General features: G+C 51.6%; 1 protein-coding gene across 2 annotated transcripts; it reads right to left on the bottom strand.

Annotated features, from left to right (window-relative positions):
* Window positions 1-21,072: 21,072 nt before the first annotated feature.
* RBM19 (RNA binding motif protein 19) lies at window positions 21,073-74,474 on the bottom strand. Of its 2 annotated transcripts, XM_059485052.1 has the most exons (25): window positions 74,374-74,474; window positions 73,558-73,740; window positions 73,050-73,172; window positions 72,839-72,877; window positions 71,793-72,006; window positions 70,442-70,698; window positions 69,923-69,997; window positions 69,605-69,683; window positions 68,889-68,960; window positions 67,758-67,958; window positions 67,099-67,229; window positions 66,652-66,773; window positions 65,852-65,948; window positions 65,332-65,442; window positions 64,311-64,511; window positions 63,681-63,798; window positions 63,314-63,453; window positions 61,915-61,975; window positions 60,581-60,660; window positions 60,128-60,183; window positions 58,635-58,751; window positions 40,227-40,332; window positions 34,611-34,731; window positions 28,318-28,431; window positions 21,073-21,699 (listed from the first exon to the last, which is right to left on the bottom strand). In XM_059485052.1, exons 1-24 carry the CDS (start codon window positions 74,407-74,409, stop codon window positions 28,340-28,342), a joined length of 2,832 nt encoding a protein of 943 aa, XP_059341035.1. In that variant the 5' UTR covers window positions 74,410-74,474; the 3' UTR covers window positions 21,073-21,699; window positions 28,318-28,339. The 2 variants fall into 2 exon arrangements, 1 of the variants encoding a protein (XP_059341035.1); XR_009419675.1 differs by lacking the exon at window positions 34,611-34,731.
* Between the last annotated feature and the right edge of the window lie 67,229 nt (window positions 74,475-141,703).

Genomic DNA, 141,703 nt, shown 5'->3' with positions numbered 1-141,703 from the left:
TCCTGCAGGCATTCCCAGCTGCTCCCTGGGCAATTGGAGGAGAACATTCAATTATACAGAATTATTCTGAGCTCTCCAGGCAGCTCCCATGCTAAGGGGCTCTCCCCTGGAGCCCAGAGAGCCCCTTGGGAGGCACCCAGCCCTTCTCCCTGGCTGCCTTTGGGTGGATAATGAGTGGGCAGGAGAAGCAGCTAATTCCTGATGAGAGCTTGGAGGGGGAGCTCGCCAGCCATTGCAATTAAGCCCTGAGCATTAAACCCCTGGTAATAAGGGGCTGGGCTGAGGGGAGGCAGAGCAGTAATTTAAACGATGGCCAGCTCAAATCTGGAACGTCTGAGTGCTCTCTCAGAGAGATTTATACAAGCACGGGCCCACCTCGCTCATTTATTTCCTTAACGAGCTCCTCGTTGGTGTCTCTGCTTGTGGAAGAGGGGTGGAAAGAGGGATATGGGATCCATGGTGGGATCATCCCTGGGTGTGCATCCTGCTGAGATCTGGGAGCTCCATGTGCCCCACAAAGCTTGGGCAATGCCATCCCATCCCATGCCATCCCATCCCATCCCATGCCATCCCATCCCATCCCATCCCATCCCATCCCATCCCATCCCATCCCATCCCATCCCATCCCATCCCAATGAGGATGTTGAGGAATTTCCCCCCTCCTTTGCAGCTCCTTGGTGCAAATCTGTGAGGTGATGGAGGGTTTGGGGCTGGGGGCCTGTGGGTAGCCCCCCTTTGGTGTGGCCTCACCCTGACTGTGGCCAACAGCTGATCCTAGAGGGATAAGTGGGGAAAAAAGCTGGATTTGCCCAAAAAGTAGGGAAATGGAAGAGGTTTGTGATGCATCAGGGTGAGAGTGGGAGTGGAGCATGTGCTGGAAGGAGGGACTGACCAAAAAACATCTGGGAAATGAGCCAGAGGATGAGGAGGTCTCAAGTGATCACAGTGAGATCTTGTGGCCCTGTTCAGTGAGATAAAACAAGGAGGAAAGGGGAAATTCCTTGAGGCAGCAAATCCTCCTCATCCTCCCGGGGCAGGGCTGGAAGCTGATGGGAAGAACAAACCCTCAAAAGGCTGGAATGGGAACATTTCCCACAGAAAGAGAAGTGCCAGCACCCAAATCCTGCCTGCCCTCAGTGGCTCGGGCAGCCTTGGGGACACAGCAGCAACGTGGGGACCCCTCCCATGGCAGCGTGGGGACCCCTCCCTGCTGCTCCCCCTCTGGAGCATCCCTCGGGCTGGGAACAGCTGTCTGAGAGCTGAGATCTAATGGCTGCCTGGAGAGCAGTTAGTGGATAATTAATATTTGCAGCACAGAGCTGTGATTGCTCTACATCTTCCTGCTGACAGAGGCCTGGGGAGGGAGCCTGCTCTGGCCAGGCAGGAACAGAGCCCAAATCCAGGCTTGGAGCCCTGGGAGCAAGCAGGGAGCTCGGCCAGTGCCTTCACACAAAATGCTTGGAGATGGAAAAAAGCCCCTGGATGCAGCAAAAGGGGATCCCAAGGTGGGTGTGGAGCCTGTGGGGCTCCATCCCTGCATCCCATGGCAGAGCCAAGGAAAACTGTCCTGGAAAATCCCCTCAGTGAGATTTGAGGGTGTGGAAATGCTCCCACCCTTCACTCACGATTTCATTTTTGTCTTTGGAGGGAAAACCAAAGCAGAAAGGTGCCTCTGAGCTCCTTGGGAAAAACCAGTTTGTTCCCTGTGCTGGAGCAGGCAGGATGGGGATGCTCTGTGTGCCCAAACCCTTGGGATGGGCAGCAGCAGCACCCAGCCCTGCCTGGCACAGGGAAGGGCAATGGGAGACGCAGGACAGAAAATCAGGAGTGAGGAGAGAGCGGGGCCAAGTGCTGGGACAGGGGCATGAGCAGCCAGGGCACGAATCCCCCCAGGGATGCTCAAACACCATCTGGGAGGGCAAAACCCAAATGCTGGGCCTGGCTGAGCTCTGCCTGCCTTGGGACAGACCCAGCCGGGCTCTGACCTTGGGCTGAGCTCCCGGCCGAGCCTGCAGCAAATCCCCAGCCCTGGCAAATCCCTCCTGGGCTCTGAGGAACGGGCCAAGCCCCAGCTCTGGGCATCCCCGTCCCGCTGATCCCCTGAGGGAGCAGCATCCCGAGCACAGAGCCCTCCCAGCTGGGCAAAGGCGGGAAACGAGGCACAAGAAGAAAGAAAAGGCTCTGTGCAGCAGGCAGGGACTCACTTATCCTCTTTATTAGCGCTGTTTTCCCAGGTTTTTTTGGCGAGGAGCAAATCCAGCCGTCCCTGCTTTGCTGCAGCTCGTGGCACGCAGTTAATTCCCTGAACTGTTTAATTGAACGGGCTCTGAGCGTGCAGACTGAGCTCTGGCACCTGGCTCTTCCCAGAGCAGCCTCGGGACACAGCCAAAAATGGGAAAATGCAAAGGCTGTGCTTGGGAAAGGCTCAAATCCCGCTCGGCTCCTGCTCCCTCTGCCGGCGGCAGCTCCTGGGGCTGTGGAACACATGGAGAGGGGCATGGAGCCCACTGGGAGGGATGCCAGCGTCCCTGGAGGTGCTTGGTGAGGAGCATCTCCCCAGGCAGGGCCTCTCCATGACTGCTCTGAGGGGCTGGGAGGGCAAACACAGATGTTGCTCCAGCCCCATCCCATCCCATCCCATCCCATCCCATCCCATCCCATCCCATCCCATCCCATCCCATCCCATCCCATCCCATCCCATCCCATCCCATCCCATCCCATCCCATCCCATCCATGGGGATTTCAGGGCTGTGTCTCCTCTTGGGCAGAGCACAGGAGCTCCATCAGGCTGCACACCTGGGAAGGTGCAGGAGCACGTGGGAAGCCTTTCCAGACCCAGTTCCAGCCCTGAGAAAGGGGAAAGGGAGGGAAGCCCCTCACCCCGGGCACTGTGTGACCCCACAGAGGTGATACAGCAGGACAACGGGATGCTCCAGAAGAAAAAGATCCTTCAGGACCATGGGATGCTTCAGGACAACCCCCAGCCCAGCCTTGACCCCAAAACCATCCCAAACCTTTCTTTTGGAGGCGGGATGGGAGCAGGGTGTGCCCCCACATCCCTTGCCCAACAAGAAGAAAATGAGGCCGTTTGCACCCGGATTGAACAATCCCATAAATAACAGAGTGTGCCCCAATATCCATGCCCCCAACAAGAGGGAAAGGAGGATGTTGTGTCCAGATTAAACAATCCCATAAATAGCGGGGTGTGCCCAACAAGAGGGAAAGAAGGCTGTTTGTGCCCGGATCAAACAATCCCATAAATAGCAGGATGTGCCCCCACATCCATGCCCCCAACAAAAAGAAAAGGAGGCTGTTTGTGCCTGGATTAAACAATCCCATAAACAGCAGGGTGTGCCCCCACATCCGTGCCCCCAGTGGGAGGCAAAGGAGGCTACTGTGTCCAGATTAAGCAATCCCATAAATAACAGAGTGTGCCCCAATATCCATGCTCCCAACAAGAAGAAAAGGAGGCTGTTTGTACCCGGATTGAACAATCCCATAAATAGCAGAGTCTGCCCCAATATCCATGCCCCCAACAAGAGGAAAAGGAGGATGATGTGTCCAGATTAAACAATCCCATAAATAGTGGGCTGTGCCCCTACATCCCTGCGCCCAACAAGAAGAAAAGGAGGCTGTTTGTGCCGGGATCAAACAATCCCATAAACAGCAGAGTGTGCCCTCACACCCATGCCCCCAACAAGAGCAAAAGGAGGCTGTTTGTGCCCGCATTAAGCAATCCCATAAATAGCGGGACGGCGGCACCGCCCCAGCCCCGCTCCCGCCTGATCCCCGCGCCTCCGGAATTATCCCTCCAATTTCTGCCGCAAAGCCCGGAGTGCCTGCGCTTGCACACGCGGGAATTCACACCTAGAGAACAGAGCCTTATCTCGGCGCTGTGTGCAGGACAAGGCTGGTTTACTCCTCCCTCCATAACCCTCTTAGACTTAATCCCGTCTTTAATGCCGCTTGCAAGGGGGCTTTGAACGGCTGTGCAGCCTAACTGGCTCTGACCTCTCCGGCTGCTCTCTCATGGCCATTTGGAGAACTCCGACTTTCAAAGAGATAACAGAAGCCCGGTAAATCCTCGCTGGGCAGCTAAAGCGATTGTCACACTTAGGGGAAGTTTACTGGCCAAGCAAACTTGGAGCAGCTTCCTGGCCCTGGCACACGGGGGCTGAGCTGGAGGCACCCAGAGGGTTTTGGTGATGCTGGTGATGTGGATTTGGGATGCAGCACTTGAGGGAGGATTTCTGCTGCTTTCCATCCACCTGGGAAGCAGGATGGGTGCTCCCAGCTCTCCTGTGATGCTCTTCCCTCATGGATTCCCCCTGAAATAAAGCAGCTGTGGGATTATCAACACCTTGCTGTTGTTCACACCCTGGTTTGGACCCTCCCCAGCCACCCCACAGCGCCATCCCAGCGCTGATCCCACAATAAAGGGGATAAAGGGAATAGGGCCCTCCCCGTGCAGCCCCGCGAGGTCGCCGGCAGCGCTGGGAACCGACACCTTTCTGTTCCACTTTAAATTAATCAAACCCACAGCCCCTATATTAATACTGTGGTGGGAATTAAAATCATGCAACGCATTAAAGATGTAATTTAAAATTAATAACTCATAATTATTTATCATGGCGTATCAGCCGGGCTATGAATTTTCCCTTCTCACCCGGCATTCATTTCCTTCCCTTCCCTCCTTCCCACGCCTCTAATAGCTGCCGGACCATTATGGATATCTGAGAGGGATTTTTGGGGAGATGCTGAGATAAGGATGTAACAATGGCAATTTTTTATTTATTTTTTTTCTTTCCCCCTCTCCCTGGTATTCCTTGGGGTTGGTGGGAGAAGCTTTGCTGTGGCGAAGAGGAGGAGGATGCTGCCTCCTAAATGAGAGTCCAGGTTTTGACACGTGCTGATGACTTTGGGGGAGCCAGCTGTGCTTGGCATCCATGAAAAGCCTTGGAATGGTGAGCAGCTTCCATCTCCACCCTGCTTTGGGCCACCAGGAGCTTCCTGAGGCCCTTCCCCATCGCTTCTCCATGGCCATGAAGAGCAAGATGGATCCATCCCTCTGGCCACCCTCCACCCTGCTCCTGCTCCCTCGGCAGCCAAGAGGGACAGCTCAGCCATTTTCTAGGGAAAACGTGGAAAAAAGCAGCGGTGAAATCAACGTGGGAGGAGGAGAGGCAAGCCCAGCATCCCTGCAGGTGCTGCACTCCCCTGCCTCCCTCAGAGAGCTGAATCAAATCCCAAAGAGCAGCTGGAGAAAACTCACAGGAGGGGAAAAAAAAAAAAAAAAAAAAAAAAAAAAAAAAAAAAAAAAAAAAAAAAAGAGGCAGGAGCAGCTCTGTCTCTTTAAAAATAAATAAATAGATAAAGACTAAAAAAATGCAATAAGTATATGCAAATGTGTTGAGCCGAACATCGCTGTCTGTGAAACAGATGAGGGAGAAAGTGCTTGAAGCTAGAGAGGAATGAGGCAGCCAGCGCTGACCTCGGGGTTAATAATTTTTACTTCTCCATCTCATTCCATCCATAAAAAAAAATACGAGGGGGGGGAAGGAGGGAGGGAGGGAGGGAGGGAAGGAGGGAGGGAAGGAAGGAAGGGCTGCGATGCTGAGGGGAGCCAGCGGCACCCGGAGCTCGTCCCGCCCCTTGGGGGCTGCGGGACCGGGGCTGGGGCTGAGCCCGGCGCTGTTTGCACTCCCCACGAGGCACAGGAATACCGGAGATGCAGGCTGCAGCTCTCTCGGGGTGAGGATGGTAATTGGGAACGAAACAGCGCTGTAAATACCCCAAATATTGTGACTTTCCAAAGCGCCGTGCCTCGCGTGGGGCGGCTCTGTGAGGATGCTGGCAGGGTGATGATGGAGGGGAAAAGCTGCTGCTGCTTCACCCAGCTCCCTGCATCTCTGTCTGCATCCCTGTCTGCATCCCTGCCTGCTTTTCCTCAGATCCTTAATGGAAAACCCATCCAGAGCCAAAATTCCAGCAGCAGCAGCAGCATCCTGCATCCCCCAGCCCTGCTGCACCAAGAGGTGCCTTCGAACTGGGCACTCCAAAGAGGATAAAACTTCAATGTGTTTATGTGTGTAAATAGTTCTCATCCCCTCTGGTATTCCATCAGGCACTTTGGCTGTTCTCTAAATGAAGCTCTGACATTTTTCAGGGATGTTGGGAAGATGCAGCCTGAGCTCAGTGCTGGTGTGCTCTTCCCACTTTGCTGACCTGCAGCTGACTCCCAGCATTAACCAGACCAACATTTCTGCTTCCTTTCCGACCCAGGCTGGGTTTTAGCTACCAAAATTCTGAAATCCCTCCCTGGCTGAAGGAGCTTCTCAGGTGTGCCCAACAATTCCCACATGCTCAGGTGTTTGGAAGCACACACTCATTTTTCCTGCTTTTCCGCTGTTATGTATGACCCTATTCCTCAAACACTGAATTAAAGGAAAAGCTGTATCATACCCCAAATAATTCCAAACCACCATATCATACCCACAACATCCTCTGCTAGAGCAGGTAGGGCTGGGGGACCCAGCACTGCTGTCCTGCACCCACAGCCTCTCAAACACAGGGCAGTTCCTGTGGGAAGGCTGAGCCCCACAGGGCTCTGGGGTGCCCCCCAGGGTCTCACTGGCTGTTGTGGGTGCTCCCAAAGCCCAGCCCTTCCCCTCTGCAGTGCTCCCCACACTCTGTGTCCCCACTATTCCTTCTGAGAGCACAGAAAGGGATCAAGGGGGTCTCCACATGGCCAGGGCAGCCATCACCCTCCTCCATCCCTGATGGAGCTGCTGCTCCCTGGGAGGATTGCAGGGAAGAGCCCCAGCTCTGCTCAGCCCTGGGCAAGCCAGGAGCTGCCTTTTCCCAGGGGAGGGTCTCAGTGGAAGGACAGACACTGGCCCCTCCATAGCTGGGCAGGAGAGTTGTAGTTTGGCTGTCGCTTGGCTGTGCATCCTGCATCCCTTCCTGCATCCTTTCCTGCATCCCTCCATGCATTTCTGCCTGCATCCTTCCCTGCATCCTTCCCCACGTTCCTCCTTGCGCAAGCTGCTTCCCACGGTCATCCCTTCCTCATGCAAGCCTGCATCCACCCCTGCATCCCTCTTTGTGCAAGCTTGATTCCAACCCTGCATCCTTCCCTGCACCCCTCCTTGTGCAATCCTGCAACCCTGCCTGCATCCTTGCCTACATCCCTGCCTGAATCCCTGCCTGCATCCCTGCATCATTCCTTTCATCCCTGCCTGCATCCCTGCCTGCATCCTTCCCTGCATCCCTGCATCCCTCCCCCTATCCCTTCCTGCATCCCTTCCTGTATCCCTGCATCCCTGCATATCCCTGCATATCCCTGCATCCATGCCTTCATCTCTGCCTGCATCCTTCCCTGCATCTCTGCCTGCACCTCTGCATCCCTCCCTCCATCCCTGCATCCCTCCCTGTATCCCTTCCTGATCCCTTCTTGTATCCCTGCATCCTTCCCTACCTCCCTTCCTGCATCCTTGCCTGCATCCCTGCATCCCTGCATCCCTTCCTGCATCCCCCCTGCATCCCTCCCTGCATCCGTCCCTCCCTCTGCCCCCACATCTCTCCCCAAGAGCATCCTCTTCCCCAGAACGCTCTTCCCCCCCGTTTCGCACCCTCCGGAGCCTCTCCCTGATCCAGCCCCGCACCCCCGGAGCTCACCCCATCCCCATCCCCATCCCCGTCCCCGTCCCCGTGCCCGTGCCCGTGCCCGTGCCCGTGCCCGTGCCCGTGCCCGTGCCCGTGACCCCGTGCTCGCCCCCGCGGCGCCGCTGCCGAGGCCACGCCGGGGAAGCGCCTCCTCCCCCCCGGGCTCGGGCGCTAAATGGAAGCGGCAGATCGATCCCGAGTGTGCCAAACTGACACGGAGCCTCATTAGGGGTTAGTTTTCATCCTCCTGCTCCCTGGCAGCCTTCACATTATCCCATAAAATTTATTTACTATTTCATGAATACATAAGCAGCAGGCAAACGCCGGCTTTTTATATATTTACACTGTATATATTTCACGGGAGAGTTATGTGTGTCTCTGAGGCAGAGTGGAGGGAGCGAGAGGGGAGCAGGAGCAGAAGGAGAAAGCAGCTGTGAGGGAAGGAGCGGGAAAGCAGAGCCGGGGGGAGGATGGCGATGGAGCACGGCCAGCCCGGGCGGGAGAGGCGCCCGAGGCACCGACAGCCCCGAGCAGCCCCGGCTCCAGCCCCGGCTCCAGCCCCGGCTCCAGCCCAGCCTGCCCCTGGGAACGCCGGGGATGGGGGAATCAGGGCTGCGGGTGGGTGAGGAAATGGGGTGGATGAGGAGATGGAGGTGGATGAAGAGCTGGCGGTAGATGAAGGCTGGGGGTGGGTGAGGGGCTGGGGATGGGTGAAGGTTGGTGGTGGATGAGGGTTGGGGCAGGATGAGGAGATGGAGGTGGATGAAGGCTGAGGGTGGATGAAGAGCTGGGGGTGGATGAGGATGTGGGGGTGGATGAGGAGCTGGGGTGCAGGGTCTGGACTGGGGGTGGATGAAGGTTGGGGGTAGATGAGGGTCTTGGGGTGGTGAGGAGCTGGGGGTGAGTGAGAGCTGGGGATGGATGAGGGTTTGGGGTGGATGAGGAGCATGAAGGCTGGGGGTGGATGGGGAGCTGGGGGTGGATGAGAGATGGTAATGGATGAAGAGCTGGGGGTGGATGAAGGCTGGGAGTGGATGAAGAGCTGGGGATGGATGAAGGTTTGGGGTGGATGAGGAGGTGAGGGTGGATGAAGAGCTGGGGGTGGATGAAGGCTGGGGATGGATGAAGAGCTGGTGTGCAGGGTCTGGGCTGGGTGGAGGATTAATGAGGAGCTGGGGTGCAGAGTCTGGGCTGGGGGGACACGGACTGTGAGCTCAGGTGGTTGGGACCCCCCCAGCACCATCCAGATCCCCCAAATCCCACTATCCCACAGCAGAGTGAGAGTTTCCCTGTCCCTGCTGTGCGGCACCAGCCCACAGCAATTCCCAGGGCAGCCCAAGGGCACAGTGAGGGGCTCTGGGATCCACGGAGAGCCACCAGTGTCCACCCTGGGGATGGTCCCCAAGGCAGCCCAAGGATCCATGGAGAGCCAGCAGCTGCCACCCTGGGGAGGGTCCCCAAGCCCTGGCACCAGATTCCGCCCTGGCACCCCAAGCTGGGCCAGGCAGCCCTGGCTGGAGGGGCTGGATCTCCTCCAGCAGCTCCCACCTGTCCCAAACACACTCTGCCTCAGGAATCATTAATTGTGAGTGTGTTAGGGCCCTGTAGCTGTGGGGTCACTCATGGTTGGTTTGGGGACAGTGGGGAGAAAGAAGGGACAGCAGAAAGGGGGCTCCATTCACAACAGGGCCTGGCAATGTTATCTGTTTCCTTCCACCAGCAGAGATGTTTCTATTAACCCCAGAAATTACAAGAGGGTTGTTTGCAGTCTCGTTTGGTTTTCCCTCATTCAGCCTGGCTTGAGGAGGAAGATCCCTCATCCTCCTCACAAGGTTTGGGATGTTGTATTTGCTGGTTGCCAGCACCAGAGAGAAAGAGTTCAGAGAGGGGAAACCAACATTTTTTGGGGTCTGGAGTTGGTCTGAACTTCTGAGTAATAAACTTGGAGGGGCTGAGCTGCATTAATCACTGAGGCAGCTGGAATATGTGGATATGGATTTATGTAATGGTGCAAGGAAATCTTGGGGTCAGAGCAGTCTGTGCCTGCACCCATCACACACTAGGGCTGGTTCCAGTCCGAACTCCCCATGTTTTGTCCCCCAAAATATCCCACAGCTCAGGCAGGAGCTGTTTCCATGGCACTCAGTGCTCCCAGAACCAGAACCCCACTGGTCCCCATGGCTCACAGGGCACAGCACCTCCATCCCAGCAGGATTGGGGCTCCCATGGCTCACAGGGCACAGCACCTCCATCCCAGCAGGACTGGGGTTCCCATGGCTCACAGGGCACAGCACCTCCATCCCAGCAGGATTGGGGTGCCCATGGCTCACAGGGCACAGCACCTCCATCCCAGCAGGATTGGGGTTCCCATGGCTCACAGGGCACAGCAGCTCCACCCCAGCAGGGTGAGGATTTAAAGGAGAGCCAGGAAAACACTGGGAGCACCAAGCAGTGGGTGGGGTCCGCACAACCCTTTTCCCTCCCTCAAAACCCCATTTGATTCCCTGCTCTGCTCCTCTCTCTGCAGGAGGGTGGGCACCCAGCCCCAGCACTGCTCCCCCAGCTCCATTTGGTGAAAATATAAAAGGATCTGCTCCCTTCAAGCACCCCAAAGCACAGGAGCCCCACAGTTTATGATCTCTGCATTTCCAGACCGCTCTGCATTCCTGGAGTTTGGTGACATCCCCTCAGAAGGGGACAGAGGGAAAGGGACAGGCCCAATCCCTTGGGAATGCAGCTGGAGGAGAGCAAAAATCCCCATTGCCAGGGAAAGGGAAATAGAGAAACCCGTGGTGATGGTGCTCATTTTAACTGCTCAGCCACTTGTACCTGATGCCATCAGAGGGAATGAACAGGTGAGAGGCACTCGAGCAGGAGATGGGAACAGGGAGACAAAACCAGGGCTGGGAGACACCAGGAAGCACCGTGGCTTCCAGGAGAATCCAGCTACACAAAAATCCCTGTAAAAATCCCTTTAAAAGGCTGTGTGGGCACAGCCCTGGCCCAGCTCATGGGGATTGTGACACCTTTGTCCCCGACGGGCTGCTGGAGCCGCTCGGGATCGCTGTGGGATGGATCTGGATCGCTGTGGGATGGATCTTGCTCCTTCTCGGCTCCCACAGCATCCCTGAGCTGTGGGATGGATCCTGCCAATCCTCCTTGCTCCCACAGCATCCCTGAGCTGTGGGATGGATCCTGCTGCTCCTCCCTGCTCCCACAGCATCCCTGAGCTGCCGGGATGGATTCTGCCAATCCTCCTTGATTCCACAGCATCCCTGAGCTGCCGGGATGGATCCTGCCAATCCTCCTTGCTCCCACAGCATCCCTGAGCTGTGGGATGGATCCTGCCGCTCCTCCCTGCTCCCACAGCATCCCTGAGCTGCCGGGGTGGCTGCCAGCGCTGTCCCCGCTCCCACAGCGTCCCCGGGGTGGCTGCCAGCGCTGTCCCCGGCCGGTGATGGACGAGGGGAGCCGGCACCGTCCCCGCTCGATCCTCCCGGAGCGCGGCCATTCACAGCCCGTGATGGATGCGCCCATCAAGGGGAGCGGCCGCGGCTCCTGCCTCCCGCTCCGAGCGCCGGCCAAAGGTGTAAATTCGGCAGAACAGCTTCACTAAGCGCTGGGTGTTTATTTTCCGGGCCGCTGCTGCATCCCGTGCACCGGGAAGAGCGGGTGGGGGATGCTGAGGGACATTGCTCACCTGGAGGAGGGCTGGGAGCACGGCCCAGCAGCAAAGCGTGGCTATCTGAGCACTGCCTGCATCCAGAGGGGTTTTTGGGGTGTGTTCTGTCACCCTGAGCAGGCAGAACCCCCACCCCTGCCACCCCTCCAGGTCTCCATCCCCTCAGCAGCAGGAGCGGGGAATCCCTAGAGACTCCAAATTCGGGTCTTGGTGCCAACTCGTCATGGCACTGCCAGCTGTGGGACCCCTGAACCACCCTGTGCCACCCCTCCCTGTCCCTGTCCCCCTGGCAGCAGGAGCAGGGATTCCCTGTAGACCCTACAGAATGGATTTGGGCTTTGGTGCCACCTCCTTGTGGTACTGCCAGCTGTGGGACCCCCAAACCACCCCAAATCCTCCTCTTCTCACACACAGCTGCCTCAGCAGGACCCAACAGATCCATCCCCTGATTTCCCTGGGAGAAATGAAGGGATTTTTTTCTCTTGAGCTGGGGACAATTTCAGAAATGGGTTTGCTTTGCTCACTTCTCCCTTCCCACCCCAGCCCGTGCATCCCCAGGCCTAGCACCAGGATGGGCACCAGGATGGGCTCTGAGGCTCCTGTGGCTCCAACCAGCCCCAACCTGGGCAAACAAACGGAATGTTCATCGGCCAAAGGGCTGCAGCAAAAGCTGGGCAGCAAACTGGGCTGAGAAAAGAGAAAAAAGGGGACAAAGAGGAGGAATTGGAGTGCTGAGGGGTCAGGGGTGGGGGAACCGAGGGGCATCAAGGGGCTGGAGCTGCTGGAGGCGAGGGGTGGCAGGAGAAGGAGAAGGAGAAGGAGAAGGAGAAGGAGAAGGAGAAGGAGAAGGAGAAGGAGAAGGAGAAGGAGAAGGAGAAGGAGAAGGAGAAGGAGAAGGAGAAGGAGAAGGAGAAGGAGAAGGAGAAGGAGAAGGAGAAGGAGAAGGAGAAGGAGTGGCCCCATCTGCTCCTGGTGTCCCTTGTCCCCCCTCCCAGCCCGCAGAGCTCTCAGTGCCATTTCCCTCTGCCCCCGAGGCATTGGGTGATGGAAGATGCCTGCATTAGCACGAGGGCAAGCAGCAAATATCTAGAGATAAAGAAAAACATATTAAAAATACATAAATATATATATTTATATATATATAGGGCAGGGGCACCTTCCACCATCCCAGGCTGCTCCAAGGCCTGTCCAGCCTGGCCTGGGACACTTCCAGGGATCCAGGGGCAGCCACAGCTTCTCTGGGGCCCCTTTGCCAGGGATTAACAACAATTCCTTCCCAATATCCAGCCTAACCCTGTCCTCTGTCAATTTAACTCCATTCCCCATCACTCCAGGCCTTTATTACCAGTTCCTCTCCAGGTTTCTCCAGTGCAAACCAGTGTAACAGCCACAGAACCAGCCCCCAACCAACCCTGACCCTTCCCAAGGACCAGCTTTGCCCAAGGCCACCACACCCAGAAGCTCCCTGTCCATGGCCAGGGGATTTGTGCTAACAGCAAGGCACTGACCTTCCCAGTGGGAAAACCCTCTGCACACCTAGGCAGGTGCTGCATTCCTCAGCTGAGGGGCAAACACAGCTTTTCCCCACATTTCCAGGCAGGGAAAAGGGAGCAGGCAGTGCCAGGGAGGTGACAAGGGCCACCTCTCCCTGTCCTTGTCCCCAGCCCCAGGTGCCTCTCCCACAGAAGGATGCTCCAGCCCTGGGTGGGTGTTTCAAACATCAAACTGAAAAGCTGAAGGGAAATAAAGAGATGTGCTGAAGTAGCTGCTGTGCCACTCCTGCTGGAACATTAATATTTGCCAAAAATAATTTGTCTTTAATCAGCCATATATTCAGTTTTATGTCCGTTCTGGATCAGACTTTATTACCTGGGGCCACTCCAGCTCCTTCCTGGCCTGCCAGGGATCAGCATCCAGGAGGGCAGAGCTGGTGGCACCCGGGGAAGTGTCCCCAGCCCTGTGTGTGCAGGGTGAGCCCCAAAAGCAAAGCACTGCAGGAGAACAACACAACAAGAAGCAGTTTTGTGTTTCTGTGGGGTGGCACAGCTTGGAGGTGGATCAGGGGTGTTTAATTCATTTCTGATCTGGAACAAACCCCGTTATTTTCCCTCCTGGCAGTTCTGTGCATGCCCAGGGCAGCTCCCCAGGGATGACAAGCCCGTTCCTGCCTGGGTTTGCACCTCCAGCCCGTGCCAATTAACGAGGTGTCACCCCCAGGTGTCACCCTGAGGTGTCACCCTGAGCCCTCCCTGCCCACCCTCACCTCCTGCAGAGCTCTCTGAGCCCCTCTCCCCAAACAGGGGGTGCCCCAGTCCCAGAGGATGGGCTGGAGGAGGGAAATCCATCCCCAAACAGGGGGTGCCCCAATCCCAGAGGATGGGCTGGAGGAGGGAAATTCATCCCCAAACAGGGAGTGCCCCAGTCCCAGAGGATGGGCTGGAGGAGGGAAATTCATCCCCAAAGCCCAGTGCCAACCCTCTGGCTGCAGTGCCAGGCTTTCCCCCAAAAGGAAGGCTCCAGAGCTGGGCAGAGCAGCCTTAACCCAAAATCTGCTCCAGAACAGCCCTGGGAGCAGGCAGGGACCTGCCAGGGGAGCCTCCTGCTCCAAACCCCATTTCCAGAGGCAGAGCTGTGAAAGGAGGGCTCCAGATGAGCAGGTTCCTGAGGCCCTGAGCTGGGCAGGCTCTGCAGCCCCACACAAACACAGGAGCAGGGATTTTGGGGGGCAGAGCTCCCTGGGGGGGCTTGGGAGCAGCCCCAACTCTGCCCTGCCCTGATGAGAGCTGAGCTGCTCCCCGAAGGAAGAGCTCACCACCACTCCAACACATCATCTGTCAGTAAATGCCAGTGCAACACCCTAGAGCTGGCTGGAGGCACCGCCAGTGATTTTATAGTCATGGAGATCCCACCAAAAACCACCCAGAGGTGTCCAGGAGCCTCCTCCAGCCCAGCCCTGCGCCTCCCTCACCCCAAAACACATCCAGAACCTGCATCACTCAAAGATTCTCCTCCCACCCAGTTCTTCCCACAGACACTCACCCCAAAACACATCCAGAACCTGCATCACCCAAGGCTTTTCCTCCCACTCAGTTCATCCCACAGACCCTAAGAGAGTCCATCTGAAGACCATCAGAAGTGGAGAATTTTGCAGCAAAGCTCAGAGCTTGCAAGATGTTGGATGGGCTGGAGCAACCTGCTCTGCTGAAGATCTCCTTCCACCACAGGGATTGGGATGGGATGAGCTTCAAGGACCTTCCCAACACAAACCATTTAATGATTTTAACATCCAGGTTCCCCTTGGTTGAACTCTTATCCCAAGCCCACAGTTGAATGTACAGGGTGGGCCCAACCACAAACCAAAACTCAGAATATTCACGACCAAGGCACTCAGGAAAGGTTTGTGGAATACATTCACATAATTAATACATATGAGAACATTGCAATTCCCCTCTTTGCTGGTCCACAAACAGAAAGAAGCTAAATTCATTAGATTAATATTTGTTGAGATTTATTAGTTTAGCTCTAATTTCATGATCAGATGGCATTTTTTGGGGGGGCGGAAAAGCAAGCTCTAAAGATTCAATGGATCTAAATCATGGCATTAAAGAGCAAGGAATTTAAAAATTTCTAGGAAAATAAATTTCCTGTTGCTGGTTTGCTTCTGACACCGTTGTATCACCAGCTGGGGAATCAGGCACTTGTGTTCCTCACTCAGTCCCAGCCCTGGTTGATATTAAAGCACATAAACAGCTTCTCAGGGCTCCCCAAAATGGGCTGGCCTCTGGCTCTGATGGTGCCACCACCCATGAGAGCTCACCAGAAGGTCAAGATGCCTTTAGGCCACCTTCTCATGGAACTGGGTGGTGACACCTGGGCTGACAGGGGTGGTGTCCCCATTCCCATCCCCATCCCCAGGGTGCACCCAACCCTCTGTGCTGCAGCCCAGGTAGGGCAGGAACACAACCCAGGGCTGCTGACCCTGCTCCAGGTGTGAATTCCTGCAAGCCCCAGAGCCAGGGGAGTAAATTTCATCCCAAGGAAGGCTTTGTGCAGCAAAAAAGGCATCACTATGTGCACCAAGAGCAAGGAATCCTCAGGGGATGGCTGTCCAGCAAAATTCCTGTCCCCAAAACAGCTCAGGATGCTGGAGAATTATCCCAGGTTGTGCTCTGGAGGTGCTGGGTAAAGCTGGACATGTCCCCGTGCTGGGGAAAGCTGGACACGTCCCATTGCTGGGGAAAGCTGGACATGTCCCATTGCTGGGGAAAGCTGGACATGTCCCCATGCTGGGGAAAGCTGGACATGTCCCTGTGCTGGGTAAAGCTGGACATGTCCCAGTGCTGGGTAAAGCTGGACATGTCCCATTTCTGGGAAAGCTGGACATGTCCCAGTGCTGGGTAAAGCTGGACATGTCCCATTTCTGGGAAAGCTGGACATGTCCCCGTGCTGGGGAAAGCTGGGCATGTCCCATTTCTGGGAAAGCTGGACATGTCCCCATGCTGGGGAAAGCTGGGCATGTCCCAGTGCTGGGGAAAGCTGGACACGTCCCCCAGGAAGGGCACTCCCCTCGCAGGTGACACCATGCCGCATTCCTGCACCTGAAGGACCCTTCCAGGGAGGCAGGATTAATTCAGAAGTGTCGTTATCTCAATTAAGAGCCCGGCAAAAGCCAAGGCTCTCATCTGGCAGAAACCACGGCAGAGTTGTGGCGGCTTCGAAGCAAAGCTCAGGTGCAGACTCCAGGGCTCGGAGGCACTCGGGGCTCAGTGCTCGTCCCTGCTGTGGCCAGGAGCTGCTCTGGTCCCGGCTGGAGGGGTCAGGGCAGGGCAGGGCAGGTCCAGCCCATCCCCGGGGGCGCCGGCAGCTGCGGGCGGCGGGGTGACCCCCGCGGGTCCCCGCGCTGACAAAAGGCCTATCTGCTCTCCGCCTAAATGATTTAAATTCTAATCAAACATCATTTATAGCACATCTCGGAGCCGTCTCCCGGGAGCCGGTCCCACGTGAGCCGTTGCCAGGGCAACCGGGGGGTCTCATTTCAGAAATGTCAGATTGCATTATTGTCTTCACACTTCTCTGATAACCCGGTGTCTCTCCCTCTCCTGCCAGCGCCAGCCAACCCCCACTCGCTCCCCGGAGGAAATCACCGGCTCCGTTTCACTCCCTGCCCCGCCGGCACCACCCTCCCCCGGCAGGGTCCCCGTGGGCTCTGGTGTTCAGGGTGGGAGGGACAAGGAGGGGTGGCTTTGTGGGGACCGTGCTGGGATGGAGGTGATGCTCCCGTCACCCCGCTGCATTCCAGGGACGGGAGCTGCATGGGGATGCTGGCTGGGCTCCCAAAAAATTAAAGGGAGAAGGGTGGACAGAGCTCAGAGGGAGGTTTTAGTGCGTGTGCAGCTCTCACAGGGATGTCCCAGCACGTCCAGAGCAGGGTGTGCTGCAGGATCAGCCCTGAGGAGACCCTGCAGGGCTTCCCCTGTGCCCCATGGCAGTGAGAGACTGACCCCATGGCTGCTCCTCTGCTCCCTGGTTTTCCCTTCCTTCCTTCTAGGGAAAGGTGTCCCTGCCCATGGAACCACTGGGTCTTGAGGGTCCCTTCAAACCAGACATAAACTCCAGTTTCTCCTCATTCCCTCATCTGCAGCCACCACCAACCCCCTGCAGCCAGCTGAGCTGCTATGGCCCCCTCCATGACTCCAAGGACACCCCAGAGGTCCCAAAGGCCAGCCTGGAGCAGTGACACCACAGATGAGCCTTCAGTGAGGTTGTGCCCAGCCCTGAGATGTCCAAACCCAGCAGAGCCTGTCTGGCACAGCCATGGTTCTCACACACTGCTGGGAATAAAATCCTGGGGAAAACAGTCCTGGAAGGGTTTGGCCAGGAGCCAGTGACCCCAGGGAAAAACTGAGGTGTTTTTATGATTATTCTGGCACAGCTTAGGGAAGCTGGGTGCATAAACTGTGCCTGGTGTTGTGGTTCAGGTGGCTCCTGCAGGAGCTGTCCCTGCTTGTCTCCCACCCCATCCCAACAGCCCCAGTTCCCCTGTTTTTAACCCTGTGTCCTGCTGGAAGGTGACAGGGCAGTGGTGGTGTCATCCCCACAGTCCCCAGGCACCATCAGGAGCCCACATGTGCTGTCCCACATCCATCCGTCCATCCATCCATCCATCCATCCATCCATCCATCCATCCATCCATCCATCCATCCATCTTCCTGATAAACCCCTAATGAACCTCCCAACTCTGCCTCTTCCCAAAGAATAAACCAGCCCTGGCCCAGGCGGTTAATATTTAACTGAATAAGGGCCATAAATATGGAAAATGGGACTTTTAATTAAATAAGCAGCTTTTAAAAGGGCCCTTGGGCCGAAGAGGCTTTTGTTTAAATATGATTGATTTGACACGTCCTTTCCCTCCCGCTTCCCGCCGCTCTCTCCCTCTCCTGCCTGGTGCAGGGATGGGAAGCAGGGGTGGGAAGCAGGGATGGGAAGGAGGGTGCAGGATGGTCCTGTTGCAGCACCCTGTGCCTGCCTGTGCCCCCAAACCTGCCCACAGCCTCGGGCACCCAGCCCTGGGAGCGTGGGGGCACCTGGATGGGCACCAAGCACAGACAGATAATCTGGTTTGTAGCTCTAAATGGGAGCAGGAGGTTTGCCCTGGCTGCTGGGCCTCCCCAGGGGTATTGGGGTGCCCCTTGCACCCCCCGGGCCAGCATTGAGCCCCCATCACATAACCCTGTGATTGTCCCCATGGAGGATGCGGGGACCTTACAGAGGCGACAGAAGGGAAACTGAGGCAGGCAGCAGCTGGGCAGCACAGCCAGGGGAAGGGAAGGGACTTTTCCTGGTGCTTTGGGGCTGGATTCACCCCCAGAATTTCCTCACACACACAGACTCGGGGAGCAAACACGGAGTAAAACCAGGTCCTAATGACTCTGCTGTCCCTGACATTTGGGCACTGCCTGCTGGAGCAAGCGGCACTAATTACTTCTTCCTCAGCCAGGCATGAAGGGAGCAGGGGGTTCAGGGAGTGCCAGGATCTTCCCAGCCTTGGGGAGACCCTGGGGGGGGTGTGGGGGGCCCTGTCCAGTCCAGCAGTGTCACCCCTGAGCAGCTGATGGAGCCAGTGTGCTCCCAGGAGCAGCACCAGGCCTGGCTCTGCAAGGAACACGAGTGGGGTGAGCTCAGGGGGGCTGAGGGGCAGGAACCCTTGGGAAAAGGTGGGACAAGGACCAGAGCTGCACCCACATGGGCAGGGGAGGATGCAGTGTCCATCCCTGGCTCCTGTGGGGGCTGAGGGGGAGGAACCTTTAGGAAAAGATGGGAAAAGCACCAGAGCTTCTCCCACATGGGCAGGGGAGGATGCAGTGCCCATCCCTGGCTCCTGTGGGGGCTGAGGGGCAGGAATCCTTGGGGAAAACTGGGAAAAGCACCAGAGCTGCTCCCACATGGGCAGGGGAGGATGCAGCAACCATCTCTGGCTCCTGTGGGGGCCTGAGGGGCAGGAATCCTGGAATCCTTTGGGAAAAATGGGAAAAGCACCAGAGCTGCTCCCACACCGGCAGGGGAGGACGCAGCGCCCATCCCTGGCTCCTGTGGGGCACAGAGAAGCTGGGGAAGGATGTCCCCAGATCTGAATGGCCCAGACTGAGGGACAGGGACACACCAAGAGAAGAGGCAGCCCAGGGAGGTCACTCTCAGCTGGTTCCTCCTGTGTTTTCCACCTGTGGTTGTCCCAGTCCATCCCCCATGGATGGCACAGCCCCAGGCTGCCATGGCAGGTTTCAGCTGAGAACACACAGTTAATTATCTCCACAAACAACTCAGGGCAAGCAAAGTGTTCCCTGGGCCCAGACCTGTTGCTTGCATGGGATTTCATGAGTGAGGATGTGAAAATGGGGGGGAAAAAAGGAGAAAATGTGGAAAAGAGCAGGTAGGGATTCACAAAACTTCTGGGTATCCTTGGGTGTGGAAATGCCCAGCACGAAGTGCCCAGAGCCAGACTGTGCTGCTGGGGGTGCTGTCCCACAGGCATGTCAGTAGGATCCCCTCAGGCTGGGTGGATCCCTGGGGAATGTGCCCAAACTCTGCCCAGTGCTGGGTGCCCAGAGGTCTGGGAGCAGGCAGGTGTCCCTCAGTGCTGGCACTGCTGGATATTCCAGGCACCCTGGGGTGACTCCAGGTCTGAATCCTTCAAACCATCACTAAAGTTTTTGTGTTTTCCCTTTAAAGCAGCCAAGGCACAGCCTGGATGAGCTGGTGATGAGCTGCCCCCTCCCAGGGCTCCTCTCCTCCAAATCCCCCTGTGGCACCCGCAGGTTTGGGTGCCCATTCCAAGGCACTGCAGTGTCCTCATTTTTCTCCCTCTGCAATCTGGGCACGTCTCAGCCCTGGTGTGCAGCTTCTGAGCAGCCAAACATCCCAGAATCCTGGAGTTCCCTTCATCCCAGCCCTTCCCTCTGGTGTCAGTGCTGCTGGCAGGACAAGGGATGGGGCAGCTCAGGAGGTGGTGCCAGGGGACAAACCTGGGCAGGGGTTTCTCAGATCTGCTCATCTCCTGCTGGTGCCACCTGAGGGCTTTAAGGTTTTCAATGCCTGAACATATGATTTAAAAAGCAAATTGTAAAGTTATCCCAGCTGGGGATGGGAGAAACCCTTGGCCCATGGGTTGGGGTGTCCTGGATGACCACCATGAGGGGATCAGACGTGGTCCCCAGTGTGGCACTGCAGCCTGGCCCTGAGCACCACTCTGAGTCCCCCTGAGCTCCGGGGATGCTGTGGCTGCAGCATTTTTGGATGCTGAGGGCTCCTAAAATCTCCCCCCTCCCAAACACAGAGCCAGCCCATCTGATGTGCTCAGCCCTGATGGAATCAGTGACATTTTCATGGATTCAGGCTCAAATTAACCTCGGTGAGAAAACCAATCTGGCCAGAGGCACCACCCAGGGGGTCTGATGCCACCAGCAGATCCCAACTCTGGGCTGCTCCTGGGGGCTGGAGACAAAAGGCAGAGCTCCTCCTGGCACTGCAGAGATAGAGATTTATTTTTTTTTTAAAGAAAAAAAAAGGGGGGGGAAGGGGGTAAAAAAAGGCCCCGTGTTTGCAGCCAACACGTGTAATCTGTTGCAGCCCTTGTCAGACAAAACAGTTTTGCCGTAAGACAGCAATTCCCAGAGGGGAAAGGGGCGAAGTGAAAATACTTTATCAGCTGCCTACATATGTAAAGCAGTACCCTGGTTGAAAAGCAAAGCCTCTTTCCCTTTGAAAGCTGGGAAGGGAGAGACGGGAGGCGACTGCCTGCGAGCGGGGACAGGAATGACACAGGCACAAAGCCCAGCACAGCATCGGCCCCAAAAACTACCCATCGGCCCCAAAAACTACCTGGCTGTGGAGAGGAAACAAAGGCAAACAAAACCCAGATGTGCCTCAGCTTGGGAAACTAAAATATGGTTTGTAATGTACAGCAATTATTGCTCTTATTCCCCTGTCAGCCCCCAAACTGCTCTTATCTCTCTATCGGCCCCAAAAAACTACCTGGCTGTGAAGAAAAAACAAAGCCAGCCAAAACGAGGATGTGGCTCAGTTTGGGAAATTAAAAATATGGTTTGTAATGCAGAGAATGTGGTTTTTAATGTACAGGAATGATTTCTCTTATCTTCCTATTGGTCCCCCAAACCTACCTGGCAGTGGAGAAGAAACAAAGCCAAAAAAACTTCAGATGTGGATCAGTCTGGGAAAATAAAAATATGGTTTTTAATGTACAGGGATTATTGCTCTTATAACTCTATCAGCCCCAAAAAACCTACCTGGCTGCGGAGAAGAAACAAAGCCAACCAAAACCAAGACATGGCTCAGTTTGGGAAATTAAAAATATGGTTTTTAATGTACAGAAATTATTGCTCTTATCTCTCTATTGGCCCCAGAAACTACCTGGCTGTGGAGAAGAAACAAACCTAACCAAAACTCAGATGTGGCTCGGTTTGGGAAATTAAAAATATGGTTTTTAATGTACAGAATGGGGTTTTTAATGTACAGAAATTATTTAATTCAGATATTAAGGGCAGGTTCTGTCAGTCCCCAGGTCAGCAGGGAAGTGTCCATTGCTCCAGGCTCCTCTTCCCTCAGGTTGGGCTGAGATGAAGGGAATCAATCCCTGCCTGGACTTAAGAAGTGATGCTCAGGAGCTGCCAGCAGACAAGGGTTTTCCTTCCTCTCTGAATTTCAAAGGCTGGGATTCCCAGGATCTGGACACAGGGCATAAATCAGCCCTTGGGTTCACAGGATGAGTGGACTCCACTGGCAACAAGTGGGCTGGCTCCTCATGGAGGCTTCTCCGGTTCCATCCATCAGCCAGAAACCTGAGAAGGTGGGGAAAGAAAATGAATTCCATGTAGCAGCTTCCTCAGCAGGATAGAGAGGGGACAGGGGGGACACTGAGCTGGGCTGGAGAGCCCAGGAGGGGCTGAGATCCCAGAGCACTTCCACGGGTGGGGATGCACAGAGGCAGGGAGATAAGGAATGGGATTGGGGGGGTGAGGGGGGCAAAGGAAGGAGGGAAGCAGGAGAAGGGCAGGCAGGGAGGCAGAGGGGGGAGAGGGAAGGAGCCTGCACTGCCCATCTGGGCCATGCATCACATTGAAATTGTCCCGCATTAAAAATTCACCAGCCAGTGAATTTTCAAGGGATTTGTAGTAATTAGATGACAAAATGCTGGCAAATCTCAGGCTTGCCAAAGATGTTACTCAGGGGTCAAAGACTCGACACTTTTGGCTGGGTAATTTGTAAGTGTCAATCACACTCAGGCATCAGAGGGAAAGGAGAGCTCCAAGGGCTGAATCCTAACGAAGCCCAAGGCTCCTGCCTGCTGAGCCCCCTCCTGCTGCCACCCAGGCCTCAGATCCCCAGCTGAAACCACACGGGGCTGCTTTGCCTTCTCATTTGTTAAATTAAAAGAAGAAACTTCCCAGGTTTTGCTTTTCAGCAGGGAGAGCTGCTGCTCTGCTCTGCTGGGGTGATGTGCCTGTCCTGTTTATCTTGCTGGGGTGATGCAGCCCTGCACCAGCTCTTGTGTCACCTGGGTGGAATTGCTCCTGGCCCAGTCCACCCTGCTGCTTCCTGGGCTGAGCTGGAAATGGAATTAAAGCATCTCCTGCCTTGTTGCTGCCTCCCCATTGGGTGTCACAAGAGACTTTGGGGCCACCAAAGCAGCCCCATGGGCTGTGTGTGCCTGCCTCAGGCTGAGCCCACGGCAGCAGCTCATCCCACACACCCACCCAGAGCCTGGGGGAGAATAGAAATTTAAAGGTTTTCTACATCATCAGCTTAAAACCAAACCACAAAATGCAGAAATTAATGCTTTGCCCAAAACAGCAGGGGAGATCCCTGTCCCAGCCAGGTGTGGAGCTCCAGTGTGGGCTCAGCCTTGCTGGGGCTGAGGTTAAGCCTGGGCTTTGCTGCTGGGTTTGGGGGCAGGGGATGGCTCAGAGGGGTGGCTGCCTAGGCCCAGATCTCTCCTATTTTGGTCTGGTTTCTAAGCTGATGAAGTAAAAAGCCCTGGATTTCTCAGCCCCACCAGCACCAGGGGGATGGCTGCTGCCAGGGGCTACTCTTACATCCAAAAAGATTTGGGGTCAGCACTGTGGGAGAGGCAGGAGCCTGCTTCACTCTCCATCCCTCGTGGCTCACAAAGCTGTCCTTGTCACCCCTGCCAAACCGCACCTCCAGCTCTGGTGTGAGGGATGTTTGAGGCTCTAAGGGAGGGATGGGGAGGTCCTGGCCATCAGCTCTGAGGGGCTGAGGCATCACACAGCTCCCATCACACCCCATGGAGAAACACTGCACACCCCAAACCCCCTTGCAGAGGAAAGGAAGTCCCAGAGCAAAGGAAGCTGAAGGAGGTTTGTTGGCTCCATCCCTCCCAGTGTGCTGGATTTGGGGAGTGCTCTTAATCCAGTGGTGTGGGGAGGGGACAGAAGGGAAAAGGAGGGAAAGGGCAGGAGGGAAATCACTTCTGACAGAGCTGCTGTGGGTTAGGTGAATGCAGACTTGCTGCAGGCCAGCAGCACTGGGAGAGCTGCAAAAGGAGGCAGGCAGCAGTGTAATCTCTCCAGGGTGGTGTGCCCCAGGCAGGGGAGGGGGCTGAGGGGACTGGGAATGTGGCTGGAGGCTCCTCCTCAGTTTCCAAATTCACTCAGCAGCTGCAAAACACCTTGCAGAGCAGCCTTCCTCCAGCTCCTCATCAGCTGCACTTCCAGCTCCTACTCAAATAGCCCAAATCATGGGCTGACGTCTGCAGGGAGGCTGGGCTGAGGAGTTTTTCCATGGTTTTATCTTCACTTGATCTAACAGTGCCTTCAGATGCTGCTGGAAGGGTATTTTGGCAAGCAGCAGGGAAGGACTGTGCCTGTCCTTGCTCTGTCCAGTGCTGGGTACCTGGAGCCATTCCCTGCTCACAGGGGGTGTCCCTGGGATGTTTCCTCCCTGTCAGAGCCTGATGCTGGCAGATGGAGACCCCCAGCCCCACCCCACTGCAGCTGAGCGCAGCTCCTACCACTGCCCCACCTGGTATTGCAGGAGAAAATGAACAACAAAACACCAAATTTTACTTGAGGGAACACTAAGAAAACCTTTTCCCCCCCAGATCACCTCTCCTGACACCACAGCCCTTACTGCCCTCCCACTCTGTTCCAGCAGCTTTGCTATACCCTGAGCTGGGGATGATGCCACATGTGGGGACATGGTGACGCTGGCTCTGTACCTCCCTGGTCCCCAGCAGCCCACCATGGTCCTGGGGCTGGAACAGAGAGACAAACCTCATTACATGGCACTAATTACAGCCTGTGGAATGCAGGGACTGTGCCCCTGCAGGTCCCGGGGAGGTGAGACCCTCCCTCCTCCAGGATCCTGCCCACCTCCCTGCTCCTGTGCTGCCATCACTTCCTGCACACCCCCAGCTCTGCTCTGCTCTGCCTCCCCAGCTCCAGTTTGGGGTGAAAGCCTCCCTGATTAGCCAATTTGGATCCCTATTTGCTGTGAATTACTGAGCCTGATTATTATTCATGGCTGGCGAAGGCTGAGCTCCCAAGCCCGGCCATGCGGTTTCTCTTCCTCTCCAGTGCACACATTTAGGGAAAACAGGAGGCAGAGTGCCTCACTCAGGGAGGCTGCACCCTCCTCCTCCTCCTGCTGCGTTTCCTGCTGAGGAAGGTGCTGCTGGAAGCTGGAATGTGGTGCCAAACACTGGTGATGCTGTGCCCCAGGGTAAAGCCCAGGTGTGTTGGAATATTGGCCCCTTCCAACTCAGCTTCTCCTGGGACTCTGGGATTAAGGAGAAGCTCCCCAAATCTCCCAGCCAGCATCCAAGTCAACTCTCTCAATCTGCATTTGCAAATTCTTCCTGAAGTCCAACCTGAACCTCCCTCTGGAGATTCCAGAGCTCCAGGAGGCAGCAGCAGGGCTGGAAAGCAGCAGGTAGGACACATCTTCCTGCAGAGGGTGAAGGAATGGCATTTACTGTGCCTGCTTGGCCTTGAAGTGCTTCCCAGACCTCATTCCATGGGAGGAAGACCAGGGAAAATGAAGGAATGAGAAGAGCTGGAATTGTAGAAATTGAACTGCAGGAGCAGTGCAGTGGTGATGACAAGAAACCACCAAGAGCTCCCATTTGCTGCCTGCCTGTCCCTGCCAGCTCTCCTGTAGCACAGAGAGGAAAACACAGATGGTGGTCAGGAGTTTTCTAAGGGAATGGGTCACTTTGGGCACTCCCAGGGCACTGTGGCACAGCAGAGGGGCTCCCTGGGTCTCTCTGTGCCTTGCCTTGCTTTGCTGGCTGTCCCCATAAGGAGATAAAAGCCCACACAGCCCTCTGGCAACAGGCAGCAATGAGGGAGAGCTGCTTCTACATTAAAACCCCTTAACCCTCTCATTCAGTAAAAAAGCTGCATTTGAATAATATCCTAATCCAATTGCAGAGCTGGCCCTGGGGAGGGGGATCTGCAGCGTGCCTGGGAGCAGCTGCAGCCAGCACAGCTCCTGCTCCTGTCCAGCTCACCAGGGTCTCAGCCTGGATGGAGCTGTCACAACCTGACAGACACTGGCCAAGGCAGAGGGTTCAGCCCCCCAGGGACCCTGCAGTGCATCCCAGCAGCCAGAACTGAGTGTAAAGCACTATTTTGGGCTTTCTGAGGGGAGAGCAGAGGCTGAGCACAGCCCAGAGAGCCCAGCTGGGGTGGCTGTACCCAGCTCTCACCTGCACAGCCAGGGCTGATGGATGAGCTGGAGCTTGGAGCTGCTCATCTTCTCTGCCACAGCACAGCCTGGCTACAGCACTCACACCCCAAAAATGAGCCCCACACCCCTCCTGTGCCCAGCTGTGCCCAGGGAGCTCAGGGCAGCTGAGGGGTGACAGACACACACGGTGACACCACCCTGGGCTGTCAAGAGCCAGCAGAACAAGGGGGACAGGACTACAGCTCATCCCAGCCCAGTCACAACCAGCAGTGTGCAATCATTTGGTACAGACAAAACCTTCCTGAATAATAGAACAGGAACTGTTCCCCCTCCCAAAGCAAACAAGAGCATTGCAGCAGCACAGCTGAGGTTAAGGACCAGGGGGAGGCTGTTCCCTGCTTTAGCTCCATGGACAGGTAACAGAGTTTGCATTATTTTATCATTAGGATTGCTTCAGATCAGGGGGAAAAAAGGAAAACAGTCAGTGGGGAGTGCTGAATTTCTGCAGACCTACTTAGGTGATCATTTTAATTCAGGTGTAGGCTCGTTTTGAGAAAATTCCTGCTGTAATTTTAGGGGTGCAACGTGTGGGATTCTCAGTACGTAACAAAGAAGTGGAGAAGGAATTAACTCCAACTGTTCTCCAGAGCTGTGATCAGCACTTCCATAATTAATGTCCAGGCACATATATATCTGTGTACACATACACAGCCCCCCCCCTGCTCACATCAAACAGATTTCCTTGATACCAAATTGCCTGAAAAATTAACCAATGTCAAACTGCTCCACAAGATAAGTATCATTAAGGGAAAAAGAAAATCTTCATTATGTTTGAAGGTACAGGGGAAAAAAAAACCTCATGAATGTTTTCCAGCGTGTTCCCAGCCTGGGAAATAACATGTTTTAAAACATATCAAAGGGTTAAATTAATTTTCATTAAAATTTAAATTTGAGAAGGCTCCCTCTCTTCTTTCCTCCCTCCTCCCCCTTTGAACGTTTGACTGGCAACCATTTCATATTTCAATCTCGGCAGAACAAATTGAATTAGATGTTGAAACCAAACTCTGCTCTGTTCTCTAAAGCCTACATGCTCTGCTTGTGCTAATCCTTTTCGTCGCTGCTGCAGACCTCAGAGACACTCAGCAAGAAACCTGCCCTGCCACAAAAGACAATGAAGGGAAAGAGGAAAAAAAAAAAGAAAAAACAGGGAAAAAAAAAAAACCCACAGGAAAATCCAAGCCCAAGCTGCAATGCTGCAGAGCTTTGCTGAAATCATGTGCTGGGTGATGCATGTGCCTGGAGGGGAGCCTGCCCAGCTCCTCTGTCCTCTGTGCTGGACTTGGGCTGGTCCTGCCCAGGCAGGATGGTCAGACATCCCTGCTGGGCTGAAATTTAACTGAGCTGAGGCTGAGATTTCACTGTAGTGACCCCCTGGTGCAGAGCTGTGCCAGTGCTGGGGCAGGTGGTGAAGGGACAGGAATGCCACTCATCAGTGCCAAGCAAAAAAAGGGGAATCAAGCTTGTCACCACTTCAGGTGACACTGTCACCCCCTCTGACAGCACTGCTTCCACACCTGTGCCTCAGTTTCCCCACCTGCTGCACAGGATGAGGGTTTCACACTACAGCCCTGAGACATCCCAAGGGGCTATTCCTGGATTTTGGTTTGTCCCCTGAGCCAGGTGCTGGCAGGAATGGCTGCTGTGGGGCTTGGGAAGCCTCTCAGTGGCAGCAGCAGGGCTCTGGAGCTGCAGCACAGCTTAGGGGACCAGCAAGGGCTGTCACAGCTCTGGTCCCTGGGCAGGAGCTCAGTGCTGAGCCCTGTTCTGGGAATTCTGCAGAAAAGCTGGGACAGGACATGTCTGTAAGCACAGGGCTGGGCTCTGAGCAGCACAGCACACACACCTGGAGGCACCCCCAAATCAGAGCTGGGCAGATGGCACCCAAAGCCCTGACAGATGTCACCCCAAAGGCCTGGCACTCCTGCAGTGGCCCTGCATGGAGCAGGCAGTGTGGTTTAACCCAGCTCAGCTGCTGTGAACAGGCTCCCATCAGATACTCAGGGTTTGCACAGTGGCCACACTCACACAAGGGACACCACGAGCCCACCTCACCTCTCCTGAGCCCACACAGGGTGAGCTTGGGTGTCTGGAAAGGATCAGAGGGGCTGCCAGGACTGCAGGGTTTGACCTTGGGGAGCCATTTCATCCTGGCTCCCTCCTGCCACCCCATATTTTACAGCCTTGAGATGCTGCCCCAAGACACAAGCAGGAGTGATGGCAGCCAGGACTCACTCGGGGTGTGGTGCTTTTGGAGGGAGAGAAGTTGTGGAGATTTTGGTGCTGGCCTTTGCCAAACTATCTGTGACATGGTGGCAGCTGCAGGTTGGTGTCCAAACAGGGATTTTGATTTTTTGACAGCCCACAAGGAGGGACAATTCACACCTGACAGAGATTCTGCTGCCTTTCCCTGGGGGATGCCAACAGCCAGGGGAGCACACAGAACACACCCAGGGCATGCACTCACTTCAACACTGGGCTCAAACCCAGCCAAATCTGGGCTGTAACCCCTGGGACCACAGCCAGGAGCCTCTGGGGTCACAGCTGGGAGATGCAAAGGGTGGGATTCCTGCTTGGAGGCTGCTGAGACTTTGGAATTCCACCTTCTCCTGCTCCTGGTGCTATCGACCCTACAGCATGGACACTGTGACTTTTAGGGCCAGCTGTGCCCACCCTGCCCCAGCACCCACCTCAGCAGAGCCCAGGCAGCTGTTAGATGTCCTCATCCTTGTTATTGTCCTCCTGTTCCAGGTGCTCCATGATTTCATTCAAAAGCTCCGATCGCTTTTTCTTCTTCGGGGAGTCTGTCCAGGTCAGGGTGGGAGCAAAGCGGGGAGAGAAAAGCAAAAATTACAACCTGGACACACCTTGGGAGGGGCTGAGGGGGCTGGAGGGAGCAGGATACACTTTCAGATGAGGGTTATCAATATAATCGACTTCTCCTCCCCAGGCAGGTCCTGGAAGGAGTTGGGATTCCAATACCTCCCACCCATGCTTTAATTCACAGCCTGGGAGCAAACAGCACCCAGAGAGGTGATGGTGATGCCAGCCCTTCCTGCTGACCCCAATTCACTGTGAAATTCACCATCTCCCTGTGGAAAGGTGGCTGCAAGCCTCACCAGGAGCTCATCAGGCTCTTGGCAGGACACAGCCCCACCAACACGCGGGCTGAGACCACCCCATCCCAGCAGCACATCCCTCACCTGGGCAGGACCATGTCCCTGCTTTAATTCACAGCCTGGGAACAAACAGCACCCAGACAGGTGATGGCGATGCCAACCCTTCCTGCAGACCCCAATTCACTGTGGAATTCACAATCTCCCTGTGGAAAAGTGGCTGCAAGCCTGAGCAGGAGCTCATCAGGGCTCTTGGCAGGACAGCCTGGCTGAGACCACCCCATCCCAGCAGCATATCCCTCACCTGGGTGGGACCATGTCCCTGCTCTGCCCCACAGCACCCTGCACACAATCCCTCCCAATGCCTGCAGCACAAGGGGGCTGCCAGCACCTGAGGGAAGATCCCAGCCCTGGCTCTGAGGTGACAAAGCCATTTGGTCCCTGATGTGAGGCTGACACCCTCCTTTCTGCTGGGCAGGAGCCGTGGCACAGCCCCCTCTCCCCCCTGGCTCCCCAGCTCGCTTGCAGCACATGGAGAACAGCTGTTTAAATCCTGCTTTCAGACATCAAAAGCCTCGCTGGGTTTCTCAAACAAACAAACATACCATAGGACTAAAGAAAAGGTGTAAAATAAATAAATGGAACAAGCTGTGCATTTTCTTTTAGTATTACAGCTGCTGCGGGAGATAAACAACAAGTAAATGTCACAAAACATCAATACAGAAGAAATTAACCTGACAAAAGCTCACATCCCCCCCCTCTCTGCCTCCCCCCAACTCCCAACAATTTTTGCATTTCTGGAGTTCCCATCTAATGATTTTATTTTTCAATTAATTCTTTGACAGAGAGCCAGAACCTGCCTGCCTTCTCCCTGGGGGCTGTGGGGACAGGAGGGGGACGAGGGTGCTGATGGACCCTGCTGCCCTCTCAGCTTCCACCTCAGGGGAGCCATGGGGGCCACAATGTGCCACCCCCAGACCCTCCAGCAGCTCCTCCCAGTTCAATCACCCAAAGGCACCAGGGATAACCCACCCTGGAGGAAGGTGCCAGCTCAGCAGTTCTCCCTCTCTACTCTGCTCCCAGCTCTCCTGCTTTGGAATGGCATCAAATGTGCTCTCATCTCCCAAATCCACTGTAGGAGCGTGTCCTGTACCTGCCCCCTCTTCCCACCCAGAACCTCATGGAGATGCTGAGGCTGCACAGCAGAGGAAAAGCTGGATATGGGGCACTGGGTGCACAGGGGACATCCCTCAGCAGAGCAGCACCTGGCAGAGCAATCCCCCACTGCATCCCCCAGATTCACCAGCTCTGCTACGGGCAGCACCAGCAGCATCCCAAATGTGGCATCAAACGTGCTCTCATCTCCCAAATCCACTGCAGGACCATGTCCTGTACCTGGCACTCCTTCCCAACCAGAGCCTCATGGGGATCCCACAATGCTGAGGCTGCACAGCGGAGGAAAAGCTGGATTTGGGACACTGGGTGCACAGGGGGCATTCCTCAGCAGAGCAGCACCTGGCAGTGAAATCTCCCCACTGCATCCCCCAGATTCACCAGCTCTGCCACGGGCAGCACCAGCAGCATCCTCCTCTTGTCTAACAAGGGGAAAATAAAAACCCAGGAGTGTGGGGAGGCGAATTGGTTGGGCTTCCTTCCGTTCTGCTGCTCCAAGCTGGTTAAGGTTTGCCCGCTAACGATCCCATTTGCTTCCTTTAAACAATGGGCAAAGCCGGCGGGGGTGGGCCGGGAGGGGGATTACCACGGGATTAGAACGTGGCAGGGTTGTGGATGCCACGCTAATCCTGCAGGGTTTTACTCCCCGGCTCCGGCATGTGTTTGCATTAGTTACAGATGCTCTCGAGAAAAAAAAAATTAAAAAGAAATAGGAAAGGACAAAGGAGAATAAAAAGGGAGCCCAGCGGTTGGGAGGTGAGGGAAAAGGAAACCTGGGGGATGGAGGCCAAAGGAGGAGCGATCTGGCAGAGAGGATGGAGGCAGGAAGGCTTTCCCAGCCCGGCAGGAGGATCAGGACCGTGCCTTCCCTGGCTACCCCCTGCTTCCAGCCACAGCTGTAAATAACCAGGGATGAGCCACAGCGGGGCTCGGCTGCTCTACAGCCCCCCACGGCCTCCCAGCTGAACCCCCTCCTCACACACCATCACAACCCCCCCACAAGTCGTTGTTCCCCTCCCGGCGTGGTGAAATTCCCCATCTGTCAATTTAATGCTTTGATCGATGGCAAGGAGCAGGAAAGCGGCCCGGCACAGCTGGCTGCCCCCGTTAGGCCTGGCGGGAGAGCGGCGGGGCGGGCTCAGGAGCAGGGGGATCGGCCTTTAGTGGGATTGGGAGCCATGGTCTTCCCTGTACAGCCTGGGCTGAGGGGGAACAGGAGGGATCAGCCTTTAGTGGGATTGGGAGCCATGGCCTTCCCTGCACGGCCCGGGCTGAGGGGGAACAGGAGGGATCGGCCTTTAGTGGGATTGGGAGCCATGGCCTTCCCAGTACAGCCCGGGCTGAGGGGGAACAGGAGGGATCAGCCTTTAGTGGGATTGGGAGCCAGAGCCTTCCCTGCATGGCCCTGGACTGAAGGAGGGATTATAATTTAGTGGGATTGGGAGCCAGAGCCTTCCCTGCATGGCCCTGGGCTGAGGAGCACTGGGTGGGATTGGAACAGAGCCCTCCCTGCAGGGCCTGGGCTGAGGGATGGATTATAATTTAGTGGGATTGGAGCCAGAGCCTTCCCTGCATGAGGAGCATGAAGAATTGTCATTTAGTGGGACTGGGAGCTAGAGCCCTCCTTGCACAGCCCCAGGCTCCCAGGGAGAGCAGAGCACGCCGAGGGCTGGGCAGTGCTTGCCAAGCTCCCCTCAGGATGGAGCTGGGGAGGAAAGGGCTTGGAGCTGCTCTCAGCCCTTTGGGAGTGGTGCCTCCATCATTTGGGGATGCAGGGGTGAGTGTGGAGTGTTCCCCCTGCACAGGGCACACATCCACGCCTGCCCCTTGCCCCAGTGGGATCCCTTGTCCTCGAGCCAGGACAGCCACCCTGCTGGTTTCCAAAGCTTCAGTGCTCCTTCTTTTCCAAAGGGAGGATCCCCCTGCCCAAGCCAGGCTGAGATGCTGCTGCTGGTTGCGTTTGTCACCTGTCCCTGGCCTGCTGAGGCATTTGTCACAGCCCTGCTCCAGGTTATGGGCTGCACTAGAGGTTACAGGGACAACTGTTGGCCAAGCTTTCCCTGGCTGCTCCTTCCCACATAGAGTCACTAATTTCATCCACACAGCCTGTCCCTGGCCAGGCCCTTGAGCCCTCCAGCCACCTTACAACAATTAAAATTGCCCACAAATTAAGTGGGGTGCAAACAAAACTCAAAGTGTCTTTTTTTTTCCTGTCTAATATAAGAGCCTCCTGCCCCAGGATGAAGAGCTGATACTCTCAGAAATGAGCAAAAAGCCTTAAACCTCTGCTGGGAGCCAGCAGGGCTGAGGTGCCAGGCCTCAGGGCTGAGCTGTGGCTTCACTCCTGACAGAACTACTGAAATCACCCGTGGCAGTCAGTGACCACTCCTGGGCTCCTCACTTTCTCCTGGAACATTACAAAGCCTCAGAACAAGCCATAAAGAATGACCTGAAAACTACACAAAATGGGAAGGAAGCCTATTCCATTTTATTGCATCTATTAGACCTATTGAAAAGTTGGCTCAGAAGTGGTTTGATTGCCATGACAAATGCCTGCATGGAGAAAAGATTTGGGAGACCAGACCTCTCCTTCACAAATAACAGCAGAGACCTGGAACTGGAAGCCCAATCTCTCTAAATGGTCTCTAGAAATAAGGTGTGTAATTGTAGCAGAGAGCAGAGTGGTAGGACACGTCTGTCACAGCCCAGGTCAGGACCTTGAAATGCTAAGACAAAGATGATGAGGCTGACATTAGAGCTGGGGACACCACAGACCTCAGTCCTGATTGTTTCCTGAGGCTTGAAGACCTTAAAGGATCTTTTCTTTCCCATTTCCAGCTTGGGATGGGGACCTGGCCACTGCAGCTGTGGGAAGACCCTCACAGTTCACCCACACTGTGCTGGCAGAGGAGAACTCATGGGACAAACAGCACAGGGATGTCTGAGCTGCTCCTGGGCCCTGTGGGGAGAGGAGGAGTCTTGGGGAAACTGGGATCAGTAGGAAAAATCCTGTTTTCTGGGCTGTACCACCAGTGAAAAGAGATGTACAGTGTCAGCCTGGCTGTTGGGTGTTGTGTGTGCTCTGCATCCTCTCCATCCCTGCTCCATGTGGGAAAAGCAGCCTCTAGCCACACCAGGGAGAAAAGCTGAACGAGCATCCCCCTTCCAGAGGGCTGCAGGCAGAGTGGGGCCAGCCTTTTTTCCTCTCTTTATCAATATCACCCTCTGCACACCCACAGAGGGACAGGGTCCAGCTCCCTCCTCACCTCACAGACACTGGGCACCCCACAGTGCCTTGAAACCAGGAGCAGGCATTTCCCAAGGGAACAAAATCTCACCCTGACCCTCCAGTGTGACACAGAGAGGCTGAGACCTGGTCCCAGGCACCAGCCAGACCCTGGTGCCCACAGGTGTGCCCCAGCCTGGCTCTCCTGGCACAGATCCCTCCTGGCACACCCTGCTCTGCCACAGCATTAGCTACTGGCCAGGCCTGGAGTCCCTGGGTGTTCCTGAGACAGGCTGGAGCACAGCAGGGATTGTGCTGCCATCATGTTTCCCATCCCTAAAGATGGAGAGGGCAGCCTTGCTCCTGTGTCTCACCTGAGACCCTGGAACCACTTCAGCTCCAAGGCTGCATTCCTGCTGGGATGTGAAAATGCCCTTCCTGCTGCCCTCCCCAGGGCCCCAGCTTGGTGAGGAGGAGCCCAGACAAGGAGGCTGGAGCAAAGGCAGGCAAAAATTGGGAATAAGATTCCCCAAGTTTTGGGAAACGCGCTGAGAGTCTGCAAGGATCCTAAAGCCAAGACTGCTTATTTCCCCTTACAGTGAGCAGAGTGGAAAGGGGGGAAGGAGATCCTGAAGATAAAACGGGGAGCTTGAAACACCTCACTGCTGTTTTCTCCACGTGCACAACGTGTCCCTCCAGGGCTGGGTTCTGGGTGGGCACATCCACCCTCAGCCCTGCCACCACCCAACTGCAGCTTGCCCAGCCTGCAATGAGCAGCCCTGAACTATTTCAGGAGCAGCCCTGAACCATTTCAACATGGGGATCACTGGATCAGTCAGGATCACTAAATAACTGAGATGTGCAGCCCCACAACTGCTGCCCCTGCACTGTTTCAGGGAGATGGGGATCACTGGATCAGTCAGGATCACTGAATAACGAGATGTGCTGCTCTTCCTTCACCAGGGATGTGCAGCCCCACAACTGCTGCCAAACCCCCGGGCCATGGGCATGTGGTGATGGAGAAGGGAAGCTGGAAGGGGATGCAGGAGGAGGAGCATTGATCTCCAGCTTAGCCCTGCAGCCCAGGGGAGCCCTTCCAACATAAATATTTGCCAAGCAATGCATTTGTGCCTGTCGATGGCTGTCAATAGGAGCCTGCAGTGCTGTCATCTGCAGAGCTGTCACTCCCAGCAGCCTGAGCCAAGCAGCCCCTTCTGCATCCCATCACCACAGAATTTTCCCTTTTCAATCCACGTGCTGCATGCCCAGAGCCTGTCCCCACCTCGGGAGCAGCCAGGGCCGAGGGAGCAAAGGCGCTGTGGCTGCCTGGGCACACGCAGAGTTAACAGCTCCCAGGCAGAGCTGCCAGACAAAGGCCTGGCCTGGCTGCCTCCTGCCTCCCCCAGTGTGCTGAGGCTGCACAGGGGGCTGGCAGCCCCCAGCAGTGTGGCAGTGTGAGCAGAGTTACCGTGGAAGTGCTGGGCGGTTTTGCGGCGCAGGGCCTCCAGCGTCTCCTCCGTGTCTGCCCACTCCAGCACCAGCCTGCGGCCATACAGGTGGGTGCTGTGGCACAGGGCCTGGAAGGCTTTCTGCACAATTCAAAGAGAGAAAAAAGAAAAAAGAAATTAAAGGAGGAAATAAGAACAGGCTCACAGGAGGGAAAGGCAGAAATGTCACTCCCTCTGCCTTGGGGTGGAAAGGCCACCGGAGAACATCGTACTGAGAGTGCTTTGCTCTGGTGGGGCAGGATCCATCTCCATCAGAGGCTCTGACTCGGTCATTTATCTTCTCTGCACTTGCAGCAGAGCACATTCCCATCACCACTGCTGCTGGCTCTGCTCCTGGGGGCAGGCTGGAACCCAGCACACCCTGAGCCGGGAATGCTGCAGCCCCTGCAGCTCTGGGTGGGACCCTGTGACTGCCCAGCACCCTGTTCTCTGCTGGAACACAGCTCAGCTGTGACAGAGGAGTTCCTTTCTGCTCTGGAAGCAAGATGGAAAACTGCCTTTCTCCTGCCAGCCATTTGGTGACTTGGCTGTGGTGGCAGAGCAGAAGCCAGCACAGAAATCCTCTGCTCTTTCTGCCTGTGCTGGTTTGCTCTACTGCAGAAACCCAGAGGTTTCCTGGTGTTAGGTCCTGTTTGCTAACACCCATACAGCTGGAATATCTTGCTGATATTGAATACAAACATGCCAGCCAGCCCAGAGCTCAGATGGCTTTCTCTGTCCCTAGCCAACCAGCAGAGACATCCAGAAAACACTGACTCAGTCCAGGGAAGTTTGATTTTGTCTTTAGTTCCCACAGAATTTCAAGGAAATTCAGGACTGAGCAGGATTGGGCACACAATGCAAATACACAAACACACTGGCCAAATATTTTTATCCCCAGGGGCCCACAAATGCTCCCACAGTAAAGGCTGGGCACAGGGGGAGAGAAATGCCCCAAATGCTTTTTCAAAAACCTCAGCTAAGGCTGAGATTAGCTCAGGTTTTGAGCTTGCAAACTCCATCCCTGGAAGAAAAATAGCAACTGTAGGATCAGACACACATCCTGCTGTCCAGCAGGGCCCTGTGCTCCCATCTGGAGGCCCCACACCAGCTCCCAAGCTGTCCTGCAAAGCCCACATCCCTCCTCTGAGCCACCTGTTAAAAGCAGCTCTGAACCACTGTCCCCAAATGCCACATCTCTGGGCAGAGGGGCTTCTCCTGCTTTGCTGCCCACAGCTGCTCCTCAGACCCTCCTTGAGCTGCTGGGTTATGAAACCCAGTAAAAAAATCCCATTTTCAGTAACGAGCACCCAGTAACCTGAGCTTTCCTCTCTTTCCACACTCCTTTCACTCATATAACCCTCCTGTGCTATAAAGCAGGGACAAGGAGCACCAGCTCCACCATGGCATGGGTGAAACTCCCATTTTCCCAGCACCCCCAGGGTGAGCCTGGCAAGGCAGAGTGCCCCCTTTTCCAGGGGCACATTCCTCCTGGAAGAGTTGCAAGCTCCAGCTGTTTTTATTTGCTGCTGCTGTGTTTTCGAGGCCTATCTCCCAATTAGCAGAGCAATGTGTTGGCTTAAACAAACACTGGGGGGAGGTGGTGGGAGGGAGTTGTGAGGGCTGTTTGTGCTGGCACCAGGAGCCTTTTCCAAAGCCTGGCACACAACCCATGGCTCTAAACACTGCATTTCCTTTGTTAATTCCTGTTTTTGGATTGCTCCTTCCCACAGCACAAGGAAGAGGGAAGTTGGGTGACAGCACACAGCTCATCTGTGCTCCACAAGTCATGGAGGAGGGCAGACCATGGTGCAAGTGGCACTTGGTGGACTCTGCTCCTCTGAGCCACCTCTCTGCCCCCACCTCCTCCTCCTCCTCCTCCTCATGGGATTGCCATCCTCTGGTTTTGCTGGCAGCCCTGGGAAAGGTCATGGAGCAACAGAGAAGGCAGATGCTGCCATCAAGTCATGTTATGAGCAGGAAACCCACTGGGTAAGACACACCAGCCTGGTGATATTGGCCCTTCCTGGCCAAACACATCCCCAAAATGAGTTGGTTTGCACCCATGATGAAGGAAAGCTCCAGCCTGTACTGGGATCTCTGCTCCCTGTCTTCCAGATGGGCTCCAGGAGCTGGGAATGCAGAAGGGAAGCTGCACATTTCAGGTGACAAACACACGGACGTCACTTCTTTGGAAACGAGCTAAAAGACAAAACTAGCTGTTCACTGCTCTAAGAGGAATTGAGACTTTTTCAGGGAAAAAAAAAAAAAAGAGAAAGCACTGATGATTTAAAAGACAAAAGGATGAAGGGGAGAAATGCCATCCCCATACATCCACACTGCTGGAAATCTTCCAGGGAGAGGAGGAAATCTGCCACTGCTGCTATTCCAAATGAAGACATAGGTAGGGGAAAAATATATTTTAATTAGGTGACAAGTGTGAAATGAGGAGAAGCAGGCTGGCTTTCACAGAAAGCAGGAGCTATTTTTGGGGTGCAGCTCCTCTCTGTGAGCATCTGCCTCCCCAGGACAGCTCTCTGGAGAACAAAGAAGGACCAGAGGTTTGTGGAGCTGTATCCAAATGAGGGATAAAGGCAGGTGTGGTGACTGCTCATCCAAGAGAGAGACTCACCACAAAAGCCCTCTAATTCCCATGCTCCATATATTCCTACACCTTTAAGGAGAGCCTTTGCCACAAAAAGCTCCTTTGGAAATGCCCAAACCTGATTCTGCTGCATTTGGTAACACACCCTCTGCCAGGCCACCCAAAGCCTGCAGATCCCTGGCAAACCTTTTCCCAGGCCTCATTTGCTTTCCAGATGCTTTAGGGGTTGCATGAAAACACTATGGGCTTCTCCTCCTCAAGAATAGGATGTGACCATGATTTAAAATGCCATTTCCGAGCATTTTTTGCAAAGTTTGGTTCAAGCTTAACATTATGGCTCAGCATGGCAGGAAAAAGTGGGGAGAGGAAAGAGAGAGAGGCTGAAACAGCAGCTTAAACATGTCTGTGGGATTTAGAAAGAGAATTTCCAAGTGAAGAGGTGGCTGATAACCCCCCAGGAAGGGCAGGCTGCTGGGAGGAGGCAGGCAGAGCTGTGGAGCAGAGCCTGCTGTGCTGGGAGGGCCGGGAGCAGGGACAGGAGCGCAGCGTCTGTCACCCGCGGGTGTGACAGCGCCAGCCCTGCCTGCTGCACTCATTTGGAGGACAGTGCTGCTCTGCCTCCAGATTCCCCCTTGCCCTATTAAATACTCAAGCCAAAGAGCCTCCAGGCTGGAATCATTAGAGGGACAAAGGGTCAACAACATTAGGAGATTGATAAATCTCCCTCCCTTGCAAGAGCCGGTCCCAACTGAGGATGCTCTCCGCGATGCCAGCTGCACACAAGGATTTTTCCTTCCGTGTGTGTGCATTTTGAAAGCACTGACTGTCTCTCCCAAATGGGCAATTTCTATTTGGAGACCAGATGTATTTTTATATCAACAGGGGAGAAAAGTGGGAACTCGGCTTCCCAGTTAATAGTTCAAAAATAAAAACAATTCCGCAACGATTCTGCACAGGGAACGTCAGGAAACGTTTAGTGCTTCCTTAACTGGAGTTAATTTGGTATTGCCAGTGCATCAGAGTTGCAGGGGAGGCTGAGGAGATCAAGCCAAGCCTGACGGGGCAGATCTGCAGGCACAGCATTGGGGAGTTGGGAGAAGGAGCCCCTGTGTCTGTGCTGGCTGTGGAAAATCTCCATGTGCGCTCCTACAGCAGCCGTGCTCGTTCAGAGAAAAAGACAAACACGGGAGGTCACAGGCTTTAAATGCCCAACAAAGGCAGCCTAACTATTCTATTACAAACCCATCATGTTTTATAAGATGCTTATAAGCAATTTCCAGATTACCACTCTGAGCAAAAGCGTCACTGACAGTCAGAGCTATTCAGCTCAGAGGTCTCTAGGCCCACTCCCCTCCTCTCTCATTTCACTCAGCAATAAACTCTAAGCCAATTATGAGCGTGTTTACAATATTCAGGATCCTATTCATCAATACACCGTGCATCCTCTTCCAGACGGCCAATGGAGTGTACTTGATGTGCCACTTGTGAGACAATTAAATCCCTCAAAGAGATGAGGGTGGAAAAAAAATATGAAGAAGGAAGAAGAGCTGCTTTGCTGGGAAAGAAGAAAACCCTGCTGAGAGCTGTTCCACAGGGCAGCTCTCTCCCTGCATGCTCCCCTCCATGAGCTTTGGGAGCTGTGCCCTGGGCTGGCTCTCTCCCCTCACCATAGATGGGCTGCCTATCACTGAGATTCCCATTTGTCCAGTGCAGCTGGAATCAGCCCCTGAGGGCATGAAAAGGGATGGGAAGCAAACACTGAGCCTGTGCCTGTTTCCCCCAGAGAGCAGCAGTAAAGAACCAGTCAGGCCCCTCTATGTACCTTTCCATCCAAAGCCTAAAGTTTCCTTGGGAAAAAGATTAATTCAAACCCCCGGAACAAAGCCTGAGTGACTGTGCAATGAAGCAGAGGTGAAGGCAAAGCTGCTTTCAGCAGAGCCACAGGCACAGCTCGAGGTGCAGGGAGAAGAATCAGGCTACTGGGGGGATCCCTGCACCCCCAGCTGACCCCCAAGGGGAGGAGGGAAGCTGAGCAGAGGGAAGTTTGAGTTAGGATCAATACAGGACGAACAAAGAAACTCCATGTACTGTGTTATACAGGAGGTCAGGCTGGAAGGGATGATCTAATAGTCCCTTGTGATCCTGGATCAATGAATGCTGTCTAAAAACATAAACACAGGCTCTGGCTGGCTCCCCCCTCCTCTCTCCTTCATCTGCACTCACAGTGTGGAAAATCTGGAGTTTTAGGGGCTCATGTGGTCCCTTCCCTCCAGCAATAACATCCTGTGGGTTGTGCTTACAGCCACTCCCTTCCAGACCCTGCCCAAACCACCAGGAATCAGCAGCAGGATGAAATCCACCCTGCCCCAGAACCTCTGGCAAAGGATGAGAGCAGGATACCATCATCAGACAGGCTGCAATCCCCTTGTTTCTGCAAAAGGAAGGAACTTAAAGATATAGGAAAGCTTTCAAAAAATAAATCAATGAGGCAAATTCATAACTACCGATCCTCTGGCACAGTCACTGGGAAAGCAGCAGGGTAATGCTGCTCACAGGGGGCTCTCAAAACACACAGAAGAACTGGTGAACACAAGCCTTGCACGAGTTACAAATTAGGGAACTAATATTAGCCACAATATCCAAAACTCCCCTAAAATCAAGGTGGTGCTGGAGGTGGGACATGTGCAGAGGTTTCCTGATGTGTTAATGTTGGGTTAAAACCATCCTGGTCTCACCTTGGTGCTACCAAACCTAAAAAATAAGCTCCTGTCCTGCTGTATTACAAGGATTTTGAGTTATTTTATCAGTTGCACCAAAATTATCCCCTTTAAGGTTTGACTTTTGGGTTTTGCTGCTGCCCACATGGGGGTTTCAGCCTGAGTCCAGCTTTCCTGGAAAATGCTACCAGCCCAAACCTGGGCTAAACCTCAGTGGGACAGAGCCTCCAGGCTGCCCTCCCCACCTGGGGCAGTGCCAGAAGGGCACAGCTCACCTTGGCATCCTGCTTGGTGACGAAATCCACGAAGCCAAAGCCCCGGTGGGACCCTGTTCCTGCCATTTTCTTGGGCAGCCGGACGGTCTTGAGCTCTCCAAAGGTGCTGGGAATGCAAGGAAGAGCAGGAACAGTGTGAGATGAAGGCAGGAGTCACCCCTTCCCCACAAACCCTGGCAGTGCCAGCTGCACACCCACACTGAGTGGTGTCCTGCAGCCCTGCAAGCCCCATTTCCAAAGCAAATGCCACTTAAAAAACTCAGCTTGGATTTTAAGCATAATTCTGGATATAAAACTTAACAATACAAAAAACTTCTCTAATGTAACTGCTTTGCTTCTCCTTCCCTCAGGAGATGCAGCCAGAATGCCATACCCTGCTCAGGGTGAGCAAAGCATCTCCAGGTTACCAGGGCTGCTCCAGATCCCCCCAAAACAGATTTATTGGCACCTTTAAGGAGGGGCCGGAGTGCACAGGATACAGAGCATGGCCCCACAGGGAATTATTCTGTTTGCAGAACAGCTCCTCCATCCCCAGAGGTGTCATCCCTCCAACTCCAGGGATCCTGGGCATTTTTTATGATTGGATTTCCTCACTCTAACCCTTCAGCCTCTGCCATCCTGCAGCTTCTGTGCTGGAATAAACTGGTTTTATCTAAGCTTTCTGGATGTAGGAAGGGAAACAGGCGAATCCAGCAGACCACAACAACCTCCATATCCAACAGCATTTCAGACAAGTTTTGCAGTGTCAATGGAAAGCCAGGAATGGGGAGATAAGGGGGTTCCTGTCCCACAGAAGGAACGTGTGGCTTGAGCAGCAAGGCATGTAGCCATCCCACCTTGTCCAAAAACCCTACAAAGGTTTTTTAGCCCCAAAGGCAGCACGTGCTGGACACCTCTCTCCAGTGCCATCCCCTGGAGAAATTCCAGGACAAAGCCAATGCTTTCCCTGCTGCCAAGCTCCCTCTTCTCCTCCCCTCCCCTCCCCTCACACCCATTTATCAAACACATATGCACAAACTGCAGGCAATAAATATTTAATGTGGCCCAGGTCTGAAGAGATGTGTTATTTTATTTGAAAATCTCCACACAGGCGTGCATACACAAAAGGAGCCTGGGATACAGCAGTGCCAAAGAGCACCTGGGAATAAACACAGTAAAGGCCATAAACGCTCTCGTGAAATGATATAAGCTAAATCCTGGGAGTTAACCTGCTGCACTGGCAGCATGACCAGGCATTCATCCACCCAATTTCCTTAGGCAACGTGGTGTGTAAATGCACCGTTATGAAGCTTCAAAATGAATCCGCACGTCTCGCGCTCGGTGCTTTCCCTCCCTCTCCCTGCTGCCCCCTCCGAGCTGGAGCCACGCAAACAAACAAACAAACAAACCCCAGCACGGCACAGGGAGCAGCCTCAGCTGCTGGAGAGCTCAGATCCTGGGGTTTTTCCCTGGGGTGGGGGTGACAGGGACTCCCAGGATCCCCAGAGCACCTCAAATGCTGCAGTTGGGTGAAGGGAGAGGCAAGGGGACAGCTCCTGAGCCATGGGGATGCCCATCTAGCTAGGAAAAATGGGAGGTAAGGGCCATGGGCACACTCTAGTGTCTCTCTCTCCATGAAAAATATCAAGGACATTGCCTGGGGGCAGCAGAATATTTGCTGAAGGAACAAAAGCAGAGTATTGCTCAAAGGGAGATCTCAGAAAACGCTCAGTCTGTGCACTGAAACACCAACCTGACCTTCTGATACCAAAACCCAGCACTCAGGGTGGCCAGGGGTACCCACAGGAGCAGCATGGCTCTGGATTTAGAATGCCAGGGAAGCTGTGCTGGCACACATCAGCCTGCGCAGAGCTGGGAGAAACTGGCAATTCCTTCCTCATCAGCTCAGAGCAGTCCAAGCCACCCACACGTGGAGAGGAGAGGAGGGAAGGGAGGGGATACCTGCTTCAGATGCACAGCAGGGCTGGCCAGGAGCTTTCCCTGGGCTTCCAGAGGGATGGATGCAGGGAACAGACGAGGTGGAAGGGTGAGGGAAGCCGAGGGGACAGGGCTGACCCCAGAGGGGCCGTGCAGGGGAGCAGCATCCCCCCCACTGCGGCGCTAATTAGAAAACACAACACAGCAATTACCGGCGGGAGCTGCGAATGAGGCACAGCTCCGGCCTTTAATGTTCTCCTCTCTGGTGCCAGGCACAGACTCACACCTCTCCTTTCCAATTATTTCTGCTGGATTTGGGGGGAGAGAGAGGCAGAGGCAGAAGGAAACCCAATTACCCCCTGCAGTGGCAGGCTCCCTGCCCAGGGAAGCCAGGTGCTGATGGCTTTGCTCCCACTCCAGCTCATCCAGCATGGCCAGGCAGGGATTGTGCCATGGCAAAGGCATGGGGACGGGAGGAGGAAAAGCATGGAGCACATCACCCAGGTGACACCAGAGCGTAATGGCAAGAGAAGGAAGAAAGCTTTTCTGTAAGATGTCGTGGAGATGTTTGAAAATGTGCTCCCAGAGGCTGGGATGTCTGTGGAGTCACAGCAAGTCAGACATGGTGGCACTGCCAGATGGAGTGAAAAAACCCACAGCAGCCCAGGGTGGGGTTCCTCTGGGTGCTGGGGCCTCTCTCCTCTCCAAGTGGGCAGAGATCAGCAATCCTGCTGCCAGCACGGAGCACAGCACCAGGCCAGGCTCCTTCCCTCCAGCAGCACGGTTTGCAGGGAGGATTCCAGCATCAGTGAGTGTGAAACCAGAGCAGTTTCTGGATTTATCCTCATTCACCCATCCATGCCTTCTCCAAGTGCTCCTGAGCCCCTGCTCCAGGCTGGTGGTTGTGGGAGCAAAGCCCTTCCAGGCCTGAGACATTCACTTGTTTGCAGTCAGCCTGGCTTAACTCTGCACAGGACTTGATCCTCAGTCCTGAAGAGCCCACCTGTGCCTGGCCTGGAGCTGGGTTTCTGGCAGGACACTGGGATGGGATTTCAGTGTGGCCAAGCTGTGCAGCAATCCCAAATCTCTGGTGAAACCTCCATGGAGCTGCTCACAATTAACACAGAGAGGTTTGAGGGCCAAAAGCAAAGAGTTTTGCTGCATGGCAGAGCCTCTGGTGACCAGCCATGCACACAGCTGTTCCTGGCTTCCTTCCCACAGGTCCATGAAAAATGGTGTCCCACAGCTACTCTCTGAAATCCCAGGTGGAATCAGGACCAGGAGGGGAGGTGTGCAGGATGTGGCTCTGCCTGGGCTCCCCTGTCCCTGCAGGCCCTGCCAGCCAGGCTGGCAGATCCAGCCTCACACCTCACTCTCCCAGGCCTGGCACATTCTCCTGCTCTTGGCTGGGAGGGATAACAGCCTCCACTAACACTGCAACTCCTATTTCCTAAATGAGAGCCTTTGTTTTGTGCCCATTCAGATTTGCTGGGAAAGCAGAAAAAGCCTGTGCTGGCCCTGGCTGAGCCACAATCCACAGGGCTGCAGAACAGAGACAGCCACGAGCTCTCCCTTGACCAGTCACCCCTTCCAAGCTCAGGGTGCATCCCAGAGATGCCAGCAGGGACATCCCCTCCCTCCCACACACAAGAGGTGCAGCATTTCTCCATGGCACTGCTGGCTATCAGCTGCTCTCCTGCTGCTTTGGCAGCTCTTCCAGCTGCCATCCTGCTTCCCTGGCTGAACACAGGCAGGAAAAAGAGATTTCTCCTCCTCACTGCAAGCTGGCTGCAGGTCAGAGGAACATCACTCCTTGGGATTGTAATTATATCCTTCTGGCACAGGCCAGCTGGGAGGCAAGTCCTTTGCCTGCTAATTACAGGACATTATATTGCTATTAAGCAGCACATTCCAGCTCAGGACACAACCCATGGCTCACCTGGCTTTGCCTGGCCACCAGAAGGAGCCTACACATCCTTCCAACACAGCCCAGAGGCCATGGGACAGAGGAGAATGGGCAAGTGGGCTCCAGAAAACCTCTTCCCTCCCCTTCCTTCCTCCCTGCTCCCCAGAAAACCCCACAGCTCCAGGCAGCAGTGAAGGATGCTTGTTCACGGGACAGACCAGGGTGAAACTGGAATCAGAGTGGTTTGCTTGGAAGAAACCTTAAAGTTCATCCCGTTCCACCTCCTGCCACGGCAAAGACACCTTCCACCATCCCAGGTGGCTCCAAGCCCTGTCCAGCCTGGCCTTTGGCACTGCCAGGGATGGGGCAGCCACAACTTCTCTGGGCACCCTGTGCCAGGGCCTGCCCACCCTCACAGGGAACAGTTTCTCCTAAAGAAATTATAAACATCTCTCCAGCTGAGAAGTTTTCCCTCCATTTCAGCCCCTCCCCTGTCTCAAAGAGCAGCACTTAAACTGCAAAATCCTTGGGACAGGCCAGACTGTCCATCCCTGATGGGCATTTTCAAGTCCCAAACACAGAGATGTGTTCACCTGACTTGATCTTGGTGCACCCCAATCCACAAGCTGGTCAAGGACTCTTGGGTTGCCAAGCACAACAGACACCATGAATCTGTCCACTGCCAAAACCACAGAACATCTCGGAAAACAACCACAAAAATCACCCTGAGCATTCTGCAGATGTGTACAGAGGTCCCACTGCACAGAGCAGTCCTAAATCCCCCTCTCTGGTTTGTATCCCTTCAAGAAAAACAAAACAGCAAAACCACGCTGAAAAACTGGTTATGAAAACCTTTCTCAAGGCTGCCAACCTTCTCCTGGGTTGCCACCATCTCCTCCTCCTGCTCTCCTCTTGCTGCCTTGCTCTCCCCAGCCCTGCCCAGCTGCCCCCTGGCAGCCCCAGGCCGGAGCTCAGGCGGATGAAGCAGCACCATGACCGCTCATCCCAAACGCCTCTGGGCAGGGATGAAGAGTCCAAAAGAGACACAAATCCTTCCCTCCCCTCCCTGCACAGCCTCAGCCCCAGGAGCAGGCTGCAGCCACATGGAATTCACTCAATCCCTTATTCTTTTTCCCCCAAACAGGACCTTCCCCCTCCAGAAGGCCCCGCCACACTCTGCCTCTGCATTTGCTGATTAAAAGGGGGAAGGAAATAAAATACAGTAATGGTCCTTTTTTTCTTTCTTCCTCCTGGAGGAAGGCAGGACCCTGGCAAATGGTTTTGCCCCTGGGCTGAGCCATGGCCAGTTGCACCCCCTGCATGAGGGAGTTAATGGAATCCGCAGCAGAAGGGCCCTCCCGCCTCCCGCTCCAGGACTTCAGCTGACTCCAGGATGGCTAATCCCATTACAAGAAAATAACGTGGATAATTCAAGCTAATGAAATCGTTACAAGAATGTGGACAGCCAGGGGTGGACATTCAGAGCCAATTTAACACTCCTTGGTGTTGTTATCCCCGGCACAGGAAATAGCTGAAAAGGAGGAAGGGAAAGGGAAGGAGGGAAGAAAAAAGCCTTCCTCTCTTGTTAGCTTAAATCCTGTTAGAGAGTTCAGGAATTATCTGGCACCCATCTCCCCTATTACCATTATCAGCAGTAGCATCAATAATGTCTCCTTCACCTCTGGAAATCAGCAAATGAAGGCACAGGAAGACAAGGTGGGAGGGAACCTCTGGATCCTGGAGCTCAAACTGTGGCTCACTCCAGCTCTGGTGGAGAGATTTGGGAGCAGAGCAGGGGAGCAGCATCCCCCTGGCCCACACCAGGAAGCAGTCCCCAGTGCAAAGCTGATCCTTCATTCATGCCCTGCTGGATAATCAAAGCTCCTGCGAAATCTGTGTGAAAAGCCAGGGGACAGGGGACAGCCACGTCTGCACCTTGCTCTTTACCATGGATCATCAGTTTTTCCAGCTTCCTCTTTGCCCAGGAGCATCATCTTTGTTTGGAGGCCCTTGATGTGCTGCTGCAGCACAACTGGGTTTTGCTTTGTGTGATTCCTCCTTTTCCTTGTGCTGCTGCCTATCCAGGCTCAGCTGCTCTGTGCATCCTTTCCTGAGCCTGGTTTTCTGTCCTTGAGGCTCCTGTGGCAGGGCCAAATCCAGGCTCCCATCACTGCAGCATCTCACACACTCCCTGGAATAACACTGCTGCTGGTCCCAGCTCATCATGGAGGAAGTCCATGAGATCCACTGGAAAACAGCTCCAGCTTTTGGATTGCCCTCACTCCCTCAGTGAAAAGCTCCAAGCTTAGTTCTTCCTGGATTTATCCAATTTTGGCACAGATCTTCAAGAATTATTTAGAAGCCCAACACCACAACTACTCCAGGTGCCAGGGACTGTGTGGACATGGATGTGTTTCTTCCAAGGAGCTGGGAATTGACCCACAAATCCCATTTTTAGTGGAAAATGGCAGCAGCCTCTCTTGGAGCTCGTGGCAAAGCAGGATCAGGAACACAACAGCTTTGGCCCCAGAGCAGGAGCAGTCAGAGGATGGATCTTCCCTCTCCTCAAGATGCTGGATCAAGAGGCAGTGGCTGCTTCCTGTGGCTTAACTGCCTTGTTTAAAAACACAGCAAAACATTTTATCCCTTCTCGATTTATTTTCCTTAACAGTTGCTTATGAGGGACCTTATCAAAAGCGTTCTGAAATTCCAAGCAAATTAGTCATTAGGCAGGTTTTCAGAACAGTAATTAGGCCACTCCATGCCCCTGATGTATTATTTACCTGAGAAGATCTACATAATTAGGGCTTTCTTTATAACTGGTATTACACACACTAAATTCTACTCCAGTCTATCGTGTAATTACGCAATTAGGGCGCACGCTAAACAGAAACCAATCCTGAAAACCAAGCAGAAAGAAAAAATAAAAACAACCACCCAACAGTAATTATTATTTTTTTAAATCCTCCATCAGCAGCACAGCAGCAAGTCTTAAAATTTTAATATCCCTCCACTTAAGTCATTTTTAAGCAGGTGCTGCAACCAGGTTTGGTTTCTTAATTTCGCTGCGTTTAATCTGACTTTGGGAGGTTTTAACACTGGGAGAGATCAGCTTTAAAGGCTGGTGGGAAAAGGAGCCTTTCCCTGGCTGGATTTGCTGTGCTGGTGGCAGCAGCATCATGTCCCTGCACCTCCCTTTGCAGCTCCTCAGCCCCCTGCTCCTCCCAATTCAGGCTGATTTTCCAGCTCCAGCTGCTCTGTGTGACTGTCACAGTCGCTCTGCCCTCCAGAGCCGGCTCCCACACTGGAATTGTAGTGTGGGAAAAAGGAATGAGAGCCCTGGAGCCCCTGCAGCAGGAGCTGGGATGTGCAGAGCCCCACCCAGCAGCCTCACACACCTTTAGGATGGAGAGATGGGCATCTCTTGATTTGTTCCCATCTTTTTTTCTGGTCTGACTGCAAAGCAAGATCCCAGGATGTGCCTCCCTATGGATATTGCACATGCCCCGCTTTGTTTCCTGCTCCTTGCTGAGGGAAGAGCCTGCACCACTGGGGTGGGAAGTATTTTTTAAATCCACTTCTTGCCATAAATCTATTTTAGACTTGGTGACATCAGGGAGAAGCAGCCAGGACTCACTGACACCTCCAGGAGAAGACACCTGCCTATTCTCCACGTTTATTTCCGTGCTTTAAAGACAGCGATGATTCACTGGCTGATGAAAGCAGGAACAGATTTCCTCCTGAAATTTCACACCTCAATGCCCACAATTCCAGTTCCTAAGGGCCAGGGGAAGGTGCAGAGCTGGCACAGGGAGCACCACAAGCTTTAGGAAGCCCTGGGTTCTAGCAGCACTGCTGAACACTGACATGAGTTTGGGAGTTCAAAGCTACCCCAAAAGAGTTTGAGGATTTAAAGATAACTGGTGGGTGTGTGATGGAAGAGGTCACCCCAAAGCAGGATGGAGGTGGAAAATCATACTTTAATATTATTCAGGTTTTGTTGTTGCTTCTCTTCTCTTGGGCAATCTTAGAGCTGTGAGCTGGTTCTGGTCACAGCAGGCCTCTGGTCCCCTCTGCTGTCACTCTCAAATCCCCTCATTTCACCTATCCAACATCTTCCTTCTTAATCCTACTACTAATACTAGTTACTCCTAATAGTAATTACTTTTTTTTTTTTTTAATTTTTGCTGGGGGAGACAAAAGACATTCAAGCCTGGAGGAGAAAGGAGCAGCTCTATCAGGACATCTTCCCCCACATCACCTCCCTGGAGCACAGCAGGGCCAAACCCTGCTCCCCTGGCAGCCGAGATGTACAAATGCAGCAGTCACCTACAGACCCCTCTATCCCAACCCTCAGGGAATCTCAATCCTTGCACAGCCTCCAACAAGAGCCCCCAATGCCTGCAAAGCCCTTCTCAGAGCTCACACTCCTAAGCCACAATTCTCCCAGCACGCAGCACCTTGCAGGACCAGGGCTTAGGAGCCACCAAGTCACTGCCCTAATCACCAGAGGGTCAGCATTTCAAAGGAACCTGCAGCTCCCACAGAGCTGAGATTTGGGGATTTATCTCTCCTGGGCTCTTTTGAAAATCCTGATCAGAGTGCAGCTCTGGTCAAAAAAAAAAAAAAAAAAAAAAAGTTATGCTAAAAATAGTGCTCACAGGAGGGTCTGGTGCAAATCTCTGCTCCTGGAGGATTCTTATGAGTCAGCTCCTTTCAAAGACAAGAGGAAATTTGTACAACTAGCAACTAGGAAACTCAGAAGAAACCCAAAGGTGTACCCAGGGCATCCTTTGGAGAAGGCAGCCTTGCTGTTAAGATACCAGCTGCATCAACAATCCAAAAAAATAAAGAAATATCTTATATTCAGCTGTAGAACCTCTGCTCTGAGCTGGGGAATAAATATAGAAGCAATGAGATATTTATAGGCACACAGCTATTTTAACACAGCTCTGCTTTAAAGAGAATCCTTATTTAAGTCTTGTCCCTGTAAAGCTGTAGGATGACTTAGAAAAATAACCTGATTAATTATTTTCATCAGGGGAACAGAGAAACACAGAGGGGAGATCAAATGCACGCAAGCGCAGCGGGAACGCAAGCGCTGAGCTGGAGGCTCAAACACAGCCAGGCTGTGAGCTCTCCTGAGCTCAGGATTGTCCCCAGAGCCCAGGCTGGCCACATGGGACACCTGCCAGGGCTCAGAACAAGGCCAAGCATTAAAAGCAGGCACAGAGCAGCTCCTTGGTGAGGCAGGCTGGGAGCCACCACGCTCCAGAGACAGAAAATCCCATTTTCTGCTCCTCCTGGAAATGCTCTGGGAGCAGAGGTGGCTTTTAACTGCTAACAGCCCAATTTACCCATCCTGTGCCCAAACTGGAGGTGTGGCTGCTGCCCAAGCCACAATGGTGGCTCTCCTCCTGCTCCAGGACTTTGGTCACCCCTTGGCAACATGCCATGACCACAGCAAAGCTCAGAGGCCACTCTGCACAGTGGGATTTGTCTTCACAGGTCACCTAGAAAAGTCCCAAAAGACAGGGAGTGACTGGTGCAAGCACTGCCTGAGCCACCATGGGCTTCAGTGATGCTGTTCCCACTCCATTTCATGGAAAGCTCATTGCTCTCCATCCATCTCAGAAAGTGCAGGATGAGAGAACAGAGATTCCACAGGATCCCTGGATGGTTTGGGTCGGAGATCATCTAAGTCCAACCTCCTTGCCAAGAGCTCCAAGAAGTGGGGCCACAATGAGAGTAAAGGGAAGGGATCATCCTTCCAGCCACAACCCACAAAAAATTGCAAGCACAAACCTGGAAAAAAGGTGAGATGAGTTCTAGGGGTGAGAACAATCCAAATGGCAGGGACAGAGCAGAATGTCTGCCATGGAGAGTGAGCCTCAGCCAGGATGGGCTCAGCAATGCTGAGCCTGTGTGGGAGCTGTCACAGACCCAGCTGATGGCAGAAAGTCCCTGCAGAGGTGACAGCTCTGGCAGATGCACTGAGCAAACAGCAGAAAAAGGGGAGAAATCAGACAGGAGGCAAAGGCAGCTCGATCTTTACTGTGCTCGCTGGTGTTAAAAAAGGGAGGCAAGTGGTTAAAAAGCAACTTTGAAGCAGCATCCTTGCTGAGCACAGGTAGGGCAGGGCAGGCTGGCAGCTCCCCTCCCTCCTTCCCTCCCTCCTGCAGACCTCCCTGCTGCAGCAGACCCAATTTCATGGGGTTTTTGCACAAGCAGCGGGGTGGAAAATGATCATCGGGAGGCAGCGCACGGCGCTCCCCACATCGCCCTGCAAGGTGAGCAGCCCCAGTCCCACCTGGGTGAGGAAAGAGGCACCAGAGAGCTCCCAAAAAGGCAGCCATGGGTGAGGATGAGGGGCAGCCATGGTGGGGATGAGGGGCAGCCACGCTCCCCCCAGCCCTGTCACCCTCCTGGCTGCTGCCGGCACAGACAGCGCAGTCCTGCGTGACAGCGTGAAATTAATATGATTTTGGGGGAAGCTGGCAGTGAGTAATGAGCAGCTGAAACACCTCATCCCCACCCCCTCGCCCCCCCCAGACTCTTTTAACCCCTCAGCTGCTGGCATGGCATCAAAGAGTGGGAAGAGCAAGAGCTGGGTTAAAGAGAATTAGGGAAGAGCCACGGAGCACACCTGAAATGGGATTTGCAGGGTGGATTTTGGCACAAATCTCAGTGGTGCTGCCTGTGAGCAGCCCCAGCCTGTTGAGATGCTGAGATTGGCACTCCTGGGCTTGGAAAAGTCAATATTGCTGCTTTTCCAAGTGAAGTTTCACAAAGAGATGCCCAAAAAAATGAGGGGCTGAAGGAGACCCAAGGCTGTCCTCCAAACAGCCCAGAGCCCAGCCAGGAGGGGACAGCCTGATGTGCACAGACCACTGATGGGCAGCAGAACAAAATGTAGTTTTCCAGCTTCCCTGGTACTTAGTAAATGGGAATATGGGCAGAAAAACCATCCCATCTTCACAGGCAGCTGATGTGAATCCCTGGATGCCTGGTAAGGGGTCAGTCCCACAACAGCACCTTCCTCAGAGGATGAGGCTCAGCAGCTTGCCCCTGGACTTAATTGCAGCAAATTTAAGATCTCCTGTCCTCTCCCAGATGCCTGGAAGTGCTCAGGATACTGCTGGGGGAGGAGGAAAGAGAGGTGAGAAGACAGATGGTCATCCTGATCTGCCTTAACTTGATTTCTTCAGGAAAAACAAGGTGCAGACAGAAATGCTGCTGGTGCCAGCAGCTGCAGAAGCCAGCACAGTTCAAAGGCCTTGGGCACAGGCAGAGCCTCAGGGGAGGTGAGAGACTCTGGAATGGAAGGGCTTTAATTGCAATCACATCCCAAGGCTGAAAAAGCTCCCAGATTGGGAGAGGGAGAAAGGCTGCAGCAGGCATGAGGTTAAAAAAATAATGATGCAAACAGAGATGCAAATAAAGGACACGATGTCATCGTGAGGAGAAAGCTGTGATTCATTAGAGGCTTGTTCAGGACCTTCTCGTGAAGTGAGACTGAAAAATACCCACACAAGTGAAAGGCAGGGGGGTGGATGGATCAACATCACCAGCAAAGAGCTGCAGTTAACAAACCCAACAGACAGAGGAATTTTAAGAGCAAGGAGATAATCATCTTGGCTGTACCTTGATGACAGGCTGAGACACAAACTCAAAAGTTGTGTAATTTCAATGTTATAGATTGTGCAGTGCCCCAGCTGGCAGCCCCCAAAGGTCCAACTCTGAGAATTAACAAGAACTGGCCACAATATAAGGCAAAAAAAAGAGAAATCCATGTTTTTCCTTTCTTAGACACACACACTCTCTTCTTAATTCAGACAAAAAACCACTTTGTAACACTAAGAACCCTGAGTGGGTTGTTTTCAGGACACAGCACAAGCAGGCTTTGCTTTTCTCCCTATGGAGAACCACCTGCCCACATCTGAAATTTTTTTGCACTGAAAAAAATGGCAAAAAGCCCAAAGCAAAACCCCAGAGTGGCATTTGAACAAGACATTCCAAAATCAGCCCCTTCCCCAGCTCACTCCACCTCCCTGAGCCCCTCCACGCTGCTGAGCTGAGGAATTTGTGTGGAAAACTAATTAAAGTTCCCTTGGGAAGCTCGGCTGGATGCCCTGGAGAGAGGTGGCAGGAGTCAGGAGAGAGCAGCCCAGAAATTCCCTTCATTTGCACAGGACAAATCCAGGTGTTGGGTGGGCAGAAAAGGGATCTGGAGTACATGGAGAGCAGAAAAGGGGGAAAAAATAAATATAAAAATCAAATACGTAATGAATATTCAAACCCAGGAAAGGGATGTGCTGAAAACCGAAAATCTTCCTTCTGCTCTTGGGAAGAGCCACCTTTTAAAGCAACTTTGCTAAGATAACACAGAGTTAAACATTTCCTTATCTATGTTAAACACCTTTATGATTCAGACTGAAAAACAGCACTGCAAACCCATTTCCCTCTCCCCCACCCCATGGCTCTCTTTGGAGAGTGGCCAAATTAAAGTGGCCACTTCCATTTCTGGCCTCTGAATATCAACCCAATTCTGCTGTGTTTGGGTTTCCAGCACACAAGGAGAAGATTTGAAGAAGAGGGAGGGGAAAAAATAATTAAAAAGAGTTTAATTTATGCTGTTTGAAATAGAGAAATAAAGCAGCCCAGCAGATCCCTGCATTCCTGGTGCACATTCCTGCAAGCTGCTTCCCAAAAAGTTCCTGCACTCTGTATTTTCCTGTGCCACACTGCAGCTTGGGCATGGAAACATCAGGATTGGCCAAAGGCTGCAGTGATGCCCCTGGCACCTGTGCAGGAGATGCAGGGCACACAGCCCACAGGGGTGGGAGAGCAGAGGGTGGCTCAGGGGGCAGCTGTGCCAGGGGTTCCTCACCCTCATGGGGGAATTCTTTCCCAAAATCCCATCTAACCCTGCCCTCTGGCACTGGGAGCCATTCCCTGTGTCCTGTCACCCCATTCCTTGTCCCAAATCCCTGCCCAGCTCTCCTGGAGCTCCTTTAGGCACTGGAAAGGGCTCTGAGGTGTCACTGGAACCTTCTCTCCTGCACCTCCCAGCCCCTCCATCAGCTCTGGGGCCTCCTCTGGCCTCTCTCCAACAGCCCCACATGTGCTGTGTGCCCCTGGCACAGCAAAGACAGACTGACAGCCAACAGTGGGACAGAGGGAGCCATCAGCCAGGCAGCTTCCTTTCATCCAAAACCAGACACTTCCAAAGGTGCAATCCTTGTGAGAACCTCCAAACAGCAAGGGTGGGACCCCACAGCCCATGGGTGACAGGGACAGAGGAGGAAAAGCCTCAATCCAGAGGAGCATCCTGCAGCCCCAGAGGCACCAGGCAGCCACTGAGCAGCCCTGAGCTCTGAGGTGTCACTGGATCCTTCTCTCCTGCATCTCCCAGCCCCTCCATCAGCTCTGGGGCCTCCTCTGGCCTCTCTCCAACAGCCCCACATGTGCTGTGTGCCCCTGGCACAGCAAAGACAGACTGACAGCCAGCACTGGGGCTGAGCCCTTCAGCCAGGACACAGGGAGCCATCAGCCAGGCATCTTCCTTTTATCCACAACCAAAATCAACAAACACTTCCAAATGTGCAATCCTTGTGAGAACCTCCAAACAGCAAGGGTGGGACAGGGACAGAGGAGGAAAAGCCTCAGTCCAGAGGAGCATCCTGCAGCCCCAGAGGCACCAGGCAGCCACTGAGCAGCCCAGCACAGCCCTGGCATTGCAGTGAGGAGCTGGATGGGAGCACAGACACCTCATCCACTGTGCCAGCACCCTCAGCCCTGACCCAGCTCCCTGAAGCTCCTGGCCCAGAGCTCCCAGCATGGGCTGCCCTGAAATGTTGTTATCCCAAAGGAGAGGCCAAAACAAGGCTTGGGAACCCAGCCCTAAGCTGGAAAGCCCGGAGCACAGCCACACTGGGATGCCAAGCAGCACATGGAGACCCCTGGCATTGCAGCAGGGGCCTGGGGAGGCTGCGGAGAGCTCATGGCCTCACCTGCTTCCTGGAGGACACGATGTGGTGACCCACTCAGCACCACATCAAACTCAGAGGCACCTCCCAGCTGCCACTACACCTCTGGAACACCTTCTGGTCCCAAAGTGCTGTTTGTGACAGGTTTCCAGGCAAGGTGCAATTCCACAGCCCTTCCAGTCCTCAGGGGAGGCCAGCAAGGTGGGACCCAGGCCCTGGTCTGCTTCTCCAGGGGTTTCTGCTTCTCCAAAATTCATTTCTGGGCACTCCCTTCTTGCAAGCAGAGCACCCTGGGACAAGCAGAGGTGTCAGCACTGTAGGGGAGCTCAGGGATTCATTCCCCTGTTCCTTCTGCCACATCAGCAGCTCTGTCCTGCCCCAGATGTGCCAGCACCAACCACCTGCAGCCCCTGTGCTACCCCAGCATCCCTCACAGCCCCCAGTAATTTCTGCAGCTGTCCCCAAGCCCTTGGGCCACTGCCTGGAGACAAAATTCAAGCAGCTAAGAAGCAGCAGCAATCAGTTTTGAGCCATTTTTCACACAACATTTGAGGTTTTAAAAGTGAAGCCCAGCGATCCTGGCAGCACTGGGCATTCTGTTTGCATGGAATGCTCTAATTAACTCTGCCCAGCACTTGCTTAACAAACTCACATGTTTCTCCTCCTCAATTTTTTTTTTCTCCTCCTGTGTCTTTCACCAGCACAGATTTTCCACATCTTCAACAGGAGGAAGGAGAAATTGTCTCCAGTCATGTAGACTCCATTACTGGCAGAAAGGTGTGAACAGCAAACATGTCTGGCAGAAGGACTCATTATCCCACCGTGTCCTTTATAATGGGAAATGAAAAGCCCATTCTGGTAACTACACTTTATTATAATAGGTCAGAAGAAGTGAAAGGCATCATCTTATAAAATTAACTTCATAAAGATTGCCTTAAAAAATAATAAAAAAATCTCTCTGCCAGTTTATCCACTGCATCTCCCTGAGATTTTTTTCTCCCTGCAGAGATTTTTTTTCTTCTCTCAGAAGGGGCTGACTCCCAAGTCTTGTCCCACTTCACTTTTCCCCTCCATCAGAAGGAATTGTTCTTTTTCCTCCTCATCAGGCCCACACATTTGCTTTGCCAGATGCAATAAATGCCATGTCTTTGTCAAGACAAAGAAAACAGTCAGCAAAGGAGTTGAAATGAAAAGAGACACCCACCCCAAAGGTCTCTGCAATAAGCAGTGTTACTTTCTGTGCAGGAAAGTCAGGCTGTGCAGATAAGTGTCCCTGATAACCTGTTCTGTGCCCTGCAATACCTTTCAATTGCTTTTCTGCTCGCTGCTTCTTTAGGCAAACTAAAGCTAATGATAATTTTGTGATTTAACAGCTTTGTGCAACGTGTTTGACTGCAGTTCCTGAGAGATGATAAACCGCCTGAGTCCCGATCTCCTCAGCTAACTGGAACTAACAATTGCTGCAAATTCCAGAGAAATCAAAGATAAAACCAAAATTCTGAGTTCTCAGATATATCCTGCAAAGAAAAGAAACAACTTAATTCCCAAAACACATAACTCCAAGAACTCCATCCTTTGGTGGGATGAGCAGCAGCTCTACCAAATTCTAAGCACACCCTGGACTGACTCCATCCCCAGCTTGCTTTGGATTGGGCAGGAATCCTTTAAGAAGTGTTTTTCTAAATTTTATCATTCCCTTTCTGAGGAAAATGAAACCCCCATCTCCTCAAAACATTATAAACCACTTGCACACAGCCTGATTTTCCATCTTTGTGGAGTTGGGAAAGGAGGGTGGAAGGGGATGCTCTGAAACAAAGAGTTAATTGGAACTCCCAATGAAGGCTGCATGGATCTCATGAGGTAGATTCTTAAAGGAGCCCAATTTTCAGAAATTGCCAGGGCTCCAATCTGTGAAAATGTGGCCTTTCACAGATCTCCAATTCAGCTTGCCATGTCTAGAGTTCCTTCTGAGAAAAAAAAAAACAACAAGTCTTGCCATAAAAGCCCCACAATTTGGTAGGAAAAATTAGAATTAGCAGCCTTCATGGGATAGCAATCCCTTTGTCTCTCCTCCCCTAACTGTGGCTCTTTGCTAAGAACTAAGCACCATTTACCTTTTGTTATTTTTCCAGGTAGTAAAGAGAAGAGTAGGATCTAATCAAGAACAAAAATGGGTGAAAAAAACACACCCACAAAAGCTAAATCTTCACACCTCGCCCAAAAGCAGCCCCTATAATTGAACAGCAGTTCTCCCTCTGAAGAAGATAGGTGTTATCTTAAAAAAAAAAAGACAAATAAATCTCTTGAGGTTGCAAGAGAGGGCAGAACCTGCAGGAGAACGTGGCAGGACATGCTCTGAACCAGTGTCACCCCCCAGCAATGCCACAGGGGATGGGCTGGGAGCAGAGAGCACCTGAGGCCTGTGGAACTGCTAGAATTGGATTATTTTGCAGGCAGAGGATCTGAGCTGCTGATCAGAGCATTCCTGACTCCCCTCAAACCCCTTAATTAAGCAGCACCTTTCTCCAATCCAGGGAACAGAGCGTGCTGGCCCCACATTCCAGAGTGGAGAAGTTCCTCCAGGCTGCTGCAGGAACACAGGCAGTGGTGCAGGGCAAAGCTGAACATTTCAGTGATGGATCCATAAAAAAAACAAGATCCAAAAGTGTAAAACCAGCCTGGGCAGGGATCCCTGAACTGCCAGAGTTGGGCAGGTACAGCAGCTTGAAAAATCCACTCTCCAGAACACCCAGCTCCCTTGGTTTGCTGTTTCAGTGCCACCTAAACCTCCTGTGGGGCCATTTGAGAAGGGGGACTGAGCTCCTTGACAAAGCTCAAAACATGGGAATCTTTGTTTGGGGGGAAAAATAAATATATCTACGCATATATAATGTGTTACAGATATTTTTTGAACAATATTGACATCATCTATTTATTTTTCTGGGGTAATACATACATATAGAGTCTGTGTGGATGTAGATAACGTGTGTGTACATAAAATAAATACACACATATCAACTGAATAGTTATTCCTAATTTAATATTTATAAATTAACATTTATTTATTTTGAAATTAATATTTATTTATTTAAAATTCATATTTCTTGATTTTTCTGCTGCTGCAGGGCTGGAAGGTGGCTCTGGAGCAGGGGAGACAATAGGGAAGATGCTCATCCTGTACAACCTGGGGCTGTCCCCAGGCTGTGTGGTGATCAGCCTGGCAGAGTGGCCTGGTGGTCCCCAGGCTGGCTGTCCCTTGCTGTCCCCAGGCTGGCTTTCCTGGGCAGGCTAAGAGTGCCCCCTGCAGCCCTGCCAGCCCTTCCACTGCCAAAGGACTGCTTGCCATTGCCAATAAATCCCTAACAAAAGCCAAACTAAGGCAGGTTCCTAAATGCAGAGCAAGCCCAAAGCTCCAGAGCTGATTGAAGGGCACAAACAAAGCAATCCAGGAGGGTGAGGTGCTGGTTGTGCCTGGTTTGGGCTGCTCCAGAGGACAGGAGTGAAAAGAATGTCCCCCCAAGCTGCAGGTTTTTGTTTTGAGGATAAACCCAGCTCTGAACATCCCAGGTGAATGAAAGGGAAGCTCTGAGAGCACTGTCACCAGCTGGAAGCTGCAAAAATCAATCAGATGCTCCCCTGCCCCTCCTCTCCACAGCTCTGAGGTGCCAGACAAGACAGGAGGGAAAAATCCCACACCAAAAACCCCCCACAGGCTCTGTGCCTGTGATGTACAAACCCTCCCAGTGCCTTGAACTTCACCTCAGCCCCGGCTTTGCTGGCTCCAGCTTTACGAGGGTCACGGCTCTGGCTGGGAGTGTTGGGATTTAAATTAGCAAAGCTCCACGTGCTGAGGAAACTCAGCATGGCACTGGCAGCCCAGGGGCTCTGCCTGGATCCCTCAGGGCAGAACTGAAGCAAAATGCTTCAAGAAAAACCTTTTGCTCTTCTAGAGGCATCTCGTTGTTGTGACCATCATCACATCCCTGTCCAAAAGCCAAGTCATGCTTTGCCTTTGGTGAAATCCCTGGAATTCATCCCAAATGAATCCCTGGAATTCATCTCTCACAGCCTGCAAGGGAGCAGCCTGCCAGCCACACAGGAGCCACATCTTCACACAAATAAAGGAGGTGCAATTCCATCAAGACAGGGAAACACAAAAATCACTGCCAGGGGCTTTGCGCTGTGTGCTCTGAGCAGGTTTTAAAGGGTTAAGGAAAGAAATGCCCCAGAAATGTGACAAAAGCACCCAACTTCTGCTAAGACAAGCCCACAGAGGCCACAGAGGCAAAAAAATCAACAATTCCTGCAAACCAAGAGCAGAGCAGGGACCACAGCCTGTGAGGAAAACATTCCTGGGAGCAGCAAAGATGCCTTTCCTTTTACAAAGTTTTGTCTATTTTTCAGGATGCAACAAGGCTTAAATCACAGCACAAAAGGCTGAGGACACACAGAACAGAGGTGATCCCAAAATCCCCGTTTTCTTCCACAAAGACAAGAAAAAATTCACAATATTCACAAAGTGAGAAAGACCTCGTATGAAAATCACAGCAGCTCCACCCCAGAGTGACCCACAGACCCCAGAAATCACTTTCCTACCTGAAGAGCTCCCTGATTTCCTTGACAGTGGCCTGGAAGGGGATGTTTCTGACCAGGATCTTGGAAGTTTTCTGCTTCTTAGCAGTCTGTTTCTTCCTGGCTGATTTCACAGCAGGCCTGGAAGGCAACGGGAAGGGCAGGTGAAGAGCAGGGAGCAGCAAAGTCTCTTTGAACTGTGGCTCCCTCAGGACTTGGAACGTGGAAAATTGAGAAACCAGCTCACACTGGCATCCTGGGTTGTGCCAGTGGCACAGGACACCAAGAAATATCGAATTCCCAACACCCTAAAATCCTCCATCTGGAAATGAAATAGCCCATCTTGCTCCAGTTGAGGTCCTCATCTCAATTTGCCACATCTGTCACCAAATCTTGCCCTTTAATTGTAAGGAGAATGCATTAATGAATATATTTTTTAAAATTAGCTTAATGTAAGCTAATTTTAATTATTTTTCTTCCTGGCTTATAAAACAGTCAATGAAATTTTGTAACAGAGTATTAATTTAATTTTTTTTACCTCTGGAATTGTATTGCACTTGGACAAGGTGAGAATTTACCTAACACAAAAGGCAGCAGCTTATTTCATAAAGCAAAGCACTTCCCATTGTGGCCTGGATACCTGCTGAAGGGATTTTCAAAATCAAACTGGATAAAAATGGTTTATGAAAGAATTGAAATACAAAGTGCAGACACAGGGAGCTGTCAGACTGCTTGTGGTCTCCAGGAACCAGATTTTCAAACAAATTTTGACATTTAACAGATATCACTTCCAGTAGGGTTTCCAGAGTGTCTGAAGCACAAGGTTTAGGTGCCAACATTCAAGTACCTGGATTAATTTGCAGCTTTACAGTTAGAATATTCTGTGCTGAGTAAAAACTAGGAAGGAATCCCTAAAAACTGAGCCTAATTCTAAGTAAATTCACCCACAAGTAACCTTCTCCTCTGTGCCTGATTGCCCAGAGCAAAGGAGCTAAATCCAAACTTTTATTTCAAGCAGGAAATTTGGTTTTGTCTTGATTTGATCAGATTTGATAAATAATTTGAATATTATTCTAAAGCTCTTTTTTTCTCAGATGAGCAGATAGAACACTTCATTACCTAGAGAAGATTTCTTTCCAAGAACTTTTTAAACCCCTGGGAACTCCAAAACAGGATTTTTCCTTGGGCAGGGAAGAAAACTCTGCCTGGTTCTCACTTCAGGCTCATTTTTGGGGCCCCACTTCAGCTCATTCCCCCTTTTTTTTTTCCTTTCAAGCTAAACTGAGTCAGTAGAGCAGAGCAAAGGCTGATGTGTTCAACAGCTGGAGAACTCCTGGATGCAGATGTTGAAGGGAAGAAGGGAAGAAGGGAAGAAGGGAAGAAGGGAAGAAGGGAAGAAGGGAAGAAGGGAAGAAGGGAAGAAGGGAAGAAGGGAAGAAGGGAAGAAGGGAAGAAGGGAAGAAGCTCCCAAGGATTACTGCAGCTGAAATGTCACTGAGGGGAAAGGTGAGCCTCACCTGACAGCTCTCTCTGACAGCTTCACTTCCAGCTTGTGGTCATCCACAGTGCAGCCCTGGGAGTGCAAACAAAGAAACAGCAGGAAAAAAAAAAGGATATAATTAATAGAAATAAATATATAGAAGAATTAGAAGGTAAAGCAGCACTAAATGAACATTAATCAGTATTTGTTCTGTGAGGGGATATCTGGGTCTGCACCTGACAGGAAAACTCATGAAAATTTAATCCTCGCACATTTTCTGGGATTTCCACCTTGGATCAGCACTAAGAAACAAACTTCTCCACCAGTCTGTCCTTTTACAAACCCTCTTCCCTCCAAAGCCTGGCCCATTTTAGAGGCTTCTCCACCTGTGCAGTACAACCCTCAGCCCTGACATCCCCAGGGGCATTTGGCAGTGCCAGGCTGAAGCAAATCTCTGGAGGGAACTCCATGGGGTCAGGCTCAGGCTCACCTGGAGCTGGCGCAGGGCTCTCTGGGCACTCTCTGGCTTCTTGTACTCCACAAAGCCAAAGCCCATGGAAAGCAGAGTGCCTGTCAGGAGAGAAAGGAGCTTGGTAAGAAAGCAGTGATGATATAGGATATAAAAACAAACCAGGAGCAAGCACTGATTGCCAGAACTGGGGGGACAAAAGCTTAATATCCCATGAAAAGGGCCAGCCTGTCCATGGCTGACCTCATGAGCACCCCTGGCTGAGTTTTTGAGCAAGGCTCTGCTCTGGACCAGCTGGTTTTGGTGCTGATGTGATGAGGAGGTGCTGCACACAAAACCAATGTTTTGCTTTGCATCATCTCAGTGCAACTTCCTTAAACAAAACACTGCAAAGCAATTGCTGGTCACAATCAGGGGAAGAGATCCTGTTGTGGGACAGACATCCCATAAACTGGAGTGGGTGAGCAGCTGTCACTTGCACAACAAAGGAGAGCCATCCTTCCCCAGCCAAGGTTTGCAGTCCCACCACACCCCTAAGCAACGTGGTGCCTAACACAGCAGCCATAATTAAGGGACAATTAATAATGAGGGGAGAAAACAACACCCCATTTTCAACTTCAGAGCCTCAGCAGTGGCACAGTGTAGAGATGACCCCCAGTGCCTGAAGGGATCAGGTGCTACAAGATCAGCCCACACTTGGCACTGCCTGTTTGGATCCACAGAACTGAAGAATTCACTTTATTTCTTTATCTCCCAGCAGATCTGAGTATTTAAATATCACATCACAAGGAAGCTCTGTCAAGAGGAAAAGCCACAAAGCTGTGCAGCTCCCAGGGAGAAGCCCCAGCCCCTCCAGCCAGTGTTTCCCTTAATCCAAGTGGTTGGGAAGGGAGAGCAGCCAACAGCAGGCACAGGCACTCATCCCTGCAGCCTGAGGGGCTCAGGGCTGGCAGGGAGAAGGCAAACCCAGCCCACTCAGCACAGCTCTCAGCCAGGCATCCTTGAGGATATTTGCAGGATAATGCAGGGTTTAATCATCACAGGGCACTGGCTCCTGTCAGCCTGCATCCCACTCTCCTCTGTGATCCTGAAGGAGTTTGGCTTCTCCCGTCTCAAGATCTCAAGAGAAGGCCACATCTCCACAAATCCCACAATGGAGTTTTAACCTTCTAGACCCAACCCTGGGGGAAGCTTTGGCTGCTGCTTGCAGCCTTTTCCACGGGAACACTTCTGGAAGCACTGAGGATTTTGCCAGCAGGAGCACAAATGCTCAGCCAGATGAGTGCTGAAGCAATGCCACACCTGAGCCCTCAGCTCAGCTGAGGGAAGGAATTGAACAGCAGCATCTAGAGTACCTGCTTTGTTTTTCTTCTTGGATATTGTGCAGCTCTTCAGGGCTCCCACTTTGGAGAATGTCTGCAAGGAATTTGGACACGTGATTCAGTTCCCTTTGTCACAGGCTTGGAACTCAACTGCCAGCAGGGCCCTGTGCCACACAGCCCCACCTCCCCAGCAATGCAGCTGAGCCTCTCCCCAGCAAATTATTCTGTACAAATACACACACACAGAGTTTGAAAGGTAACAAGGCAGGAGTTCACAGAAATCCTCCACCACCCCTCAGAAAGTGCAGGGATCTGAGGTGGCTCTGAAGGAACACTTTGGATTACAAGATGCCCTCAGCCACATAGAGCCCTTAAAGGTGCTGCCTGTCCCTAGAACACAGCTCTTCCCAAAAAATGGGAGGGCTAGAGAGTAGCAAACTATTTATTTGACTCCCTTGTAAAGCCAGAAAAAGAAAAGAGGACAAATCCCAGCCCTCCAGGCTTGTAACTCAACTGCCAGCAGGGCCCTGTGCCACACAGCCCCACCTCCCCAGCAATGCAGCTGAGCCTCTCCCCAGCAAATTATTCTGTACAAATACACACACACAGAGTTTGAAAGGTATCAAGGCAGGAGTTCCCAGAAATCCTCCACACCCCTCAAAGTGCAGGGATCTGAGGTGGCTCTGGAGGAACACTCTGGATTGCAAGATGCCCTCAGCCAGGTTGAAGCCTTAAGGGTGGGTGCTGCCTGTCCCTAGAACACAGCTCTTCCCAAAAATGGGGGCTAGATGGTAGAAAACTATTTATTTGACTCCCTTGTAAAGCCAGAAAAAGAAAAGGTGACAAGTCCCAGTGCTGCACTGGGTATTTATTTGTCCACAGCTGGAGCAGAGTCTCTGCAAGACTCACAGGGTGCTTGAGCCATGGAATGTGGCATTTTACACAGCTACAAGAAGTGCCAGAGGTGGAAATTCCAGCTGCTTTTCCTTATTTTGGTATTACCACCCCACATAACTCCAGGAATGCCACTCTCTCTCCCAAGTGCTTATTGAGGTGAAGCAGCACAAGGCAGCACACTGTCAGCAGAACTGAGAGGAAAAGCACACTCAGAAATCATCATTTATTTATTCATTCACTGCCTCTCACACACCAAGCAGTGGCAGAGCTGCAGCAGTGCCTGTCCCAAAGAGCAGCACTACAGAAAACATGGCAAATCAGAAGATTTAGTAGATTTCTGTTAGAGGATTTCCTACTGCCTCCACCTGTCTCTAGGTGGAATTAAACCCCACAAAACCAGCTCCAGATGCATTTGTCTTATCTGACACCTGGAGTGATGTTCCCAGCCCCAGCAGAACCCAGTGCTCTCTCATCTCCCACCAGATCACACTGGCTGCAGCTGAAATCCTTTAAACACTGTGTCCTTACTGCTCACCTCCTTCAGTGTGTCTTCTGTGGTGGCAAAGTTCAGGTTTTTGATGAACAAGGTACAACCAGGAATGTTTTCTTCTTCTTCTTCTTCCTCCTCCTCCTCCTCCTCTTCTGCTGCTTCCTCTGAGTCTTTTATAGCTTCACCTGAACCAAGGAGAATAAACCCAACTTTGTAAAATGCAACAAAGCCAAATTTTGGGGGAGTTTTCCACTCGAACTGTGGGGGAGCCCCTGGGATGGGGAGAAAGGTGATGTGTTTAGGGAGGGAAGATCAGCCCTCACAGTGGGAGGTCACCCAGATAAAACATCCTGGGGCTTGATACAACCCCAGAGAAACACAGAGACCCCAGCAAGTGAGCCAGAGTTCTTACCTGGTACCAGCCCTGCTTCACCATCCTTTCCTGGAACCCCAGCTTTTTTTTTCTGAGGGGTTGGGCTGAGGAAAACCCCCACTGGAGCCCACTCCAGATACAAGGGCACAGAATGGAACTGTGAAGGGAAGACAGGAGAGAAAGGAGTGAAGGAAAAACTCTGCTCTCAGCTTCATTTTCACCTTGCTCTGTAATGAAAACCAGCAGTGGAAAAGCTGAATAACCTTTGCAAGTGGCTAAACTCTCTGTCAGGTAAGGATCCAGCCTTACAAGACTGCAGTCTAAACTCTCTGTCAGGTAAGGATCCAGCTTTACAGGACCAGAGCCTGAACCCTCTGTCACAGAAGGATCCAGCCTTACAGGACCACAGCCTGCCATGGGTCACTCCCAGACTGAGAGAGGAAAAGGAAACCCTCCAGCTGTGTCACAGCCCCTTCTCCAGCATCCTCTGCAGGCTGAGCCCTGCTCTGCTGTACCAGGCACCTCCCTAAACCCAAAGGACACAGCTTGGAGCATCAGTGCCTCTGGGATAACACCTTCCCATTACTCCCTGTGCCCCCCACACTCAGAGTGAGCCCTCCTGCAGCTCCCCATCTCACCAAGACCCCCCTCCCCAGGCAGTGCCCCCACCTTGGAGTAGGCCAGCCTGGTGAAGGCTTGCTTGGCCTCTGTGGGCTCCAGGAACTCCACGATGGCTGTGATGCCTCCCTCTGGCAGCAGCACCCGGCCCAGGTCCCCGTGCTGCCCAAAGAGCTCCTCCAGCTCCAGGGCACTCGTGCCAGCTGGCAGGTTCTTCACCAGGATCACGGTCCTGCTCCTCTCACCAGCAGCCTGGCACAGCCAGCAGGGAAAGAAACAAAGAATATGGCATGGAAGAGAGCAAATCCAGCAGTTTTCTAACTGGAGATTTCAGATCTCCAAGGCTGTGCTCTCCCTCTCTCTGTCACGCCTCTCCCCAGATCCAACAGGACTGACAGGCATGTAGGAAACACTCCCTGGAAAATCCACATCTCATGGATGGAGGTGTCAGCTGCAGATCCACAGGGGCTCCTTCCCTGCCCACCATCCTCATGCCATCATATCATGGATTTCACCCATCCTGAGAGCCACTGCTTTTTCAAATGGATACATTTCCTGTCACATTCACATTTCCTGAAAAATCCCTTTGCCCAGGTTTTACTCCTGGGAAGCTGAGAAGCCTCAGAGAAAAGGAAAACAATTCTTATCTCATTTGCTTCTCCTGTGTTGTGCCCATGTGGAATGTGTTTGGAGATTGTTTCATTGGTTTCATGTGAATTGTTTTGACTTAATGACCAATCAGGGCCAAGCTGTGTCCAGACTCTGGAAGGAGTCAGGAGTTTTCATTATTATCTTTTTAGTCTTCTGTAAGTATCCTTTCTGTATTCTTTAGTTAGTTAGTTTAGTATTCTTTAATAGAATATACTATTATAAAATAATAAATTAGCCTTCTGAGAACATGGAGTCAGATTCATCATTCCTCCCTGCCACGGGGCACCCCAGCAAATACAATGATTTCCGAACTCATCAGGGAGGGTTCAATCCTGCAAGATGCTGAGGATTTAATTACCAATTTCCAAGAGAGCTGAGAACACCAGGACTAAAAGAGGTGGATCCCATTGGTGCCTCTCACCTGGCTGAAGGAATCCAGGCTGACTCCGTTTTCCACGAGGAACCGGCGGATTTCCTGCACCAGCTCCGTTTCTCCCAGAGCCACTCTCACTGCCACGCTGTCTCTGCTCTCCTGCAGGCAAGAATTCAGTCACCTGCTGCTCTCAGAAGCACATGCAAAAGGGAATGTGGCAGGCAGCTGGAGGGTAAAATGCTCCAGCTCCTCTGCAGCTGCTGGAAATAAACTGTGCTGTTGGAATTCAAACACGTCCCAGAGTAAAATGAAATTTCCAGGAAGGATCTGAGCTTTAGGGTGTTAATTTCCACCACTTCTAGTTATGTGGAAATGCAAAATTCAGCCACAGGAAAGCAGAGTGGGAAGGAAGGTTGGGGACCAAGGGATCAATAGGCTCAGACCCCACAGCCTGTGTGGTGCCCATGGATGCACAGAGGCTTTTCCTGTGCAAGACAAGGCCCTGGCACAAAGAAACAGGCAGGAAAATGATGTCCCAGCCCAGCTGATCCATCCCAACCCAACTCACAGCATCCAGCACTTGGCTTTTGGCAGCATTGTACTTGTGGGCCATAGCATCAGCCACAGCATTTGTCCCCACGAACAGAGCGTTCCAGTTGTGGGAGCTGCCAAGAGAAAACACAGCCAGGGTCAGTCATGGCCCCTACAGCCAAAAATCCTGGGATAAAACAGTTCTGAGCACCAGGACGAGCAGGCAGGGTGACGGGAGAGGGAAAGAAGGGTGGAAGATCCCTAGGGAAGGGACAGGATGAGGGAGATGTGAGTGGAGAGCAAAGAGAAGCTGTGCAGGCAGTGAGCTCTGCTTCCCCACACCTCACTGGCCACAGCTCTGCAGCTGAAGTTCAGGTTCTGCCTCACAGGAACACACCTTTCCAACTGGTTTCCTAAACCATGCAAACCCCTTGCTTGCAATTCCCTTTGCACCCTTCTCCCTTCAAGACAGAAAGTATCAGCCACTTCTTTCACACTGATTTGTCACACAGCAAGAAAAAGCCTCTACAATTACAATTACAGGTGGCCAAGCAGAGGAGAAAGGTTCAGCTGATCTGAAACCACCTCCCTGCAGAATTACAGAAATTACAGAACCAGACTAACTCTTATTAGAGAAGGAACTCCCACCAAAGCCATTCAAACCTCTCAATTCCTGCTGCTCACTGAGCTACTGCAGCTTCTTGGGCAGAGGAGTTGGGGAGGTGAGAGAGAAAGGAAACAGAGCTGCACAGCAAATGCTTCACCAGCTCTGGGAATCTCTGCACCCCTGTGAAGATCCCACATGCATTCCTGGGAATCTGGCAGCTTGTGTGGTACCTGGCACTGTTGGCTTTGTCCTTGGCCTCTTTGCTCTTTTTGTAGGAGGAAGATTCTTCTGCATCTCCATCTTCCACTTTTTCCTTTTTGATGGTGGAGGGTAGAAGATGCATCATTCTGCCCTGCAAGACAGGAAGGAGAGGTCCAGCAGCTCTGGAATAATCCACATGGAGGAAATTTCCTGGCATCTTTCCCAGTCAGTGGAAGGAGGGAATTTTCCTTCCCAAAGGAGCCACCACTGCAAGTCAAAGTGGCTCTGAGACAGAATCAGAGCTCCTTCCCCACCTTTACCAGGATTTTGGTGTCTGAAAGCTGCTCAAACCAAGCTGCTCTACCAAAAGAACCTGCAGGAAAGCCTCAAACCCTTTTTAACAAAGCCCAGAAGCAAACTCAGCTACATCCCCACCAGCTGCAGTCCAAAGCAGAGGAAAAGCATCAGAGCTGTACCTGGAACACCTGCCCATCCAGCTCTGCCAGGGCCTTCACAGCATGCTCAGGGATCATGTAGGTGATGAAGGCAAATCCTTTGGGTTTCTTGGTGAGTTTGTCAATGGGGAAGTGGATCTCTGACAGGGGTCCTGCAGGAGGCAAGGCTCAGTGGTCACAGATGTCCCTGAACTGGCACCTCCCAGACACAATCAGGGATGAGGGGAGCAGCTCTGGATGGGTGGGGAGACACCAGCCTGGGCCAGGAGCTGCAGAGGGACAAGGAGGGCCCACGACAAGCAGCCCAAGGTCTCTGACAGGTGACACAAGCCAGGCAAGCTCTGAGCAGCTGCCTTCACCTTCAGTCAGGGACAAACACATCCACAGCCTCACCCTCTCTGCCCCAGGATGCCAAGAGAACTTTGAATGCCTTTAATTTGGAGGTAAAAGAGGGGAAACTTCAAATTTACACCCCAAGTTTGGGATGTCAAGTGAATCTGAAGGGTTCACCTCTAACCTGCAGGGAGCCTCCTGCCAAACAGGCTCACAATCACACCAGAAAATAAAAGATGTGGGAGCTGGCCAATGTCCAAGCTCTGTCCATCCCCACCCAGCAGGAAAAGCTCTGGACAAAGGAAAGACATTGCCCTGCAAGTTCCAGTCCCGTGGCAAACACTCACCATACTTTGAAAAGATCTTCTCCAAGTCCTCCTCAGTGCTGGTGAAAGGCAGATTCCTGACAAAGAGCCTCCCTGATTCAGACAGGTCCTCTTCCTCCTCATCATCCCTCAGGGTCCTCTGCCAGGGCTGGTGCTCAGGTTTTGCTGGAGCAGTTTCTTTTGGGGTGTTCCTGCACCGGGACACCTCCACACAGCGCCCACCTGACCCCAAAGAACACAGAGGGATCCTGGATGCCTCCCAAGGCCAGGAGCAAACAGCACCCACATGCAAATGATGCCTTGAGAGGCTGCCCAGAACACAGGCTAGGCAGTGTTAAAGGAATAAAGCAGGTATTTATTTAAAAGGCCTCCAAAGGATACACCTTGGGGTGTACAAGAGCCTGGCCAAGGCTCCAACCTCGGGTCATGGAGGTTTCACACTTTTATAGGTTTTGGTCCATTCACATATTGGGGTTAATTGTCCAATTACACCTTATGTTGTGAAGTCCTGTCCTCCCAGATTGCTCTTCTCAATTTGCTGCTGTTTACACTTTTTGGGTCTGAACTGGAAAAGGATTTTGTCTGACTAAGCTGTGAGGAGAACTTGCTAACACTCGATATGAAGTTCAGAGTTATAAACTAATGCAGCACAGAATCTGGATAATGTGAAAGCTAAAGCTTAAGGCATCACAAAGAACCCAGGGTTAGACACAACTACAGCCCCATAGGCTCTAAGCAGGACTCAAAAACAAGGGGGAGGTGGGAGCTGTAAAAATCAGTCTTCATAAAAATCGGGGTATCAACCCCAGCCCCCTTTCCTTTCAGAGAGTCTGTGCCAGCCCACGCAGTATTTGCAAACAGAATTTCAGGAGTTACTCCAAGGGTTAGGCCAAGCCCAGGGCTGCAGCCCAGCCTCCAGCACTGTCTGTACAAAGCTGCACTCCCACCACTTGTTGGGTTCTTTTACCCCAACAAGAACCACCTCAAGCACAGGGTGAAACACAAGGGCCCCAAAACCCCACCTGGTTTATCCCAAGGAACAAATCCCCCCATGTGCCTGGGAAAAACTCCAATCACAGCAGCCACTTGTGCAGGGAACACTCGAGCAGCTGAGCTCAGGCTGGAACAAGGAGGAGAACAAACAGCCCTTACCCAGGAATTCTTTTTTCCGCTTCAAGGCCCTTTGCATTTCTGCTTCACTCTTCAAGTCAACAAAGATGTAACCTTGGAGGAAGGGAAGGTTCAGCTGAGCATCATGTGGGGAACACACACAGCCACTAATTGGGTAATTAAGGGTGAATTGGGCTTGCTTTAATATAGATTCCTATAGGCAGAGCATTCAGCTCCCATGGAAAGTTTCAATCCAGCCTGGAAATGATGTCAGACTGCCTTTTCAAAGCTTATTCTTTATATAAAAATCACAAAAACTTTACTTAGCAGCTGGAGGAGGCTTTCACAGGTGCCTCTGAGAGCAAATAAAAGGTGAAAACTGAAGGCAGTACCTCTGCACACAGCAAAGCTCCAAGGACCTGCTCCCACAAATCAGCACAGTGCCCTGGGCTGCTGCAGCTATCCCAGGGGAACAGGCTTTTCCTTGGCATGGGTTGGGGTGTTTAGAATAAAGTTTTGGATGTAACTCAATAAAAAAAAGCTCCTGCTGCTATTCTAAAGGGAGCACAGCCAACATTCCCCTGCCCAGGGCATCCTGTGGCCAGCAAGTAGGGCAGGAGAGCTGCAAAGTCACAGAAAGGTCTCCAACAATCAGGCCACAAGCCAGGGATGTGGAAATGCAGGCTAAAAGAGCAGAGGGGTGACCAACAGATCCTCTAACTCACAGATCCCACCCCTCTTCCACACACAGCTCTTACCTGAATTCTTCCCCTGGCCCTTTTTCCCCATCCTGATTGCCACTGGCTTCAGAGGGAAGAAAAATTCCCGAATTTTTTGCTGTGGGAAGAATCAGAATCGTTTGAATAATTCTCAGATACAGGGAGCAGCAAGTTGCAGGCTTAAGTTTTTATAAATAAAGCACTCAGATCTCTGCACAAAGACAGTTCAGAAGTTGCCCTGATCACCCACAAAGCCCTCAAAGGACTGAGAAGTGAAAAATTTCTGCAAATATCTTGCAGAGGTACATTCTGAGACACCCCTGAGCCCCCCTTCTCCAGCTGGGAAAGCAAACTTGCCTCAGTGATGTTGGAGGGAGCCCCACGGAGTTTCACTGTGAATGCAGTGCTGGCTTCCCCTGAGCTGGCCTGGCTCTGCACAGAGGAGGAAAAAAAGGGAGAAAAAGCTGAATGAAAGAACAGAAATCACAGCACAACCAGCTGGGCTTGGCCAACAAACAGGAGGCTGAAGAGTGGCAGGGAATATCAGGAGATTGCACAGCTGCAGCAGCCTGGGGCAGGAGGTGCCAGCTGAAGGAGCACTGCCATGAAAAGCTGCATTTTTCCAGGGCAGCATTTCCTGGAAAAAAGCCTCTGAGAAGGGCACCAGCAGCACTTATCTGGAAGCCCCATCTTTGGGAATTTAGTCAGCCCTGAGGGGATTCAGTGAAATTTGTAAATGGGTCACACCAAGCAAGAGAGCTGGTACCCAATGGGGCCTGCAGCTTCCCAGGCTGTCAGCTCATTCTGCAGGACTGACAGACACCTGCTATCCACAAAGCTGCTGCTTCAAAAAAGACAAATCTAACCCAGCTGTACCTCTGGTGTGGATCCTTTTTTCTTCTTCCCCACTGGTGTTTTTGGCTCTGTTTGTTTGGCTTTTGGCTTCCCCTTTTTCTCTGTGTGTGTTTCTGCAATGCCTGATTCCTCCTCAGTCTCACTTTCCTCCTCTTCCTCAGTCTCTGTTTCTTCCTCTGTACTGGATGAGGAGGAAGAATCCTCCACTACTTTAGATTTCAGGTAATCCATATCTGAGAGGTCTTTGCTGGTAGCTGCCTTCTTCCCTTCTTTCTTTCCTGGCAGAGAGGAGAGAGCAGAGAAGTTTTATTCACACAGATGCTGCTGCTCTCCCCCCAGGCCAGGAAAAAGCTGAGAACTGACACAATCATGGCCATCACCTCCTTATCCTCCACCTTTTCCATGGGAAAACAGCAGAGCAATTTCATCTTGGCACTGCCAGACTGACAGCCTGGACTTCAAAGCAACAGTTCATGTATAAAACATGAAAGGTTTTAGGTAGAAAGGGGTTTGAGGTACTCCAGGATGAAGTATTTTGTCACAATTTTAACTAAATACCCCAAGCAGGCCTCAGAGAAGGGTTTGAAGTGTTTGGTTTTACAGGGAAAAGGACACAATCACACCTGGATTTGAGTTACCCAAGGAGAGATGAGGGGCAGGAGGGGAAACATCACCCACTCCACCAGAACAGATAAGGAAATCCCATGGAGGGAAGGAGGGAGGGAGATAAAAACATCTTTATTTCCTGGTGTGATTATGTGAGCCTGCTTGGCAGGAGGCTTCCTGCAGGTTAGAGGTGAACCCTTCAGATCCACCCCAAACTTGGGGTGTAAATTTGAAGTTTCCCTCTTCTGCCTCCAAATTAAACACATTCAAGGTTCTCTTTCTCCCTCTGTGGGAGCAGAGACACTGCATCCTAAATTCCACACACCAGGCTGTGAGTCTTCAGAATGAAGCCACTGCTCCAGATTTGCTCTCTGGAGCCAAGACACTGAACCCCGTCCCTTCCCCTCAACCTTGGCAGGCCCAATTTCCAGAAACATCCATCAAAGGGACACCAGATGAGTTCCCAGCCACCCACAGGTTCCTAAAGCACCAAAACCACCTCCAGCCCTGAAAATCCTGGAGGATGAAAGGGCTGCAAGAAGGAAAACACTTCAAGGAAAGCTGCAAATGTCTGTCCTGTTATTCCTCCCTAATGACACAGGGAAAGCACAAATGGCACCCCAAGATATCAGACACTGCATTTCCCCAAATTTGGGGAGACACCCAGGCATTCCCAGCACAGAAAGGTGAGAGCCAGCCCTCCTGGTGGCACTGAGTCCAATGCTGTCCCAGGACACAAGCAAAGGGTGACAGCTCCCTCAGGTACCTTTGACCTCCTCCTCATCTTCAGAGGGTTCATCCCCACCCTCACTCAGCTCCTCAGACTCATCTGAATCAAAGTTCAGGTAATCAGATGCTGCTGCTGTGGCTGATTTTCCCTTCTTGGGCTCCTCTGCCAAAGTGTCATTAGCCCAGGTGGCCACCTGGGACCTCTTCTGGTGAACCACCAAGAACTCCTGGAATGTTTTATCTTCCTTCAGCTGAGGGGGGAAAAAAAGACAAGCTGTGAACAGAGACTCATAGTGAATCTGGAACCCAAGATATCACCTCATTTCCAGCAGTGTAAAACCAAAAATCCCTTAAGGGGAGCTCAGTTTTCACTGACAAGGTGATTAAAACGTTCTCAAGGTGTCTCATTCCTATTCTTTTTTATAATTGGTGTTTAGAAAGTATTTTAAAGAAGAAAACAAAACAAAAAAGAGAGAAGGAAAAAGGAGGGAGGAAAAAGGAGGGAGGAAAAATAAAAAGAGAAAAGAAAGGAGAAAAAAGGAGAAAAGGAGGAAACACAAAAAAGGAGGAAACACAAAAAAGGAGGAAACACAAAAAAGGAGGAAACACAAAAAAGGAGGAAACACAAAAAAGGAGGAAACACAAAAAAAGGAGGAAACACAAAAAAAAGGAGGAAACACAAAAAAAAGGAGGAAACAAAAAAAAGGAGGAAACAAAAAAAAGGAGGAAACAAAAAAAAGGAGGAAACAAAAAAAAAGGAGGAAACACAAAAAAAGGAGGAAACACAAAAAAAAGGAGGAAACACAAAAAAAAAAGAGGAAACACAAAAAAAAAAAAGGAGGAAAGTTAAATGTGATACAACTCAGATATGTTTAAACCCCAGAACTGCTGAAACAGAGCAGACCTGGGTGCAGTGTGTGCTCACAGGAGAAGCTGACCATAAAACCCCATGCTGGGGTTGTTAAAATGATTTTTTACAACAGAACTGGGCTGTCCCAGCCTGAATGAACAGCGTGGGAAGCAGAACAGAAAGGAACTATTCAGCAGCAAGAATACAGGGACAGCAACCCAACCTCAACTCACCTCCTTTAAGTTATCCACTGGATCTTTCTTCTTTTTATCCTTGGGGGAAACACCCAGAAAGGTTTATTAGAAACACAGAAAAATCCAGTTAACCCAACAGCACAGGGAACAGAGACCCTGAGGCAGAAAACACCAGGACTCTGATGTCTGTTCTGTGCCCTTCCCCACAGCCCACACTGGCACTGGCACACAGGAGTCAGGCAGGACTCACCTTCTTTGTGCCTGAACTTGCCAAGGGCTCCTTGCTCTGCTTCTCTGGGGCAGGGGCCTTCTGAGAGTGCTTGCTCCAGGCTTTGGGTTTTGTGGGGTCACCAAAGGACTTGCACAGCTCCACCTGGAATGAGAATGTAATTAAACACAGGGCTGTAATTGCTGGGTGGTTTCACTCAGGGGTTACTGAAACCCTGGTGGGATGGAGGGAGGGTGCAGGAACAGCTTTTAAAAGCACAGAGCTATAAATTCAATCACCATGAGAGAGGCAGGAGTGCACAGGCACACCATCCCAGGATGGCAAGGGGACTTAAAGTGCCACCCCTGCCATGGCAGGGACACCTTCCACCGTGCCAGGTGCTCCCACCCCCATCCAGCCTGGCCTTGGGCACTGCCAGGGATGCAGGGGCAGCAACAGCTGCTCTGGGCACCTGTGCCAGGGCCTGCCCACCCTCCCTGAGATCCCATTCCTTAGGAATTCCAAGGATTTATTTCTGGAGATAGCTCACTGTGACTCTGGAAGTGTCAATGAAGCTTTTGTTGAAGTGGTTCAGGGCAGTTTGAGCCTCATCCTCAGACTTGTAGCCAATGAAGCCGAATTTCCGGAACCTTCCATCCTTGGTGTACTTGAGGCAGCAGTCGGTGAGCGTGCCAAAGGCAGCAAAGAGCTTCCTGAAACGCTCCTCCTTCATCTGGGAAAGGAGGGAGGGAAGCACAAAGGGAAATCAGCCCCAGGGAGCCTCTGAGGACAAGTCCAACCCGACACATTCTGTCTCAAAGGGCTCCTGGAAGGCTGCAGGAAGCTCATTGTGAGCTAAATCCCCACTTCAGCCCCCAAACCCGTTCATGTCCCCCGAATCCACGCGTGGGGATGGGGAACACGCGGGATCCTGCCGGGCACAGGAACAGGGCGGGATCCTGCCGGGCACAGCAGCACCGAGGGCACTGGCACCCAACCCCGGGCAGCGAGAGGGGCACAGCGACCACAGCGATCCACTGCCCACCCTGAGGGGCTGCCACCTGCCAGCCCATGCCCCTCACGCTGCTTCCTGCCCCTTCCTGACCCCTCCAGCAGCTCTCCCACCATCCTCCCCCCGAAGTGTCCCCATGTTCCGCATCCCTGCACTGACCGCGACCTCATAGCTCCTTCCCCCGGGACATCTCGCCGTTCCCACTCCAAAACCTCATCCTCCCACCACTTCAGACCCTCTCTCCCCCATCCCCACCACACGCTCCCCTCCCGGTGCCTCTCCCTGCCCCGCATCCCGCTCACCCCGCAGCGCCCTCAGACTCATCCCAGGCCCCGGCACCGCACAGAGCCTCACCCCATTGGGGAGATTCTTCACGATGAGTCGCGACATGGCAGCGACAGACGCCAAAGAAGGAGCACTCAGCGCCGCGCACGCCGCCCCATGGGCGCCGCCATGTTCTCCTGATCACGTGGTCTGCGGGCGGTATTGCGCATGCGCACGCTGGGACCCGGATGTTGGTCCTTAGCAACGGCCCCTTAGCAACGGGGCCTGCAGGGCTGGGGGCGGCGAGAGCATCCATGGGGCACCGGGGACCGAAATGGGCGGGGAGGGGAGGTGGGCAGGGTGAGGAGGGGGTGAGCACCCCCGGGTTTCCCCGCAGAGCGGGCTGCAGCCTCCCGGCCCGTCCGCGCTGCTCCGCGGGGCCGCAGGAGGGAGCTCCGCGCCCGCCGCTCCTGGGTCAGAGATGCTGAGTTTGCAGGGGGATGGCGCAGAGAGAGAGCATCGATGTCATCCCTAAAAGTCATGCGGAAGGGGGGACAGAGGGTCTAGTCCAGGGAAACTCTGGATGTCTGGATGTATTTAAGGTGTCAGGTTGGACGGGCCTTGGAGCAGCCTGGGATAGTGGAAGGTGTCCCTGCCATGGCAGGGGATGGAGTGAGATGAGCTTTAAGGTCCCTTCAAATCCAAACCATTCTGTGATTCTGTGAATAAAGATTCTCTCCAAGGAATGGCTAAATAACCCCACAGCCAGAGGATGCTGTGCTGTGACAGCTCCAAAGGATCAAAGAGAGCAAAAGTCATGGAATTAAAACAATCCCTGGAGGATTACTGAACACTGCAGGATGAACACCATCCTCAGCCTCCTCATGAGGGACAGCTCCAATCTCTGCTGTGCCCTGAGGGAAAGCTGCAGTCGTGCCAGGGGGAAATCAGGTTGGATATTGGGAAAAGGTTCTTCCCCCTAGAGAGAGGCCAGGAGATGGACTCTGTGATCCTTGTAGGTCCCTTCCAACTCAGTATTTTATGTTTCCATCCTCCATTGCTGGAGGCTGAGCAGGAGTGTTGTTCTTCAAGCATCTCCTCCTGCTCAGAGCCCTCAGCTCTGTCTTACACCAGCTGGAAATCCAAATTACACCAATCCAAATTACACCCTTATTCCCAGAGGAAGATGCTGGGGACAGCTCCGAGCTCCAGCACCAGCCCTCACCCTCTCTCCCCACGGTCTGGAGCTACCCCAGGGGTCACTGGAGCAATTCCAGCCCCTCACAGCCTCTCCTTGGTGCCCTTGGAGGCTGCTCCGGCTGAGCCCGTCCCCAAGGCTGCAGGGACACAGGGCAGGGACAGTGTCCTGGCAGGATGGGGGGCAGCTCTCAGCAAGGGAAATGCATTTTCCAGGAGGCAGAGCAGAGCCCAGCCCAGGCTCAGGGCAGGGGGAGCAGGAGGCATTGTGTCACTGTTCTGTGACATTTTATCAAAAATCCCTTTGCCAGGATTTCTTCTCCAGGGAAGCTGTGAAGCTTCATCTTCTGCCTGTTTTCCTGCTCTGGGATGTGATTTGGAGAATTGTTTACCCAGCATGTGAATTGTTTTAACTTAATGACCAATCCCAGTCTGGCTGTGTTGGGACTCTGGTCAGTCACAGGTTTTCATTATTCATTCCTTGCCAGCCTTTTGATGTGTCCTTTCTCTTTCTTTAGTATAGTTGTAGTATATAATTTCATATAGTATAATATAATAAATATAGTATAGTAGAATATAGTATAAATATAATATAATAGAGTACAATATAGTATAATATAAATATAATGTAGTAATAATGTAATGTAATAGTATGAATATAATATAATATAATATAATATAATATAATATAATATAATATAATATAATATAATATAATATAATATAATATAATATAATATAATATAATATAATATAATAATAATATAATATTATATTATACTATGTTATACTCATATAATTACATTACATTATTACTATATTATATTTATATTATACTATATTATAGTATATAATGTATGTAATAATATATAATGAATGTAATGATATAATGTAATGTAATGTAATATAATATAATATTCAGCCTTCTGAGAACTTGGAGTCAAATTCTCATCTCTGACCTCGTCCTGGGGACCTCACAGCAGTGGGAATGCCATCAGTGCCCTGCTCAGAGTGCACCCCACCGCCCTGATGGAGGCTGGCAGGGGAGCTGCCCCTCTGTCCCCTCACAGGGCTGTCCCTGCGGTGTCACAGCACAGGGACACAGCTCCCTCCCCCCTCGCCCTCCGCTCCTGCCTTGTCCTTGGCCACCAGGGCTGTCAGGGCTGTCACTTGCCATGAAGGCCGGCACTGACAGGACCCTCACGCCATCACTAACGCATCCAGACCTTGCCCTTGTCACTGCTGTCCTCTCTGAGACACTTGTCCCCTGTCACCCTGCCCGTGTCGTCCTCACCTGCTGCGTGCAGCTGGCAGCAGTGCCCACGCTGCCCAGACAGGGCTGCCCTTGCCTGTTTCTGCCTTGTGAGGGTCTGGGCAGGGATGGACCCTGCCTGTGTCTGACCCCTCTGCTCTGGGCAGGTCCCCACTCCCACCACAGCTGCACCTGCAGCCCCCTCGTTGCCCTTTCTGCAATCAGGGGTGATTTTGCCCACGTGGAATTTTGCCCACAGTTGCTGCAGGTGTGAGCCCTAAGGATGCCTGGGGATCAGACAGAGAACACTCTTCTCACTCCCAGCAGTGCTTACCTGAGACCAGGCCAGGTACCCACTGACTCTTGCAGTGAATGTGGCCAATCCTGGTCTCACTTAATTGCAAACTGATTTTACCCCTCCCCTGTACATGCAAAGCTGCAGTACAGAAGCACAAGATTCACACACGCCAAATTCAGGTTTGATTTCCTTTGTGGGTTCTGCTCCTCAGGGTGGATCAAGATTTTAAGTTTGCAAATGTAAGAGTGGGAACACCCTTTTTCTGGAGAGCTGGGGATTTTAAGGGGATCAGAGAGATAAGGGATCTGTCCCTTCAGCAGGTGTTGTGCTGCACCATGGAAGGTCCTTCCCCAAGGCAGGCTCAGTTCCAGCCTGAGATCCCAGCCCTGGGAACGAGGGAAACTGAGGCCCTGTCCTGAGAAGGCTCAAAGGAGATTTTGGAAAGTTCCCGTTGCTTGAATGGCTGCTCTGAAAATCATCCTTAACCCTTCTGCTGCCAGCACAGAGCACGGGCAGGGGCCAAGCCAGGCACTGGAGAGCCAGTGTGGAGGTTCACTGGGGCAGGTCACCCACACATGCTCTGAAACAGAGTCCAAATCAATGATTTGGGATGTTTTTCCCCATGGGAACTATTGTCTTTGATGGCGACAGTGTGAGACACTGTGTCCCAGTGTCACTATGTGTCACCTGTCCCCACAGCAGTGCTGGGTGGCTGCAGGTGGCACCTGGGTGGGCAGGGAGGGAAAGGGCTGTGCCAGGCTTTGTTCCCTGAGGTGCCTGAGAGCAGAGAGAGGCAGAGGGTGACTGGGAGGTGACAGATCCAGCAAAGGTGACACATCCTCCCCCAGAGAGAGCCCCATGTCTGTCTGCTGTCCCCACACTCCATGCTGGGGCGCCCACAGACTGGTGGCAGGGTCCAGGTGACAACTGTCCCCTTTCCCTCGCTCTGCAGACCCATGCTGGGCACACAGGGACACTGGGGCAGTGTCAGACAGGGCCTTGAGAGATTCCCCCTGCCAAAGAGCAGGGCTCAGCTGTCTGTGAGGGTTATTATGGGCTGCCTGCAGCCAAGGAACTGAACTTTGCCAAGCAGGCCACCATGGGGTCAGGGCCATCTCTCTGTGGGCAGAGGGACAAAGGGACCTTGTGCTCCGGGTTTGAGGGCACCAGGGGGAAAAGTGCTACTGAGGAGGAGAGGAAGAAGAGAAAGGAGCTGCTGCAGAGCCTGTCTGCCCCTGGGTGGGAGAAGGCAGAGGTCAGCTGCAAATGTGGTGTTTGGAGAGCTTCTCTCTCTCTGTGCCCAAAGGGGCACCGGAGGTTCCCCAACTTCTCCAGGTGCCACATGTGCCATGCCAGCATGAGTGGCAGCAGCAGAGTTGTGACCCCGAGCCAGAGCAGCCCCTGTGCTGTGCTGTCCTGCCCTGGCCAGCCTGGCAGTGCCAGCCCTGTGAGAAGGACAAGCACAGCCCCGGGGTGCCCTTCATGCCTGTCGGATTGGGGCAGCCTCGGAAGCTTCTGGAGGTGGACAGGGAAGGTAAAAATCCCTCTGAGCCGGGGTCACCTTGGCTCTGACAGACTCCCCCACGCCAGGCAGCCTCTCTGGAGCTCACAGGATGCTGCTGAGCAGCTCTGGGGGCTGTGGGGGGTTCCCAGTGTACCCACACCCCTCCATGGCAGAAAGCATGGGAGGCGCTCGGTTTCCTTGGCACACGGTCCTTCTCTTTTCTTTGAGATGTGGGAAATGAGTGAATTCTGCCTTGGGGGTTACTGCAGAGGGCTGTCACCTGGCTGAGGACCTTCCACTGACTAAATTCACCCACAGACAGCAGCAAGGACCGGGATGAATGGGATCAGCAACACTCACAGCCTGCTTTAGGTCTGCTGGCCCTGCTTCAGTGGGTAACATTACTTTAATAACAGCACCACAGGAAATGCTCCCTGAACCTCCTCAGTTTTGCTGCTGGAGATGTTAAATTTTGAGAGGGGAGATGGCCAAAGACTCCTTGTATGAGCAGATTGTGCTGACAGTCCTGAAGGAGATAAAAAGCTGCTTTAAAGATAGAGCTGGTGCTTGGAAAGGCAGTGCCTGGGACACTTGTCCCTGCTGTGTGCTGCACAATGGAGCCAAGGGAGGAGGAGGAGAAATTGCCCTTCTGAAGGGCTTCATCCCTGGGACTCTGCCCACCTGGCCTGCCAGACCCTCTGCTAAGGGACAAGATGCTGCAAGGATGCTGTCCTTGCCTGGGGGTGTGACTGCTGCAGTGTCACTGTGGGCAGCACAATTTGGCTGCCAAGCACACCTGCCCTCACCTGAACCTGCAGCCAAGGGGACAGGCTGGGAGTGTGTCCATGCTCCTGCTCTCTGCCCTCTTTTTTGGTGGAGATTGTGCCAGTCTCTCTTTTCCAAGCCTTCCAGCCAAACTGCAAGGCTGAGATCAGCAGATGGGGGAGAGGATGAGGAAGGGCAGGAGGGATTTTCCCCCTCACATCAGGCACAAACAAACTGCTGATGCCACCTGCATGGAGGAGGATTCACAAAGGACTTGGAAATCCAGCTCATCCAAGTGCTTTGCATTACAGCGGCCGGGGAGCAGAGGTTAAACCCTGTCCACGAGCAATAATTAATTCATCTGCCAGAACAGCTGATGGGACCACACCTGCCCAGGAGAGGAGCCACCAGCAGAGCAGGCTCAGACCTTCCTCCTCTCCCTCTGGAGCAGTGCATGGTGCTGGCTGGCAGAGCTGAAGGAGGTGATCCACGAGGTCAAATCCCTCCTGGCATCACTCTCCCCATCACGTCTCCCAGCAGAGCCTCCATGGTTCTCCAGAGGGGATGGGCTGGGTTTGGCACTGAGCACACACAAACTGCCAGGATTGGGGTGGGATTACAGCTCTCTCCTGACCCCACCTAAAGCTGGGGGAGATGTTGGCTGTGCTCTGCCACAGCTGCAGCTGGCCCAGGCTGCTGCTGTCACCCACCCAGCGCTGACAGAAAAGGTCCAGCTCATTTTCCAAGCTGCCCCAAGCAGCAGTTCCCTTCAGACCCTGACAGACTCCCCACCCCTCTTGCTGAGGGGTGTGGATGGGACCCTCCATGAGGAGCCCAGGGAGAGGGATCTTCCTGCTGCTGCCCTTGCCTGCTTTCTCCTTCATCCATCACCCCTTCCACCGCCCTGAGTTTCCTTTATTTCTGCATTTTCGGGTGTGTGTGTGTGCAAATGGGCTCAGGGGAGGGTCCAGGCAACAGCTGCCTTTGATCAGCACAACATGTGGGAGAGGGAGCACTCCAGGAATGCCGACTCCTGATCAAAGGTGGGAACGCAGTGACAGCCGGGACTTGGCAAAAACCCACCCCAGCTAATCCCTGCTGGGAGCTGGGGGTGGCCCAGGGAGCCACACAGGCACAGCCCCCAGCCCAGAAGAGGGATGGAGAGCAGAGCAGGGCTGCTCCCTCTGCCCAGGGCTCTGTCCCGAGCAGGGTGTTGTCCTCTCTGCAACAAGAAATGGGATTCCCATCTCTTCCTTGGTTCTCCATTGTGGAAGGGGTTTTACAGCAACTTCTGTGAGCCAGAGAGAAGTTTGAGAAAATGATCCATGTTTGCCCCTGAAAGAATTTTCTACCAAGGTTGTTGACATAAAAATCAAGGAAAAAAAGAAGGACAAATAAGAGAAACCTGCAACTGTCTATTCCAGTGAGCACTTTGTCTGTCCTGACCAATGAGTAAAGTGTAAACTTAGGAGTTTTGTGAGAATGTATAAAAAGCTGCAGGTGGTTTTCTCCAAGGATGCTCCACACGGGTGGATCAGCCCACAGGGAGAAGTGCTCCCTGAGCTCCTGCCTAGAAAGGGTTTGGATGAATTCTATAATTAAAACAGCTTTGAAGCCTTCTGATAATGGAGAGTTGCTTTGTATTGTCTCCATCTCAACTACGACACTCCATCATCCCTGCTCCCACAAACCCTGCAGCTCCTCCCTGGAGAGGCAGCTGAAGAAAAAGAGGGGCAGTCTCAGTGCCTGAGACTTTTATCACCTCCAAAAAGATGGATGGACAGGTCATTTGTCTCTAAAAACAGCTGGGAGGAAAAGAGAAGACAAATCGGCTCCTCCTGCCAGACAGGTGGGCTGTGGGGACAGCGGGGACACAGCTCCCAGCCCTGCTTTGTGCCAGGTGGGTGGGTGGCAGTGCAGGACACACACATAGAGGACAGGGGGACACAGCTCCCAGCCCAGGTGGGTGGTGGCAGTGCAGGACAGCCCCGATGTTGGGCTGTGTCCCGGTGCTAAGGATGTCCCCTGTCACCTTCCCTGCGGCCGCTCCTATCTCATCCCTCTGATAACGCGGGTGGGATCCCTGTCTGGAGGAGCAGGTGGACTCACCAAGGTGTTTATCAAACCCAGCCCCTCTCCCCTGCAGCACTCAGCTCTTTCCAACCCCAGGAACACCCTCCATCCCCAGCAGGAATAATCCCACCCCATGCCTGGTGCTTCCCGCATCCCTCATCCTGCCCGCTCTCACCTTCCTCCTCGTCCCCGTGGCTGTTGGGGCTCGGCCGAGGCTCCTGTGTTAAGGGAAGCTTTTAAAAAGGGAAGCTTTTCCCCAGGGCCGATAAGGGCGGCTCCCTCGGGCTCACCCCGTGTCCCCGGGCGGGGTCACAGGTCGCTTCCTCGCCAGGCAGTGCCTGATAACGAGTCCATCACGGCCGGGAACACGGAGACAGCATTTATCAGCAAAGCCTGGGAAAATAAAGACATGGAAATGGTCCTACAGCAGGCTGGGAGTCTGGCAGGGCTGAGGCTTTTTTTGGGGTGGATGGAGAGTTTGGGGTTGGAGAGGTGATGGGGGTGGCACAGAGGAATTGGGGAGCAGTGGAGGGTTGGGATCCCCCATGACCTGAGTGGCTGCCAGGGTGAGAGGGGGTGCCTGAGCTCATGGGCTCATTCAGATTGAAAAAACTGCAATATTATCAGGCCCAACCACATCCTTCAGTGCCACATTCACCCATCTTTTAAATTCCTCCAGCTTTGGAACTCCACCACTGCCCTGAGCCAGTGCTTGGCAACTCTTCCCAGGAAGAAATTTTCCTTAATATCCACACTAAATCTCCTCCAGTGCAACTCGAGGCTGTTTCCTCTCTGTCAGTCATTACCTGGGAGAAAAGACCAACCTCCACCTGGCTCCAGGCTCTGCTCAGGGAGCTGTGGAGAGCAGGAAGCTTCTCCTGAGGCTGAGCCCTCCCAGCTGCAGGTGACCCATTCCAGAGCAGGATAAGCAGCAGGCAGGGAATGAATAGGGTGTTCCTGTGCCAGACCCACAGAATATGGGGCTGGGTCTTCTCAAGTGAACCTGAAGGCTCCTTGGAAAGATTTGCCAGAAAAATGAGGTTCAATAAGGCAGGAGGGATGGTGTGAGCAGCACTGCCATGTCCCCACAGTCAAGTCCCAGCTCAAAGGGTTCACCTGCCAAAATATCCCCCACAAACCAAGATCCACGGCCCCCACTATGGCCACATCCTGCACCAAAGAGCAGGGAAGGAAACTGAGGCACAGGGAAAAGCCAGGTGACACAGCCAGGGTGCCACCACAGCCTCCCCTTGCCACACCTGCACTATTTGTGCTCCAGCACTAAGGACCACCCAAGGACCCTCACTTTTGTGGGGGCTCTGGAAGTGGCCAGAGGCTTCCTAAGCTGTGACATCAACCTTTAGCACAGGGATGCAGCTGCTCCATCCCATCCCATCCCATCCCATCCCATCCCATCCCATCCCATCCCATCCCCATCCCCATCCCCATCCCCATCCCCATCCCATCCATGGAAAGGAGTTTTGGAGAGGCAGCAGGGAGGGACAGAGATCTGTGGCAGGGGAGGGGACAGCGCTGGGCACTGCTCTGAGGCAGCACAGGGTGACAGGCCACCACTGACACCTCGGGAGGGCCACACTTGGTGACAGCAGCATGGGGAGGGCCCGATGTGACAGGGACAGCTGTGACACAAGGCCACGGGCAGCCCCCTCCAAGGATTTGTCACCTACCCCAGCTGAGCTCCCTCCTCCTGCAGTTCAATCTCACAAATGCTTTTCCCTCTCAGAGAGGCTGAGCAGGGGAATATTGGCAGCACCTGCCCTGGCTGGGGATCAAAGCCTGTGCTGATCCCTGCACAGATCCTGGGAATGCCAGTGGGGAATGCAGGGCACCCTCTCTCCTCAGTGACCCTCCAGGGAGCAGCACACCGTTCAAACAAGCAAGGCCAGATGGTTTGTTGGCAATTACAGTGCTGGAGCTGCCACTTTTCTGGTTCCAGCCCCAAGGGATCAGGAATGGGCCCATCTCAGAGTGTTTCACACACAGTGCCTGGCAGAGGGGTGGGAGAGGATGGATTTATTTGGGAATGCAGCACTCTGATACCTCAGCAGTGAGTTTGGGGAGTGGAGAGGTGGGACTGGAGCAGATTGTGGCATTTAGGAGGCAGATAAGGGAGAAATAAGAATTGTCACCTGGCTTAGCAGTCATTGGTTTGGAATTGTGGAATCATTAAGGTGGGGAAAGCCTCCAAATCATCAAATCCAGCCTTCAACCAAGCCAATTCTGGAATTTCAGCAGTTTTGGAGGCTCTGTTCTCTTTGTCCAGACCAGCATGGCTGGGCACCACATTGCATCTCCCTTAGCAGGGGTTTGGTGAGAGCAAAGAGGATGTAGCAGCAGGTGCCCCAGGGGAGGAGAAACCTCCATTGGTGCCTCAAAACCTGCAAACCTAGGGCTGCTGTGTCCCCTGGAGGATGATGATGATGATGATGATGATGATGATGATGATGATGATGATGATGATGATGATGAAGTCCAGCTCTGCAGAGGGATTTGCCAGGCCCCCATGTCTGCAAACAGAGCTGAATTCTCTGCATTTTTGTGCCTGTTCCTCTCAGCTCTGCACCAGCACTGGCAGGTGACCTTGGACTTGACCAGGACCCACACAGGGACACCCCCAAAGCTGGAGAGCCCAGCAGGACCCACAGGGGACTCCCAGTCTCCAGCTCATCCCTGTCAGCACCCAGCTGAGCCCCCAGTCCCTCCTGGGCAGGGTCCAGGGGAACAGCAGCCCCCCAACACCTCCATCTGCAGAGTCCCCTGCTCTGCTGTGCCACACACACCTGCAGGGACACTGTGGTGGGAAGGGGAGCTGTTATCACCCCTGGGCATAGTGGAACATCACTGTTCTCCCTCTCTTTCCCTTTGTCTTCATGCCCCCACACCAGAGCGCCCACCTGAGCTGGTGGGGCTGCCCCCACAGTGCTCCATCCTCCCCAGGAGCCTCTCCCTGGGCACCTCTGGCACTTTATAGGCCATGCTGGGATTCCTCACCGCTATCAGGGGGAATTTGAGTGTACTTTTGTGCTGGGTGAAGCATTGCAGCAGAACAAGCTGTTCCAGAGCTCCAGCCCTCCTCCTCCTCCTGGGCTTGGCAGGCTCCTGCTGCTGTCACCATCCCCAGATGGTGACAAGTGGCACCAAGCCCCCTGCCAAGCCCAGCATCCACCTGGGGGCTGCAGAGGAGGCTCCCCACCCTGCCCTGGGCACAACAGAGCTGTTGATTTGGTGAGGTTGGCTCCAAGGATGCTCCACACAGGGAGAAGCTGCTGTGCTCCCTGAGCTCCTGCCTAGGAAGGGTTTGGAATTCCTGGAAGCAAATGCTGCCTGTGGGGTGTTCTGTGCCCTCAGGGTGTTTTCCCTAAACAAATCCCTTGGTTCCAGCTCAGACACCACCTTGTTCCTCACTTCCACGTGTCTGGCAGGAGCAAAGAGCCTTCCCCAAACCCAGATTCCCCAGTGCAGGAGGAACCTCTGAGCCTGCAGCAAAGCCTGGCCAGGAAACCAGCAGAGCCACCAAACCTCACTTTTAAAAGGTTTTTTTTAAATGTTATTTTACTTAAGGGTGGTGCTGCAAGTGCAGCTTTGCCTCCTGCAAAGTTTATTTTCCTGCTGGCAAGGCTGGGTGCTGGAAGCTGCCAGGCAAGGGGGCTCTCCAAGCAAGGAACTACAAAGCAGGCTGACACCTCTAATGAATTACAGTAATACCAGCTCGGGGTGAACTCTGAAGTGCCTGTTTACACAATCACTGACCTCTGCTCACCCCTCCCTGGGGCCAGGCCCCCCCTCCTTGATGGATCACAGCTGAATGGAGGCAGCCCCCGGTGTTTATCGTCTCCCAGCTCTGGCAAGGGAAGGAATAGCAGCGTTTCCTGGCCACCACTGACAGTTCAATACCCAACCAACACTTGCATCTTCCTTTGAAAATCCCAGTGTTGGTGGGAGGGCTCTGCCACAGGGGTGAGGCTTTGGCAGCATCAGGCACTGGGACACGCACCAAGGGCACTCATGGAGCAGGGACAGCCCCTGCGCCCTGCAGGGATGCTGCTCTTGGCCAGGAGATCCTCTCTGGGGTGTTATTCTGATTTTTTGCCATTTTGGCACAGGAAATTTTTCCATTTTCCCTGCTCTCCTGGTGCTCAAAAGCTGCCAGCCCCTGGGTCCCATGGGATTGCTCCCTGTGACAGGAGGGATCTGGCAGGAACAGAGAGAGAACAGGTTCTTCAAGGGGGTTCTGAGGTCCTGAGGGAAATGGGTGTTTAGATCAAGTGGGGTGAGACCAAAAAAACTACAAAATCCAAAAATCCCAAAAAAGCAGCAAGTTCCTCCTGTCCCACCTACAACACTTCCAGCCAGAGCTCCCCACTGCCACCACAGGCATCTCCCTCTGTCCAAATCAAATCTGATCAGTGAGGGGCTGGAGATGTGTCCCCATCCCTCAGGTGTTCCCAGAGGGACACCCAGTCCTTGGGTGTCCTCAGCTCTTCTCAGATCTGAGCCTGGTGAACACCACAGCCCTTCCCAGCCTTGGAGAGTGCCATCCTTCATCTCCAGGACACACACCCATGGGCATGGAGCAGCACATCCATGGATAAAGGGCCACAAGATGTGACCACATCCATGGATTAAGGGCCACAAGATGTGACCACATCCATGGATTAAGGGACACAAGATCCCCTCAGTGCCCTCTCCTGCCCTGTGCCAGGGTCACAGCAGTGCTGGAGGTGGGAGGAAGCTGCAGCATCACCAGAGACAAGGCAAGGACAGGGGCCATGGTTGTAACAGACACATTTTATGAAAAATCCTTTTGCTGGGATTTTTTCTCCTGAGAAGCCTCAGAGGAAAAGAAAAACAATAATTATCTGCTGCTGTGGAATGCAACAGGTGGATCTTTGATTGGTCCATGTTGGTTGTTTCTAATTAGTGGCCAATCACAGTCAGCTGGCTCAGACTCTCTGAAAGTCACGAGCTTTTGCTATCATCCCATTCTTTCCTTTCCTTGCTTGCCTTCTGATGAATCCTTTCTCTATTCTTTTAGTATAGTTTAATATATCATTTACTTTTAATACAATATATATCATAAAATAATAAATCAGCCTTCTGAAACATGGAGTCAGATCCTCATCTCTTCCCTCATCCTGTGAGCTCCACCACACCATGGCCACGTCCCAGCGTGTCCCAGCTGGAAAAGATGAGTTTGTTGGGAGGATGCTGAGCTTGGAGCACGCAGTGGAGGAAGGGCAGCGCTGTGCCCTGTGCCACCATCCCCTGCTGCTCTCACACGTGCCTGTTTTAGCTCTGCACCTGGGGACTGCCTTTAATACAGCCAAGCTTTCCTGCTCAGAGCATGAGAACTCCAGGGCTGCTCCCTGGAGAAGGCACTTCTCCCTTTCCCTGCTTGCCCCCTGCCCTCTTCGTTTTGTTCCAGAGTTATTTTTGGCTGTAAAAGCTTTTTTCCTTGCCCTTCCTCTGGCCCCCATCTCTCTGCCAGCCAAAGTGGCATTTTAAGCCTCCTGCCCACCCAACCAGAAAAATGGTGGCTGAGGCAGGGTAGAGTTAAACCTTTCCATCCTTCTCGAATCATTAACTGCCCATCAACTCAGCTGCCCAGAGAGGAGCTCTCAAAAGCCTCTGTGGGGACAACCTGCCCCCCACCAGGGGTTCATGAGGCCAAGGAGAACCACAACCCCCAAAGTGGGGTCTCACTCCACAGCTCCTTCCCTCCAGCACTACAAAATCCACTTGATTAATCCAGCACTGAAGTACCTGCAGCTGTAACCCCCCATCAGATATAAAATCCCGGCTGCACTCCAAGTCCTGCTCCCACCCAGAGCTGGGTGAACCAAGAAGATCCCACTCCAAAAAGTGACTCCAACCAGGGACTTTGTGCCACCAAACTCACACAGAGCAGGGGAGAGACCTGCTGGCAGCCAGGGAGCCAAAGAGCAGGAGCCCAGTGACCTCCAGGCACCAAAGCCCCAAGGTTCTTTATTCCTCGATTGCTGTTGGAGGGATGGACACAGCAGGAATTGCTGGCTGCTCCCTCAGCATCCCAGAGGAGGCAGGTCCCTGTCACTCACAGGGACCAGGACAGTGGCAGGAGGGTGCTGGGAGCCAGCAGCCAAACCACACTCCAGGGGAATAAGAAAATCCCAGTCCCAATCAGGGATGAGCCTTTTCCTGCCCAGGACAGGCCAAACACTTCCAAACCTCCCCATTTCCCAGGAAAGCAGGGTGCCTGTCTGTCACAGACACATTTTATGAAAAATCCTTTCCTTAGGATTTTTCCTCCTGAGAAGCTGAGAGGCCTCAGGAACAAAATGTAAACATTGATTATCTGCTGCTGTGGAATGCAACAGGTGCATCTGTGATTGGCCCATGTTGGTTGTTTCTAATTAATGGCCAATCACAGTCAGCTGGCTCAGACTCTCTGTCGGACACACAAACCTTTGTTATCATTCCTTCTTTTTCTATTCTTAGCCAGCCTTCTGATTAAACCCTTTCCTCTATTCTTTTAGTATAGTTTTAATGTAATAAATATAATAAAATAATAAATCAAGTCTTCTGAAACATGGAGTCAGATCCTCATCTCTTCCCTCATCCTCAGACCCCTGCAAACACCATCACACCTGTCCCTCCTCTCCAGGATGGAGCACAGGGCAGGAACTTCCTGCACTTTGAGGAATTCTCAGAGCTCTAATGTTTTATCTCCACATCTGGGGGTGAAACAGACTCCCAAAAGACACAAGGCCCATAAAAACCAGCAGGAAGAGGTGAACACCCAGAGGGCTCAGCATCCTCCTCACACCAGCCAGCATCAGGAATCAACACATGCACAAAGTTGTTCCAGAGTTATTCCTGCTGCTGCTCCAGGGACAGCTCATCCCCATTGCCTCCAGGCCCTGGTGTTTAACACCCCCTGGCAGAGCCCTCTGCCTCCTGAGGCTCCTTCCCAGAGCCTGACAGTGCTGTGGGATGCCAGGGAAGGCAGCAATGAGTGCCCGCTGGGTCCCAGAGCCTCCCCAGGTTTGTGCCCAGTGTGTAGGAACAGGATGGGCCAAGCCGAGCACCCCGCCAGGCAGGACTCCAGGAAAACCCATCCACAGCCCTGCTGCTGAGGATGGCTGGAATTTCCACTCCCTGGCGCACATCCTGGTTGGCACAAGGAGGAAAAAATGGCTTTTGCATCCTGCCGGACCCCGGGGCTTCCTGCCTTGGCTCCATCCCGAGCTGTGCGGGCGCTTCGGGCAGGGAAGCTCCCGGGAATGTCTCCCCTTGGATTTGAGTGTAGTGGCCCAGCAGGCTCTGCTCTGGTGGCCCAGCCCCGGCCAGGAGCCGTCACCACAAGGTGTCACCCGCCCCCTTCGCCCCGAGAGCCCCGGGGCCGCCGCTCCGGAGGGGCTGGGGCAGCGCCCCGAGGGTCCCCGGCCGCGTCCCCTCCTCCCCCGACACCGGTGGGGACCAAATCGCATCCCAGGCTCGCTGTTGTCCCGTCTCCATGGCAACCAGCGGCTGCAGCATCCCTCAGTGACCGGCGCTGGACCACGGGATGCTCAGCACAGCCCTGAATCCCTTAATGAACAGGAATTATTCCTCCTTAAACACAGAGAACTGCGACCCAGACTTTTTACATAAAAAATAACTTGTTTTCAGAGCCATGATTTTAAGCTTTCTACCTCAGGAGTGCAATAGAATCATGGAATGGTTTAGGTTGGAAGGGACCTTAAATATCTCATTCCACCCCCTGCCATGGACAGGGACCTTCCACTATCCCAGGGTGCTCCAAGCCCTGCCCAGCCTGGCTCTGGACACTGCCAGGGATGGGACAATAGCAGGTACCTGCACAGGAAAATGTGCAGCTGAATTATCACAGAGGGCTTGAGTGGAATTATCACCATTTACACCAGAACCAGACCAATTTACACCGTGGGCTTGCAAATCAATAAATCAGAAGTTAATTTAAAATACAGACTCAAGCTATTTTCCTCTGAAGTAATGCAAGTGGTTTAAACAAAACCCCTCAAAATCAAAGATAAAAAACAGCTAAATGACAAGGTTGCTCCAAAGCAGACAAATGACAGGACAATTCTGCAAACAGTAGAGGTGAACAGTTGGAATTCAAGCAGAAATTTACTTTTCTCCAGCAATATGCTACAGCCTGGAGCTCCCACAGCATACTCAGGTTGTCAGATCTCTATTTTTTTCCAACTAAAAACACTGATGAAAACTGCAACCCAGCCTTGGTGTTAGCCCACAGTCCTTGGGCATTATCTAACAACTCCTTTCCCTCCCCCAGCCTTGGCGGGCAGAAAAGGAGCTGCCAACAGGTAAAAGCCTCCAAGTGAAACACTGAAAGCACTGGGGAAGGACAAGAAGACACAGGTCCTCTGAGATGACACCAAGATGTTCAGCTCAAGTGACAGCAGCTGAGAACCAAGGGCAGCCCCTGCAGAGGAAGGACAGCAGAGGGTTCAGCCAGGCCAAATTTAAAAATTAAATGTGAAAAGTGGTGGTTTGTTTGTTTTTGCTGCCCCCCACTCAGCCCATGTCAGTTTTGTCCCAGGCAGGTGATCCCAAGGGCAGCAGGATCAGCACTGCAGGATTTCCACGCTGCTGCCTCCGAGGGGAAGGGCTGGAGCTGAGGGGGGAATTCAGTGCTCTGGGGGGCTTTTCTTGGGAAAACACCAGCAATCCCAGCTAGTGAACAAGGCAGGGAGTGCCTGTGCCCTTGGCAGTCAGGGAGGGCAGCTGGGAGTTGTAAAAACCAAGTGCTTAATCCCTTTTCCCTGTACGCCCCCCTCTCATGGCACCGACAGCACCATGGAGTGAGAGTCCCTCACTTGATGTTACGAAGCAACAGCCCTCCCTTCTCCTGCAGCCCAAAAGAGAAATAATGGATCTCCAAAATTCAGGCTGGCTTTGTTTGAGGCACCTTCCAGAAGTGTTGGTGTTCTTGGCTGCCCAGAGCCAGCACAGCCACACCGTGCCCAGGGAAAGGTGGGAGCCGGGGTTGGGGACATTGCCCAGCACACACAGAACAGCCTGAGTGCAAAGGGACTCTCAAAAGTCATCAAATCCAACCCCTGGCCTTGTACCCAGCAATCCCACCCTGTCCCTGGGAGCATTGTCCAAGCTCTCCTGGAGCTCTGGCAGCCTCAGGGCTGTGCCCATTCCCTGGGGAGCCTGGGCACTGCCAGCACCCTCTGGGGGAAGAGCCTTCTCCTGAAATCCATCTTAACCCTCCCCTGCCACAGCTCCAGCCTTTCCCTGGGTCCTGCCACATCTCCTGGACTGCACACCAAGACCTCAGGAGGAGAAGCCTCAACAAGGACTCCAAAGTCCCACACGTGTGACGGTGCTCACAGGGGTCTTGGGATGAGGGAAGAGACATAGATCTGACTCCATGTTACAGAAGGCTTGATTTGTTATTTTATGATATATATTACATTAAAACTACACTAAAAAGAATAGAAGGAAAGGTTTCATCTCAGAAGGCTAGCTAAGCTAAGAATAGAAAAGAATGATAGCAAAGGGTTGTGGCTCAGACAGAGTCCAAGCCAGCTGACTGTGATTGGCCATTAATTAGAAGCAACCACATGAGACCATTCACAGATGCACCTGTTGCATTCCACAGAAGCAGATAATCAATGTTTACATTTTGTTCTTGAAGCCTCTCAGCTTCTCAAGAAGAAAAAATCTCAAGGAAAAGATTTTCACAAAAAGATGTCTGTGACACACACACCAGGCTTGGCTCATGACCAGAACCAGCAGCGTTTTGGCCAACTGCTCCTGCAGCAACAACCAAACACTGAGGAAAAACCCCATCCCTGGCCCTTTCCACACTTGACCTTCCCTTCAGCAGCACATTAGCCTCAGTGCCCAGGCTGTTTGCTGCTGGGATGCTGAGAGGGATGCAGCTGAGCTGGTTACAGAGCAGAGGGCTTGGCTCTGCAGGATCCCCGGGGCTCCATCCCCTGCTGCTCTTTAGCTCTGCCTGCTGTGTTTAATGGACTGGGCTACAAAAAGCTCAGCTGCTGGGAGCCCCCAGTGTGGCTTGTAAAAGGCAGCCCCAACAATGAGCTGCAAACTGGGCTCTGTGGCTTCCCTGCTCTGCTTCCCAAGCAGGTTATTGCTTGTAAAGCTCTCCCTGGAAGCTGCAGCGCTCCAAGGGCCAGGCAATGAAGGCTTTGGAGATGTTCAATAAAAAGGCCCCCACACTTGATTCCTTTCCCAAGGAATATTTGATATTTGTTGCTCTAGGGTGCCTAGAAAGGAGGAAAATTACTGGCCCATTAACAACTGCCCCTTGGCCTGTTTTCCCAGGTTTAAAACAATGCACTCCAAATTGGCAGTTGAGGCAGCCTTAAACATTTGTTTTGCCTCAGATTATTTGCAACACCCTGTAAACTCAGGGGCTTTTCACTCCCTGGCTGAGAGGATTTCTCCTATGCATTTTTCCATGTGTCTCCAACATATGGAACAATAAAAAAAAAAAAAAAAAAAAAAAGAAAAAGAAAAAAAGAAAAATCAAGCTCATTGCTGGTGTCACGAAATATTTTGGGGGTGGGGAAGCCTTGGGGAGGTGGTGTGGGACTTGGATCAGTGTGGCCTGGCAGAGACCTGGGCCTGAAGGAAGCTCATGTTTTTATGAGCCAGGAAATTGCAGGCTCAGCTTGGGCTGTGCCAGTTGTCCAGAAGTGTTTGAGTTTCACATCATAACTCGGGTCTCAGCAGAGGTGAGGAGGGGTGGAGGGACATGTGGCAGCTGCAGGGGAAGGTGGGCACCAAGAGATACAGGGATGGCTACAAGACATCAAAGTGATACTTGGGGAAAGCATCTAAGAGCCTCTGAATGGAGAAAAAATTCATCCAGTTCCCACTCCCACCCACAACTGCCCAAAAACTGATGGGTTTGGCAATTGAGAGTCTCCATCAGCCAGGGGCACGGGGGGGGATTGTTGGGGCTGTCCTGTGTAGGGCCAGGAGCTGGACAAAATCCTTGTGGATCCTTTCAGCCTCTGATATTCTTTATGAGCATATTTTTAAGGGAAGAAAGAGCTGGCAGAGGAGAAAGGGTGTGGGGCCAAACTGTGGAGAGCCAAAGAACCGAAGAGAGGAACATCAACCCACAGGAGATGCCTGAAGAGCACTGAAATCCTTTCCCTCTGCCCATCAGCAAGAGAAGAGTTCAGCTATGCCTGAATTTCCCAAAAAACATTTTTTCTGCTCTATCTGAAGAGGTTTCCATGCTCAGGGGTTTTTGGCTGCCTTGAGGTGCCCAATGCCCAGCTGGGTGCTGCCCCTGAGCTGCAGCATTGCTGGCATGAGGAGCCAAACACACTGAGGAGCACCAGACACGTCGGACCTTGGGCAGAGCTGGTGCTCCCCAGGGCACAGCAGTCACACACTCAGCCACATCTTGTTCTCTAGGAAATCCTGCTGGGAAAATGGGAATAATATGGGAAACTTTGGGGAGAGGCTTGGTAGCCACAGAAAAGAGTGAAGCGCTGCTGACATCCAGCTGCTCCCTCTGCTTCCCTCTGGATTCCAGGGCTGAGAGTTCACTTTTCCAGCAGTGGGTGGGCATCCCACAGCGCAGGCAAGTGGCCAGAAAACCCCATCTGCTCCCAGCACCCCTCAGCCAGGGGCTGTGAGCAGCCCTTTCACACCAAACACAACACAAACATCGCTGCAGCACCCCCAGGCATCTGCCAGAGAAACCCTCTGCAGGCCACCACCTTCCAAGGCAGTGGGTTATTTAAATAGGAGGTTAAATACAAAGGCAGAAAATTCATCAAGCAACCCAAATTGTGGTGTTTCCCAGCTTTCTTCATTTGTCACTTCAGCTGTGCTCTTTCAGTGCAGCTTTTAGTGGTGACTTGGACAGGCCAGCAGCAGCACCAGGGCTCTTGGCAGGCCCAGCAGAGCAGGAGGGAATTCCCAGCCCTGTTCCTCTCACCCAGGCTGCCCCAGCTCTTCAGCACGCAACCCAGGCAAACCCCCTTAGGCCCCCAGAGCCAGCTCTGTCCAGGGCAAATCACATCCAGGGGCAGCTTTGGAGATGGAGCCTCATCCAGAAACTTCCAGCTAAAGCCTTCCTGTGTAAGGAGAAGATAAATGGGTTTTCCAGAAACTTCCAGCTCAAACCTTCCTGTATAAGGAGAAGTGTGACGGTGTCCACAGGGGTCCCAGGATGAGGGAAGAGACGAGGATCTGACTCCATGTTTCAGAAGGCTGATTTATTATTTTATTATATATATTACATTAAAACTATACTAAAAGAATAGGACAAATTATTTCATCAGAAGGCTGGCTAAGAATAGAAAAAGAAGGAATGATAACAAAGGTTTGTGTGTCCGACAGAGAGTCTGAGCCAGCTGACTGTGATTGGCCATTAATTAGAAACAACCACATGAGACCAATCACAGATGCACCTGTTGCATTCCACAGCAGCAGATAATCATTGTTTACATTTTGTTCCTGAGGCCTCTCAGCTTCTCAGGAGGAAAAACCCTAAGGAAAGGATTTTTCATAAAAGATGTCTGTGACAGAGGAGATAAGTGGGTTTTCCAGAAACTTCAGCTCAAACCTTCCTGTGTAAGGAGGAGATGAATGAATTTTCTGCTTGGCTTCACTCCTTGCTCTGGACAGACAGAGGGTGGTAAAACCCCATTGTAAAAACCCTTTTACCTTTTCTTCCTGCCTTCAGCTGCCCCATTTGTCCCACCGTGCTGCTGGTGGGATCCAGGCACCCATCCCATGGGGACAGCCCCTATCCAAGGTCCAAAAGGGCCCTGGGCCATGGCTCAGGGTGGGCACCACATCCAGATAACCCCACAGACCAAGGGGAGCACAGCTATCCCCCCTGAGCTCTGGGTGAGCTGGGCTGGAGTTTGTAACATCCAGCTGTCATCGCTGGCATTTGTCAAATGAAGTGACCACTCTTGGGACAGGTACTATTTCAAAAGTGGACATCACTTTAAAAAAGTGCTAATGTACAAAGCTGTCAGGTCCTGGCCTCAGGAGCAAGATCAGATGTTTGGGGGAGAGATAAGGCCCCACTCCCCACCCAGGCCTGGGCTCTTTCTGAGAGTCACTCAGCAGAGTGCTCAGCGAGCTGCTCCTTCCCAGATGTTGGATCAGCCTCCTCCTCAGGCTGCTGCTCCAAGAGCCTAAATGAGGGATGCAGGACTCCAGGGGCTCTCCAAAATGCAGTTTATTCCATCCAAGAGGTTACAGCAGTCCAGGCTTGTGGGTGACAGAGCTGTGCCCACATCTATCAGCTCCAGCTGCAGGCAGGCCTGAAGTCCCTTTGGTTTTGGTTCCATTGCATTATATACTTTTCATTTGGTTACAATGCATTATAGACTTTTCTTGCTGAGCATCTTAATACAAAAGAACCAATCTATACCTTAACTATTATCTATAGCCTATCATAACTACTATAATTACCATATTCATGTTACTGTTCTCCAATCACTAAAAGTTAGTGCATTACAGTTTAAGCTAGAAGTTGTTTTTCAGTTTTCTTGCAGTGGAAAATTCTGAGACCTTTTTTCTACCTGCAACTTTGCTGACTTGTTTGCCTGTGCTATCTTTCTGCTTGGTAAAAACATATTTTTTTTTGAGGTGGGTTTATCCTTTGCTCTAAGCCATAAAAACCCCTTCTAACTAACACACCCTTTGCCTCCTTGGTTATCCAGTAAGACTGGCTCGGCAATTCTTTTCTTCTATATCACAGCTTGCTTCCATCTCTATTCCTTCATCAGACTCTACATTCAAAAATCTTTCTGCTAAGCACACATACCTGTGAGACTCTCTTGTCAAACTTTCATCCTTCCCAACAGGAGGGAGCTCCAGCCTGCTCAGCTGGCCCCCAACATCTCCAGAGCTTCACCTCCACATGCATGATGGAGCCTGAAAATCAGGGGCAGCAAAGGCTCAGTGAGATTCAGGGGGTTAAAGAACAGAAAAATCCTTCCAGACTTAAAACATCCTGGGTTTTAAGGTTTTAAAGTCCAGGTTTTTAAGTCACTTCCCAAGAAATCTGTGCTAGAGGATTTATTTGATAGAGGAGGCAGTGGCTTCCACTGCTGCCCATTAGTGCCCTGCTTCATCCAAAGATTTTGAGGGCTTTTCCCAAAACCAAGGGGTCTCTGAAGGTGGGGAGGGAAGGTATAAACCCTCACCATAGTGTCTGCCACCTCCTGTCCCCAGCAGGGCTCAGGGACACACCTCTGCTGAGTGAAGGCCACTGGGGCAGAATTCAGGAGAACACCTGAATTTGGGAGAACAAGGAAACAAAGACCCCAAAACTGAAACTCAGCACATCCCCATTGCCCTCCTGCTTGCAGCTCTGGAGCCAGCCAAGCCCCAAGGCAAAGACTCTCAGGGTTTTTAGAGATTATCCAGCTGGAACAGGAACCTTGGAAAAGCACAAAGCAGCCCCTGCCTGAGGAGGGGACTCAATGGAATTGCTCAACAGAACAGGGAGTGACTAAACTCTGTCCCTTGGGCCAGCCCAGAGCATTTCCTCAGCCAGCCCTCTAAATGCTGCTCCCCAAACACCAGCAGCACCCGGGGCAGGAGATTTCTGCCCCCAAAAATATAACACAAACAAGCAAACAACACCTTCCCCATGCAGGAAAGAATTGCACCTACCCCAGGGAATGCTCACCTGGCCAGCAGCCACCGCAGCATCCCAGCAGCTCCTGCCGTCCCAGGGCTTTATAAAGGATTTACCACCCCAGGGAGGGACACTCCTGCCCTTTCTCTGATTACTGGCAGCTAATTAATCCTCTCTCCTTCCCTCCTGGGTGTTTTACCAGCTGGGCTCATCAGGATATCCCATTCTTTGTTAAAATCAGAGTGGAGATCTGTTCCCTTGTGCCTCTCCAGTGTGTGGAGTTGTACAGTTGGTCTGTGGTGCATGGCTGGAGATAAAATGACATTTTAAAAATATTTTCCCCATCATTCCCATAAATTATGTATTTACCATGGAAACCTGGACAAGTGAAACCACAGAAACCAAAATAGTGCCACAAAACCACAGAGGGCACCTCCCTGATTTTGATTTTTGAGTGTTTTTTTGCAAATTATCAATTTAGAGAAATCCACTGGCAGGCGATTTAAATCAGAACATTTTTATTTAATGCCAAAATTCCTATTCATGGATAAGGAAATATATATATTTATTTAAATTAGAATGACAATTCTTTATTCCTTATTAATAAAAGGAAGAATGAAATTGTCATTCATTAGAATGATAATTCTTTATTCCTTATCAAGAAATTAATATTACTGATTACAAAATATTATTAATATTATTTATTAATATTATTTATAAATATTACTACTAATTAACATTATTAATAGTATTACTATTAATACAGTTATTAATATTATTGGTTAATATATATACTAATATAGAAATTATTATTAAATGTTAATTGAGTGATAATTAATAAATATTAATCATGATTATTAATATCTTAAATTATTGTTAATATGTTATTAAATGGTAATGTTATTATATAATAATATAGTTATTAATCGAATAATTATTAATAATAATTTGTATTATTATCCTAATAAAAAGATAACTCTGTACACTCTGATGGGAGTACAGAGTTTTGTATTGAGCTGTAGAAAAAAAGTGAATTAATCAAACATCCAAGATAAGCAGCCCAGAAAAGCTCTCCAAGCCCTTGCTCAGGGTGTCAGGCCAGGAAGGTTCTGTGATTCTGCAAGGGAAAAAAAGGAAAATTAAAAAAAAAATGCAAAGCTGAAGCCCTGCAAGGGAAAAAAAGAAAAATTTTTAAAAATCCAAAGCTGAAGCCCTGCAAATTCCAAGCAAAGGCAAGGCACAGATGTTGGAGTGAGGGTGATTAACTCTGGCACAGCTCTCCATGGGAAGTGATGGATTTGCCATCTCTGGATGTCTTCAAAGCACATCTGGACGATTCCAGGGGCTTGGTGTGACCTTCCCTGGCACTGCAATTGCTACTGTTCACCTTGCAGCTCCACAAAAAATGCTTGGAAAGGCCAAATTTCTCTTCCCAGCTCTGCTTCCAACCTGCTCTGGGCTCTTATTGGAATTATTTCTTCTCCTTGTGAGTTTTGCTATCAGTTCTTCCCCCTTGCTTGAAGTGTTAATGGGCAGGAGTGCCCTGCATGGTGCTCAGCAGCATCAGTCAGGCTGATTTCAGGGTTTTATGACATTGGTTTTGTAGGAATTTTCACAGGTTAGGTGGTTTTTGGTGAGGCAAAGAAGTCTGGGGGAATTTCACTGCCAGCAGGTTCCATGAGCACGCTGATTGTACAAAAATCCTTAAAATTCTTTATGCAAAAACTTCTTTTTATAGCAACAAAAATAGGGAATTGCACAAATAAAAGTATCAGAGGATTTTGCAAAAGGGAATAGATGAGTGAACTCTGTATCAATGTAAACACCTTAAAATACAAATCACCAAAAGTGGAGCATCAATTTTTAAGTTATCCTCTTCTGGAAAAAGGATGAGTTCATTTAGGGCCAAAGAGCCCAAAGGGAGAGATTGCCACTGCTGAGACGTCTCCAGGGGATGGAAAATCAGGAATGATTGATCAGAACAGCACCACAGGCAGGAAAAAATGAAAAGGGAGGGAACATCTGACCAAGCTGGGCTTGAACCAGAAATGTCCTTTATTTCACAGGGATTTTTAGGAAAATTGTAAATATTAAATATGATGTAGAAGCAGAAGTTGTAACCAGCTGGGCTGGGAGACAGGACATGTCAAAGCAGAGTTGTCAGGATTTTTTTAATGCACCTTTTGTCAACCCAATGGTCAAGACACTGTGAATTTTGGCTTTGAGTTGTGGGAAACAGGAGATGCATCAACCCAGGGGTTTGTGGGGCGGGACAGAGGGTGCAGCAGCAGGGATGTGTGCAGGGGGTTTTTACATCTCCTGAGAGCTCCTTCCAGCAAGAGCCACACCATTTTATTGCCTTTGTAGCTACAGAAAAAGGGTGGGAGTTTGCAGCAGGCCCATGGAGTGGTTTGGATGGATTATCAAGCAAAGAGAGACAAAAATTCAGGTTTTTAAAGGACATCTTCACCTGGGCACTGAGAGCTCCCTGAGCCATTCCCTTTTGCTGCCTTTTCGTGCAATTTGGGCCTTCCTGGACCTGAATTCCAGAGCGGAGCCTAAGGTGCAGACAAGCAATATTTTGGTGTCCTCTCCTTGCAAGGACCATCCCAGTGGCCCTGAGGAGGATGAACCCCACCACATCCCATCCCTGCTCCCCATCCATGCCCTCAGCAGGCTCTCCCACCATCCCAACCCCTCTCTGCTGCTTCCAAACCCCACCTTTATTCCTTTCCTGCTGCAGGGAAATATCAGAGGCACCCATGTGGCTCAGGAAGGAGGCACTGGCCCTGGCAGAAACACCCAATTATTTAGCAGCTGTCAAGGTTAAGCTGAATAACCCCGGCATGGGGCAGGCTGGGCTTTGGAAGAGGCACAAAAATCATCTTGCCCAAGGGGAAGAACATCCCAGGGAGGCAGAGCAGAGCCCAGGGGGCTCTCCAGGAATGAAAGGAAGCCGGGATGTCTTGGGGCAGGGCTGGGCAGAGAGCTCTGCCCATCCATCAGGGATAAATCAAACCCAGAGGGGAAGGGGGGAAAAAGCGTCCGAGGGGGAGCTGGGGGGAGAAGAGGGAACGAAAAGGCAGCACGAGAGAGAGGAAAAGCCAGATCAAAGGCAGAAATTCATCAGAGATAACGGAATTATTTATTTTTCCTGCTGCTAGTGGGGATTTTTTTTCTTTTTTTTTTTCCCCTTTGAGGCCCCCCAGGCCTTCTGGGCTGCTCCGTCTCCAGCCAGTCTGTTATTCTCAGGCGTCCCATCACCCCAGCCCAGGCACAAAGCAACATGTTCACTTCATCACACGGCTCTGCTCGGCACTGAGAGACCTTTTGATCTCCATCTCTGCTGTGTTTATATGTGACAGTGCAAGAAATGTATTTACAGTACACGGGGCTCTGTTAGACACTGCCTGCCTTCATTTGAACATTAATATTGGCAGCAGGGGAGAGGGGAGGGGGGAGCAGCTCTCCTTTAATTCCCCCCTCATTTATTAAAATGTTTATTTGGAAATCCTCAGGCCCATTTATCTGGTTATTACTCAGAGCAGGATCAAATAATAACTCAGGTTCTCTGTGTCACACAAGACAAACCAAATATACGCCGGATGAGGGCTTTCAATGGCCCTTGGATCCATCCTCATCCTGGCACTGGGCCGGCTGCAGGGCCCTGGGTGGGCTCCTGGACCTGTAAGGCAGCTTTTCATCCCTGGTTCCACTCAGGACCCAGCCTGGGCCTGTTGCTACTGATGGAGGTGCCCCAAAAGCAGGGGGAGCCTCACTGGTCAAGGGGGATTTCAGCAGAGCTTCTCCCCAGCTCTGCCTGACTCTGCTTTTCAAACCATCTCATTCCAAGGCCATCACCTTTCCCAGGAGTGTAGGAACTCAGCACATCCCTCTGGATGTCCAGAGTTGCTGAGGACCCCATCGGGAGGCTCAGAGACCCTGGCATGCTGCCCAAAATCTGGGGATTTGATTTTGACCCTTGGAGCAAGTTGCCAGCTTTGTATGAGGACATGAAAGTCACACAGGTTTGAATGGTGTAATAACAAAATAATCACAGGGTGAAAATGTAGATTTTAGGATTTTTGGCATGGAGGTTATGGGGACAAGATGGAGGAACTTGGGCATGTCCAGCCTTTCTTCTTCTTCTCCTTGTTCTCCATTTTCTGCAGTGATGTTGGCACTTTGGGATTGGTTTAGAGTAGAAGTGCACTGTCTACCATAGGTGATAGGTATTGGGAATTAAGTGTAAATATGTTATACGTAGTTTGTAGTATAAAAGAACAACACAGAGTGCCTGTGGCTGCCCTGCTGAGCTGATTTCAGCTGGGCAGAAATAAAATTTTATAGATAAAAATTAATAAACAACCTCAAGACCGAAAAGTGAAGAGTCCAGACTCGTTCTTCAGTTGCACGGGCCAAAGCAGAGACATCCTGCACATCTCGGGGCAGCAATTATCAACAGCAACCTGAGACAGGAGGGGTTGGGTGTGTGCAGGACCACCTCAGCACCAACAGCTCACTCACTGAAAGCAGTCAGAGAGCACAGTCGCCACAAAGATCCTGCCCTCACACCCAAACTCTGGGCTCTTCTGGGGTCAGTCTGGTAGTTCTGCTCTCCTTCCTGTCTGTCTCCTTCCAACCTTCATTCCCCATCTCATCTCTACTTCACTTTGCCAGCCATATTTTGAAAAACACCAGTTTCAAGCTCTCTGCAGGTCTAGGCCACATTCAGAGGGTATAAAAAAACCCTGGCACATTTCTGGTGAGCGGCTCTTGGTTTTCAGAAGCTCAGAAAACATTGTAGGCACTTCTAGGTGGAGCTTGGTGTGAATTTTTGAGCAAACAGCCTTTGGCATTGTGATGGCAAAGGAAAGGTGAGTGTGGCTCATTGCAGGTGATCACAAAGAGCCAGCAGAGCTGGGCAGGAGCACTCCCAGGTCCAGAAGGAAAGTGTCAACCTACAAAACACTTGGAAAAACATCATCATGCTTGAGGAAAGGAGTAATTCCAGCCACTGCCTGGTGCAAGGAATGGCAAACTCAGTAAATTAGAGTGGACATGTGGGATCTTTGCATTTCACATCCCTCTCACTCTTCACTGCAGAGGTTGAGCAACCATCAAATCCCAGCTCTTTTCAGCATCATGAAGGGCTTCCCATCAGCAGATGCTTGCAAATTTGGGGTTAAAAAGCCCTGATTTGTGCTCTGAGAGCTTCTGCATCCCACCCAGCTCCTGGCCCTCAGCTCTGCTTCCCCACAGTCTCTCTGGGGTCTTTGGAGGTATCACAGCTGGTTTGTCCCATCCTTGGAAGTGTCCCCCAGGTTGGATGGAGCTTGGAGCAGCCAGGGATAGCAGAAGATGTTCCTGCCATGGCAGGGGTGGAATGAGATGGGTTTTAAAGACCCTTTAAATCCAAACAATTCTGTGGTTTTGGGGTTTAACCATGAGCTCACCCTGCCTTGGTGGGTCCCACGTGGGAGCTCCCAAACACAAACACCCATGGAATTCACCCCAAAAGCCTGCAGGGAGCTGGGCTCACCCATCCTGGAGTGGGATATTCTGGAAGCTGGCACTGCTACCCACAGCATGGCAAGCCCTGAGCCCTTGGGAATCATCCCTGCTGCTGGAATCCTCCTGCCCCAGAGCCACCACTGGTGCTCCTCAGGCTTTACCAATGCTCATTTTTGTGCCCCCTTTCCCCACATGTGGACTTAAGGTGCGCAGGATGAGGTGTCACAAAAATCTCTGAGAAGCCAGGAAACCCCAAACTGCTGCTCATCCTCTGTCCTGACACCATCTGGAGACTTGGCTTGGGGAAATCCTGGGATTTTGGGACAGAATTCACTGGTGGCAGGAGCACAGAGCCACTGTCACTTCCTGGGAGCCTTCAGAGCCCTGGGCTGGGTACCAGGCCCAGCAAACACAGGCTGGTTCCCAGTGGAGCTCTGATCACACTGATGAAAATGGCAATTTAGGTAAAATCATATAAATTTGCTTTAAAAAAAAAGCATATTCACATTTTCAGTGAATATGAAAATATTCACATTTTCACATACTTCAATATTCACTGAAGTATCTGTGTTTCAGTTTTACACGTCCTTTGTGTCTAATAGTGGGTTTATTTTAGTTATTTAGATTTATAGCTATATATTTATCCATTAGATGTGGATTTATTTAGTTATTTATACAGTTATTGCAGGGAGGGAAAAGGCAGTTTCAGTTCCAAGCATTTGCTATATGAGTTTATCTACATTATACTCAAATAAAATGTTTTGACTATATATTAAATTAATACCATGACTTCCCCTTTCCTGCCTTATCTTTTGTTAAAAAACTTTGAATTTTAGCCTTTCATTTACAATAATTTTCTTTCTTCCAACCTCCTCTTTTCAAGGCCAGCCATTCATTTTGTAGCCCTTGCTACTGAAATCTTTTAGTGCTTTTAATCCTTCCTGAGCTCACACACCCAAAACTCCTTGACACAGAGGCTCAAAAATAAAACTCAGTAATTGACCACTTGGAAAACGTTTATTTTAAAGTTTTTTTATTACCTTTTTTGTTTTTTTCACTCCTAACTGTGCAAAGAAGGGGTGAGTCACAGCTTTGAAATCTGCACTGGATGCCAGCTGAAAACAGAGGCTTTACACGATCAAATTGACAGATGATTCCAAGGCAGCCCTGCTCCACACAGACCCATCCATATTCCCAGTTAAAAGAAATATTGCATTTTTAAGGGTAAAGAAACATATTTAAGAGATAAAGGAAAAGAAAAGTTTGCTGGTCATCAATTATCATAATAAAACAGAGCAGTGCTGGTGGAGGGGGGGGATGAAATTCACTTTAAAGACATGTTAAAGCCCCCTAATCTTCAAAGAGATAAAGGCTGCCCCTGAGAGAGCCACTTTGCCAGGAGGCAGCCACGGGCCTGGCCTCAGGGGAGGCTGATCCAGCTCCAAAATAAACTTGGGACCAACTTGAACCCAGCGTGGAGGAGTCCAGGGGTGATGGAGGAGGAGGAGAAGGGGCAGGGAAGGACGCGGAGAGGCCAGGCCTGGTGCTGGTGTGGGGACAGCCTGTGCTTTGTGGTGGCAGCAGGGCACACAGAGGGATCCCTGGTGGTGTTGTTGTCCCCCCAAGCCCTGCTGGCCCTGCCAGAGCAGCTGGAAATGTGACAGAAATGCTGAAAGATGTGACAGAAATGCCGAGTTGCAGGTCCAGGCATGTCTGGGCCCACAGGGCAGAGCTCTCCCCTGATCCAGCCCTCAGGGAATTCCCTGCTGGGGAAGGCACACCAGGCTGGGATGAGCCAGCTGAGCTCAGCTGGGATTTGTTTTGTGCTTTTGAGCTCAACATGGGTGTGCAAAGCCCACGCTTGTGCCAGAGGTGGGGACAGGGCTCTGCTGTCCCTGGGCCTTGCAATGGCTGCTGGCAAAGGCCAAGCCTGGGCCTTCCACTGGGGTCACCCACAGGAGATGCAGCAGGGCAGAAAATCCTGCCCTTTCCAAATTTTGGAAATCCAAACTCCGCCCTTTAAGCAGCCCCCCACAAAGGTTTCAGCTTATCCAACATGGATGTGAGGTAGGATGTGTTTAGGCTTTCCATGGTTTGGTCTTTTGAGTAGGATCCTGCTAGGAATGGTGTTCCTATTAGAGTGAAAGGGGAGGCTCCATCTGCAAACTGCATGTCACAGCTTTTGTTTCACCTCACCAGGTGGGAGAGGCCTTTGTGCAGCTCTCAAAAGTTGTTTCCCATCATGAAATGTTTATTTTTAAACAATTTAAGAAAGAAAAGTTCAAAAATCCAGAGGAAAAAACACCAATAAGATGAAAAATGGCAAGGGCAGGTGAGCAGGCATTTCCTCTGGAAAGGTGACATTAATTAGAAAGTAGAAAATCAACTATGGAAGCAAAAATGAGACTGAGTGTTGCCAAGTTTTGATACTGTGAAAGAATTAGGATTTGGGTCCATATTCTAGGGTAAGGATTTGGAAAAGAAGGATCCTAAACCTTGATGAAATGAGTCTCCCACTCAGAGCCAAGCAGCAGGAATCTGGGGGCAAAAAGCACCACCAGGAAATAAAACCTGGATCCAGAAAAGGGAGATAATTCCAGCTCTTTGTAGAGTCCTGCTGAGTTCTGAAGGGCAGGGAGCTGAGCACACCCAGGTGCCCACTCCTCCCAGTGCCATCAGAGGGGCTGATGGGCACAGAGTGCTCCAGAAAATGGGAATTTGCTGCAGCATGCATGGATTAGGGCTCATGCATTGGAACTGCATTGTTGGATCATTCATGCTAACACAGAAATGCTCTCCATCCATCCATCCATCCATCCATCCATCCATCCATCCATCCATCCATCCATCCATCCATCCATCCATCCATCCATCCCAGCTGTGTCCCACTCAGGTTTTTCCAGAGTATCTTCTCCCAGCCAGAGGAAAACTGGCCCAGCTCCATCCAGAGCCAGGTCAAAGCTTGGCAGATCCCAGCCAGGTTCTCTCCAGCCCCTGCAGCTCTGGCAGAGCACAAAGCTCATTCTACACCCACGAGCTCAGACAGGGATCTGAGAGCAAATCTGGAAAGGAACCTGCCAAGGACACGTGAGGGGTGACCTGCCACCAGGAGTGGAGCAACCCCAAAGATCCCAGAGAGTTTTGGTACTCAGAGCTTGAAAATAGCTGGATTTTAACAGGTTTGGCCAACTCCCTTTGCTCCTCCAGCATGGGCCAACCCTGAGGAGGAGAGTGTCCAAAGCTTTGGAGAGCTTGGATCCTCCAGCAATGAGGGCTCATCATGCCCCAAAACACACCCAGGCCTCTGATCCCAGCCCTAAGGCTCACTCAGCTCGTGCTGTGCCAACCTCTCACCCTCCTGGCTCTTGGAGGCTTTAAAAAGTTGTTTCCAACCTGAGATGGAGGAGAGTTTATCGCCAAGTTCAGTACCAGACTTTTTCTGCAGCTCCTAAGCCAAAACTAACACAAACAGCAGGCTTCTCATTCATTATTCTAATTCCACCATAAAACATTGCCAAACCAGCTCTGACTGAGGGTTTTAGCTGATTTACTGCCTTTTCAACAGGCAGTGTCTATGCACTGGGTGAGCACGTGGGTCAGATTTACCCTGAGGAGCAGCTGAAGGGAGCTCACCCTCAGAGCACCTCTCCATGCCCAGGGCAGCAGGAACACTGATGCTGAAACATTCCCAAAATGTTCCTGCTTCCCACCACACAGAAGTGGCTACCTCCAGAATTTTTCTGAAAGGGAAAGGAGAACATAGGGGTTGGAATTATTGGCTTGGGCTCAAGAGTTTGCTTTGAGTGGGGATTGAGGAGCATGGCTCATCCCATGCCTGGAAACATCCAGCAACATCCAAGCCAGGCTGGATGGGGCTCTGAGGCTGAAGATGGCCCTGCCCATGGCAGGGGATTGGATTTAATGACTTCTAAAAGTCCCTTCCAACCTGAATTCTTTTATCCAAACCACCATGCATGGAACAAGAGGCTCTGGCACGTGGCACTCCCTGAGGACACCAACACCATGGTGGGTCCTGGCACCACATCAGGGGTCTTGGGTGGCCAAGGAGGTGTCAGTGACAGCCATTCCTTGTGCTTCTGGGACTGCAGAGAGCTGGAGCCAACACAGCCTGGATGCACTTCCACAAATCCATTTCTATTCCTGGATCTCCTTTTTTCTCCCTTCTGAAGGAGGAAGCATTCCCAGTTTCAGCTTTGACACATGTCACACATTGCTCTGAGAAGTTTCATCTGACCAAGTGACTCCAATACGTGCTTTATCAAAGATTCCCAGCCAGCTCTGCTTCCAGTGGCTCCCAAATCCCCTTGCAAGGTCTGTTCCAATGACTGGGACAGCAATGCCACAGCATAGCCTGCTTTGCCTCCAGCTGTCCCCACCAGAGCCCCCTGAGGAATGGTGCTGCCTCTGGATGCTTCTCAATCCAAATAAAATATAAAACCTTTGCCATTTTCCCATTTTTCTGTATCAGGTTAAAAACCAGATTCCCAGGGAAGCTGGTACATGGAGCTCAGTTAAACATTAACCCTTTGGTTATTATGTTTGGGTTAAAATACCCACAGCAGGTATTTTGGAGCTCTTTCAGGAACCCTTTTTACCTTTGAGATGTTGCAATTCTAATCAGGACCAAGCTCCCAGGTAAAGACTCCTGAGCAGCATTTTCCCAGCAATGAATCCAGCATCATTCCAAAGGTGTGAAGATCTCTTGGGAGCAAACAGGAGGTCCCAGATCCAGCAGATCCCAGTTCCAGGCACAGTGCAGTGATGCCTCATTGCTCCCTCAGCCACAGCCAGCTGACACCAGCCAGATGCTTTTCCTTCCTCCAGCTGAGCGAGCCACATCCCTGGGGACCTTGGGAATTCGATAAACCCTTGCTCAAGCTGCTGGGGATGAAGCCACCCAAGGGCAACGATGCAGTGTCACAGACATCTTTTCTGAAAAATCCTTTCCTTAGGATTTTTCCTCCTGAGAAGCTGAGAGGCCTCAGGAGCAAAATGTAAACATTGATTATCTGCTGCTGTGGAATGCAATGGGTGCATCTGTGATTGGCCCATGTTGGTTGTTTCTAATTAATGGCCAGTCACCAGCTGGCTCGGACAGAGAGTCCGAGCCACAAACCTTTGTTATCATTCTTTCCTATTCTATTCTTAGCTAGCCTTCTGGTGAAACCTTTTCTCCTATTCTTTTAGTATAGTTTTCATGTAATATATATCATAAAATAATAAATCAAGCCTTCTGAAACATGGGGTCAGATCCTTGCCTCTTCCGTCATCCAAGAACCCCTGTGAACACGGTCACAATGCAGCTCCCACCCCGAGCATGCCCCAAACACTCCCCAGCCATGCTGTGCACCCCAGCCTGGTTCCCTGCAGCCCCCCAGGCCCTGGCTGTGCTGCACACACCTGGCAGGGTTTGTGCCTGCCTGGTTTTCCCCTGAAGCTGCAGATATGTGAAGGGGAGGCAGCCTGGCTTTCACATCAGGGCTGTGTCACGAGGGAATTTCGGTGTTTCAGCTCATTTTGGCACAGGGGAAAATGTATTTCCCCTCCTTCTGTGGGCTGGGCTCTTTAACAGCACAGCCACCTTCGTGTTTCAGCCAGGATTCTTCTTATTCCTTCCTGCTGCATGGAACAAAACCACTAAGAGCAGAAATTTGGGTCCTTCTTGACTCTCTGGAGCGCTGGAAGGTGCAGCTTTCTCCACTCATCTCCAGGCTGCTTGGGAGGAGATGCAAAGAAGACAAGGAAAAGAAAGCTTTATCTCAGTTCCAATGTTGTTCAGGCTTGGCTAAAATCAGAGATAAACCCAGCTCAAGGCTTGGAGTGAGGAGATCCTGTGGGTTTAGCTGTTAAAGAGAGGGGCCACCACACTGTCAGCCTTATTGCTGGGACCATGCGTCTGCATGGTGACTCTTCAGCTGACCAAGCCATTTTTACATCAGCCAAGAGCAGGAAAAATGCTTGGGAATCCCTTTCTCCCATCCTACAGCCAGCCAGAAAACCACCATTCACCTGGATATCAACACTCCCAAATCTTCCTCTGGCATCAAGCAGCTTTAGGGTACCTTGCCTTGCTTATCTGCCCAGGTAGCCACACTTCTCACTAAATAAAATATTTGGGGATGATTCCTTGCCTGACTGTGGCAACAATGGGGTGTGTTAGAGCAGGATTTGCATTGTTCTGTGGGTTAAGGGCAAGGACACACCTCTCTGCCAGGAAGGGACCATTCTGCATTGGTTGTACACCAAATTCCAGCTCCACCAGCATGAGACAAGCCCTGGCTTTTCTCTGCCTTCTCCCTTATCAGAGGTGAGAGTTTCCAGCAGCTCAGCACGGTGCTCCCCCAGGAGCCTGGGGAGGGCTGCAAGCCCTGATCCCAGCAATGCCCCAGCCCCACCAGCTCTGTGTCACACCAGCCACAGCAGCGGAATCAGAGGAATCAGAGCCATCAGCTTCTCCAGCAGCAGAGCTGGAGGGTTTTAGCTGGAGAGTTTTAGCTCCATCCCTGCCTGCTGCTGTCCCTGCAAGGGAAGGGACCCCGTGAGCTCGTTAACCAGGTGACATTCGAATCCTCCCCCCAGGCACAGCCCCTGCAATTCAAATCACATCCAGGGGCAGGATTTAGAGGGCTGCTGGGAGCAGACTCGGGGATTGCCAGATCTGGAAGAGCTGTGTCCTTTGTGAGTTGTGTTATGAGACAAAGGTGGAAGAAAACACCTGGAGCTCTGAGGCCGGGCTGGGGGCAGGAGATGTGGCTGCTTGCAGGATTGGGGCCAGATTTGTAGAGGTCTGTCACCCTGATTTTCTAAGATTTTTAAGATTTTCTAAGATTTCTAATATTTTCTAAGATTTTTAAGATTTTCTAAGCCTTCTGGTGTTTACATTCTTGTAACAAACTTTCTCACACACTTTCTGTAAGTAACTCATTGTTTTGCATTCTTTTATGGAGGAGGAGAAATTTGATGGACTGTTGGTTTGTCCAGTGTCATTAGAGAGGTGGCACTGTCACCCTCCAATCCACCGTCACTTTTGGAAAACTATAAATGTTGGAATCAGAAAACAAATGTTGAAGTCAGAAAATAAACTTCCCCTTTTTCTTCACCTTGAGAGCAGCGATGTGCGCTTGTGTTGTTTCCTGTCCTACAGTGACAGAGGTCCTTGGAGATCAGCAAGCTCTGCCAGAGGGACCTGTGCAGCAGCTCAGAGAGGCACCTTAGTGCCCACAGATGTGGGTCAGGCCTTGCTCTGGATGCCCAGAAATCCTAGCCCATCCTCCCTGAACGTTCCCAGAGCAGTTCTGCTGCATCCCAGAGGCACAAACCTGCTCCAGAGGTCAGGCAGAGCCAATCCCTGCCTGGGATGTGCTGGATGTGCTGCACACACTCAGGCAGGACCACCTCCTTTCCCATGTGCTGACAGGGCTGTACTCAAGCACCTAAAGATATAAAAATGTGCCTGGTGGGATGGAGCACAAGGCTGAGCTGACTCCTCATGAACTCACAGTTTCCACCTTACAGAGCTGCTCCCTGCTCCTCTCAGCCTCTCCTCATCCTCCCAAAAACGTGGCACCCTTTTTTGGAACTCTAGCAACAAGTTCTAACAAACTTCAGCTCTTCTCTATGTGCAGGACAACGTGGAAGAGGTTTTACAGCAACTTCTGTGAGCAGAGAGAAGTTTGAGAAGAGGATCCATGTTTATCCCTGAAAGAATTCTCTACCAAGTTCGTTGACATAGAAACCAAGAAAGAAAGGATAATTATAATTAGTTATATAATGAAATATATTAATTATAATTAGGAGAAACCTGCAACTGCCTATTCCAATTGGCACTTTGTTTGTCTTTCCTGACCAATGAGTAAAACATAAACTTAGGAGTTTTTTAAGAATATATAAAAGGCATGCATGCTGTAATAAAATAGGGTTTGAAACCTTCTGAAAATGGGGAGTTGCTTTGTGTTATGACCATCTCAACTACACCAGGACACTGCACAAACCCTTTTGCAGCCAAGAGAGGGCTGTGACAGCCCAGGGCAGGAAGGAAGGGCAGATATAAAGCCTCTCCCTCAGCTTTTCACGGGAAATCCTCCTCCAGGTGTGAGAGCTTCGTAGGACACTGATAACGATCTCCACACCCTCCCTTCAGAGTCTGCAGCATCGCAGATGGTGAAGGAGAAAAATGGAGATGCACAGTGCCACCACAGTGTCCCCATGGTGCCCCTGCATCCCTGACAGCATCACTGCCCCTCACCCTGCTTTGGCAGCTCCAGAGAACGAGCTGCAGAGCTCAGGCTCCCTCCCTTGCTAGCGAGAGGAAGGGAAAGCCCCATAAATAAAGGGCAATGGGAAAGAGATTGCAGGTCCTGCAGCAGCCTGGAAGCCGCCTCGGAGGCGAGGCGGGGGGAGGAAGGGAGCCTGACTGACAGCCTGATTTAGGACCTGCCTGAAAAGCAAACAAAAGCAATTGAAAACTGCATCATCTAGGAAAACTTAGTAGGTTGTATTTTCACAAGTGAGGACTGATGGTAAGACCAGCTTAATCCCCCGGTGGACTTTCCACACCTCGGCAGGGGCCAGCTGGTTTGTCTTGCAGCTGATTGCTGAAATGAGAGCGGTGGGCTGGGGGCAGGAACAGGACACAGCAGAGGCCTCGGCAGAAATGTGAGTGTTTTCCAAAGCCTCCTTCTCCCTGTCAGAGCCAGTGGCACCTCCTGGGCTTTGCAGCAGGGAGCGAGGATGCTCCAGCCTGGCAGGGTCTCTGCTCGCAGGCAACTGGGCAAAAATCCCTGGAGAATTTTCCTCCTCCCTGTTTCCAGCTCGTTTGTGGGGAGCAGGAAACACAGCCAAGAGGTAGAGACATAACTTAGGGCCTTATCTTTGCTTCCCAGGGACTGAGCAGGGACACAAAGAGCTGAACATGAGCTACAGAACAGCGCTGGGGCCACGCTGGGCTCACCAAGGGCTGACACAGACAAGTGTTAAAAGATGACATCATGTGCAGGCAGACAAAAACCCCCAATCCACAGCATTCTGAAGCCTTCTATAGATAATATTTCCATTTAGGTTTGGCTTGAACCAAACTGCAGTTTCCTTCTGCAGAATCTAAATGAAGTCGGAAAAAGAGAGAGAAAAATGCCCCTTTGCCCAAGCCAGGTAATGTTCTGTGTACTGATTCCCTTCTCTCCCCTCCCTGAAATTATGAACCAGGATGACATTTCCTTTCCCAACATCAGCCTTGTTAACAGGGCAGAAAACCACAGGTTTAAGTGGCCCAACACAGCCCGGAGCAGATCAGACATGCAGGCAGCAGATGTACGAGCCCCCCATACTGAGCCTTTTCGTCAGCTTGTGGTTTCCAGTCCAGACCTGATGGCTGGAGAACAAAAGGCAAAGCAAACTCTCCTCAATCCTTTCCTTTCCAAGCCATCTATTTTCCCCTACAAGCTGGGAGACTGCCTATATCTGTAGGAGTGGAGATAGATAATTAAATGAAGATGGGAGGTGCCTCACCTGGGATATTGGAACATTTAGGGCTGACAGCCTAACAAGTTCCTGCAGGGGAACAAACCCAACCTGGCATCTGGGAGCTCAGGGCATGTCCAGATGATTAAAAGCAGCTGAGGGAGATTTGGTAGCTGGGTCTTAATGACCGTGGTGTGAAGTTCTCTCCTTCAGCTTTTGGCCAGAGAAAGAATTTAAATAACATTTCATGTTTGCAATGGGTTACATCCATCAGTGGTGGGTGGTAGCTCCAGCAGGATGCTCCAAAGGCTGGAGCAGCTCTGGTGTCCCCAGGGATGTGCTGCTGCTATCAGGAGCACTTGGTGCTCTCCAGATCCAGGGGCTCTGCTGAGACTCTGCAGCCCAGGTACTGCCACACATCTGGAATCCAGACCAGGCAGGGAATTTGCTCCTCTCCTTGCCTGAAAGAGATGAATGAAGCTGCCTGGCTGACCTGGGGCTGTTCAAAGGCACAGATGATATATCAGGGTCTCTGCCAGCCTCTATGCAGGGATATGGGCCTGGTCTCAAGGCCATCAGTCCCCTGCTCTGTCCCCTTTCCTGCCCTCACTGTGGCATTTCCCTTTCTCATTATTTGGGCTGAATGACTATTTGCTGACCCAAGTAGCCATTTAAGACCTGATATTTCGGCTCAGGCAGTTTTTGCTTTATGAAAACATGACATTACAGGCCAGACCGCCAGATACTCTGATATTTCCAAGCAGAAAGCTTTTTGAAATCCAATTTCTTGGTGCTGTTTGATCTCTTAAACTCATCTCCACCTTTGCAAAGATGTAGTTTGGCCCTTCCTGATTAAGCCAGTGCCATCTCTTCCTCTCATGCCCAGGTCTCTGTGCGCCCAGCAGTGGAAAGGGATGGCCAGTTTTGATTTTTGGGGGATTAAGGGAGGAGCAAGGTCCCAAACCACCAAGGACAAGTGACAAAGAGGATCTAAAGATCAGAGGTTTGATCTCAAAGCTGGGTCACTCTGAAATCTCAGACCCCTGGCTAGGTCTGCTCCCAAATACAGCCAGCCCTGCTGAATCCACCAAGCCTGACCCATCAATTTTCTGCTCTCCTGGTACCAAACCCCTTGTGCTGCCCCTTCACTTCAGTGATTTTCCCTGACCAGGGCTGGATTTAACCCCCTGCTCAGCCTTTCCTCCTCTCTGATCAAGTTCAGAAGTCAAACCCTGTAGTGGTGTTCACAGGGGTCCCAGGACAAGAGAAGAGATGAGAATCTTGACTCCATGTTTCAGAAAGCTGATTTATTATTTTATGATATATATTATATGAAAAGAAAATGATATATTAAAACTATACTAAAAGAATAGAAGAAAGGATTTAATCAGAAAGCTAGCAAGGAATAGAAAGGAATGATAATAAAATCTTGTGACTGACCAGAGAGTCTGAGACAGCTGGACTGTGATTGGCAATCAATTAAAAACAACCACATGAGACCAATCAAAGATGCACCTTAAACCTTCATGCAAATGAAGGATCCAAACAGAAACCAATCCAATGGGACAAAAACAGGATAAAAAGGGCTTCTGACCCACTGAATGTGTGCTGCTCCTCCTGGAACATCACTACATCTCTGCTGCTCCATCCTCAACAGGAGCGCTCCTGCTCAGCCCAGGGCCCCCTTGCTTTGGGCCTTTCTTTTATTATAATAAATGCTGAAATCACTTTAGTACCCAGAGCCTGCTCTCATTTTTATCACAAACAGCTCAAATGTGTGACCCTGGAAACCTCTCCAGCTCCATCCCCTTCCCTGAGGATGGGGAACAGGGAGCAGCACAAACCCTGGGGCCACGGGGGCTGTGCTGCACCTCAGCTGTGAGCACAGGGAGCAGCCAAGCAGCAATTCCTCCCACACCCTCACCTCAGACACCTGCCTGGAGATGGGAAAGAGGAGGGGAAACAGGGAAAAAGCCAACCTAAAGCCCCCACACATCAAATTGATTTCCTGCCAGAGAGGGCTGCATTCTCACTGGCTGTTTCCTGAGCTCCTGCCTGGTGCCCTCCCAGCCTGCAGGGAAGGGATGGATGGCTCCAGCCACTTCCATCTGCACCCCCAGCCCTGCTGGGCATGCATGAGTGGCTTCAGCTCCTTAATGCTGCCTTTCCCTGCAGCCCTGCCCTGCACCAAACCAGGCCGGTTTCCCCCTAAGAGTGTTGGCTTTCCCCAAGCTCTGTCACCCAGCCATTGGAAAGTGAAAGCTCTCATCCAGAAGCCTAAAAGTGCTTTCCTTTTCAAATTAATTATTAATTTTCAGCTTTCCAATTAAAGGGAAAAAGCAGGATTTTTTTTTTCTCTGTGATGCACATCAGGGAAAGGGATTTTTTTCTCCTATCACAGCTGTAACTGCAACACATTTATCCAGGTTTTTCCAGTATTGTGAGTGCCTCAAAACTGTTATTTTCCCAGGTTTTCCCAGTTTTGTGAGTGTCCTAAAGCTGTTATTTCATCCAGGTTTTCCTGTCGGTGTGAGTGCCCCAAAACTGTTATTTTTGTCCAGTTTTTCCTGGTGTTCTGAGTGCCCCAAAACTGTTATTTCATCCAGCTTTTCCTGGTGTTGTGAGTACCCCAAATCTGTTATTTTCTCCAGTTTTTCCCGGTATTCTGAATGCCCCAAAACTGTTGTTTTGCCCAGGTTTTCCCAGTGTTGTAAGTTCCCCAAAGCTGTTGTTTGCTGTCCCTTGTCCCCAGTGCTACCAAGGGGACAGCAAGAGCCACCAGGTCCCCAGCAGCAGCACCTCTGACCTGACCTTTTGAGCAAGGAAATATCCCCAGAGCCATTAACTCTCCCATTTTCTTCCAGCAGGCATCCTGCCTCCCCAGATCCATGCTAGTAATTCCTAGACAAAGATTTATGCTAGAGCATGACTTTTAAGCTGGGATGCTCCTGAGGACACCATGCCATGAAATGATGGGATTTGGGCTGAATTTGTCCTGTATCAGCTCCTGAAATCATCCAGCTGCACCTGAAGCTCCATGGCAGAGCAGTGCAATGTGCATCCTCTCTGTGATCCATGAAGGAGGAATTGGTTTTCCTCCCAATCCCTTTCACAGGGCAGCTATAAACTATTCCAGCACACAAAAAAACTCCAAGAAAATTCCCTGCAACCATTGCAATCAGCCTGTTCAGTCCATTCTCACACCCTGGGGGCTGTTTTGTGCGGCTCAGTGTCTCCTCCCCACCTCCAGAGCACCAGCAATTCCCCTGGCATCCCAGGAAATGGAGTTCCTGGTCATGTCCCAGCGCTGGAATCTGGAATCCTGCCACAAGTAACCATCCCTGCAAATGGTTCCCTTTGTTTGGGCACCTCTCCCTCGGAGCAGACTGGGCAAGAGCCACTGCAGCACTTCAAAAGGAGAGTTCACGCATGGGTAAAGGTCATTTAAAATGGGATTAAAAATTCACATTTTTGTCCCGCATTTTTTTGATGTTTCTAATCAAACCTATCCTGATACAGAGAGGAGGACAGGCTGAACTTGCTGTTTTTCAGTGATAAGACACAGGGGGGAGGTTTTGGTGGGTTTTTCTAATCAGCTTGCTCTTTTTTTTTTTTTTTTTCATTTCTAAAAATAAAACCCCTTCTCTGAAGCACTTATGTGAACTCCAAAAGGTGCCATTGAAAACTTAGAGTTTTCAATTTAAAAAAAAAATTTAAATAGATGTATATGCAGCATAGATGTATATGCAGCATTTTCTCCTCAATGTTACTCTGGCTACATTTTCACCAGCCTGTCTACACCAACAATTTTCTGTTCACACCAAATCCTAACCAAAACCAGGTTTAACACTCCAAAATCCTATTTTAGATGTGGCCACGATGCCCAAAACCTCAAGGGGCTCCTCTGTGCCCTGTTGAAGCAGATCCTTGGCTTGCTCTGCCTGCTGGAATGATTTTTCCAGAGGGGTAAAGCCTTATTCCAGCGTGCCAGCCCAAGGGATTTGTGCTCAGCAGCAGGTAAATGGCCTTTGATCCCTCGGGGCAGCAGGGCTGGTGGATAAGAGCCCAGGGAGACAGACTCCCCAGCCATCCCTGCTTCCCTAATTCCCTTCTGAACTGCTGGAGCCACTGTCAGCTCTCATTAAAAGAAGGGAATGCCCCTGGTTTAATTCCCAACCAGAGCCAAGTGGATAATGATATTAACCCCAGCAGGGGGTGGCAGGAGAAGGCACCTCCTCGCTTCAAATGTTTGGACAAAAAATTTGCTCTCATTAGGGCACAAGCCCAGGAGATGTCGCCTTTGTAGGGCGGGGGACGGGGCTTTGTTGGCTCTGAATGTCCCCTCTGGGAGTGCCCCAGGCTGTAATTGGGGCTGGGCCGTGCTGGGGGAAGAGAGGGAGAGACAAAAATAGGGCAAGGGAAGTGTCAGATCTTCTCTGCAATTCCATATTCTGCTGCAAAATCCTGGAACAGGGTCGCTGAAATGAGGAGCCAGGTGGTGACCATGGATGGCCTTGGGACAGGTCAGATCCTGCCCCGTGAAGGATGGTCCCTCTGCTCTGGGAGAAGGGCTGAGGAGAGACCAGCCCTGAGGGTAAAGAGATTAATTCAGTTTAAAATATCAGGGCTGGAAGGGAAAATCCATGGCAGGGACCCAGAGGAGTCATTTCTACCAAGAAATGGGGAGGGAAACCCAACCCCTAACTGAGCACAGTGTTCCTGCTTCTCCTCAGGCACACAAACATTGTTCCCATCATTGTCAGGAGGTTTCCCATATTTGTAGGGGACAGACATGCTGCAAACCAGGGAGGAACACGATTGAGGAATTCCCAGTGCCAGGGACATGTAAAGGTGAGGGAAAAGCTCATTTTCCCACAGCAGCAGCAATTTTTCTGTAGCTGGAGACACGTCCCCTAGGAAAAGGAGTTTCACTCACAATTTACCTGCTCTCAGGGATCCCAGCAGCTCTCTGAAGTCATTCCAGACCTGGAGTATCCAAAGGTGCAAGCAGAGATGGGAAACTCTCCTCAATCCATGATCCAGGTGCTGCACAGGATGTGACACCAAGGAACTGAGAGAAGCTGAGGCTGCCCCATCCCTGGAAGTGGCCAGGCCAGCTTGGATGAGGTTTGGAGCAACCTGGGATAGCGAAAACCAGCAGGGGTTGAACAAAAGGAGTTCTGAGGTCACTTTCACTGTCACTTTCACATTTTCTGAAAAATTCCCTCACCCAGGGTTTTTCTCCTGGGAAGCAGGGAAGCCTCAGAGAAAAAAGAAAACAATTCTTATCTCATTTGCTTCTCCTGTGTTGTGCTCATGTGGAATGTGTTTGGAGACTGTTTACCCACAGGAGATTGTTCCATTGGATTCTGCTGTGAGTTGTTTTCACTCTTTGGCCAATCAGGGCCAAGATGTGTCAAGACTCTGGAAAGAGTCAGGAGTTTTCATTATTATTTTTTTAGCATTCAGTAAGTATCCTTTCTGTATTCTTTAGTGTAGGATAGTGTTCTTTAATATAATATAGTATCATAAATTAATAAATTAGCCTTCTGAGAATGTGGAGTCACATTCATCATTCCTTCCTGCCATAGAGGTCCCAGCAAATACAAAACCTTCCCAACCAAATTCCATCCCGGAATTCTGGGATTGACTAAATATTGCCACTCCCTGCTACCACTGACACCTTTTCCACAGACATTGTCCCAGATCTTCCTCCCAGCTCACCATGCTTGGAAAAAGAGAAGATCTTGTGGGAAAAGAGGAAAAAGAACTGGTAAAAAACTACCCAAATCAAGCAGAAAATTATGGAAACCCCAACCAAGAGGGGAAAATTGCCATCATGGCCTTTTCCTGCAGTGGCAAGCACGTTATCAAAGGGATCTGAGTTCGGCTCAGTCCTGGGCAAGGAGCGGGGAAATGAAAAGCAAGTGTTCAATTAATTCCTCATTTGTGGCCAAGGAGCCTGTTTATTGCTTCCCTGATTGCAGCTCAGCCACTGTCAGAGCCTTTGGAAACAGGCTGGAAATGAGGGCAGTCCCTGTCACAGGACATCAGGAATCCCTTTGCAGGGTCGCTTTTGCAGGGTTTGCTGTAATTCCAGCCGGGTGAACCTCAGAGCTGCCCTGGCTGCTGCCGTTTCTGGGAGCTGTGGATCAGATCCTCCTCAGGACAGCTGGGATGGTGAAGGTTTGGGAGGGACAGATTCCCACCCATCTGAGGAATGGGAACACGACTCCAGTAGCAGGAATGGGGCTTGGAAAAGGACAAAAAATTGCAGAAATACTTGAATTCATCTGACCTTGTGGAGACTTCTTCCAGTTGGCTTCTCCAAGGAGAGGAACAGACCCCAAAATCCAGAAGGTGGGATCTTATCCTGCTCCAGGACCTTAATCCCAGCTCATCTCAATCCTCCACCAGAGTTTTGGGTCAAAGGGTCTCATGCAGCAAGGGCAAAGCTGCTGTGATTAACTGTAATTTGGAAATTATATTTATTATCCATTTCAAGCACTGCAACTGTGTGCAAAACTGTGTTATTGCCATTTCCCGATTGGATTTTTCAATTTCACAGTTTAATTTTGTCATTTTCCAGTTGGACTTTGCCATTTCCCAGATGAATTTTGTCATTTCCTGATTTAAATTTTGCCATTTTCCAGTTTGATTTTGTCATTTCCCAGCCGAATTTTTGCCATTTCCCCGTTGAATTTTTGCCATTTCCTGATCTAATTTTGCCATTTATCTTGGCTAAAAAAAACTTGTTACCATGAAAAAAGCCCTGATAGATGCCAATCCATAAAGTTATTTATTTGTTTTCAATAGGAATTTGGGGGAAAAATAAATAATCATGTTCCTAATGTTCCCTTTCAGCCTGAACCAGTTTTTAACACTTTAATATTAAAAAAATCCAGTTTATTCAGTCACTTTTGAGTCTTCCCAAGGACTCCAGAGGTTCCTCCAGGGGAAAGCAGGCACTTTAAAAATAAAAAAGAAACAGGTTTTACCTCTCAAATCTGGTTGCAGATCAGTTGAGGGTGACTTGATGGGACACAGGCTGACTGTGACGGGACAAACGACACTTGTCATGTTGTTTTCAGGAAGCTTCTCCTAAAATCAGGATCAAGGAGAGCCTGAGGAAACGGGACACAACCTTCATTCAACCCTGAGCAGCTCGGCCACACTTCCAGTTTGTAGCAAATAAACAGAAAATTGGGGAATATTCAGGGAATTCATGATGGGGGCAGCTCCTTGCCGAGGAGGTTAGGCTGGGAAGTGGCAAAAATTCAATGGGAAAATGACAAAAATTCAACTGGGAAATGGCAAAATCCAACTGGGAAATGGCAAAAATTCAAACTGGAAATGGTAAATTCAACTGGGAAATGGCAAAAAATTCACCGGGGAAATGGAAAAATCAAACTGGGAAATGGCAAAAATTCAAACTGGAAATGGCAAAAATGCAACTGGGAAATGACAAAATTTAAATCAGGAAACGACAAAACTCAGCTGGGAAATGGCAAAAATCCAACTGGGAAATGACAAAATTCAAATCAGGAAATTGCAAAAATTCAGTCCGGAAATGGCAAAATTCAACTGGGAAATGGCAAAAATTCCATCTGGAAATGGCAAAATCAAACTGGGAAATGACAAAATTAAATTGTGAAATTGAAAAATCCAACTGGGAAATGGCAATAACACAGTTTTACACACAGTGGCAGTGCGTAAAAATCCCAGTTTATTTGGGATACAGCACAGCAAAACCCCCAAAAGTGGATTTAGCAGGGAGGTTGATTCCCACAGTCCTTCCCAAAATCCCTAATCCAGAATATTCCTCCTTTGGGCCTGTAGGAACATCCACATTGTGGGAGGCACTGAGCTGGCCACTAAACCTTGGCTTTCCCTCCAACTCTCCCTAAAACTTGGCTTCCTGGGCAGTAAAATGAGGATAATGACCAATTTTGCCTTTCCTTCTAGAGGGATGAGATAATTTGATTGAAGGAAATGACAAAAAAAGCACATTTTGGAGTTCCAAGTGCAGCTAGAGAGCCATGGATCCAAAGGAGTTGATCAAAGAGTTCCTGGAAGTGAAGTTCTTGCTCCTTCCAAACCCACACTTGGATCAAAATCAGAATATTTTGCAAGAACTTCTCAATTTCTCTGAAAGTTTTGAAGAGGGACAAAGCTTTTCCTCAGTTTTCCAGAGGCACTGCTAGAATATTTCATTTCACTTTGGCCATTATTTCACTGGACCATTTTGTTTAAAGAATATTAAAATATATAATGACATATTATTATATATTAAATGTCATAATGCATTCTGATGCTGGTAAATGTCAACTATGTATACAAAAATCCAAATAAAACATTTTCTCCTAGTTAAATGGCAGATTTTTATTAAAATAAATTATTTAAAAAAATAAATCCCAGAGTCAGGAAGCATTATAGACTTCCTCCACACTTAACTGCTTTTCTCCCGTTTTTCTGCATGAAAAATGCTGGTTTCTAATTGCTTTGCAGAAGGGGAAAATTTCATTTTGTGTTTTCAAACTAAAAGACTGCAGTTTTCAGTCAGCTCTCAAGGCACTGGCATTCCTCAGCTTGTATTTTTCCCACAGAGGGAAAAGAGGAGGAAAAGATTTTTCCACCAAGATTTTTGAGTTCTCTCTTAAATAAAAACTTGATAGAAAAGACTCTGCTCCTGTTAATTGAAATGACGACAAAGATTTTGTCCTGAAAAGCCCCAAATTTACAAACAAACCTGGATCCTGTGGAATATCAAAGCCATTTTACCTTTCTGGGATGGCATTTGACACATCTTGGTCCTCTCTCATTACTTGGCAAATCCTGTTGATGTGAGAAGGGAAAAAAAGAAGTTCTCTTTGTTGAGTGTTTCTGTTCAGCTTGGGGAAAAGAAAAAGAAGAAAAAGAGGAAAGAAAGAAAAGAAAATGAGAAGAAGGAGAAGGAGGAGAAGAAGGAGAAGGAGGAGAAGGAGGAGAAGAAAGACTCGTGCTGTAATTTCCCAACATCATCTTCTGTTTCTGCTGGGAGAAGAACAGGAGCAGTTCTTCTGCTCTTCTTCCAATTTTGAGTTGGAATTCTCTGCACAGCCACAGAAATTATTGTTGATATCACTCACGTGCTGGTGGTGAAAGTCGTCCCACAAACCTCTGTCTGCAGGATGGTGGTGCTGGATCAATCCCTTATTTAGTGCTGAAAAAACGAGAGAAAAATCCATGGAACAACCAGTGCCTGGTACTGGTGGGAGTGGTTTCCTCATGGATGAGATTTCATGGAAAAGAGAGGCAACTTGGTGTCCAAAAGGCACCAAATTTCTGTGGAGTCACAGAAATACCAGTTCAGGAGGATCCTTGAGAGGTTTCAAGCCCAACCTGGTGCCCGAGGTCCCCACTGGGCTCAAACTGGGTCCCTCCTGGCTGTGTCCAAAGGCAGGACAGGCACGTCCCTGTGCTGCAGGCAGCTCCCTGAGTTGATATTCCCAGCTTTCTCTGGGAAGAAAAGCTCGTTGCTGCCTGGAAAAGGAGTAGATGGAGGTGTGGAGGCCGGAAGAAGCAAGGAAAAGCCAAGTGCTCTCAGCCTCTCCATTCTGAGATTCCACCTCTCTCAGGCTCCAGTTCCTGCAGCCCTGTTAGTAAAGGAGAGATTATCATCCCAAACTTTTCACAGATGCTTCACCTTAGTGCAGGGAATAAAAGAGGAGTCAGAGAATATCCTGAGCTGGAAGGGACCACCAAAACCCAGCTCACTGACTAGGAAGCTTTTACTGAATGGGTTTGGAGTGCAGATCTCTCCAGGCCCTGAAAATCCCCCAGGGTGAGCTGGGGGTGAGCAGAGTGCAGGGAACCCCTTACCCCAAGGAAAAGCTGCTTTTCCCAGGATCCTGGAGGCAGAAACAGCAGCATCCAGGGCCTGGAGATGGGCTGGGAGAGTGGTACTGACACTGGATCTAAATGATCCCCACAGTTTGGAGCTGGAGGATTGATTCCCTGACAGTCCTGCCCTACCTATGGCTGGAGTTCTTGAGTGTTTTCATTATTTTTTCATTTGTAATTTTATTTCAGAACGGTAACAAGACACCCCTGGGCAATGTGTTTCCAGGGGATTATTGCCTCCAGCTCTTTGCTTTATGACACATGCCATAATCACCAAGAAATGTACAGCCTGCCACAGCTCATTACTTAAGCTTGGCTTACACAGCCTCATATTAGGCGTGATGGATAGACCAGAGCCATAAAATTATATGGACATTTGGTGGCAAAAATGACTTTGTCCTGAGAATAGCTTGCAGCTGGGCCAGCTGTGCTTGGAGCCATCCTCAGCTTCAGAGCTCTCACCAGTTGGTTCTGCCCTCACTCTGCCCACAGAAAGTGCCTGAACTAATTCCATGGCTTCTCACTGCTCTGCTGCCCCTCTCAGCTTGGCAAGGCTCACCCACCTGCAGCCACCAGCAAGAAACACCTTCCAGGAAAGCTGAGCTGAGGCCTTGCAAAAGCCTGAGGCCTTGCAAAACCAGCCCCAGGTCAGGCTCCTTCTCCCTTTCAGTGACCATAAATCCCCAGCACGAGATTTCCTGGGGAGCAGTGAGGCAGAGGAGGGAAAAGGGAGAGCAGGGAACGTGGGGCATGAGCTGCTTTCCTCCAGGGAATGGTGTCAGCCTGGCTTTGTTGTACAGTTTTAGGCAGTCTGGGCAGCTGGCACAGGAAGTCCAATGTCTGAAAACAAGGGGCAAAGGGACACCCTGGGTTTGGGGGACAAAGGGAGTTTGGGCAGCAGCCAAGGGCCAGGAGAGCAGCAGGGAGCTGGAGACCCCCAGGGAATGTTCTTGGCCAGCAAGGCTGGGGAGATGGGCAGGACCCACGGGCAGAGCTGTAGCCATGATATTTTCTGAAAAATCCTTTCCTTAGGGTTTTTCCTCCTGAGAAGCTGAGAGGCCTCAGGAACAAAATGCAAACAATGATTATCTGCTGCTGTGGAATGCAACAGGTGCATCTGTGATTGGTCTCGTGTGGTTATTTCTAATTAATGGCCAATCACAGTCAGCTGGCTCAGACTCTGTCTGACACACAAGCCTTTGTTATTCATTCTTTCTTTTTCTATTCTTAGCCAGCCTTCTGATGAAATCCTTTCTTCTATTATTTTAGTATAGTTTTAATATATCATAAAATAATAAATCAGCCTTCTGAAACATGGAGTCAGATCCTCATCTCTTCCCTCATCCTGGGACCCCTGTGAACACAGAGCAGCCCCACAGAGTCCCCCAGCTCTCCAGGGTGTTTAACCAGAGCTGTTCCACCATGGCCAGGACAGTTGGTGCTTCCAGGACAGCTGGTGCTTCCAAGGCTTTCCCTGGAGCGCCCAGGGATTCAGACAGGAGGTCTTTCATGGGATGCCATCACTCCCAGCTGCTGGGCTGGCTCTGGCTCCCAGAGCTGTGTCACTCACAGGGCTGAGCATGGGCAGGCTGGGATTCCTTCCCCCCACAGAGCCCAGGGCTGAGGTTACAGCTGGAGAACGTCAGCACTGGGGCACGCAGGCAATGAGGCAGAAGAAGAGCACTTTTGTACAGCTCCAACACACAAACACTCTTCAGAGCGGAGGGTCCTGAGCCACCACCTTGAGGAACCACCAGAATGAAGCTGAAGACAATGAAGAACTATCAGGATGAAGGTGAAGACACTGGAGAACCAGCAGGGTGAAGCTGAAGACAATAATGAACCACCAGCATGAAGTTAAGACAATGGAGAGCCAGCAGGATGAAGCTGAAGACAATGGAGAACCAGCAGGACAGAGGGGATCTGCACTGGGAGAGGCTCTCTTGGTGTGCCAAAGGCCAGGCACCAACAGGAATTGTTCATTCACCCTTTCCTGCTGTAGTTAGTCAGAGGAGAGGGGGAAAATTAATGAAGGGCTCATGAGTGGAGATCAGGAGTGGGAGAAAAACACTCCAAGGGCAAACCAGGTTCAAATGTAAAGGAATAAAGCCTAAGCAAGCAGGAGATGCTGTAGGAAAGATGCTGTAGGAAAGCCTCCTGAGCCTTCCTCGGCCTGGGAATGCTCACAATGGGGCTCTGAGAGCTGGACCACCAGGACAGGCATTCCCAGAGGGAGCTGAGATCCAGGCTTGCCTGGCAGGCTCCTGGCCCTCAAAGCCAGGTCTGTGCTAGCCTGGCCAGCACACACCACCACCCTCCTGGCCATGTCCCAGCCCCACAGCAGGCTCAGGCCCTGCTCAGTCAGGCCAGGGTGGAGATTGATTTTGTTCTTTGGCTGGGGACAGCCTGCCCTTAACCACAAGGCCTGAAAGAAGCCAGGGCCCAGACCTCTGCAGGGAATAAATTCACAGCAGGGCTTTTCATCCCCAGGGAAGCTCATCTTCCCTGAGTCCTGGGACAATGCCACAGGGATAGAGCCTTCCTTTCTCCAGGGAGAGGCTTTTCCATGTTCTGTGCCTTTAAGCTCACCCTACTTCTGCCCCTCTTTCCAAACAGCCACCTTTTTGTTCTCCAGCTCAGATACATGCACCATGCCTCCCTTCCCTGAGATTTTTGGGGTTTTTCATCCTTCTTGCTGTTCTCAATGATCTAACATTAAAGACATTCAGGTTTAAAATTTGTGGCTGAGGTGTTTTTTTTCCAGACCCCCTCAGGAACCAAAGGTTGAGCAGGATTAGCCTCCCACAGGTGACAAAGGTGATTTAGGAGGACAAAAACCGAGTTTTGCACAGTGAACTGCTCCTCTTGGCTATATGGAGACAAATCCCCTTTGCCCACATCCCTTCTGCCATACCTGCTTCCACTCAAGATTCCCTTTATTCCTGAGAGGAGCTTAACCTAAATCCTGGCTATCCCAGGAGCTTCTAAAGGCTTTTTTCTCCCTGCCAAGTTTCCTGCAGGTCTTGGAGGGCAAACAGCAGCCACACAGCCCCCTTTGTGCTCCAGGGCTTGGCTCCTGGTCCCCCCCGGGCTGGTGGGCAGGAGAGGTGCCCTGAGCCACGCTCAGAGGGCTGGCACAGCATCACAGCAGGCTTTGAGCAGCAGCTGGGCTGCCTGGCCATGGAAAGGGCACCTCAGCAGCCCAGGAGGGCACAGGAGGAGGAATCTGCAGGGCAGAGCCTTGGGCAGCACGGGGGAACTGGGTTTGGGGGCTGGAAGGCTGCAGGGAGGATGGGGCTGGCCAGGGATTGAGATCAGCCTTGGAGGGGGAGCTGGGTTATCCAGATTGCAGTTTGGAAGGCACAAAATACAGCACTGAGTGTCACTGAGGGGCAAAAATCAGAGCCTGCAGGCTCAGAAATGAGACCTCCTCACCCTTGGTCTCCCTGGGAGAGAAAAATCCCAATCCAGGCACAGGGTTCAGCCCATCAGTACCTCCTCATTGGCTCCCCTCTGCCTGTGGGAAGGGACACAAGAGATTCCTGCATGGCTAAATCAGCTTTAAGGGGTGTTCTTTGTCCTGCTCTGAAGGGGAAGCAGCTTCCAGGAGAGGATGGAAACACCACCCAGGACCCTGCAACAGCACCTGAGCACCCCCAGCTCTGGCCCTGCAGCCTGGAGAGCCACACTGAGCCCCTGTGCTGGTGTGGCTTGGGGACAGCTGTGGCTGCTGGAGCTCTGAGTGGTGATCTCCTCTGGGGCCTGTCCTGAGCCATAAAACCCCTGAGGGCTCACACAGTGAGTTAATGAAACCCTGCAATCACCCAGGGACACATTCAGGTAATGGAGGACATAAAATCCTCCAGGTGAGAACAATAAACCCTCTGCAAGAGCTTCACTTCCTTTTGCTTGCTCCCAATTATTTCCTCTCCCCCATTATTGCTCTGGGGTTGGGTTTTTTTCCCCCACATGGTTTTCTGACTTTCTACATCACTTTCTCACTCTCTCCTTTTGTTTTTTTCCCGTCCTTGTGTTTTTCTGTGCAATCCACAGCTCACATTTGATTTATCCCTCAGCTGGCACCTGTGGTGCAGTTTGTGCACAGTGTCACAGAGTGGGCTGTGGTTTGCATGCATTGGTGATGACCTTCTCTACCCCTGAAAAAAAATTCTATGATTTTCTTTAGTGGGAGCTTTATATAAAAACTTCCACACACTTCAAAGTCTCCCATAATGCCCTCTCCCTTCTTCATGTCAGGCACTGGGACACACCAGGATCAGGATCCCAGTGCTGCCCATCCCTGTCCTCCATAAACCAGGGCTGGAGGAAGAGCCCAAAATCTCAAACCTCTCCAGAAACAACTGGAGAGGATGGGCTGACACCACATTTCACCCTCTCCTGCAGCACCTTCTCCCCTTGCCCAGCCCTTTGGGACCACCCCAGGGAGGAAATGTTCCTTTAGGCTTCCCCCATGTCTCCAGCCCTGCCAGGACCACATCTATTTATTTATAAATGAGAACATTTATTTATTTATAAATGAGAACTGAGGCTGTGATCTCATGTCTGGGGTGAAGCAGGTCCTGACAAGTCACACAAAGGGTTCCTGTTACTGCAGGGACCAGAATAGCAACATCCAGCTCCACCAGAGGAGGGATTTGTTCAGAACAACACTTTGGGAACACAGCTCTGGCAAGAGCAGGATATTTTTGCTCTCCAAAAGGTCCTTATGTATTGAGATAAAGGGGGAGGGTGAATATGGGCAAAATGTGCCACGCATGGCTCTTCCAGCACTCTTGAAAATCCACAGTGATTCTCCAGCCTCTCCCTCCCTGCATCCACATCTTTCATCAATCTTTCCCTCAATCCCAGGAATTACACAAAGCCCATTCCCTGTGCAAACTTCCCTCATTCCCTGAGTTTACCTCTCCATTTTTCTTTTTCTGGTGTTGAGATCTCTGTTGGATCTCATGTGGGATCTGGAGATCCTCTTCGCCATGCTGCTAGGAGCAGCAGCCACTTTCTTATTCTCAATTAATTAAAATATCATTCCCTTCTCCCAGCTAACACCATCAGGAGGAGAGGAAACAGCCCCAGGTTGTGCCAGGGGAGGTTCAGGTTGGATATTAAGGAAAATTTCTTCACCAGAAGGATTATTAAGCACTGGAAGCTGTGGAGTCACCATCCCTGGAGGGTTGTGGTGGCCTGGGCAGTGCTGGGGCAATGGTTGGGCTCAATGATCCTAAAGGGTTTTTCCAACCCTAATAATTCTGTGATTCTACAAAAACACACTTCAAATAAAGCTGGGGAGGACTCCAAACTGAATTCCCTGTTCCACCATCCTCCAAAACCTCAACTCTGAGATTCCCTGCGTGGGGGAACCTCCCCATGGGGTGGGGTAGGGGCACAACAGCCGTGCTGGGGCTGCAGCCAGGTGTGGGACATTGAACCTGGGACATGGCCAGAGCCTGGCACAGCCCGGGGACAGCGACAGGGAGCAGGTGTGTGCTCCTGGCACAGCCCAGGGGACACTGGCACAGCCCAGGGGACAGGGAGCAGGTGTGTGCTCCTGGCCCAGCTCAGGGGACAGCGACAGCGTCTGAGCTGCTGGCACAGCTCCGGGGAGACATGGGGGACAGAGACTGGGTGCTGTGTTACTGGCACAGCTCAGGGGACAGGGAGTGGGTGCTCTGCTCCTGTCACAGCACAGGGGACACATAGGGGACGGAGACCAGGTGTGTACTGCTGGCACAGCCCGGGGGACACGAGGGGACGGGAACTGGCGGTGTGCTACCTGTCACAGCCTAGGGGACACGCAGGGGACAGGGAATGGGTGCTCTGGTCCTGTCATAACCCGGGGGACACGCAGGGGACAGAGACAGGGTCCAGGGGGACACGAGGGGACAGGGACCAGCTGTGTATGGCTGTCACAGCCCAGGGGACAAGGACCAGGTGTGTGCTCTTGTCACAGCCCAGGGGACAGCGACAGGTTGCTCTGCTGCTGGCACAGCCCAGGGGACAGGAAGCAGGTATGTGCTGCTGGCACAGCCCGGGGGACACGCGGGGGATGGAGACCAGGTGTGTGTCACTGGCACAGCCCAGGGGACACACAAGGAGCGGGTGTGTGTCACTGGCACAGCCCAGGGGACACTCAGGGGACAGGGAGCGGGTGCTGGCACGCCGGGCGAGCTGCGCTGAGCCAGCCGAGGTCCCGGCTGGGGGACAGGGGAGGTTGGCAGGGGCACAGGGGGGGTTGGCAGCGGAACCCCCGGGCCGGGAGCGCCCCTTGCCCGGGCCGGGGGCCGCTAGAGGGCAATCGTGGAGTGTCCCACGCCCGGAGCGGCACCAGGGCTGCTCGGGGACCGCAAAGAGACACAGGGGACACCTGTCTACCCTTAAGGTAAAAATACCCGAGTATTCTCTAACTCTGCAGAGGGATGGATGTACCTGTGGGATTCACGCAGACACAAAGTCGCTGCAGCCCCAACACAAAGCAGAGGGTGGAGCCCAGCTGAGCTGAGTTTATCCCCAGCTCATTAAGCTAATTAAGGAAAACCTGTTCCTAAGGCAGGCAGGTCCCAGCAGTTGGTTTCCTTGATAGAGATATTGGAGCTGCCCACTATGGTGAGGTCAGACCCTTCCCCCAAGTAACGGGGCAAGAGGAAACATCCTCAGGTCGCACCAGGGGAGGTTTAGATTGGATAAAAGGGAAATTTTCTTCACCAAGGGTTGTCAAGCCCAGGCAGTGGTGACGGAGTCCCCTGGAGGGAATTAAAAGCCCTGTGGATGTGACACTTGGGGACATGGCTTTGTGGTGGCCTTGGCAGTGCTGGGATCACTTGATGATCCCACATAAATTATCTGTGATTTCATGTCATGCCTCTAATCCTCCCAGGGATGCATTTCCTTGCCCCTTCACCTTTCCATGAGATGTTCCCAAATCGCTCTGAGGGATCCTTTGGGCAAGGCTGTGCTCTGCTCCATCTCTGCACCACATCCTCGGTGACACACAGGGGCTCCCTGGACAGGTCCCCAGCTCCATGCCCTGCTCCGGGCGCTTCCCCCGGGTGCCAGCAGCCCCTCCCTTTATCAGCCTGGCCCGCTGGGAGATAGGCAGCGAAGCTGATAAGCCCTCAAGTGGCAGCGTGCTGTAAACATTCCCACTGGTGCTGTTAGATTAGAGCGCTGGGAAAATGCCTGCAGCCCCCGGGCCACCAGCGCAGCCGGCCGGGGCTGGGGATGCTCAGAACGCCGAGGATGGAGCTGTGCAGGAGCTGAAGGGCTCCAGGGCAGGCTGGTTGCTGCTCCCAGGGGCTCCCCAGGATTCCTAGGAGGGCTCATTTGGCATCCGAGCTGCAGTCAGTTCCGTCTGCACCCATGGGCGTCGCTGCCTTTTTTGTCCAGATGGAGGAAAACTCACTGATGCCTCCATCTCCCAGGCTTCTGGTGTCCAGAGGGCTCAGCTGGAAGCTCCCATTGGGGGTTCTCACATCTACCTGGAACATGGCACAGAGTTAAAGGCTGGGTTCCTCCTTCCAGAGTAACCTAAACCCATTTGCCACAGTAAAACCAGCCCATCCCCAGAAGCTCCAGAAGATTACCTCTAATTTGGAGTGGGCTGAGGAGGGCAAACCCTTCAAGCCACTTGTCCGTGAGGCCCAGGGGCTCCGTTCTTGCGGGAGCTCCTGAGCACAGGCTCTGTGGGAATCCACAAAACCAGAGGGTTTTGGGAAAGCTGCAGAAGGCAGGCCTCAGAGGCAGCAGAACTGTGATTAGAGCTAAGCAGAAGCCATGAGATTGGTCAGCAGAAAAATTATTTAAATTGTAGAAAAGCAAGGACAAATAGAACAATGATCTGTGTATTAACACTTGTATAGAAAAACTCTCTAAGCTACAGAAAAGTTTATCTAGCAAGATATTAGGAAGTTTGAAGCTTAATAATGGAGCTCTGTGCATTGTGTTTTAAGGCTCACAAGCAGGTATTGTATCTGAAATAAGCAAGCATTGTTTAACCAAAGGTACATGTGGTTACAGTGATTGGATAGAACTGCTGTCAATGTGCTTTTGCTTTGTGTGATTGGGCAAAAAACTTATAAAGTGAGTTGTAACATTGAGTTCTGTGTCTGCTGCCTGAGATGTGAGCTGCTGGCATCTTCCCATTGTCATAACCATGGAATGAGGCTGATGGTGGAAAATCAAACAGCTCAAGGCAGTTCCTGGCAGTCCTGTCCCGTTTGTGATTTGTACACAGACCCTCGCTGGTGATAAGGCTCAGCTGGAGCTGGGACCCTGGCACCCCCTGAAACGTGTCAGGATTCAGGTGTGGAGATGCTGGTGGCTGTCAGGGCTCCTTGGATCGGCTCTGGTGCCAGTGCCACCATCAGCAGTGGCAGCATGGCCTGTGACCAGTGTGGGGTGCAGGAGCAGCCCCTAGGGAGGAGAGGACGTGGCTCCAGCATCCCCACAAGAGCTGGGCACGGCGAGAATCAGCAATCCCTCTCTCAATCCCCATGCCTGTGTGTCCCTCCTGACCTGCCCAGCATCAGCACCACCCTGCCCCATGAAAGCTCCCCATCCTCCTTTTCCCGTGACCCCGGGAAGGAAATTCTCCGTTTCTCGGCAATTTCCAGGGCTCCGGGAGCTCGGTGCTCGGCAGAGCAGTCGCAGCTGCCTTGCAGAGCCACTCGGAGGCAATCTTCCCTCCTCTCGCACCGCCAGCAGCTTCCAGAGCCCTGGGAACCTCCCACTCCCACTTTCTCCCTAATATTTCCACAGTGAGTAAATCTCTATCCTTTTAGGGCTCTCAAATCTATTATTTTTACATTTGCAGTGGATTCCCTGGCCCTGTTATTAATGAAAACCTCCAGGAAAGCTCCTCAAATACAGCTTTGACTTTCTGCCCAGGACCTGTGGACAAGGAGAAAAAAAAAAAAAAAAAAAAAAAAAAAATCAGGCAACATTAATAAAGCAGGAGGTTTCTATTAAGTCTGAGGGACTGGACTCTCTGGCTTTCTTGGATGCTGAAATCCTCTAGTGCAGGATAAATCTTCTACACTTCATTTTCCCAATCTCTCCTTCAATATATTTTAGGAGAGCGCTGCAATATCGGGGTAAATAATGTCCCAGCTGCAGCGTGGGGTCTGCAGAGCGGCCGGGGTCAGCCTGTGGGCTGGGGCATCCTCCACTCTGGCTGCTCCTGGGCTCAGCTCCTCTCCCTAATCAGGGGGCTGAGCTCGGGGAGGCTTTAATTAGCTGTGAAAACAAATAATGAGCAATCCCTGCGAGGCTGGGGAAGGAAGTGGGTGAGTGGATGTGCATGAAGTCACTCAATATGCAAATCTCTGCAGCCAGCACCTCCTCGGTGGGAGCAAACCTCCCCCAGGTCTCTTCCCTGGGAGCAGGACTGGTTTCCCATCTGCCTGTGAGGGAGTTTTTCATTTGTGGGCTCTGCTGCTGCCTTTGCACAGCACCTGCTCCTCCTAAAGCTGCTGCATTTCCATGGACAAAGCTGTTACCTGGCAGTGTGTGCTGCAGCAGAAAAGGGAGCAATTCCACAGGGTGCTGCCAGCCCCAGGTCAGGCTGGGAGCTGATTTCCCTCTGCTTTTATCCCTCCCTGAACGTGAGTTAATGCAGCATCTCCAGCAGGGGCAGGGCAGGACTGCCCCTGGGGCTGCCTTTGGCACCCAGAGCTCACACGCAGCCCCGGGCAGGGATGGAGCTGGAGCAGGGTTTGGATTTGGATCCTGGCCCCTCTTTCCTCTTGGATTGCTGGGGATGGAGATGCTGGTGGCAGAATACACAGGGAGCAGGCTGGTGCTTCAGGGGATAAATACAAAGGAAAACTCTCTCCTTCCTTAGAGCAGGAGCTTGAGTGCTCAGAGTCGCTCGTGATTCTTGGGGGTTGTTACAATGATGGTGCCAGAGCAGCAGAACAACCTTTTTCCTGCCTGGAGAAAAAAAAAAAAATCCAGGCCAATCCTAATATGCAGAGGCAGCAGAGTTCAGCCAGTCCAAGGCAGGAGCCTGGAGCTCTGAGCACCCTGGGGCTGCCTTTGGCACCCAGAGCTCACACACAGCCCCTGGGCAGGGATGGAGCTGGAGCAGGGTTTGGATTTGGATCCTGGCACCCCTTTCCCCTTGGATTACTGGGGATGGAGATGCTGTGTGGCAGAATACACAGGGAGCAGGCTGGTGCTTCAGGGGATAAATACAAAGGAAAACTCTCTCCTTCCTTAGAGCAGGAGCTTGAGTGCTCAGAGTGACTCTTGGGGGTTGTTACAATGATGGTGCCAGAGCAGCAGAACAACCCTTTTCCTGCCTAGAAAAAAAATCCAGGCCAATCCTAATATGCAGAGGCAGCAGAGTTCAGCCAGTCCAAGGCAGGAGCCTGGAGCTCTGAGCACCCTGGGGCTGACACACCCACAGCAATCCCTGAGCCAGGGGTAATTGAGAGCAGGGGGTGGCACAGGTTCAAATTAATAAGGTCCAGTGCAGCTCACAAGGCGGTTCTGAGGCTTGGGAAGCCAACAGTGAAGGCTGTGGCCCAGAGCTGGGTATGTAGGGCTGGAAAGCTCCATTTGAGTTATAGAATATGCTGAGTTGGATCATTGATCCTGAGCCTGTCTCCTGCACAGACACCCCAGCAATCCCACCCTGTTCCTGGGAGTGGTGTCCAAATGTCCCTGGAGCTCTGGCAGCCTCGGGGCAGTGCCCAGCACCCTCTGGGAGAGGAACCTTTCCCTGGTATCCACCCCAAAACTGCCCTGGCACAGCTGCAGCCATGCTTTGTGTGCTGTCCCTGGTCCCCAGAGAGCAGAGATCAGTGCCTGGCTGACAGGCTCCAATCCACTGGCTCTGTTTTCATCCAGCCTGGAAATCCAACCTGGAAATCTGAATTTGTCCTCTCATCAATGAAGTGCATCTTCACAATGCTGGTCCTCTTTGCCCTGCACCTTTCTGGATCATCACAAGGGAAATCATCATCAGCCCAGCCTGGGGAAATCCATGTCCTGCTCCTGTGGGAGATGCAGCTCTGAGAGTGATGACAGGCTGACAGCTGGTGCTGGAGAGGAGCAGCTTGAGGAGACCTCAGAACAGCCTTCCAACATCTGAAGGGGCTGCAAGGAAACCAGAGAGGGGCAGTTCACCAGGAACTGGAGTGACAGGATGAGGGGGAATGGCTTCAAGCTGACAGAGAATAGGTTTAGATGGGAGATGGGGAAGGAATTGTTCCCTGGGAGGATAGGCAGGCCCTGGCACAGGCTGCCCAGAGAAGCTGTGGCTGCCCCTGGATCCCTGGCAGTGGCCAAGGCCAAGCTGGACAGGGCTTGGAGCCACCTGGGCCAGTGGGAGATGTCCCTGCCATGGCAGGGGTGGCACTGGATGGTCCCTCCCATCCATTCTGGGATGCTGGGAACAGCTCCCACGTGGCAGGTGAGGCATGGAATGAGTCCCTGAGCAGAGGACAGGACCTGAGGTGTTTCCCCTCTGCAGGCTGTGCTCTGGAAGCTCTGCAGGGAGCTGGGGACCAGCAGATCCCTCTGGTTCCAGCCCCTCTCCGTGGTTTTACAGGTCCTGGCAGCCCTCAGGGCAAACTCACTCCAGTGAATTTAGGAGAGGGGACAGAGAGAGAACTCTGAGTGGCCAAGTGTAATAAACACAGTCACCAGGCACTGGTCAGGATACACACAGAATCATGTGTGGGAGTTATAATTTTACCAGCCTGGTGGGATGTTGGCAAATAAATCAAATTTCCCTACCCTGACCCAAATAAATGTCCTGGAGTGGAAATAACAGATTTCCTTTGCCTGAAATCACCATGTGCTCATGCCAAGGGGATATCAGTGAGCAATCCTCACTTCTCTGGACCACTTACAGCTTTTCCCCTTCTCCCTGAGATCTGTGAGGACCCAGTCCCATTGGGCCTAATCCAACTTCCACCAAAGCTGGGGGTAAATCTCCATCTGGTTCACATGCTTTCAACAATTCCTCAGCCATTAAAATGCTGAAAAGAATGGGGTGGGCAGAGACCAAACTTTTCTGATCCTCCTTGGCCACATTCCAGCCCCAGCTCCTGAAATGCCCCTCCATTAGGGAGACACAGAGGAGCAATCCCCAGGAAAGGAATCCTCACCCCACACACCCCAACCCCCAACCTCTTCTTCCCATTATAGGATACCTTTAAGGCCATGTTCTTATTAGCATTTTCCCTCTTGCTCCCTTCCATGTTGTCTGGAGCCACCAAACCACAAAGCTGCAGCAGAATCATTTCTCATCCTGTCCCACTTGTCCAACAAAGCTCTTCCCTGGTGCTTCTGGAGGGGACATCTCATTCCTGTCCAGGATATGGCTTTAGTAGGATGACCAATGTCAATTTAAAGACTAAAGTTGAGCTCTCAGGGATAAAAGTTGCCTCCTGTTGATACCTCAGGCATTCTTTGAGCTTTGCAGGTTTCAGGGCCCTCAGTGTGGTCAGAGGCCAAGGATTAAAGAACTGAAGTGGTTTCCTCTGTGCAGAGCTCAGATGGTTCACGTGGGGCTGGTGTCCCCTGGCACTGCTGAGGGGTCATTGTCTCAGTTCAGGCTCCGTGGCTCTGACACCAGGAACAGCTGTCAGCCCCTCTCGTGCCCGTGATCAATAATGCCCCAATCTCGCTGTTCGATGGCATCAATTATTTATCTCTAATTGGATTGGATTCTTCCTCGCTCCTGGTGAATCAATTAATGAGGATTAGCCACCAGAGCTCCTGGTGTCCTCCAGAGATGCTTGTCACAGCAGCACCAGTGGAAACTGGGGTGGGGGAGGTTGGGAGGAGCAGAAGGGGAATCTCCTGGGGTTCCTTTCTCTGCAGGACAGGCTGAGCAGCCATGGCAGCTGAGCTGGGAGAGGGGCTGCACAAAACCTTTGCTCTCATTGCAAGACTTTCCTTGGAAACTAAAGCTCCTTGAGGTCCATGTGGAATGGGGAGAAGTGCTAAGCCACACAATCCCAGAGTGGTTTGGGATAGGAGGGATCTTAAAGCTCATCTCAAATCATCTCATCCCACCCTTGCTGTGGCAGGGACACCTTCCACTATCCCAGGTGGCTCCAAGCCCTGTCCAGCCTGGCCTTGGACACTTCAGGGATCCAGGGCCAGCCACAGCTTCTGTGCCAGAGCCTGCCCACCCTCCCAGGGAACAAATCCTACCCAATCTCCCATCTAACCCTGCCCTCTGGCAGTGGGAAGCCATTCCCTGTATCCTGTCCCTTTAGGCTCTTGTAAAAATTCCCTCCCCATCTTTTCTTTGTAGACTCCCTTCACATCCTGGAAGTCAGCATTGTCCACTTTGCATTTCCACCCCTTTCCTCTTCTGCCTGTGGACAATTTCCCACCCCTGCTGTTGTAACCTCCAGCCCCTTTTCCAGGACAGCAGCCTTCGTTCCTATAACTGTAGGATCCCTGCCAGGACACTCTCCCATGGATACACAGTTGGGCAGCAGGGATCCCCTGCACGCCAGCAGCTGCCTTTGATAATGAAGGAACTTTGGGAACTTAAAACGTTCTCCTTCTGAGCTCTGACAATATTTAAGCATGTGTTAACAGTTTAAAGAAGCAACCCACTAGAGGAAGTCTCATTTGTCAGGAGCAGTTGCTCGAAATTTCATCATAACTGAATTAAGGCAGCCCAGAATGGAGCGGGTTAGAGCGAAGACAGGAGCACTGATGGATGGTTCACACCAGCTGCTGAAACAGTCCTTTGAAAGCTCCTCGAGCTGAGGTTCTGCAGATCAGCGGCCCTGGCTCCTGAGGGAAGGCTGGATGCGATTTCTGAGCCCTTGTGCAGAGCCACACATCAGCACAGTGCCTGCCAGCAGTGCTCCTCATCCTCCACATCATCCCTGGAAATCAAAGCGTGGCTGCCATGGGTTGCGGTGCCTGGAGAGGCTCAGAAATCACCTTCAGACTTTGGAAAGAAGAAAACCCACCATGGCTCAGAAACCACCTTCAGACTTTGGAGAGAAGAAAATGCACCATGGCTCAGAAACCTTCAGATTTCGGAGAGAAGAAAATCCACTATGGCTCAGAAACCACCTTCAGACTTTGGAGAGAAGAAAATCCACCATGGCCAGAAACCTTCAGACTTCGGAGAGAAGAAAATCCACTATGGCTCAGGAGTCACCTTCAGACTTTGGAGAGAAGAAAATCCACCATGGCTCAGGAATCACCTTCAGACTTTGGAGAGAAGAAAATCCACCATGGCAGCTCCAGGAGATCCTCACAGTTCACAGCCTGTTCTGCATTTTTAGCCACAAGGCCATGAAATACCTTTGGAGCCCTAATGTTCCTGATGCCTTGTTCTCTGGGTGGCTGAAATTGCTTGGAAAAGCCAAGGAGTGGTCCTGAAGAATGGTTTAAATCTTGCTGCAACTGCTGAACCTCAGAATCAGCAAATTCTGCTGCAAGGGGTTTTCCTGCAGCCTATAAACCAGGAGAGCCATGGAGTTTGGCTGCTTAGCAGGCCAGGCAGGAAACAAAATCAGGAAGTCCTTTCTGAAGTTATCAATGAGTTTAGTTCACCTGTCAGAGGAATATGAGAAAGCTGAAGGCTTTTTGGGGCAGCACTCAGGGCAGGTCTCTGTGCAAGGCAGGACAAATGGCAGAAAGTTCCTTATCACTCTGGATTTGTCATGAACCAAAGTTTTCTTGTATGTCTGGATTGAGACAGAATCTTTGAGAGCCTCAAAACGCAGGACACGGGATCTTCATCCCATGGTGTGACAGTGAAGGGTGATGTGGGTTAAACCTGATGTGCCATGCAAAGAGCTGTGCCAGGAGAGAAGAGAGCACTTGGAGCAGGCAGGGGGAAAGGAAGAGGGTGGGCAGGCTGGGACCTGCTGCTCTCAGTGTCCCCTGTCCCCAGCAGCTCATCCAAGGCTGCCCCATGTGTTTATGGCTCATCAGCAGAGCCACCCCAGCAGGGGAGGGCCATAATTCCCCCTTTTTGGGGGAGTATTCTCTCTGTGCCATCCTGAAGCTTTTTAGCACCCTCAGCAGCCTTCCCCACGCTGATTTCCAGCAGATGTGGTGCTAATGAATAACACTGTAATCTCAGTGCCTTAATATAGTGCTGGGGGGTGATAAGTCAGAAATTGCTGTCATCGTCGGGGCGAGGACGATCTGGTCATTGTTCAGAACTGTCCTCCTCTGGTGATTACATCAAGGGCAATGCATTTTCTCCCATCTACTCCCACTCTGCTTCCAAATTTAAAGCTATTCAGGCATCAGACACTTCTATTTTTCTAAGGGCTTAATAAGAGGCCGGGATGCAGATGTTCAGATAAAGCCCTGACAAATTGCAAGTGGGGGAGCTGTAGGGGCCTGAATATATGTATTGTTATAAAGGAGTCCTTGTGAATATATATATGTAGTGAGAGTCCTATGTATTAGATAGGTGGGTCCTGTTGCTCTGGATGAGCTACAGCTGTGGGATCCTTGGTTGGGTAGCAGCTGTAGCTCATGAAGGCCTCTGGGATAAAAGGGGGTTGGGTCGAGAGCCCAGGAGGAGCCCCTGTGGAAACCATGAGGAACTGTGCTGCAGAGAGGAGCTGCATAATAGGACCAGCAAGAAGGTATGGACTTTAAGATGGGACTCCAGAAATATGAAATACAATAAGATAACAACAACAATTGGTGACCCCGACGTGATAAAGAACATGCAGCCAAGGAGAAGGTATGGAATCCCCCGGACAGCCGAGAGCTGTGGCAGCCGGAGAGCTGGGACAGTGGAAGATAGGACAGCTGAGAGCTGTGGCAGCCTGAGAGCTGGGACAGATATGGATATTGTAACTGTGTAATGGAGAAATTGTTAAAAGAAAAGGGGGGAAATGTAGGGGCCTGAATATATGTATTAGGTATGGAATCCCCCGGACAGCCGAGAGCTGTGGCAGCCTGAGAGCTGGGACAGATATGGATATTGTAACTGTGTAATTGAGAAATTGTTAAAAGAAAAGGGGGGAAATGTAGGGGCCTGAATATATGTATTGTTATAAAGGAGTCCTTGTGAATATATATATATGTAGTGAGAGTCCTATGTATTAGATAGGTGGGTCCTGTTGCTCTGGATGAGCTACAGCTGTGGGATCCTTGGTTGGGTAGCAGCTGTAGCTCATGAAGGGCTCTGGGATAAAAGGGGGTTGGGTCGAGAGCCCAGGAGGAGCCCCTGTGGAAACCATGAGGAACTGTGCTGCAGAGAGGAGCTGCATAATAGGACCAGCAAGAAGGTATGGACTTTAAGATGGGACTCCAGAAATATGAAATACAATAAGATAACAACAACAATTGGTGACCGCGACGTGATAAAGAACATGCAGCCAAGGAGAAGGTATGGAATCCCCCGGACAGCCGAGAGCTGTGGCAGCCGGAGAGCTGGGACAGTGGAAGATAGGACAGCCTGAGAGCTGTAGCAGCCTGAAGAGCTGTGGAAGATAGGTGTAGCAGCCTGAAGAGCTGTGGAAGATAGGTGTAGCAGCCTGAAGAGCTGTGGAAAATAGGACAGCCTGAGAGCTGTAGCAGCCTGAAGAGCTGTGGAAGATAGGTGTAGCAGCCTGAAGAGCTGTGGAAAATAGGACAGCCGAGAGCTGTGGCAGCCGGAGAGCTGGGACAGTGGAAGATAGGACAGCTGAGAGCTGTGGCAGCCTGAGAGCTGGGACAGATATGGATATTGTAACTGTGTAATGGAGAAATTGTTAAAAGAAAAGGGGGGAAATGTAGGGGCCTGAATATATGTATTAGGTATGGAATCCCCCGGACAGCCGAGAGCTGTGGCAGCCGGAGAGCTGGGACAGTGGAAGATAGGACAGCTGAGAGCTGTGGCAGCTTGAGAGCTGGGACAGATATGGATATTGTAACTGTGTAATGGAGAAATTGTTAAAAGAAAAGGGGGGAAATGTAGGGGCCTGAATATATGTATTAGGTATGGAATCCCCCGGACAGCCGAGAGCTGTGGCAGCCTGAGAGCTGGGACAGATATGGATATTGTAACTGTGTAATGGAGAAATTGTTAAAAGAAAAGGGGGGAAATGTAGGGGCCTGAATATATGTATTGTTATAAAGGAGTCCTTGTGAATATATATATGTAGTGAGAGTCCTATGTATTAGATAGGTGGGTCCTGTTGCTCTGGATGAGCTACAGCTGTGGGATCCTTGGTTGGGTAGCAGCTGTAGCTCATGAAGGGCTCTGGGATAAAAGGGGGTTGGGTCGAGAGCCCAGGAGGAGCCCCTATGGAAGCCATGAGGAACTGTGCTGCAGAGAGGAGCTGCATAATAGGACCAGCAAGAAGGTATGGACTTTAAGATGGGACTCCAGAAATATGAAATACAATAAGATAACAACAACAGGGAGCCACGTTAAACTTGACCAATTACGGGATGCAGGGCAGGGAAGGGCCCCAGCAGCTCTGCTGAACCAGCTGCCACCTCCATGCTGGAGAGGGCAGAGATGGCTCAGAGCCCAAGCAAATATTGCCACTCAAAGCTGAGAGCTGGCGATTAAATACAGGACTTGGGGGGGAGCAGATGGGTAAGGAGATGTCCTGGTTCCTACATCTGGGATCACAGGATTCCATCAGCAGAGTCCAGCCAGAGGAGGCAAGGCCCAGGAGAAGCTCTCTGGTTGGGCAGGGTGGGCATCACAATGGGGATGTGGAGCTCCCAGTTTTGGGAAGGTTGGGAAGGGATGCTCCAGGCAGTTCTCACTGGCGACACCACAAAGCCCGGCCGAGGATTGTAAACTCCATCCTGCTTTTAAAGGGTCTCAGGAACATTCCACATGCCTGCAGAATCACAGGCATGAGCAAAGATGCTAACCTTTGTGATCCTAAAGCCCTCAGGGATCATCACATCCAACCATCCCCCAGCACCAAGGCCACCACTAATCCTTGTCCCCAAGTGCCACATCCACACAGCTTTTAAGTCCCTGGTGACCCTACCACTGCCCTGGGCAGCCTGGCCAGTGCCTGACCACCCTTTCAGGGAAGAAATATTTCCTAATGTCCAACCTGGGTGTGTTCAGGAACGGAATAGTGGAACTGAAATAGGACAAGGAATGACAGCTCAAGCATGGAGAGGGGAGAAGGGGTGAGACACAAGGGGAAGCTTTTCCTAGGAGAGGGGATAAGGAGTGGGAATGCAGCCTGGAAACAACAAAACTTCACAGAATTCTGCTTTGGAAAAAGAGTGGACAAGTTGGGGGCAGAGCAGGAGAGAGGGCAGGGGTGAAGTGCCAGGTGTGAAATCATTCAAGCAAAAGGAAGCATCCCAACACCAATCACTGTGACTGCAGGCAGCTGCATCTCTCAGGACATTTAATTCCAGCATTTGGAGAGGCATGTAGGCTGGGAGGGACCTCTGGAGATCTCCAACCCAACACCTGGCAGCTTGTCCTGCTTCCAACATCCCTATTTCATCCTCCCAGACAGCCTCAGGAGGAGAAATCTGAGGTTGTGTTCACAGGGGTCCCAGGAAGAGGGAAGAGATGAGGATCTGACTCCATGTTTCAGAAGGCTTGATTCATTATTTTATGATATATATTACATTAAAACTATACTAAGAGAATAGAAGAAAGGATTTCATCAGAAGGGTAGCAAGCAAAGGAGAAAGAATGGAATGATAACAAAGACTTGTGACTGACCAAGACAGTCCGAGCCAGCTGACTGTGATTGGCCATTAATTAGAAACAACCACATGAGACCAGTCACAGATGCACCTGTTATATTCCACAGCAGCAGATAATCGTTGTTTACATTTTGTTCCTGAGGCCTATCAGCTTCTCAGGAGGAAAAAATCCAAAGGAAAGGATTTTTCATAAAACATGTCTGTGACAGAAATCCACCCAGCTATTGAAGTCTCTGTGCAGCTGCCCAGGGAGTGGCCCCAGCCCCATGTCTGGAATTGTTGGGACAACATTCTCAGGGACATGGTAGGATTGAGGGGCTGTCCTGTGCAGAGCAAGGAGCTGGATTTCAGAGATCCTCGTGGCTCCCTCCCCATTTAGGACATTCCATGATTCCATGCTGGCAAAGCTGGTAAAAGCAGGATGATAGAAGGAGCCAGCAAACACAGCTTAAAAATTACCTGGGGACAAGAGGAGAGTGGAGATGCAGCTAACTCCCCCAGTCCTGGGGAAATGCTGGCTGTGCTCCTTTCCCTGGGCTCTGCAGGACAGCTAAATCCCACCCTAAGCTGATGAAATATCACCTGCCCTGTCTGCCTGGATCTGCTGGATTTGCTGACGGCCAGAGCCAGCATCTCCGTGGCTCCTCTTCCAACCCTGTGCTCTTTGGAGCTGAGAGAGCCCTGCTGGAGCAGCTGCAAATGCAGGCCTAAATCAATCTCGTTTGCCTGGTGTCAAATGTAATAAAAAGGGGGCCCAGAGCCCGAGCCTGAGGCTGTAAATTTTCCAGCAGCACCGAGCTTGCTGTCCTGCTCAGGCATTTCTCCTGCTCTGCCTGCTCCCAGTGCTGGGGCTGTGCTGTCACTGTGCCCTGCTGAGCCAGGCCTTTCAGAGGAGCTGATTTAAGGAGCCTCAGCTGCACTGATAGCCTGGCAAGGGTGAGATGGCTGAAGGGAAAGGCAGGGAAAATAGGAAAATAGTCTTTGCTTTTGCCTGAGAAAAAGGGAGGGAGGGATGTTTGACACAGAGAGAGGAGGCAGAGCCTGACAGCTCCCAGCCCTGCCTTGGAACAACATGGGAAACACCATCAGAAGCAGCTAGTTATTATGTTTTAATGAATGGCTTCATTACTTACCAGGGAATAAAGAGGCAGGCACGTCACACACTGTCCCAGCTTCTCTGTCCCTCTCAGGGCTGCTTTTCCCCAGGTTGTGAACTCAGGGATGTGAATTCCAAGCCCCACCTGCTGCCAGCCCCAGGCTCTTCCCTTGCTGTCCATTTTCACCTCCCTTGTGCAGAACAAATCCATCCCAGCTCAGGGCACACCTTGTGCTCAGCAGGGAGGGAGCTCTGGGGTGCTCAGCCAGGGTTTGGGATATCCCAGCTCAGCTCCCTGGGCTCTGCTGCAGGCTGGGAGGGCCAGGCCTGCTCCAGCAGCTCTAGGAGAGGGATGGCACCCATGGGGTGACACCCCAGCCCCATGGCTGGAGGCTCAGAGCCATCTCATGGACAAAACAGCTCCTCCTTTGGGAACAGAGGCTGGTGGGATGCAGGTTTTGCAGCAAACTCTCCCAAAATGTCCCACAATTCTCATCTCCAAGTAAAGAAATAAATAATCTTGTGGGAAACCTGACTATTTTTATCTAGAACAGATTTTTTTTTTTTTTGGTTGTTTGAAGTTTTGCTGGTGGACCCAGCCAGGGAAGGGGGATGAGGATGACACTGCCCAGTTCAGTCACCCCAGTTACACAGCAAAGGAGTTCAGGGCTGGGGGAGCCCGGATGGATAAAGGGGGCAGAGACAGAGACTCCAGAGCTCCAGAAATCCCACAGGCAGATCTTCCCAGGCAGTCCCCTCTCCCAGGGACCCCATCCTGCACCCCTGGGAGCCAGAGGAGCCTTCCAGAGGAGGAGGACACCTCTCCCTCCTTCCCATCCCTCCTCACCATCCCGTGCTGCCTCCAGAGCTCTGACTCCTGCCTTGGCTTACCCAAACCCTGCACATCCCTGGCTGCAAATGGTGCTCAGAGCCAGGAGCTGCTCCATCTCCAGCCCAGGAAGGGGAGGAAACACAGCCCTCCTCCTCCTCCTCAGCGTCCTCTCCCCCTCTCCTGCAGCCGTGGCAGAGCTCCAGGGCTGGGATGCTCCACACGTGCCTCTGGCATC

Source organism: Ammospiza nelsoni, chromosome 18 (assembly GCF_027579445.1).
Source record: "Ammospiza nelsoni isolate bAmmNel1 chromosome 18, bAmmNel1.pri, whole genome shotgun sequence".
Taxonomy (NCBI): Eukaryota; Metazoa; Chordata; class Aves; order Passeriformes; family Passerellidae; genus Ammospiza; species Ammospiza nelsoni.
Note: the sequence above shows the minus strand (reverse complement) of the source record. Positions and strands in the feature narration are given on the sequence as shown.

Excerpts from the sequence above, each read along its gene's own strand:
- RBM19 (XM_059485052.1), bottom strand. The coding sequence starts at position 74,409 with ATGTCGCGACTCATCGTGAAGAATCTCCCCAATGGG. Across the intron at positions 65,949-66,651 it reads GACAAAGCCAACAGTGCCAG|CTCCCACAACTGGAACGCTC; the intron begins GTACCACACAAG and ends TTCTCTTGGCAG. Across the intron at positions 58,752-60,127 it reads CTGTCAGAGAGAGCTGTCAG|GCCTGCTGTGAAATCAGCCA; the intron begins GTGAGGCTCACC and ends GTTGCCTTCCAG.